The sequence below is a fragment of the Macaca mulatta genome, chromosome 12 (assembly GCF_049350105.2).
Source record: "Macaca mulatta isolate MMU2019108-1 chromosome 12, T2T-MMU8v2.0, whole genome shotgun sequence".
NCBI lineage: Eukaryota > Metazoa > Chordata > Mammalia > Primates > Cercopithecidae > Macaca > Macaca mulatta.
The window spans coordinates 33935365-34079543 of record NC_133417.1 but is presented as its reverse complement, the minus strand read 5'-3'; positions in this window follow the sequence as shown (position 1 = coordinate 34079543).

Genomic DNA, 144179 nt, shown 5'->3' with positions numbered 1-144179 from the left:
CCCCTCAAGAAGCCTTTCGCTAAGACAGTTCTTGTGGAATTGGCAAAGTGATATTTGGAAGCCCATAGAGGGCTATGGTGAAAAAGGAAATATCCTCAGAGGAAATCTGGAAAGAAGCTTTCTGAGAAACTGCTCTGTGATATGTGACTTCCACTCACAGAGTTACATCTGTATTTCGTGGATCTCTTTGCTAGCCTTATTTCTGTGGAATCTGAGAGCAGATATTTAGAATCCCTTTGAAGAATATAGGGCCAAAGTAAATATCCTCTGATAACAAAGAGAAAGAAGCTTTCTGAGAAACTTCTTTGTGTTTTTAGAAATCATCTCACAGAGTTACAGCATTCCCCTCAAGAAGCCTTTCGCTAAGACAGTTCTTGTGGAATTGGCAAAGTGATATTTGGTTGCCCTAGAGGGCTACGGTGAAAAAGGAAATATCCTCCGATGAAATCTGGAAAGAAGCTTTCTGAGAAACTGCTCTGTGATATGTGACTTCCACTCACAGAGTTACATCTGTATTTCGTGGATCTCTTTGCCAGCCTTATTTCTGTGGAATCTGAGAACAGATATTTCGGATCCCTTTGAAGACTATAGGGCCAAAGGAAATGTCCTCCGATAACAAAGAGAAAGAAGCTTTCTGAGAAACTTCTTTGTGTTCTGTGAAATCATCTCACAGAGTTACAGCTTTCCCCTCAAGAAGCCTTTCGTTAAGACAGTTCTTGTGGAATTGGCAAAGTGATATTTGGAAGCCCATAGAGGGCTATGGTGAAAAAGGAAATATCCTCAGATGAAATCTGGAAAAAAGCTTTCTAAGAAACTGCTCTGTGATATGTGACTTCCACTCACAGAGTTACATCTGTATTTCGTGGATCACTTTGCTAGCCTTATTTCTGTGGAATCTGAAAGCAGATATTTAGAATCCCCTTGAAGACTATAGGGCCAAAGGAAATATCCTCCCATAACAAAGAGAAAGAAGCTTTCTGAGAAACTTCTTTGTGTTCTGTGAAATCATCTCACAGCATTACAGCTTTCCCCTCAAGAAGCCTTTCGCTAAGACAGTTCTTGTGGAATTGGCAAAGTGATATTTGGAACCCCATAGAGGGCTATGGTGAAAAAGGAAATATCCTCCGATGAAATCTGGAAAGAAGCTTTCTGAGAAACTGCTCTGTGATATGTGACTTCCACTCACAGTGTTACATCTGTATTTCGTGGATCTCTTTGCTAGCCTTATTTCTGTGGAATCTGAAAGCAGATATTTAGAATCCCCTTGAAGACTATAGGTCCAAAGGAAATATCCTCCCATAACAAAGAGAAAGAAGCTTTCTGAGAAACTTCTTTGTGTTCTGTGAAATCATCTCACAGAGTTACACCTTTCCCCTCAAGAAGCCTTTCGCTAAGACAGTTCTTGTGGAATTGGCAAAGTGATATTTGGAAGCCCATAGAGGGCTATGGTGAAAAAGGAAATATCCTCCGATGAAATATGGAAAGAAGCTTTCTGAGAAACTGCTCTGTGATATGTGACTTCCACTCACAGAGTTACATCTGTATTTCGTGGATCTCTTTGCTAGCCTTATTTCTGTGGAATCTGAGAACAGATATTTCGGATCCCTTTGAAGACTATAGGGCCAAAGGAAATATCCTCCGATAACAAAGAGAAAGAAGCTTTCTGAGAAACTTCTTTGTGTTCTGTGAAATCATCTCACAGAGTTACAGCTTTCCCCTGAAGAAGCCTTTCGCTAAGACAGTTCTTGTGGAATTGGCAAAGTGATATTTGGAAGCCCATAGAGGGCTATGGTGAAAAAGGAAATATCCTCCGATGAAATCTGGAAAGAAGCTTTCTGAGAAACTGCTCTGTGATATGTGACTTCCACTCACAGAGTTACATCTGTATTTCGTGGATCTCTTTGCTAGCCTTATTTCTGTGGAATCTGAGAACAGATATTTCGGATCTCTTTGAAGTCTATAGGGCCAAAGGATATATCCTCCCATAACAAAGAGAAAGAAGCTTTCTGAGAAACTTCTTTGTGTTCTGTGAAATCATCTCACAGAGTTACAGCTTTCCCCTAAAGAAGCCTTTCCCTAAGACAGTTCTTGTGGAATTGGCAAAGTGATATTTGGAAGCCCTTAGAGTGCTACGGTGAAAAAGGAAATATCCTCCGATGAAATCTGGAAAGAAGCTTTCTGAGAAACTGCTCTGTGATATGTGACTTCCACTCACAGAGTTACATCTGTATTTCGTGGATCTCTTTGCTAGCCTTATTTCTGTGGAATCTGAGAACAGATATTTCGGATCCCTTTGAAGACTATAGGGCCAAAGGAAATATCCTCCGATAACAAAGAGAAAGAAGCTTCCTGAGAAACTTCTTTGTGTTCTGTGAAATCATCTCACAGAGTTACAGCTTTCCCCTCAAGAAGCCTTTCGCTAAGACAGTTCTTGTGGAATTGGCAAAGTGATATTTGGAAGCCCATAGAGGGCTACGGTGAAAAAGGAAATATCCTCCGATGAAATCTGGAAAGAAGCTTTCTGAGAAACTGCTCTAGCATATGTGACTTCCACTCACAGAGTTACATCTGTGTTTCGTGGATCTCTTTGCTAGCCTTATTTCTGTGGAATCTGAGAGCAGATATTTAGAATCCCTTTGAAGAATATAGGGCCAAAGGAAATATCCTCCCATAACAAAGAGAAAGAAGCTTTCTGAGAAACTTCTTTGTGTTCTGTGAAATCATCTCACAGAGTTACAGCTTTCCCCTCAAGAAGCCTTTCGCTAAGACAGTTCTTGTGGAATTGGCAAAGTGATATTTGGAAGCCCTTAGAGGGCTACGGTGAAAAAGGAAATATCCTCCGATGAAATCTGGAAAGAAGCTTTCTGAGAAACTGCTCTGTGATATGTGACTTCCACTCACAGAGTTACATCTGTATTTCGTGGATCTCTTTGCTAGCCTTATTTCTGTGGAATCTGAGAGCAGATATTTAAAATTCCTTTGAAGAATATAGGGCCAAAGGAAATATCCTCCCATAACAAAGAGAAAGAAGCTTTCTGAGAAACTTCTTTGTGTTCTGTGAAATCATCTCACAGAGTTACAGCTTTCCCCTCAAGAAGCCTTTCGCTAAGACAGTTCTTGTGGAATTGGCAAAGTGATATTTGGAATCCCTTAGAGGGCTACTGTGAAAAAGGAAATATCCTCCGATGAAATCTGGAAAGAAGCTTTCTGAGAAACTGCTCTGTGATATGTGACTTCCACTCACGGAGTTACATCTGTATTTCGTGGATCTCTTTGCTAGCCTTATTTCTGTGGAATCTGAGAACAGATATTTCGGATCCCTTTGAAGACTATAGGGCCAAAGGAAATATCCTCCGATAACAAAGAGAAAGAAGCTTTCTGAGAAACTTCTTTGTGTTCTGTGAAATCATCTCACAGAGTTACAGCTTTCCCCTCAAGAAGCCTTTCGCTAAGACAGTTCTTGTGGAATTGCAAAGTGATATTTGGAAGCCCATAGAGGGCTACGGTGAAAAAGGAAATATCCTCGGATGAAATCTGGAAAGAAGCTTTCTGAGAAACTGCTCTGGGATATGTGACTTCCACTCACAGAGTTACATCTGTATTTCGTGGATCTCTTTGCTAGCCTTATTTCTGTGGAATCTGAGAGCAGATATTTAGAATCCCTTTGAAGAATATAGGGCCAAAGGAAATATCCTCCCATAACAAAGAGAAAGAAGCTTTCTGAGAAACTTCTTTGTGTTCTGTGAAATCATCTCACAGAGTTACAGCTTTCCCCTCAAGAAGCCTTTCGTTAAGACAGTTCTTGTGGAATTGGCAAAGTGATATTTGGAAGCCCATAGAGGGCTATGGTGAAAAAGGAAATATCCTCAGATGAAATCTGGAAAAAAGCTTTCTAAGAAACTGCTCTGTGATATGTGACTTCCACTCACAGAGTTACATCTGTATTTCGTGGATCACTTTGCTAGCCTTATTTCTGTGGAATCTGAAAGCAGATATTTAGAATCCCCTTGAAGACTATAGGGCCAAAGGAAATATCCTCCCATAACAAAGAGAAAGAAGCTTTCTGAGAAACTTCTTTGTGTTCTGTGAAATCATCTCACAGCATTACAGCTTTCCCCTCAAGAAGCCTTTCGCTAAGACAGTTCTTGTGGAATTGGCAAAGTGATATTTGGAACCCCATAGAGGGCTATGGTGAAAAAGGAAATATCCTCCGATGAAATCTGGAAAGAAGCTTTCTGAGAAACTGCTCTGTGATATGTGACTTCCACTCACAGTGTTACATCTGTATTTCGTGGATCTCTTTGCTAGCCTTATTTCTGTGGAATCTGAAAGCAGATATTTAGAATCCCCTTGAAGACTATAGGGCCAAAGGAAATATCCTCCCATAACAAAGAGAAAGAAGCTTTCTGAGAAACTTCTTTGTGTTCTGTGAAATCATCTCACAGAGTTACAGCTTTCCCCTCAAGAAGCCTTTCGCTAAGACAGTTCTTGTGGAATTGGCAAAGTGATATTTGGAAGCCCATAGAGGGCTATGGTGAAAAAGGAAATATCCTCCGATGAAATATGGAAAGAAGCTTTCTGAGAAACTGCTCTGTGATATGTGAGTTCCACTCACACAGTTACATCTGTATTTCGTGGATCTCTTTGCTAGCCTTATTTCTGTGGAATCTGAGAACAGATATTTCGGATCCCTTTGAAGACTATAGGGCCAAAGGAAATATCCTCCGATAACAAAGAGAAAGAAGCTTTCTGAGAAACTTCTTTGTGTTCTGTGAAATCATCTCACAGAGTTACAGCTTTCCCCTGAAGAAGCCTTTCGCTAAGACAGTTCTTGTGGAATTGGCAAAGTGATATTTGGAAGCCCATAGAGGGCTATGGTGAAAAAGGAAATATCCTCCGATGAAATCTGGAAAGAAGCTTTCTGAGAAACTGCTCTGTGATATGTGACTTCCACTCACAGAGTTACATCTGTATTTCGTGGATCTCTTTGCTAGCCTTATTTCTGTGGAATCTGAGAACAGATATTTCGGATCTCTTTGAAGTCTATAGGGCCAAAGGATATATCCTCCCATAACAAAGAGAAAGAAGCTTTCTGAGAAACTTCTTTGTGTTCTGTGAAATCATCTCACAGAGTTACAGCTTTCCCCTAAAGAAGCCTTTCCCTAAGACAGTTCTTGTGGAATTGGCAAAGTGATATTTGGAAGCCCATAGAGGGCTATGGTGAAAAAGGAAATATCCTCAGATGAAATCTGGAAAAAAGCTTTCTAAGAAACTGCTCTGTGATATGTGACTTCCACTCACAGAGTTACATCTGTATTTCGTGGATCTCTTTGCTAGCCTTATTTCTGTGGAATCTGAGAACAGATATTTCGGATCTCTTTGAAGACTATAGGGCCAAAGGATATATCCTCCCATAACAAAGAGAAAGAAGCTTTCTGAGAAACTTCTTTGTGTTCTGTGAAATCGTCTCACAGAGTTACAGCTTTCCCCTAAAGAAGCCTTTCGCTAAGACAGTTCTTGTGGAATTGGCAAAGTGATATTTGTAAGCCCTTAGAGGGCTACGGTGAAAAAGGAAATATCCTCCGATGAAATCTGGAAAGAAGCTTTCTGAGAAACTGCTCTGTGATATGTGACTTCCACTCACAGAGTTACATCTGTATTTCGTGGATCTCTTTGCTAGCCTTATTTCTGTGGAATCTGAAAGCAGATATTTTGAATCCCCTTGAAGACTATAGGGCCAAAGGAAATATCCTCCCATAACAAAGAGAAAGAAGCTTTCTGAGAAACTTCTTTGTGTTCTGTGAAATCATCTCACAGAATTACAGCTTTCCCCTCAAGAAGCCTTTCGCTAAGACAGTTCTTGTGGAATTGGCAAAGTGATATTTGGTTGCCCATAGAGGGCTATGGTGAAAAAGGAAATATCCTCAGATGAAATCTGGAAAGAAGCTTTCTGAGAAACTGCTCTGGGATATGTGACTTCCACCCACAGAGTTACATCTGTATTTCGTGGATCTCTTTGCTAGCCTTATTTCTGTGGAATCTGAGAAGAGATATTTCGGATCCCTTTGAAGACTATAGGACCAAAGGAAATATACAACGATAACAAAGAGAAAGAAGCTTTCTGAGAAAATTCTTTGTGTTCTGTGAAATCATCTCACAGAGTTACAGCTTTCCCCTCAAGAAGCCTTTCGCTAAGACAGTTCTTGTGGAATTGGCAAAGTGATATTTGGAAGCCCCTAGAGGGCTATGGTGAAAAAGGAAATATCCTCAGAGGAAATCTGGAAAGAAGCTTTCTGAGAAACTGCTCTGTGATATGTGACTTCCACTCACAGAGTTACATCTGTATTTCGTGGATCTCTTTGCTAGGCTTATTTCTGTGGAATCTGAGAGCAGATATTTAGAATCCCTTTGAAGAATATAGGGCCAAAGGAAATATCCTCCGATAACAAAGAGAAAGAAGCTTTCTGAGAAACTTCTTTGTGTTCTGTGAAATCATCTCACAGAGTTACAGCATTCCCCTCAAGAAGCCTTTCGCTAAGACAGTTCTTGTGGAATTGGCAAAGTGATATTTGGTTGCCCTAGAGGGCTACAGTGAAAAAGGAAATATCCTCCGATGAAATCTGGAAAGAAGCTTTCTGAGAAACTGCTCTGGGATATGTGACTTCCACTCACAGAGTTACATCTGTATTTCGTGGATCTCTTTGCTAGCCTTATTTCTGTGGAATCTGAGAACAGATATTTCGGATCCCTTTGAAGACTATAGGGCCAAAGGAAATATCCTCCGATAACAAAGAGAAAGAAGCTTTCTGAGAAACTTCTTTGTGTTCTGTGAAATCATCTCACAGAGTTACAGGTTTCCCCTCAAGAAGCCTTTCGCTAAGTCAGTTCTTGTGGAATTGGCAAATTGATATTTGGAAGCCCTTAGAGGGCTATGGTGAAAAAGGAAATATCCTCAGATGAAATCTGGAAAGAAGCTTTCTGAGAAACTGCTCTGTGATATGTGACTTCCACTCACAGAGTTACATCTGTATTTCGTGGATCTCTTTGCTAGCCTTATTTCTGTGGAATCTGAAAGCAGATATTTAGAATCCCCTTGAAGACTATAGGGCCAAAGGAAATATCCTCCCATAACAAAGAGAAAGAAGCTTTCTGAGAAACTTCTTTGTGTTCTGTGAAATCATCTCACAGAATTACAGCTTTCCCCTCAAGAAGCCTTTCGCTAAGACAGTTCTTGTGGAATTGGCAAAGTGATATTTGGAACCCCATAGAGGGCTATGGTGAAAAAGGAAATATCCTCCGATGAAATCTGGAAAGAAGCTTTCTGAGAAACTGCTCTGTGATATGTGACTTCCACTCACAGAGTTACATCTGTATTTCGTGGATCTCTTTGCTAGCCTTATTTCTGTGGAATCTGAAAGCAGATATTTAGAATCCCCTTGAAGACTATAGGGCCAAAGGAAATATCCTGCCATAACAAAGAGAAAGAAGCTTTCTGAGAAACTTCTTTGTGTTCTGTGAAATCATCTCACAGAATTACAGCTTTCCCCTCAAGAAGCCTTTCACTAAGACAGTCCTTGTGGATTTGGCAAAGTGATATTTGGAAGCCCGTAGAGGGCTATGGTGAAAAAGGAAATATCCTCCGATGAAATATGGAAAGAAGCTTTCTGAGAAACTGCTCTGTGATATGTGACTTCCACTCACAGAGTTACATCTGTATTTCGTGGATCTCTTTGTTAGCCTTATTTCTGTGGAATCTGAGAACAGATATTTCGGATCCCTTTGAGACTATAGGGCCAAAGGAAATATCCTCCGATAACAAAGAGAAAGAAGCTTTCTGAGAAACTTCTTTGTGTTCTGTGAAATCATCTCACAGAGTTACAGCTTTCCCCTCAAGAAGCCTTTCGCTAAGACAGTTCTTGTGGAATTGGCAAAGTGATATTTGGAAGCCCATAGAGGGCTACGGTGAAAAAGGAAATATCCTCCGATGAAATCTGGAAAGAAGCTTTCTGAGAAACAGCTCTGGGATATGTGACTTCCACTCACAGAGTTACATCTGTATTTCGTGGATCTCTTTGCTAGCCTTATTTCTGTGGAATCTGAGAGCAGATATTTAGAATCCCTTTGAAGAATATAGGGCCAAAGGAAATATCCTCCCATAACAAAGAGAAAGAAGCTTTCTGAGAAACTTCTTTGTGTTCTGTGAAATCATCTCACAGAGTTACAGCTTTCCCCTCAAGAAGCCTTTCGCTAAGACAGTTCTTGTGGAATTGGCAAAGTGATATTTGGAAGCCCATAGAGGGCTATGGTGAAAAAGGAAATATCCTCCGATGAAATCTGGAAAGAAGCTTTCTGAGAAACTGCTCTGGGATATGTGACTTCCACTCACAGAGTTACATCTGTATATCGTGGATCTCTTTGCTAGCCTTATTTCTGTGGAATCTGAAAGCAGATATTTAGAATCCCCTTGAAGACTATAGGGCCAAAGGAAATATCCTCCCATAACAAAGAGAAAGAAGCTTTCTGAGAAACTTCTTTGTGTTCTGTGAAATCATCTCACAGAATTACAGCTTTCCCCTCAAGAAGCCTTTCGCTAAGACAGTTCTTGTGGAATTGGCAAAGTGATATTTGGAACCCCATAGAGGGCTATGGTGAAAAAGGAAATATCCTCCGATGAAATCTGGAAAGAAGCTTTCTGAGAAACTGCTCTGTGATATGTGACTTCCACTCACAGTGTTACATCTGTATTTCGTGGATCTCTTTGCTAGCCTTATTTCTGTGGAATCTGAAAGCAGATATTTAGAATCCCCTTGAAGACTATAGGGCCAAAGGAAATATCCTCCCATAACAAAGAGAAAGAAGCTTTCTGAGAAACTTCTTTGTGTTCTGTGAAATCATCTCACAGAGTTACAGCTTTCCCCTCAAGAAGCCTTTCGCTAAGACAGTTCTTGTGGAATTGGCAAAGTGATATTTGGAAGCCCATAGAGGGCTATGGTGAAAAAGGAAATATCCTCCGATGAAATATGGAAAGAAGCTTTCTGAGAAACTGCTCTGTGATATGTGAGTTCCACTCACACAGTTACATCTGTATTTCGTGGATCTCTTTGCTAGCCTTATTTCTGTGGAATCTGAGAACAGATATTTCGGATCCCTTTGAAGACTATAGGGCCAAAGGAAATATCCTCCGATAACAAAGAGAAAGAAGCTTTCTGAGAAACTTCTTTGTGTTCTGTGAAATCATCTCACAGAGTTACAGCTTTCCCCTGAAGAAGCCTTTCGCTAAGACAGTTCTTGTGGAATTGGCAAAGTGATATTTGGAAGCCCATAGAGGGCTATGGTGAAAAAGGAAATATCCTCCGATGAAATCTGGAAAGAAGCTTTCTGAGAAACTGCTCTGTGATATGTGACTTCCACTCACAGAGTTACATCTGTATTTCGTGGATCTCTTTGCTAGCCTTATTTCTGTGGAATCTGAGAACAGATATTTCGGATCTCTTTGAAGTCTATAGGGCCAAAGGATATATCCTCCCATAACAAAGAGAAAGAAGCTTTCTGAGAAACTTCTTTGTGTTCTGTGAAATCATCTCACAGAGTTACAGCTTTCCCCTAAAGAAGCCTTTCCCTAAGACAGTTCTTGTGGAATTGGCAAAGTGATATTTGGAAGCCCATAGAGGGCTATGGTGAAAAAGGAAATATCCTCAGATGAAATCTGGAAAAAAGCTTTCTAAGAAACTGCTCTGTGATATGTGACTTCCACTCACAGAGTTACATCTGTATTTCGTGGATCTCTTTGCTAGCCTTATTTCTGTGGAATCTGAGAACAGATATTTCGGATCTCTTTGAAGACTATAGGGCCAAAGGATATATCCTCCCATAACAAAGAGAAAGAAGCTTTCTGAGAAACTTCTTTGTGTTCTGTGAAATCGTCTCACAGAGTTACAGCTTTCCCCTAAAGAAGCCTTTCGCTAAGACAGTTCTTGTGGAATTGGCAAAGTGATATTTGTAAGCCCTTAGAGGGCTACGGTGAAAAAGGAAATATCCTCCGATGAAATCTGGAAAGAAGCTTTCTGAGAAACTGCTCTGTGATATGTGACTTCCACTCACAGAGTTACATCTGTATTTCGTGGATCTCTTTGCTAGCCTTATTTCTGTGGAATCTGAAAGCAGATATTTTGAATCCCCTTGAAGACTATAGGGCCAAAGGAAATATCCTCCCATAACAAAGAGAAAGAAGCTTTCTGAGAAACTTCTTTGTGTTCTGTGAAATCATCTCACAGAATTACAGCTTTCCCCTCAAGAAGCCTTTCGCTAAGACAGTTCTTGTGGAATTGGCAAAGTGATATTTGGTTGCCCATAGAGGGCTATGGTGAAAAAGGAAATATCCTCAGATGAAATCTGGAAAGAAGCTTTCTGAGAAACTGCTCTGGGATATGTGACTTCCACCCACAGAGTTACATCTGTATTTCGTGGATCTCTTTGCTAGCCTTATTTCTGTGGAATCTGAGAAGAGATATTTCGGATCCCTTTGAAGACTATAGGACCAAAGGAAATATACAACGATAACAAAGAGAAAGAAGCTTTCTGAGAAAATTCTTTGTGTTCTGTGAAATCATCTCACAGAGTTACAGCTTTCCCCTCAAGAAGCCTTTCGCTAAGACAGTTCTTGTGGAATTGGCAAAGTGATATTTGGAAGCCCCTAGAGGGCTATGGTGAAAAAGGAAATATCCTCAGAGGAAATCTGGAAAGAAGCTTTCTGAGAAACTGCTCTGTGATATGTGACTTCCACTCACAGAGTTACATCTGTATTTCGTGGATCTCTTTGCTAGGCTTATTTCTGTGGAATCTGAGAGCAGATATTTAGAATCCCTTTGAAGAATATAGGGCCAAAGGAAATATCCTCCGATAACAAAGAGAAAGAAGCTTTCTGAGAAACTTCTTTGTGTTCTGTGAAATCATCTCACAGAGTTACAGCATTCCCCTCAAGAAGCCTTTCGCTAAGACAGTTCTTGTGGAATTGGCAAAGTGATATTTGGTTGCCCTAGAGGGCTACAGTGAAAAAGGAAATATCCTCCGATGAAATCTGGAAAGAAGCTTTCTGAGAAACTGCTCTGGGATATGTGACTTCCACTCACAGAGTTACATCTGTATTTCGTGGATCTCTTTGCTAGCCTTATTTCTGTGGAATCTGAGAACAGATATTTCGGATCCCTTTGAAGACTATAGGGCCAAAGGAAATATCCTCCGATAACAAAGAGAAAGAAGCTTTCTGAGAAACTTCTTTGTGTTCTGTGAAATCATCTCACAGAGTTACAGGTTTCCCCTCAAGAAGCCTTTCGCTAAGTCAGTTCTTGTGGAATTGGCAAATTGATATTTGGAAGCCCTTAGAGGGCTATGGTGAAAAAGGAAATATCCTCAGATGAAATCTGGAAAGAAGCTTTCTGAGAAACTGCTCTGTGATATGTGACTTCCACTCACAGAGTTACATCTGTATTTCGTGGATCTCTTTGCTAGCCTTATTTCTGTGGAATCTGAAAGCAGATATTTAGAATCCCCTTGAAGACTATAGGGCCAAAGGAAATATCCTCCCATAACAAAGAGAAAGAAGCTTTCTGAGAAACTTCTTTGTGTTCTGTGAAATCATCTCACAGAATTACAGCTTTCCCCTCAAGAAGCCTTTCGCTAAGACAGTTCTTGTGGAATTGGCAAAGTGATATTTGGAACCCCATAGAGGGCTATGGTGAAAAAGGAAATATCCTCCGATGAAATCTGGAAAGAAGCTTTCTGAGAAACTGCTCTGTGATATGTGACTTCCACTCACAGAGTTACATCTGTATTTCGTGGATCTCTTTGCTAGCCTTATTTCTGTGGAATCTGAAAGCAGATATTTAGAATCCCCTTGAAGACTATAGGGCCAAAGGAAATATCCTGCCATAACAAAGAGAAAGAAGCTTTCTGAGAAACTTCTTTGTGTTCTGTGAAATCATCTCACAGAATTACAGCTTTCCCCTCAAGAAGCCTTTCACTAAGACAGTCCTTGTGGATTTGGCAAAGTGATATTTGGAAGCCCGTAGAGGGCTATGGTGAAAAAGGAAATATCCTCCGATGAAATATGGAAAGAAGCTTTCTGAGAAACTGCTCTGTGATATGTGACTTCCACTCACAGAGTTACATCTGTATTTCGTGGATCTCTTTGTTAGCCTTATTTCTGTGGAATCTGAGAACAGATATTTCGGATCCCTTTGAGACTATAGGGCCAAAGGAAATATCCTCCGATAACAAAGAGAAAGAAGCTTTCTGAGAAACTTCTTTGTGTTCTGTGAAATCATCTCACAGAGTTACAGCTTTCCCCTCAAGAAGCCTTTCGCTAAGACAGTTCTTGTGGAATTGGCAAAGTGATATTTGGAAGCCCATAGAGGGCTACGGTGAAAAAGGAAATATCCTCCGATGAAATCTGGAAAGAAGCTTTCTGAGAAACAGCTCTGGGATATGTGACTTCCACTCACAGAGTTACATCTGTATTTCGTGGATCTCTTTGCTAGCCTTATTTCTGTGGAATCTGAGAGCAGATATTTAGAATCCCTTTGAAGAATATAGGGCCAAAGGAAATATCCTCCCATAACAAAGAGAAAGAAGCTTTCTGAGAAACTTCTTTGTGTTCTGTGAAATCATCTCACAGAGTTACAGCTTTCCCCTCAAGAAGCCTTTCGCTAAGACAGTTCTTGTGGAATTGGCAAAGTGATATTTGGAAGCCCTTAGAGGGCTACGGTGAAAAAGGAAATATCCTCCGATGAAATCTGGAAAGAAGCTTTCTGAGAAACTGCTCTGTGATATGTGACTTCCACTCACAGAGTTACATCTGTATTTCGTGGATCTCTTTGCTAGCCTTATTTCTGTGGAATCTGAGAACAGATATTTCGGAACCCTTTGAAGACTATAGGGCCAAAGGAAATATCCTCCAATAACAAAGAGAAGGAAGCTTTCTGAGAAACTTCTTTGTGTTCTGTGAAATCATCTCACAGAGTTACAGCTTTCCCCTCAAGAAGCCTTTCGCTAAGACAGTTCTTGTGGAATTGGCAAAGTGATATTTGGAAGCCCATAGAGGGCTATGGTGAAAAAGGAAATATCCTCCGATGAAATCTGGAAAGAAGCTTTCTGAGAAACTGCTCTGGGATATGTGACTTCCACTCACAGAGTTACATCTGTATATCGTGGATCTCTTTGCTAGCCTTATTTCTGTGGAATCTGAAAGCAGATATTTAGAATCCCCTTGAAGACTATAGGGCCAAAGGAAATATCCTCCCATAACAAAGAGAAAGAAGCTTTCTGAGAAACTTCTTTGTGTTCTGTGAAATCATCTCACAGAATTACAGCTTTCCCCTCAAGAAGCCTTTCGCTAAGACAGTTCTTGTGGAATTGGCAAAGTGATATTTGGAACCCCATAGAGGGCTATGGTGAAAAAGGAAATATCCTCCGATGAAATCTGGAAAGAAGCTTTCTGAGAAACTGCTCTGTGATATGTGACTTCCACTCACAGAGTTACATCTGTATTTCGTGGATCTCTTTGCTAGCCTTATTTCTGTGGAATCTGAAAGCAGATATTTAGAATCCCCTTGAAGACTATAGGGCCAAAGGAAATATCCTCCCATAACAAAGAGAAAGAAGCTTTCTGAGAAACTTCTTTGTGTTCTGTGAAATCATCTCACAGAATTACAGCTTTCCCCTCAAGAAGCCTTTCACTAAGACAGTTCTTGTGGATTTGGCAAAGTGATATTTGGAAGCCCGTAGAGGGCTATTGTGAAAAAGGAAATATCCTCCGATGAAATATGGAAAGAAGCTTTCTGAGAAACTGCTCTGTGATATGTGACTTCCACTCACAGAGTTACATCTGTATTTCGTGGATCTCTTTGTTAGCCTTATTTCTGTGGAATCTGAGAACAGATATTTCGGATCCCTTTGAGACTATAGGGCCAAAGGAAATATCCTCCGATAACAAAGAGAAAGAAGCTTTCTGAGAAACTTCTTTGTGTTCTGTGAAATCATCTCACAGAGTTACAGCTTTCCCCTCAAGAAGCCTTTCGCTAAGACAGTTCTTGAGGAATTGGCAAAGTGATATTTGGAAGCCCATAGAGGGCTACGGTGAAAAAGGAAATATCCTCCGATGAAATCTGGAAAGAAGCTTTCTGAGAAACAGCTCTGGGATATGTGACTTCCACTCACAGAGTTACATCTGTATTTCGTGGATCTCTTTGCTAGCCTTATTTCTGTGGAATCTGAGAGCAGATATTTAGAATCCCTTTGAAGAATATAGGGCCAAAGGAAATATCCTCCGATAACAAAGAGAAAGAAGCTTTCTGAGAAACTTCTTTGTGTTCTGTGAAATCATCTCACAGAGTTACAGCTTTCCCCTCAAGAAGCCTTTCGCTAAGACAGTTCTTGTGGAATTGCAAAGTGATATTTGGAAGCCCATAGAGGGCTACGGTGAAAAAGGAAATATCCTCCGATGAAATCTGGAAAGAAGCTTTCTGAGAAACTGCTCTGGGATATGTGACTTCCACTCACAGAGTTACATCTGTATTTCGTGGATCTCTTTGCTAGCCTTATTTCTGTGGAATCTGAGAGCAGATATTTAGAATCCCTTTGAAGACTATAGGGCCAAAGTAAATATCCTCCCATAACAAAGAGAAAGAAGCTTTCTGAGAAACTTCTTTGTGTTCCGTGAAATCATCTCACAGAGTTACAGCTTTCCCCTAAAGAAGCCTTTCGATAAGACAGTTCTTGTGGAATTGGCAAAGTGATATTTGGAAGCCCTTAGAGGGCTATGGTGAAAAAGGAAATATCCTCCGATGAAATCTGGAAAGAAGCTTTCTGAGAAACTGCTCTGTGATATGTGACTTCCACTCACAGAGTTATATCTGTATTTCGTGGATCTCTTTGCTAGCCTTATTTCTGTGGAATCTGAGAACAGATATTTCGGAACCCTTTGAAGACTATAGGGCCAAAGGAAATATCCTCCAATAACAAAGAGAAGGAAGCTTTCTGAGAAACTTCTTTGTGTTCTGTGAAATCATCTCACAGAGTTACAGCTTTCCCCTCAAGAAGCCTTTCGCTAAGACAGTTCTTGTGGAATTGGCAAAGTGATATTTGGAAGCCCATGGAGGGCTATGGTGAAAAAGGAAATATCCTCCGATGAAATCTGGAAAGAAGCTTTCTGAGAAACTGCTCTGGGATATGTGACTTCCACTCACAGAGTTACATCTGTATATTGTGGATCTCTTTGCTAGCCTTATTTATGTGGAATCTGAGAGCAGATATTTAGAATCCCTTTGAAGAATATAGGGCCAAAGGAAATATCCTCCCATAACAAAGAGAAAGAAGCTTTCTGAGAAACTTCTTTGTGTTCTGTGAAATCATCTCACAGAGTTACAGCTTTCCCCTCAAGAAGCCTTTCGCTAAGACAGTTCTTGTGGAATTGGCAAAGTGATATTTGGAAGCCCTTAGAGGGCTACGGTGAAAAAGGAAATATCCTCCGATGAAATCTGGAAAGAAGCTTTCTGAGAAACTGCTCTGTGATATGTGACTTCCACTCACAGAGTTACATCTGTATTTCGTGGATCTCTTTGCTAGCCTTATTTCTGTGGAATCTGAGAACAGATATTTCGGATCCCTTTGAAGACTATAGGGCCAAAGGAAATATCCTCCGATAACAAAGAGAAAGAAGCTTTCTGAGAAACTTCTTTGTGTTCTGTGAAATCATCTCACAGAGTTACAGCTTTCCCCTCAAGAAGCCTTTCGCTAAGACAGTTCTTGTGGAATTGCAAAGTGATATTTGGAAGCCCATAGAGGGCTACGGTGAAAAAGGAAATATCCTCCGATGAAATCTGGAAAGAAGCTTTCTGAGAAACTGCTCTGGGATATGTGACTTCCACTCACAGAGTTACATCTGTATTTCGTGGATCTCTTTGCTAGCCTTATTTCTGTGGAATCTGAGAGCAGATATTTAGAATCCCTTTGAAGACTATAGGGCCAAAGTAAATATCCTCCCATAACAAAGAGAAAGAAGCTTTCTGAGAAACTTCTTTGTGTTCTGTGAAATCATCTCACAGAGTTACAGCTTTCCCCTCAAGAAGCCTTTCGCTAAGACAGTTCTTGTGGAATTGGCAAAGTGATATTTGGAAGCCATTAGAGGGCTACGGTGAAAAAGGAAATCTCCTCCGATGAAATCTGGAAAGAAGCTTTCTGAGAAACTGCTCTGTGATATGTGACTTCCACTCACAGAGTTACATCTGTATTTCGTGGATCTCTTTGCTAGCCTTATTTCTGTGGAATCTGAGAACAGATATTTCGGAAACCTTTGAAGACTATAGGGCCAAAGGATATATCCTCCCATAACAAAGAGAAAGAAGCTTTCTGAGAAACTTCTTTGTGTTCTGTGAAATCATCTCACAGAGTTACAGCTTTCCCCTAAAGAAGCCTTTCGCTAAGACAGTTCTTGTGGAATTGGCAAAGTGATATTTGGAAGCCCATATAGGGCTATGGTGAAAAAGGAAATATCCTCCGATGAAATCTGGAAAGAAGCTTTCTGAGAAACTGCTCTGTGATATGTGACTTCCACTCACAGAGTTACATCTGTATTTCGTGGATCTCTTTGCTAGCCTTATTTCTGTGGAATCTGAGAACAGATACTTCGGATCCCTTTGAAGACTATAGGGCCAAAGGAAATATCCTCCGATAACAAAGAGAAAAAGCTTTCTGAGAAACTTCTTTGTGTTCTGTGAAATCATCTCACAGAGTTACAGCTTTCCCCTCAAGAAGCCTTTCGCTCAGACAGTTCTTGTGGAATTGGCAAAGTGATATTTGGGAGCCCATAGAGGGCTACGGTGAAAAAGGAAATATCCTCCGATGAAATCTGGAAAGAAGCTTTCTGAGAAACTGCTCTGGGATATGTGACTTCCACTCACAGAGTTACATCTGTATTTCGTGGATCTCTTTGCTAGCCTTATTTCTGTGGAATTTGAGAGCAGATATTAAGAATCCCTTTGAAGAATATAGGGCCAAAGGAAATATCCTCCCATAACAAAGAGAAAGAAGCTTTCTGAGAAACTTCTTTGTGTTCTGTGAAATCATCTCACAGAGTTACAGCTTTCCCCTCAAGAAGCCTTTCGCTAAGACAGTTCTTGTGGAATTGGCAAAGTGATATTTGGAAGCCCTTAGAGGGTTACGGTGAAAAAGGAAATATCCTCCGATGAAATCTGGAAAGAAGCTTTCTGAGAAACTGCTCTGTGATATGTGACTTCCACTCACAGAGTTATATCTGTATTTCGTGGATCTCTTTGCTAGCCTTATTTCTGTGGAATCTGAGAACAGATATTTCGGAACCCTTTGAAGACTATAGGGCCAAAGGAAATATCCTCCAATAACAAAGAGAAGGAAGCTTTCTGAGAAACTTCTTTGTGTTCTGTGAAATCATCTCACAGAGTTACAGCTTTCCCCTCAAGAAGCCTTTCGCTAAGACAGTTCTTGTGGAATTGGCAAAGTGATATTTGGAAGCCCATGGAGGGCTATGGTGAAAAAGGAAATATCCTCCGATGAAATCTGGAAGGAAGCTTTCTGAGAAACTGCTCTTTGATATGTGACTTCCACTCACAGAGTTACATCTGTATTTCGTGGATCTCTTTGCTAGCCTTATTTCTGTGGAATCTGAGAACAGATATTTCGGATCCCTTTGAAGACTACAGGGCCAAAGGAAATATCCTCCGATAACAAAGAGAAAGAAGCTTTCTGAGAAACTTCTTTGTGTTCTGTGAAATCATCTCACAGAGTTACAGCTTTCCCCTCAAGAAGCCTTTCGCTAAGACAGTTCTTGTGGAATTGGCAAAGTGATATTTGGAAGCCCATAGAGGGCTATGGTGAAAAAGGAAATATCCTCCGATGAAATCTGGAAAGAAGCTTTCTGAGAAACTGCTCTGGGATATGTGACTTCCACTCGCAGAGTTACATCTCTATTTCGTGGATCTCTTTGCTAGCCTTATTTCTGTGGAATCTGAGAGCAGATATTTAGAATCCCTTTGAATAATATAGGGCCAAAGGAAATATCCTCCCATAACAAAGAGAAAGAAACTTTCTGAGAAACTTCTTTGTGTTCTGTGAAATCATCTCACAGAGTTACAGCTTTCCCCTCAAGAAGCCTTTCGCTAAGACAGTTCTTGTGGAATTGGAAAAGTGATATTTGGAAGCCCTTAGAGGGCTACGGTGAAAAAGGAAATATCCTCCGATGAAATCTGGAAAGAAGCTTTCTGAGAAACTGCTCTGTGATATGTGACTTCCACTCACAGAGTTACATCTGTATTTCGTGGATCTCTTTGCTAGCCTTATTTCTGTGGAATCTGAGAACAGATATTTCGGATCCCTTTGAAGACTATAGGGCCAAAGGAAATATCCTCCGATAACAAAGAGAAAGAAGCTTTCTGAGAAACTTCTTTGTGTTCTGTGAAATCATCTCACAGAGTTACAGCTTTCCCCTCAAGAAGCCTTTCACTAAGACAGTTCTTGTGGAATTGGCAAAGTGATATTTGGAAGCCCATAGAGGGCTATGGTGAAAAAGGAAATATCCTCAGAGGAAATCTGGAAAGAAGCTTTCTGAGAAACTGCTCTGTGATATGTGACTTCCACTCACAGAGTTACATCTGTATTTCGTGGATCTCTTTGCTAGCCTTATTTCTGTGGAATCTGAGAGCAGATATTTAGAATCCCTTTGAAGAATATAGGGCCAAAGTAAATATCCTCTGATAACAAAGAGAAAGAAGCTTTCTGAGAAACTTCTTTGTGTTTTTAGAAATCATCTCACAGAGTTACAGCATTCCCCTCAAGAAGCCTTTCGCTAAGACAGTTCTTGTGGAATTGGCAAAGTGATATTTGGTTGCCCTAGAGGGCTACGGTGAAAAAGGAAATATCCTCCGATGAAATCTGGAAAGAAGCTTTCTGAGAAACTGCTCTGTGATATGTGACTTCCACTCACAGAGTTACATCTGTATTTCGTGGATCTCTTTGCCAGCCTTATTTCTGTGGAATCTGAGAACAGATATTTCGGATCCCTTTGAAGACTATAGGGCCAAAGGAAATGTCCTCCGATAACAAAGAGAAAGAAGCTTTCTGAGAAACTTCTTTGTGTTCTGTGAAATCATCTCACAGAGTTACAGCTTTCCCCTCAAGAAGCCTTTCGTTAAGACAGTTCTTGTGGAATTGGCAAAGTGATATTTGGAAGCCCATAGAGGGCTATGGTGAAAAAGGAAATATCCTCAGATGAAATCTGGAAAAAAGCTTTCTAAGAAACTGCTCTGTGATATGTGACTTCCACTCACAGAGTTACATCTGTATTTCGTGGATCACTTTGCTAGCCTTATTTCTGTGGAATCTGAAAGCAGATATTTAGAATCCCCTTGAAGACTATAGGGCCAAAGGAAATATCCTCCCATAACAAAGAGAAAGAAGCTTTCTGAGAAACTTCTTTGTGTTCTGTGAAATCATCTCACAGCATTACAGCTTTCCCCTCAAGAAGCCTTTCGCTAAGACAGTTCTTGTGGAATTGGCAAAGTGATATTTGGAACCCCATAGAGGGCTATGGTGAAAAAGGAAATATCCTCCGATGAAATCTGGAAAGAAGCTTTCTGAGAAACTGCTCTGTGATATGTGACTTCCACTCACAGTGTTACATCTGTATTTCGTGGATCTCTTTGCTAGCCTTATTTCTGTGGAATCTGAAAGCAGATATTTAGAATCCCCTTGAAGACTATAGGTCCAAAGGAAATATCCTCCCATAACAAAGAGAAAGAAGCTTTCTGAGAAACTTCTTTGTGTTCTGTGAAATCATCTAACAGAGTTACACCTTTCCCCTCAAGAAGCCTTTCGCTAAGACAGTTCTTGTGGAATTGGCAAAGTGATATTTGGAAGCCCATAGAGGGCTATGGTGAAAAAGGAAATATCCTCCGATGAAATATGGAAAGAAGCTTTCTGAGAAACTGCTCTGTGATATGTGACTTCCACTCACAGAGTTACATCTGTATTTCGTGGATCTCTTTGCTAGCCTTATTTCTGTGGAATCTGAGAACAGATATTTCGGATCCCTTTGAAGACTATAGGGCCAAAGGAAATATCCTCCGATAACAAAGAGAAAGAAGCTTTCTGAGAAACTTCTTTGTGTTCTGTGAAATCATCTCACAGAGTTACAGCTTTCCCCTGAAGAAGCCTTTCGCTAAGACAGTTCTTGTGGAATTGGCAAAGTGATATTTGGAAGCCCATAGAGGGCTATGGTGAAAAAGGAAATATCCTCCGATGAAATCTGGAAAGAAGCTTTCTGAGAAACTGCTCTGTGATATGTGACTTCCACTCACAGAGTTACATCTGTATTTCGTGGATCTCTTTGCTAGCCTTATTTCTGTGGAATCTGAGAACAGATATTTCGGATCTCTTTGAAGTCTATAGGGCCAAAGGATATATCCTCCCATAACAAAGAGAAAGAAGCTTTCTGAGAAACTTCTTTGTGTTCTGTGAAATCATCTCACAGAGTTACAGCTTTCCCCTAAAGAAGCCTTTCCCTAAGACAGTTCTTGTGGAATTGGCAAAGTGATATTTGGAAGCCCTTAGAGTGCTACGGTGAAAAAGGAAATATCCTCCGATGAAATCTGGAAAGAAGCTTTCTGAGAAACTGCTCTGTGATATGTGACTTCCACTCACAGAGTTACATCTGTATTTCGTGGATCTCTTTGCTAGCCTTATTTCTGTGGAATCTGAGAACAGATATTTCGGATCCCTTTGAAGACTATAGGGCCAAAGGAAATATCCTCCGATAACAAAGAGAAAGAAGCTTCCTGAGAAACTTCTTTGTGTTCTGTGAAATCATCTCACAGAGTTACAGCTTTCCCCTCAAGAAGCCTTTCGCTAAGACAGTTCTTGTGGAATTGGCAAAGTGATATTTGGAAGCCCATAGAGGGCTACGGTGAAAAAGGAAATATCCTCCGATGAAATCTGGAAAGAAGCTTTCTGAGAAACTGCTCTAGCATATGTGACTTCCACTCACAGAGTTACATCTGTGTTTCGTGGATCTCTTTGCTAGCCTTATTTCTGTGGAATCTGAGAGCAGATATTTAGAATCCCTTTGAAGAATATAGGGCCAAAGGAAATATCCTCCCATAACAAAGAGAAAGAAGCTTTCTGAGAAACTTCTTTGTGTTCTGTGAAATCATCTCACAGAGTTACAGCTTTCCCCTCAAGAAGCCTTTCGCTAAGACAGTTCTTGTGGAATTGGCAAAGTGATATTTGGAAGCCCTTAGAGGGCTACGGTGAAAAAGGAAATATCCTCCGATGAAATCTGGAAAGAAGCTTTCTGAGAAACTGCTCTGTGATATGTGACTTCCACTCACAGAGTTACATCTGTATTTCGTGGATCTCTTTGCTAGCCTTATTTCTGTGGAATCTGAGAGCAGATATTTAAAATTCCTTTGAAGAATATAGGGCCAAAGGAAATATCCTCCCATAACAAAGAGAAAGAAGCTTTCTGAGAAACTTCTTTGTGTTCTGTGAAATCATCTCACAGAGTTACAGCTTTCCCCTCAAGAAGCCTTTCGCTAAGACAGTTCTTGTGGAATTGGCAAAGTGATATTTGGAATCCCTTAGAGGGCTACTGTGAAAAAGGAAATATCCTCCGATGAAATCTGGAAAGAAGCTTTCTGAGAAACTGCTCTGTGATATGTGACTTCCACTCACGGAGTTACATCTGTATTTCGTGGATCTCTTTGCTAGCCTTATTTCTGTGGAATCTGAGAACAGATATTTCGGATCCCTTTGAAGACTATAGGGCCAAAGGAAATATCATCCGATAACAAAGAGAAAGAAGCTTTCTGAGAAACTTCTTTGTGTTCTGTGAAATCATCTCACAGAGTTACAGCTTTCCCCTCAAGAAGCCTTTCGCTAAGACAGTTCTTGTGGAATTGCAAAGTGATATTTGGAAGCCCATAGAGGGCTACGGTGAAAAAGGAAATATCCTCGGATGAAATCTGGAAAGAAGCTTTCTGAGAAACTGCTCTGGGATATGTGACTTCCACTCACAGAGTTACATCTGTATTTCGTGGATCTCTTTGCTAGCCTTATTTCTGTGGAATCTGAGAGCAGATATTTAGAATCCCTTTGAAGAATATAGGGCCAAAGGAAATATCCTCCCATAACAAAGAGAAAGAAGCTTTCTGAGAAACTTCTTTGTGTTCTGTGAAATCATCTCACAGAGTTACAGCTTTCCCCTCAAGAAGCCTTTCGTTAAGACAGTTCTTGTGGAATTGGCAAAGTGATATTTGGAAGCCCATAGAGGGCTATGGTGAAAAAGGAAATATCCTCAGATGAAATCTGGAAAAAAGCTTTCTAAGAAACTGCTCTGTGATATGTGACTTCCACTCACAGAGTTACATCTGTATTTCGTGGATCACTTTGCTAGCCTTATTTCTGTGGAATCTGAAAGCAGATATTTAGAATCCCCTTGAAGACTATAGGGCCAAAGGAAATATCCTCCCATAACAAAGAGAAAGAAGCTTTCTGAGAAACTTCTTTGTGTTCTGTGAAATCATCTCACAGCATTACAGCTTTCCCCTCAAGAAGCCTTTCGCTAAGACAGTTCTTGTGGAATTGGCAAAGTGATATTTGGAACCCCATAGAGGGCTATGGTGAAAAAGGAAATATCCTCCGATGAAATCTGGAAAGAAGCTTTCTGAGAAACTGCTCTGTGATATGTGACTTCCACTCACAGTGTTACATCTGTATTTCGTGGATCTCTTTGCTAGCCTTATTTCTGTGGAATCTGAAAGCAGATATTTAGAATCCCCTTGAAGACTATAGGGCCAAAGGAAATATCCTCCCATAACAAAGAGAAAGAAGCTTTCTGAGAAACTTCTTTGTGTTCTGTGAAATCATCTCACAGAGTTACAGCTTTCCCCTCAAGAAGCCTTTCGCTAAGACAGTTCTTGTGGAATTGGCAAAGTGATATTTGGAAGCCCATAGAGGGCTATGGTGAAAAAGGAAATATCCTCCGATGAAATATGGAAAGAAGCTTTCTGAGAAACTGCTCTGTGATATGTGAGTTCCACTCACACAGTTACATCTGTATTTCGTGGATCTCTTTGCTAGCCTTATTTCTGTGGAATCTGAGAACAGATATTTCGGATCCCTTTGAAGACTATAGGGCCAAAGGAAATATCCTCCGATAACAAAGAGAAAGAAGCTTTCTGAGAAACTTCTTTGTGTTCTGTGAAATCATCTCACAGAGTTACAGCTTTCCCCTGAAGAAGCCTTTCGCTAAGACAGTTCTTGTGGAATTGGCAAAGTGATATTTGGAAGCCCATAGAGGGCTATGGTGAAAAAGGAAATATCCTCCGATGAAATCTGGAAAGAAGCTTTCTGAGAAACTGCTCTGTGATATGTGACTTCCACTCACAGAGTTACATCTGTATTTCGTGGATCTCTTTGCTAGCCTTATTTCTGTGGAATCTGAGAACAGATATTTCGGATCTCTTTGAAGTCTATAGGGCCAAAGGATATATCCTCCCATAACAAAGAGAAAGAAGCTTTCTGAGAAACTTCTTTGTGTTCTGTGAAATCATCTCACAGAGTTACAGCTTTCCCCTAAAGAAGCCTTTCCCTAAGACAGTTCTTGTGGAATTGGCAAAGTGATATTTGGAAGCCCTTAGAGTGCTACGGTGAAAAAGGAAATATCCTCCGATGAAATCTGGAAAGAAGCTTTCTGAGAAACTGCTCTGTGATATGTGACTTCCACTCACAGAGTTACATCTGTATTTCGTGGATCTCTTTGCTAGCCTTATTTCTGTGGAATCTGAGAACAGATATTTCGGATCCCTTTGAAGACTATAGGGCCAAAGGAAATATCCTCCGATAACAAAGAGAAAGAAGCTTCCTGAGAAACTTCTTTGTGTTCTGTGAAATCATCTCACAGAGTTACAGCTTTCCCCTCAAGAAGCCTTTCGCTAAGACAGTTCTTGTGGAATTGGCAAAGTGATATTTGGAAGCCCATAGAGGGCTACGGTGAAAAAGGAAATATCCTGCGATGAAATCTGGAAAGAAGCTTTCTGAGAAACTGCTCTAGCATATGTGACTTCCACTCACAGAGTTACATCTGTGTTTCGTGGATCTCTTTGCTAGCCTTATTTCTGTGGAATCTGAGAGCAGATATTTAGAATCCCTTTGAAGAATATAGGGCCAAAGGAAATATCCTCCCATAACAAAGAGAAAGAAGCTTTCTGAGAAACTTCTTTGTGTTCTGTGAAATCATCTCACAGAGTTACAGCTTTCCCCTCAAGAAGCCTTTCGCTAAGACAGTTCTTGTGGAATTGCAAAGTGATATTTGGAAGCCCATAGAGGGCTACGGTGAAAAAGGAAATATCCTCGGATGAAATCTGGAAAGAAGCTTTCTGAGAAACTGCTCTGGGATATGTGACTTCCACTCACAGAGTTACATCTGTATTTCGTGGATCTCTTTGCTAGCCTTATTTCTGTGGAATCTGAGAGCAGATATTTAGAATCCCTTTGAAGAATATAGGGCCAAAGGAAATATCCTCCCATAACAAAGAGAAAGAAGCTTTCTGAGAAACTTCTTTGTGTTCTGTGAAATCATCTCACAGAGTTACAGCTTTCCCCTCAAGAAGCCTTTCGCTAAGACAGTTCTTGTGGAATTGGCAAAGTGATATTTGGAAGCCCTTAGAGGGCTACGGTGAAAAAGGAAATATCCTCCGATGAAATCTGGAAAGAAGCTTTCTGAGAAACTGCTCTGTGATATATGACTTCCACTCACAGAGTTACATCTGTATTTCGTGGATCTCTTTGCTAGCCTTATTTCTGTGGAATCTGAGAACAGATATTTCGGAACCCTTTGAAGACTATAGGGCCAAAGGAAATATCCTCCAATAACAAAGAGAAGGAAGCTTTCTGAGAAACTTCTTTGTGTTCTGTGAAATCATCTCACAGAGTTACAGCTTTCCCCTCAAGAAGCCTTTCGCTAAGACAGTTCTTGTGGAATTGGCAAAGTGATGTTTGGAAGCCCATAGAGGGCTATGGTGAAAAAGGAAATATCCTCCGATGAAATCTGGAAGGAAGCTTTCTGAGAAACTGCTCTGTGATATGTGACTTCCACTCACAGAGTTACATCTGTATTTGGTGGATCTCTTTGCTAGCCTTATTTCTGTGGAATCTGAGAACAGATATTTCGGATCCCTTTGAAGACTACAGGGCCAAAGGAAATATCCTCCGATAACAAAGAGAAAGAAGCTTTCTGAGAAACTTCTTTGTGTTCTGTGAAATCATCTCACAGAGTTACAGCTTTCCCCTGAAGAAGCCTTTCGCTAAGATAGTTCTTGTGGAATTGGCAAAGTGATATTTGGAAGCCCATAGACGGCTATGGTGAAAAAGGAAATATCCTCCGATGAAATCTGGAAAGAAGCTTTCTGAGAAACTGCTCTGTGATATGTGACTTCCACTCACAGAGTTACATCTGTATTTCGTGGATCTCTTTGCTAGCCTTATTTCTGTGGAATCTGAGAACAGATATTTCGGATCTCTTTGAAGACTATAGGGCCAAAGGATATATCCTCCCATAACAAAGAGAAAGAAGCTTTCTGAGAAACTTCTTTGTGTTCTGTGAAATCATCTCACAGAGTTACAGCTTTCCCCTCAAGAAGCCTTTCGCTAAGACAGTTCTTGTGGAATTGGCAAAGTGATATTTGGAAGCCCATAGAGGGCTATGGTGAAAAAGGAAATATCCTCCGATGAAATCTGGAAGGAAGCTTTCTGAGAAACTGCTCTGTGATATGTGACTTCCACTCACAGAGTTACATCTGTATTTCGTGGATCTCTTTGCTAGCCTTATTTCTGTGGAATCTGAGAACAGATATTTCGGATCCCTTTGAAGACTACAGGGCCAAAGGAAATATCCTCCGATAACAAAGAGAAAGAAGCTTTCTGAGAAACTTCTTTGTGTTCTGTGAAATCATCTCACAGAGTTACAGCTTTCCCCTGAAGAAGCCTTTCGCTAAGACAGTTCTTGTGGAATTGGCAAAGTGATATTTGGAAGCCCATAGACGGCTATGGTGAAAAAGGAAATATCCTCCGATGAAATCTGGAAAGAAGCTTTCTGAGAAACTGCTCTGTGATATGTGACTTCCACTCACCGAGTTACATCTGTATTTCGTGGATCTCTTTGCTAGCCTTATTTCTGTGGAATCTGAGAACAGATATTTCGGATCTCTTTGAAGACTATAGGGCCAAAGGATATATCCTCCCATAACAAAGAGAAAGAAGCTTTCTGAGAAACTTCTTTGTGTTCTCTGAAATCATCTCACAGAGTTACAGCTTTCCCCTAAAGAAGCCTTTCGCTAAGACAGTTCTTGTGGGATTGGCAAAGTGATATTTGGAAGCCCTTAGAGGGCTACGGTGAAAAAGGAAATATCCTCCGATGAAATCTGGAAAGAAGCTTTCTGAGAAACTGCTCTGTGATATGTGACTTCCACTCACAGAGTTACATCTGTATTTCGTGGATCTCTTTGCTAGCCTTATTTCTGTGGAATCTGAGAACAGATATTTCGGATCCCTTTGAAGACTATAGGGCCAAAGGAAATATCCTCCGATAACAAAGAGAAAGAAGCTTTCTTAGAAACTTCTTTGTGTTCTGTGAAATCATCTCACAGAGTTACAGCTTTCCCCTCAAGAAGCCTTTCGCTAAGACAGTTCTTGTGAAATTGCAAAGTGATATTTTGAAGCCCATAGAGGGCTACGGTGAAAAAGGAAATATCCTCCGATGAAATCTAGAAAGAAGCTTTCTGAGAAACTGCTCTGGGATATGTGACTGCCACTCACAGAGTTACATCTGTATTTCGTGGATCTCTTTGCTAGCCTTATTTCTGTGGAATCTAAGAGCAGATATTTAGAATCCCTTTGAATAATATAGGGCCAAAGGAAATATCCTCCGATAACAAAGAGAAAGAAGCTTTCTGAGAAACTTCTTTGTGTTCTGTGAAATCATCTCACAGAGTTACAGCTTTCCCCTCAAGAAGCCTTTCGCTAAGACAGTTCTTGTGGAATTGGAAAAGTGATATTTGGAAGCCCTTAGAGGGCTACGGTGAAAAAGGAAATATCCTCCGATGAAATCTGGAAAGAAGCTTTCTGAGAAACTGCTCTGTGATATGTGACTTCCACTCACAGAGTTACATCTGTATTTCGTGGATCTCTTTGCTAGCCTTATTTCTGTGGAATCTGAGAACAGATATGTCGGATCCCTTTGAAGACTATAGGGCCAAAGGAAATATCCTCCGATAACAAAGAGAAAAAAGCTTTCTGAGAAACTTCTTTGTGTTCTGTGAAATCATCTCACAGAGTTACAGCTTTCCCCTCAAGAAGCCTTTCGCTAAGACAGTTCTTGTGGAATTGGCAAAGTGATATTTGGAAGCCCATAGAGGGCTACGGTGAAAAAGGAAATATCCTCCGATGAAATCTGGAAAGAAGCTTTCTGAGAAACTGCTCTGGGATATGTGACTTCCACTCACAGAGTTACATCTGTATTTCGTGGATCTCTTTGCTAGCCTTATTTCTGTGGAATCTGAGAACAGATATTTCGGATCCCTTTGAAGACTGTAGGGACAAAGGAAATATCCTCCCATAACAAAGAGAAAGAAGCTTTCTGAGAAACTTCTTTGTGTTCTGTGAAATCATCTCACAGAGTTACAGCTTTCCCCTCAAGAAGCCTTTCGCTAAGACAGTTCTTGTGGAATTGGCAAAGTGATATTTGGAAGCCCATAGAGGGCTATGGTGAAAAAGGAAATATCCTCAGATGAAATCTGGAAAGAAGCTTTCTGAGAAACTGCTCTGGGATATGTGACTTCCACTCACAGAGTAACATCTGTATTTCGTGGATCTCTTTGCTAGCCTTATTTCTGTGGAATCTGAGAACAGATATTTCGGATCCCTTTGAAGACTATAAAACCAAAGGAAATATCGAACGATAACAAAGAGAAAAAATCTTTCTGAGAAACTTCTTTGTGTTCTGTGAAATCATCTCACAGAGTTACAGCTTTCCCCTCAAGAAGCCTTTCGCTAAGACAGTTCTTGTGGAATTGCAAAGTGATATTTGGAAGCCCATAGAGGGCTACGGTGAAAAAGGAAATATCCTCCGATGAAATCTGGAAAGAAGCTTTCTGAGAAACTGCTCTGGGATATGTGACTTCCACTCACAGAGTTACATCTGTATTTCATGGATCTCTTTGCTAGCCTTATTTCTGTGGAATCTGAGAGCAGATATTTAGAATCCCTTCGAAGAATATAGGGCCAAAGGAAATATCCTCCCATAACAAAGAGAAAGAAGCTTTCTGAGAAACTTCTTTGTGTTCTGTGAAATCATCTCACAGAGTTACAGCTTTCCCCTCAAGAAGCCTTTCGCTAAGACAGTTCTTGTGGAATTGGCAAAGTGATATTTGGAAGCCCTTAGAGGGCTACGGTGAAAAAGGAAATATCCTCCGATGAAATCTGGAAAGAAGCTTTCTGAGAAACTGCTCTGTGATATATGACTTCCACTCACAGAGTTACATCTGTATTTCGTGGATCTCTTTGCTAGCCTTATTTCTGTGGAATCTGAGAATAGATACTTCGGAACCCTTTGAAGACTATAGGGCCAAAGGAAATATCCTCCAATAACAAAGAGAAGGAAGCTTTCTGAGAAACTTCTTTCTGTTCTGTGAAATCATCTCACAGAGTTACAGCTTTCCCCTCAAGAAGCCTTTCGCTAAGACAGTTCTTGTGGAATTGGCAAAGTGATATTTGGAAGCCCATAGAGGGCTATGGTGAAAAAGGAAATATCCTCCGATGAAATCTGGAAGGAAGCTTTCTGAGAAACTGCTCTGTGATATGTGACTTCCACTCACAGAGTTACATCTGTATTTCGTGGATCTCTTTGCTAGCCTTATTTCTGTGGAATCTGAGAACAGATATTTCGGATCCCTTTGAAGACTACAGGGCCAAAGGAAATATCCTCCGATCACAAAGAGAAAGAAGCTTTCTGAGAAACTTCTTTGTGTTCTGTGAAATCATCTCACAGAGTTACAGCTTTCCCCTGAAGAAGCCTTTCGCTAAGACAGTTCTTGTGGAATTGGCAAAGTGATATTTGGAAGCCCATAGACGGCTATGGTGAAAAAGGAAATATCCTCCGATGAAATCTGGAAAGAAGCTTTCTGAGAAACTGCTCTGTGATATGTGACTTCCACTCACAGAGTTACATCTGTATTTCGTGGATCTCTTTGCTAGCCTTATTTCTGTGGAATCTGAGAACAGATATTTCGGATCTCTTTGAAGACTATAGGGCCAAAGGATATATCCTCCCATAACAAAGAGAAAGAAGCTTTCTGAGAAACTTCTTTGTGTTCTGTGAAATCATCTCACAGAGTTACAGCTTTCCCCTAAAGAAGCCTTTCGCTAAGACAGTTCTTGTGGGATTGGCAAAGTGATATTTGGAAGCCCTTAGAGGGCTACGGTGAAAAAGGAAATATCCTCCGATGAAATCTGGAAAGAAGCTTTCTGAGAAACTGCTCTGTGATATGTGACTTCCACTCACAGAGTTACATCTGTATTTCGTGGATCTCTTTGCTAGCCTTATTTCTGTGGAATCTGAGAACAGATATTTCGGATCCCTTTGAAGACTATAGGGCCAAAGGAAATATCCTCCGATAACAAAGAGAAAGAAGCTTTCTTAGAAACTTCTTTGTGTTCTGTGAAATCATCTCACAGAGTTACAGCTTTCCCCTCAAGAAGCCTTTCGCTAAGACAGTTCTTGTGAAATTGCAAAGTGATATTTTCAAGCCCATAGAGGGCTACGGTGAAAAAGGAAATATCCTCCGATGAAATCTAGAAAGAAGCTTTCTGAGAAACTGCTGTGGGATATGTGACTGCCACTCACAGAGTTACATCTGTATTTCGTGGATCTCTTTGCTAGCCTTATTTCTGTGGAATCTAAGAGCAGATATTTAGAATCCCTTTGAATAATATAGGGCCAAAGGAAATATCCTCCGATAACAAAGAGAAAGAAGCTTTCTGAGAAACTTCTTTGTGTTCTGTGAAATCATCTCACAGAGTTACAGCTTTCCCCTCAAGAAGCCTTTCGCTAAGACAGTTCTTGTGGAATTGGAAAAGTGATATTTGGAAGCCCTTAGAGGGCTACGGTGAAAAAGGAAATATCCTCCGATGAAATCTGGAAAGAAGCTTTCTGAGAAACTGCTCTGTGATATGTGACTTCCACTCACAGAGTTACATCTGTATTTCGTGGATCTCTTTGCTAGCCTTATTTCTGTGGAATCTGAGAACAGATATGTCGGATCCCTTTGAAGACTATAGGGCCAAAGGAAATATCCTCCGATAACAAAGAGAAAAAAGCTTTCTGAGAAACTTCTTTGTGTTCTGTGAAATCATCTCACAGAGTTACAGCTTTCCCCTCAAGAAGCCTTTCGCTAAGACAGTTCTTGTGGAATTGGCAAAGTGATATTTGGAAGCCCATAGAGGGCTACGGTGAAAAAGGAAATATCCTCCGATGAAATCTGGAAAGAAGCTTTCTGAGAAACTGCTCTGGGATATGTGACTTCCACTCACAGAGTTACATCTGTATTTCGTGGATCTCTTTGCTAGCCTTATTTCTGTGGAATCTGAGAACAGATATTTCGGATCCCTTTGAAGACTGTAGGGACAAAGGAAATATCCTCCCATAACAAAGAGAAAGAAGCTTTCTGAGAAACTTCTTTGTGTTCTGTGAAATCATCTCACAGAGTTACAGCTTTCCCCTCAAGAAGCCTTTCGCTAAGACAGTTCTTGTGGAATTGGCAAAGTGATATTTGGAAGCCCATAGAGGGCTATGGTGAAAAAGGAAATATCCTCAGATGAAATCTGGAAAGAAGCTTTCTGAGAAACTGCTCTGGGATATGTGACTTCCACTCACAGAGTTACATCTGTATTTCATGGATCTCTTTGCTAGCCTTATTTCTGTGGAATCTGAGAGCAGATATTTAGAATCCCTTCGAAGAATATAGGGCCAAAGGAAATATCCTCCCATAACAAAGAGAAAGAAGCTTTCTGAGAAACTTCTTTGTGTTCTGTGAAATCATCTCACAGAGTTACAGCTTTCCCCTCAAGAAGCCTTTCGCTAAGACAGTTCTTGTGGAATTGGCAAAGTGATATTTGGAAGCCCTTAGAGGGCTACGGTGAAAAAGGAAATATCCTCCGATGAAATCTGGAAAGAAGCTTTCTGAGAAACTGCTCTGTGATATATGACTTCCACTCACAGAGTTACATCTGTATTTCGTGGATCTCTTTGCTAGCCTTATTTCTGTGGAATCTGAGAATAGATATTTCGGAACCCTTTGAAGACTATAGGGCCAAAGGAAATATCCTCCAATAACAAAGAGAAGGAAGCTTTCTGAGAAACTTCTTTGTGTTCTGTGAAATCATCTCACAGAGTTACAGCTTTCCCCTCAAGAAGCCTTTCGCTAAGACAGTTCTTGTGGAATTGGCAAAGTGATATTTGGAAGCCCATAGAGGGCTATGGTGAAAAAGGAAATATCCTCCGATGAAATCTGGAAGGAAGCTTTCTGAGAAACTGCTCTGTGATATGTGACTTCCACTCACAGAGTTACATCTGTATTTCGTGGATCTCTTTGCTAGCCTTATTTCTGTGGAATCTGAGAACAGATATTTCGGATCCCTTTGAAGACTACAGGGCCAAAGGAAATATCCTCCGATAACAAAGAGAAAGAAGCTTTCTGAGAAACTTCTTTGTGTTCTGTGAAATCATCTCACAGAGTTACAGCTTTCCCCTGAAGAAGCCTTTCGCTAAGACAGTTCTTGTGGAATTGGCAAAGTGATATTTGGAAGCCCATAGACGGCTATGGTGAAAAAGGAAATATCCTCCGATGAAATCTGGAAAGAAGCTTTCTGAGAAACTGCTCTGTGATATGTGACTTCCACTCACCGAGTTACATCTGTATTTCGTGGATCTCTTTGCTAGCCTTATTTCTGTGGAATCTGAGAACAGATATTTCGGATCTCTTTGAAGACTATAGGGCCAAAGGATATATCCTCCCATAACAAAGAGAAAGAAGCTTTCTGAGAAACTTCTTTGTGTTCTGTGAAATCATCTCACAGAGTTACAGCTTTCCCCTAAAGAAGCCTTTCGCTAAGACAGTTCTTGTGGGATTGGCAAAGTGATATTTGGAAGCCCTTAGAGGGCTACGGTGAAAAAGGAAATATCCTCCGATGAAATCTGGAAAGAAGCTTTCTGAGAAACTGCTCTGTGATATGTGACTTCCACTCACAGAGTTACATCTGTATTTCGTGGATCTCTTTGCTAGCCTTATTTCTGTGGAATCTGAGAACAGATATTTCGGATCCCTTTGAAGACTATAGGGCCAAAGGAAATATCCTCCGATAACAAAGAGAAAGAAGCTTTCTTAGAAACTTCTTTGTGTTCTGTGAAATCATCTCACAGAGTTACAGCTTTCCCCTCAAGAAGCCTTCCGCTAAGACAGTTCTTGTGAAATTTCAAAGTGATATTTTGAAGCCCATAGAGGGCTACGGTGAAAAAGGAAATATCCTCCGATGAAATCTAGAAAGAAGCTTTCTGAGAAACTGCTGTGGGATATGTGACTGCCACTCACAGAGTTACATCTGTATTTCGTGGATCTCTTTGCTAGCCTTATTTCTGTGGAATCTAAGAGCAGATATTTAGAATCCCTTTGAATAATATAGGGCCAAAGGAAATATCCTCCGATAACAAAGAGAAAGAAGCTTTCTGAGAAACTTCTTTGTGTTTTGTGAAATCATCTCACAGAGTTACAGCTTTCCCCTCAAGAAGCCTTTCGCTAAGACAGTTCTTGTGGAATTGGAAAAGTGATATTTGGAAGCCCTTAGAGGGCTACGGTGAAAAAGGAAATATCCTCCGATGAAATCTGGAAAGAAGCTTTCTGAGAAACTGCTCTGTGATATGTGACTTCCACTCACAGAGTTACATCTGTATTTCGTGGATCTCTTTGCTAGCCTTATTTCTGTGGAATCTGAGAACAGATATGTCGGATCCCTTTGAAGACTATAGGGCCAAAGGAAATATCCTCCGATAACAAAGAGAAAAAAGCTTTCTGAGAAACTTCTTTGTGTTCTGTGAAATCATCTCACAGAGTTACAGCTTTCCCCTCAAGAAGCCTTTCGCTAAGACAGTTCTTGTGGAATTGGCAAAGTGATATTTGGAAGCCCATAGAGGGCTACGGTGAAAAAGGAAATATCCTCCGATGAAATCTGGAAAGAAGCTTTCTGAGAAACTGCTCTGGGATATGTGACTTCCACTCACAGAGTTACATCTGTATTTCGTGGATCTCTTTGCTAGCCTTATTTCTGTGGAATCTGAGAACAGATATTTCGGATCCCTTTGAAGACTGTAGGGACAAAGGAAATATCCTCCCATAACAAAGAGAAAGAAGCTTTCTGAGAAACTTCTTTGTGTTCTGTGAAATCATCTCACAGAGTTACAGCTTTCCCCTCAAGAAGCCTTTCGCTAAGACAGTTCTTGTGGAATTGGCAAAGTGATATTTGGAAGCCCATAGAGGGCTATGGTGAAAAAGGAAATATCCTCAGATGAAATCTGGAAAGAAGCTTTCTGAGAAACTGCTCTGGGATATGTGACTTCCACTCACAGAGTAACATCTGTATTTCGTGGATCTCTTTGCTAGCCTTATTTCTGTGGAATCTGAGAACAGATATTTCGGATCCCTTTGAAGACTATAAAACCAAAGGAAATATCGAACGATAACAAAGAGAAAAAATCTTTCTGAGAAACTTCTTTGTGTTCTGTGAAATCATCTCACAGAGTTACAGCTTTCCCCTCAAGAAGCCTTTCGCTAAGACAGTTCTTGTGGAATTGCAAAGTGATATTTGGAAGCCCATAGAGGGCTACGGTGAAAAAGGAAATATCCTCCGATGAAATCTGGAAAGAAGCTTTCTGAGAAACTGCTCTGGGATATGTGACTTCCACTCACAGAGTTACATCTGTATTTCATGGATCTCTTTGCTAGCCTTATTTCTGTGGAATCTGAGAGCAGATATTTAGAATCCCTTCGAAGAATATAGGGCCAAAGGAAATATCCTCCCATAACAAAGAGAAAGAAGCTTTCTGAGAAACTTCTTTGTGTTCTGTGAAATCATCTCACAGAGTTACAGCTTTCCCCTCAAGAAGCCTTTCGCTAAGACAGTTCTTGTGGAATTGGCAAAGTGATATTTGGAAGCCCTTAGAGGGCTACGGTGAAAAAGGAAATATCCTCCGATGAAATCTGGAAAGAAGCTTTCTGAGAAACTGCTCTGTGATATATGACTTCCACTCACAGAGTTACATCTGTATTTCGTGGATCTCTTTGCTAGCCTTATTTCTGTGGAATCTGAGAATAGATATTTCGGAACCCTTTGAAGACTATAGGGCCAAAGGAAATATCCTCCAATAACAAAGAGAAGGAAGCTTTCTGAGAAACTTCTTTCTGTTCTGTGAAATCATCTCACAGAGTTACAGCTTTCCCCTCAAGAAGCCTTTCGCTAAGACAGTTCTTGTGGAATTGGCAAAGTGATATTTGGAAGCCCATAGAGGGCTATGGTGAAAAAGGAAATATCCTCCGATGAAATCTGGAAGGAAGCTTTCTGAGAAACTGCTCTGTGATATGTGACTTCCACTCACAGAGTTACATCTGTATTTCGTGGATCTCTTTGCTAGCCTTATTTCTGTGGAATCTGAGAACAGATATTTCGGATCCCTTTGAAGACTACAGGGCCAAAGGAAATATCCTCCGATAACAAAGAGAAAGAAGCTTTCTGAGAAACTTCTTTGTGTTCTGTGAAATCATCTCACAGAGTTACAGCTTTCCCCTGAAGAAGCCTTTCGCTAAGACAGTTCTTGTGGAATTGGCAAAGTGATATTTGGAAGCCCATAGACGGCTATGGTGAAAAAGGAAATATCCTCCGATGAAATCTGGAAAGAAGCTTTCTGAGAAACTGCTCTGTGATATGTGACTTCCACTCACAGAGTTACATCTGTATTTCGTGGATCTCTTTGCTAGCCTTATTTCTGTGGAATCTGAGAACAGATATTTCGGATCTCTTTGAAGACTATAGGGCCAAAGGATATATCCTCCCATAACAAAGAGAAAGAAGCTTTCTGAGAAACTTCTTTGTGTTCTGTGAAATCATCTCACAGAGTTACAGCTTTCCCCTAAAGAAGCCTTTCGCTAAGACAGTTCTTGTGGGATTGGCAAAGTGATATTTGGAAGCCCTTAGAGGGCTACGGTGAAAAAGGAAATATCCTCCGATGAAATCTGGAAAGAAGCTTTCTGAGAAACTGCTCTGTGATATGTGACTTCCACTCACAGAGTTACATCTGTATTTCGTGGATCTCTTTGCTAGCCTTATTTCTGTGGAATCTGAGAACAGATATTTCGGATCCCTTTGAAGACTATAGGGCCAAAGGAAATATCCTCCGATAACAAAGAGAAAGAAGCTTTCTTAGAAACTTCTTTGTGTTCTGTGAAATCATCTCACAGAGTTACAGCTTTCCCCTCAAGAAGCCTTTCGCTAAGACAGTTCTTGTGAAATTGCAAAGTGATATTTTCAAGCCCATAGAGGGCTACGGTGAAAAAGGAAATATCCTCCGATGAAATCTAGAAAGAAGCTTTCTGAGAAACTGCTGTGGGATATGTGACTGCCACTCACAGAGTTACATCTGTATTTCGTGGATCTCTTTGCTAGCCTTATTTCTGTGGAATCTAAGAGCAGATATTTAGAATCCCTTTGAATAATATAGGGCCAAAGGAAATATCCTCCGATAACAAAGAGAAAGAAGCTTTCTGAGAAACTTCTTTGTGTTCTGTGAAATCATCTCACAGAGTTACAGCTTTCCCCTCAAGAAGCCTTTCGCTAAGACAGTTCTTGTGGAATTGGAAAAGTGATATTTGGAAGCCCTTAGAGGGCTACGGTGAAAAAGGAAATATCCTCCGATGAAATCTGGAAAGAAGCTTTCTGAGAAACTGCTCTGTGATATGTGACTTCCACTCACAGAGTTACATCTGTATTTCGTGGATCTCTTTGCTAGCCTTATTTCTGTGGAATCTGAGAACAGATATTTCGGATCCCTTTGAAGACTATAGGGCCAAAGGAAATATCCTCCGATAACAAAGAGAAAAAAGCTTTCTGAGAAACTTCTTTGTGTTCTGTGAAATCATCTCACAGAGTTACAGCTTTCCCCTCAAGAAGCCTTTCGCTAAGACAGTTCTTGTGGAATTGGCAAAGTGATATTTGGAAGCCCATAGAGGGCTACGGTGAAAAAGGAAATATCCTCCGATGAAATCTGGAAAGAAGCTTTCTGAGAAACTGCTCTGGGATATGTGACTTCCACTCACAGAGTTACATCTGTATTTCGTGGATCTCTTTGCTAGCCTTATTTCTGTGGAATCTGAGAACAGATATTTCGGATCCCTTTGAAGACTGTAGGGACAAAGGAAATATCCTCCCATAACAAAGAGAAAGAAGCTTTCTGAGAAACTTCTTTGTGTTCTGTGAAATCATCTCACAGAGTTACAGCTTTCCCCTCAAGAAGCCTTTCGCTAAGACAGTTCTTGTGGAATTGGCAAAGTGATATTTGGAAGCCCATAGAGGGCTATGGTGAAAAAGGAAATATCCTCAGATGAAATCTGGAAAGAAGCTTTCTGAGAAACTGCTCTGGGATATGTGACTTCCACTCACAGAGTAACATCTGTATTTCGTGGATCTCTTTGCTAGCCTTATTTCTGTGGAATCTGAGAACAGATATTTCGGATCCCTTTGAAGACTATAAAACCAAAGGAAATATCGAACGATAACAAAGAGAAAAAATCTTTCTGAGAAACTTCTTTGTGTTCTGTGAAATCATCTCACAGAGTTACAGCTTTCCCCTCAAGAAGCCTTTCGCAAAGACAGTTCTTGTGGAATTGGCAAAGTGATATTTGGAAGCCCATAGAGGGCTATTGTGAAAAAGGAAATATCCTCCGATGAAATCTGGAAAGAAGCTTTCTGAGAAACTGCTCTGTGATATGTGACTTCCACTCACAGAGTTACATCTGTATTTCGTGGATCTCTTTGCTAGCCTTATTTCTGTGGAATCTGAGAACAGATATTTCGGATCCCTTTGAAGACTATAGGGCCAAAGGAAATATCCTCCGATAACAAAGAGAAAGAAGCTTCCTGAGAAACTTCTTTGTGTTCTGTGAAATCATCTCACAGAGTTACAGCTTTCCCCTCAAGAAGCCTTTCGCTAAGACAGTTCTTGTGGAATTGGCAAAGTGATATTTGGAAGCCCATAGAGGGCTACGGTGAAAAAGGAAATATCCTCCGATGAAATCTGGAAAGAAGCTTTCTGAGAAACTGCTCTAGCATATGTGACTTCCACTCACAGAGTTACATCTGTGTTTCGTGGATCTCTTTGCTAGCCTTATTTCTGTGGAATCTGAGAGCAGATATTTAGAATCCCTTTGAAGAATATAGGGCCAAAGGAAATATCCTCCCATATCAAAGAGAAAGAAGCTTTCTGAGAAACTTCTTTGTGTTCTGTGAAATCATCTCACAGAGTTACAGCTTTCCCCTCAAGAAGCCTTTCGCTAAGACAGTTCTTGTGGAATTGGCAAAGTGATATTTGGAAGCCCTTAGAGGGCTACGGTGAAAAAGGAAATATCCTCCGATGAAATCTGGAAAGAAGCTTTCTGAGAAACTGCTCTGTGATATGTGACTTCCACTCACAGAGTTACATCTGTATTTCGTGGATCTCTTTGCTAGCCTTATTTCTGTGGAAACTGAGAACAGATATTTCGGAACCCTTTGAAGACTATAGGGCCAAAGGAAATATCCTCCAATAACAAAGAGAAGGAAGCTTTCTGAGAAACTTCTTTGTGTTCTGTGAAATCATCTCACAGAGTTACAGCTTTCCCCTCAAGAAGCCTTTCGCTAAGACAGTTCTTGTGGAATTGGCAAAGTGATATTTGGAAGCCCATAGAGGGCTATGGTGAAAAAGGAAATATCCTCCGATGAAATCTGGAAAGAAGCTTTCTGAGAAACTGCTCTGGGATATGTGACTTCCACTCACAGAGTTACATCTGTATTTCGTGGATCTCTTTGCTAGCCTTATTTCTGTGGAATCTGAGAGCAGATATTTAGAATCCCTTTGAAGAATATAGGGCCAAAGGAAATATCCTCCCATAACAAAGAGAAAGAAGCTTTCTGAGAAACTTCTTTGTGTTCTGTGAAATCATCTCACAGAGTTACAGCTTTCGCCTCAAGAAGCCTTTCGCTAAGACAGTTCTTGTGGAATTGGCAAAGTGATATTTGGAAGCCCTTAGAGGGCTACGGTGAAAAAGGAAATATCCTCCGATGAAATCTGGAAAGAAGCTTTCTGAGAAACTGCTCTGTGATATGTGACTTCCACTCACAGAGTTACATCTGTATTTCGTGGATCTCTTTGCTAGCCTTATTTCTGTGGAATCTGAGAACAGATATTTCGGATCCCTTTGAAGAATATAGGGCCAAAGGAAATATCCTCCGATAACAAAGAGAAAGAAGCTTTCTGAGAAACTTCTTTGTGTTCTGTGAAATCATCTCACAGAGTTACAGCTTTCCCCTCAAGAAGCCTTTCGCTAAGACAGTTCTTGTGGAATTGGCAAAGTGATATTTGGAAGCTCATAGAGGGCTACGGTGAAAAAGGAAATATCCTCCGATGAAATCTGGAAAGAAGCTTTCTGAGAAACTGCTCTGGGATATGTGACTTCCACTCACAGAGTTACATCTGTATTTCGTGGATCTCTTTGCTAGCGTTATTTCTGTGGAATCTGAGGGCAGATATTTAGAATCCCTTTGAAGAATATAGGGCCAAAGGAAATATCCTCCAATAACAAAGAGAAGGAAGCTTTCTGAGAAACTTCTTTGTGTTCTGTGAAATCATCTCACAGAGTTACAGCTTTCCCCTCAAGAAGCCTTTCGCTAAGACAGTTCTTGTGGAATTGGCAAAGTGATATTTGGAAGCCCATAGAGGGCTATGGTGAAAAAGGAAATATCCTCCGATGAAATCTGGAAAGAAGCTTTCTGAGAAACTGCTCTGGGATATGTGACTTCCACTCACAGAGTTACATCTGTATATTGTGGATCTCTTTGCTAGCCTTATTTCTGTGGAATCTGAGAGCAGATATTTAAAATTCCTTTGAAGAATATAGGGCCAAAGGAAATATCCTCCCATAACAAAGAGAAAGAAGCTTTCTGAGAAACTTCTTTGTGTTCTGTGAAATCATCTCACAGAGTTACAGCTTTCCCCTCAAGAAGCCTTTCGCTAAGACAGTTCTTGTGGAATTGGCAAAGTGATATTTGGAATCCCTTAGAGGGCTACTGTGAAAAAGGAAATATCCTCCGATGAAATCTGGAAAGAAGCTTTCTGAGAAACTGCTCTGTGATATGTGACTTCCACTCACGGAGTTACATCTGTATTTCGTGGATCTCTTTGCTAGCCTTATTTCTGTGGAATCTGAGAACAGATATTTCGGATCCCTTTGAAGACTATAGGGCCAAAGGAAATATCCTCCGATAACAAAGAGAAAGAAGCTTTCTGAGAAACTTCTTTGTGTTCTGTGAAATCATCTCACAGAGTTACAGCTTTCCCCTGAAGAAGCCTTTCGCTAAGACAGTTCTTGTGGAATTGGCAAAGTGATATTTGGAAGCCCATAGAGGGCTATGGTGAAAAAGGAAATATCCTCCGATGAAATCTGGAAGGAAGCTTTCTGAGAAACTGCTCTGTGATATGTGACTTCCACTCACAGAGTTACATCTGTATTTCGTGGATCTCTTTGCTAGCCTTATTTCTGTGGAATCTGAGAACAGATATTTCGGATCCCTTTGAAGACTACAGGGCCAAAGGAAATATCCTCCGATAACAAAGAGAAAGAAGCTTTCTGAGAAACTTCTTTGTGTTCTGTGAAATCATCTCACAGAGTTACAGCTTTCCCCTGAAGAAGCCTTTCGCTAAGACAGTTCTTGTGGAATTGGCAAAGTGATATTTGGAAGCCCATAGACGGCTATGGTGAAAAAGGAAATATCCTCCGATGAAATCTGGAAAGAAGCTTTCTGAGAAACTGCTCTGTGATATGTGACTTCCACTCACCGAGTTACATCTGTATTTCGTGGATCTCTTTGCTAGCCTTATTTCTGTGGAATCTGAGAACAGATATTTCGGATCTCTTTGAAGACTATAGGGCCAAAGGATATATCCTCCCATAACAAAGAGAAAGAAGCTTTCTGAGAAACTTCTTTGTGTTCTGTGAAATCATCTCACAGAGTTACAGCTTTCCCCTAAAGAAGCCTTTCGCTAAGACAGTTCTTGTGGGATTGGCAAAGTGATATTTGGAAGCCCTTAGAGGGCTACGGTGAAAAAGGAAATATCCTCCGATGAAATCTGGAAAGAAGCTTTCTGAGAAACTGCTCTGTGATATGTGACTTCCACTCACAGAGTTACATCTGTATTTCGTGGATCTCTTTGCTAGCCTTATTTCTGTGGAATCTGAGAACAGATATTTCGGATCCCTTTGAAGACTATAGGGCCAAAGGAAATATCCTCCGATAACAAAGAGAAAGAAGCTTTCTTAGAAACTTCTTTGTGTTCTGTGAAATCATTTCACAGAGTTACAGCTTTCCCCTCAAGAAGCCTTTCGCTAAGACAGTTCTTGTGAAATTGCAAAGTGATATTTTGAAGCCCATAGAGGGCTACGGTGAAAAAGGAAATATCCTCCGATGAAATCTAGAAAGAAGCTTTCTGAGAAACTGCTCTGGGATATGTGACTGCCACTCACAGAGTTACATCTGTATTTCGCGGATCTCTTTGCTAGCCTTATTTCTGTGGAATCTAAGAGCAGATATTTAGAATCCCTTTGAATAATATAGGGCCAAAGGAAATATCCTCCGATAACAAAGAGAAAGAAGCTTTCTGAGAAACTTCTTTGTGTTCTGTGAAATCATCTCACAGAGTTACAGCTTTCCCCTCAAGAAGCCTTTCGCTAAGACAGTTCTTGTGGAATTGGAAAAGTGATATTTGGAAGCCCTTAGAGGGCTACGGTGAAAAAGGAAATATCCTCCGATGAAATCTGGAAAGAAGCTTTCTGAGAAACTGCTCTGTGATATGTGACTTCCACTCACAGAGTTACATCTGTATTTCGTGGATCTCTTTGCTAGCCTTATTTCTGTGGAATCTGAGAACAGATATTTCGGATCCCTTTGAAGACTGTAGGGACAAAGGAAATATCCTCCCATAACAAAGAGAAAGAAGCTTTCTGAGAAACTTCTTTGTGTTCTGTGAAATCATCTCACAGAGTTACAGCTTTCCCCTCAAGAAGCCTTTCGCTAAGACAGTTCTTGTGGAATTGGCAAAGTGATATTTGGAAGCCCATAGAGGGCTATGGTGAAAAAGGAAATATCCTCAGATGAAATGTGGAAAGAAGCTTTCTGAGAAACTGCTCTGGGATATGTGACTTCCACTCACAGAGTAACATCTGTATTTCGTGGATCTCTTTGCTAGCCTTATTTCTGTGGAATCTGAGAACAGATATTTCGAATCCCTTTGAAGACTATAAAACCAAAGGAAATATCGAACGATAACAAAGAGAAAAAATCTTTCTGAGAAACTTCTTTGTGTTCTGTGAAATCATTTCACAGAGTTACAGCATTCCCCTCAAGAAGCCTTTCGCTAAGACAGTTCTTGTGGAATTGGCAAAGTGATATTTGGAAGCCCTTAGAGGGCTACGGTGAAAAAGGAAATATCCTCCGATGAAATCTAGAAAGAAGCTTTCTGAGAAACTGCTCTGTGATATGTGACTTCCACTCACAGAGTTACATCTGTATTTCGTGGATCTCTTTGCTAGCCTTATTTCTGTGGAAACTGAGAACAGATATTTCGGAACCCTTTGAAGACTATAGGGCCAAAGGAAATATCCTCCAATAACAAAGAGAAGGAAGCTTTCTGAGAAACTTCTTTGTGTTCTGTGAAATCATCTCACAGAGTTACAGCTTTCCCCTCAAGAAGCCTTTCGCTAAGACAGTTCTTGTGGAATTGGCAAAGTGATATTTGGAAGCCCATAGAGGGCTATGGTGAAAAAGGAAATATCCTCAGATGAAATCTGGAAAAAAGCTTTCTAAGAAACTGCTCCGTGATATGTGACTTCCACTCACAGAGTTACATCTGTATTTCGTGGATCACTTTCCTAGCCTTATTTCTGTGGAATCTGAAAGCAGATATTTAGAATCCCCTTGAAGACTATAGGGCCAAAGGAAATATCCTCCCATAACAAAGAGAAAGAAGCTTTCTGAGAAACTTCTTTGTGTTCTGTGAAATCATCTCACAGAATTACAGCTTTCCCCTCAAGAAGCGTTTCGCTAAGACAGTTCTTGTGGAATTGGCAAAGTGATATTTGGAACCCCATAGAGGGCTATGGTGAAAAAGGAAATATCCTCCGATGAAATCTGGAAAGAAGCTTTCTGAGAAACTGCTCTGTGATATGTGACTTCCACTCACAGTGTTACATCTGAATTTCGTGGATCTCTTTGCTAGCCTTATTTCTGTGGAATCTGAAAGCAGATATTTAGAATCCCCTTGAAGACTATAGGGCCAAAGGAAATATCCTCCCATAACAAAGAGAAAGAAGCTTTCTGAGAAACTTCTTTGTGTTCTGTGAAATCATCTCACAGAGTTACAGCTTTCCCCTCAAGAAGCCTTTCGCTAAGACAGTTCTTGTGGAATTGGCAAAGTGATATTTGGAAGCCCATAGAGGGCTATGGTGAAAAAGGAAATATCCTCCGATGAAATATGGAAAGAAGCTTTCTGAGAAACTGCTCTGGGATATGTGACTTCCACTTACAGAGTTACATCTGTATTTCGTGGAACTCTTTGCTAGCCTTATTTCTGTGGAATCTGAGAACAGATATTTCGGATCCCTTTGAAGACTATAGGGCCAAAGGAAATATCCTCCGATAACAAAGAGAAAGAAGCTTTCTGAGAAACTTCTTTGTGTTCTGTGAAATCATCTCACAGAGTTACAGCTTTCCCCTGAAGAAGCCTTTCGCTAAGACAGTTCTTGTGGAATTGGCAAAGTGATATTTGGAAGCCCATAGAGGGCTATGGTGAAAAAGGAAATATCCTCCGATGAAATCTGGAAAGAAGCTTTCTGAGAAACTGCTCTGTGATATGTGACTTCCACTCACAGAGTTACATCTGTATTTCGTGGATCTCTTTGCTAGCCTTATTTCTGTGGAATCTGAGAACAGATATTTCGGATCTCTTTGAAGTCTATAGGGCCAAAGGATATATCCTCCCATAACAAAGAGAAAGAAGCTTTCTGAGAAACTTCTTTGTGTTCTGTGAAATCATCTCACAGAGTTACAGCTTTCCCCTAAAGAAGCCTTTCACTAAGACAGTTCTTGTGGAATTGGCAAAGTGATATTTGGAAGCCCTTAGAGTGCTACGGTGAAAAAGGAAATATCCTCCGATGAAATCTGGAAAGAAGCTTTCTGAGAAACTGCTCTGTGATATGTGACTTCCACTCACAGAGTTACATCTGTATTTCGTGGATCTCTTTGCTAGCCTTATTTCTGTGGAATCGGAGAACAGATATTTCGGATCCCTTTGAAGACTATAGGGCCAAAGGAAATATCCTCCGATAACAAAGAGAAAGAAGCTTCCTGAGAAACTTCTTTGTGTTCTGTGAAATCATCTCACAGAGTTACAGCTTTCCCCTCAAGAAGCCTTTCGCTAAGACAGTTCTTGTGGAATTGGCAAAGTGATATTTGGAAGCCCATAGAGGGCTACGGTGAAAAAGGAAATATCCTCCGATGAAATCTGGAAAGAAGCTTTCTGAGAAACTGCTCTAGCATATGTGACTTCCACTAACAGAGTTACATCTGTGTTTCGTGGATCTCTTTGCTAGCCTTATTTCTGTGGAATCTGAGAGCAGATATTTAGAATCCCTTTGAAGAATATAGGGCCAAAGGAAATATCCTCCCATAACAAAGAGAAAGAAGCTTTCTGAGAAACTTCTTTGTGTTCTGTGAAATCATCTCACAGAGTTACAGCTTTCCCCTCAAGAAGCCTTTCGCTAAGACAGTTCTTGTGGAATTGGCAAAGTGATATTTGGAAGCCCTTAGAGGGCTACGGTGAAAAAGGAAATATCCTCCGATGAAATCTGGAAAGAAGCTTTCTGAGAAACTGCTCTGTGATATGTGACTTCCACTCACAGAGTTACATCTGTATTTCGTGGATCTCTTTGCTAGCCTTATTTCTGTGGAAACTGAGAACAGATATTTCGGAACCCTTTGAAGACTATAGGGCCAAAGGAAATATCCTCCAATAACAAAGAGAAGGAAGCTTTCTGAGAAACTTCTTTGTGTTCTGTGAAATCATCTCACAGAGTTACAGCTTTCCCCTCAAGAAGCCTTTCGCTAAGACAGTTCTTGTGGAATTGGCAAAGTGATATTTGGAAGCCCATAGAGGGCTATGGTGAAAAAGGAAATATCCTCCGATGAAATCTGGAAAGAAGCTTTCTGAGAAACTGCTCTGGGATATGTGACTTCCACTCACAGAGTTACATCTGTATATCGTGGATCTCTTTGCTAGCCTTATTTCTGTGGAATCTGAGAGCAGATATTTAGAATCCCTTTGAAGAATATAGGGCCAAAGGAAATATCCTCCCATAACAAAGAGAAAGAAGCTTTCTGAGAAACTTCTTTGTGTTCTGTGAAATCATCTCACAGAGTTACAGCTTTCGCCTCAAGAAGCCTTTCGCTAAGACAGTTCTTGTGGAATTGGCAAAGTGATATTTGGAAGCCCTTAGAGGGCTACGGTGAAAAAGGAAATATCCTCCGATGAAATCTGGAAAGAAGCTTTCTGAGAAACTGCTCTGTGATATGTGACTTCCACTCACAGAGTTACATCTGTATTTCGTGGATCTCTTTGCTAGCCTTATTTCTGTGGAATCTGAGAACAGATATTTCGGATCCCTTTGAAGAATATAGGGCCAAAGGAAATATCCTCCGATAACAAAGAGAAAGAAGCTTTCTGAGAAACTTCTTTGTGTTCTGTGAAATCATCTCACAGAGTTACAGCTTTCCCCTCAAGAAGCCTTTCGCTAAGACAGTTCTTGTGGAATTGGCAAAGTGATATTTGGAAGCTCATAGAGGGCTACGGTGAAAAAGGAAATATCCTCCGATGAAATCTGGAAAGAAGCTTTCTGAGAAACTGCTCTGGGATATGTGACTTCCACTCACAGAGTTACATCTGTATTTCGTGGATCTCTTTGCTAGCCTTATTTCTGTGGAATCTGAGGGCAGATATTTAGAATCCCTTTGAAGAATATAGGGCCAAAGGAAATATCCTCCAATAACAAAGAGAAGGAAGCTTTCTGAGAAACTTCTTTGTGTTCTGTGAAATCATCTCACAGAGTTACAGCTTTCCCCTCAAGAAGCCTTTCGCTAAGACAGTTCTTGTGGAATTGGCAAAGTGATATTTGGAAGCCCATAGAGGGCTATGGTGAAAAAGGAAATATCCTCCGATGAAATCTGGAAAGAAGCTTTCTGAGAAACTGCTCTGGGATATGTGACTTCCACTCACAGAGTTACATCTGTATATTGTGGATCTCTTTGCTAGCCTTATTTCTGTGGAATCTGAGAGCAGATATTTAAAATTCCTTTGAAGAATATAGGGCCAAAGGAAATATCCTCCCATAACAAAGAGAAAGAAGCTTTCTGAGAAACTTCTTTGTGTTCTGTGAAATCATCTCACAGAGTTACAGCTTTCCCCTCAAGAAGCCTTTCGCTAAGACAGTTCTTGTGGGATTGGCAAAGTGATATTTGGAAGCCCTTAGAGGGCTACGGTGAAAAAGGAAATATCCTCCGATGAAATCTGGAAAGAAGCTTTCTGAGAAACTGCTCTGTGATATGTGACTTCCACTCACAGAGTTACATCTGTATTTCGTGGATCTCTTTGCTAGCCTTATTTCTGTGGAATCTGAGAACAGATATTTCGGATCCCTTTGAAGACTATAGGGCCAAAGGAAATATCCTCCGATAACAAAGAGAAAGAAGCTTTCTGAGAAACTTCTTTGTGTTCTGTGAAATCATCTCACAGAGTTACAGCTTTCCCCTCAAGAAGCCTTTCGCTAAGACAGTTCTTGTGAAATTGCAAAGTGATATTTTGAAGCCCATAGAGGGCTACGGTGAAAAAGGAAATATCCTCCGATGAAATCTAGAAAGAAGCTTTATGAGAAACTGCTCTGGGATATGTGACTGCCACTCACAGAGTTACATCTGTATTTCGTGGATCTCTTTGCTAGCCTTATTTCTGTGGAATCTAAGAGCAGATATTTAGAATCCCTTTGAATAATATAGGGCCAAAGGAAATATCCTCCGATAACAAGGGAAAGAAGCATTCTGAGAAACTTCTTTGTGTTCTGTGAAATCATCTCACAGAGTTACAGCTTTCCCCTCAAGAAGCCTTTCGCTAAGACAGTTCTTGTGGAATTGGAAAAGTGATATTTGGAAGCCCATAGAGGGCTATGGTGAAAAAGGAAATATCCTCCGATGAAATCTCGAAAGAAGCTTTCTGAGAAACTGCTCTGTGATATGTGACTTCCACTCACAGAGTTACATCTGTATTTCGTGGATCTCTTTGCTAGCCTTATTTCTGTGGAATCTGAGAACAGATATTTCGGATCCCTTTGAAAACTGTAGGGACAAAGGAAATATCCTCCCATAACAAAGAGAAAGAAGCTTTCTGAGAAACTTCTTTGTGTTCTGTGAAATCATCACACAGAGTTACAGCTTTCCCCTCAAGAAGCCTTTCGCTAAGACAGTTCTTGTGGAATTGGCAAAGTGATATTTGGAAGCCCATAGAGGGATATGGTGAAAAAGGAAATATCCTCAGATGAAATCTGGAAAGAAGCTTTCTGAGAAACTGCTCTGGGATATGTAACTTCCACTCACAGAGTAACATCTGTATTTCGTGGATCTCTTTGCTAGCCTTATTTCTGTGTAATCTGAGAACAGATATTTCGGATCCCTTTGAAGACTATAAAACCAAAGGAAATATCGAACGATAACAAAGAGAAAAAATCTTTCTGAGAAACTTCTTTGTGTTCTGTGAAATCATCTCACAGAGTTACAGCTTTCCCCTCAAGAAGCCTTTCGCGAAGACAGTTCTTGTGGAATTGGCAAAGTGATATTTGGAAGCCCATAGAGGGCTATGGTGAAAAAGGAAATATCCTCAGAGGAAATCTGGAAAGAAGCTTTCTGAGAAACTGCTCTGTGATATGTGACTTCCACTCACAGAGTTACATCTGTATTTCGTGGATCTCTTTGCTAGCCTTATTTCTGTGGAATCTGAGAGCAGATATTTAGAATCCCTTTGAAGAATATAGGGCCAAAGTAAATATCCTCTGATAACAAAGAGAAAGAAGCTTTCTGAGAAACTTCTTTGTGTTTTTTTGAAATCATCTCACAGAGTTACAGCATTCCCCTCAAGAAGCCTTTCGCTAAGACAGTTCTTGTGGAATTGGCAAAGTGATATTTGGTTGCCCTAGAGGGCTACGGTGAAAAAGGAAATATCCTCCGATGAAATCTGGAAAGAAGCTTTCTGAGAAACTGCTCTGTGATATGTGACTTCCACTCACAGAGTTACATCTGTATTTCGTGGATCTCTTTGCCAGCCTTATTTCTGTGGAATCTGAGAACAGATATTTCGGATCCCTTTGAAGACTATAGGGCCAAAGGAAATGTCCTCCCATAACAAAGAGAAAGAAGCTTTCTGAGAAACTTCTTTGTGTTCTGTGAAATCATCTCACAGAATTACAGCTTTCCCCTCAAGAAGCCTTTCGCTAAGACAGTTCTTGTGGAATTGGCAAAGTGATATTTGGAACCCCATAGAGGGCTATGGTGAAAAAGGAAATATCCTCCGATGAAATCTGGAAAGAAGCTTTCTGAGAAACTGCTCTGTGATATGTGACTTCCACTCACAGTGTTACATCTGTATTTCGTGGATCTCTTTGCTAGCCTTATTTCTGTGGAATCTGAAAGCAGATATTTAGAATCCCCTTGAAGACTATAGGGCCAAAGGAAATATCCTCCCATAAAAAAAGAGAAAGAAGCTTTCTGAGAAACTTCTTCGTGTTCTGTGAAATCATCTCACAGAGTTACAGCTTTCCCCTCAAGAAGCCTTTCGCTAAGACAGTTCTTGTGGAATTGGCAAAGTGATATTTGGAAGCCCATAGAGGGCTATGGTGAAAAAGGAAATATCCTCCGATGAAATATGGAAAGAAGCTTTCTGAGAAACTGCTCTGTGATATGTGACTTCCACTCACAGAGTTACATCTGTATTTCGTGGATCTCTTTGCTAGCCTTATTTCTGTGGAATCTGAGAACAGATATTTCGGATCCCTTTGAAGACTATAGGGCCAAAGGAAATATCCTCCGATAACAAAGAGAAAGAAGCTTTCTGAGAAACTTCTTTGTGTTCTGTGAAATCATCTCACAGAGTTACAGCTTTCCCCTGAAGAAGCCTTTCGCTAAGACAGTTCTTGTGGAATTGGCAAAGTGATATTTGGAAGCCCATAGAGGGCTATGGTGAAAAAGGAAATATCCTCCGATGAAATCTGGAAAGAAGCTTTCTGAGAAACTGCTCTGTGATATGTGACTTCCACTCACAGAGTTACATCTGTATTTCGTGGATCTCTTTGCTAGCCTTATTTCTGTGGAATCTGAGAACAGATATTTCGGATCTCTTTGAAGACTATAGGGCCAAAGGATATATCCTCCCATAACAAAGAGAAAGAAGGTTTCTGAGAAACTTCTTTGTGTTCTGTGAAATCATCTCACAGAGTTACAGCTTTCCCCTAAAGAAGCCTTTCCCTAAGACAGTTCTTGTGGAATTGGCAAAGTGATATTTGGAAGCCCTTAGAGTGCTACGGTGAAAAAGGAAATATCCTCCGATGAAATCTGGAAAGAAGCTTTCTGAGAAACTGCTATGTGATATGTGACTTCCACTCACAGAGTTACATCTGTATTTCGTGGATCTCTTTGCTAGCCTTATTTCTGTGGAATCTGAGAACAGATATTTCGGATCCCTTTGAAGACTATAGGGCCAAAGGAAATATCCTCCGATAACAAAGAGAAAGAAGCTTCCTGAGAAACTTCTTTGTGTTCTGTGAAATCATCTCACAGAGTTACAGCTTTCCCCTCAAGAAGCCTTTGGCTAAGACAGTTCTTGTGGAATTGGCAAAGTGATATTTGGAAGCCCATAGAGGGCTACGGTGAAAAAGGAAATATCCTCCGATGAAATCTGGAAAGAAGCTTTCTGAGAAACTGCTCTAGGATATGTGACTTCCACTCACAGAGTTACATCTGTGTTTCGTGGATCTCTTTGCTAGCCTTATTTCTGTGGAATCTGAGAGCAGATATTTAGAATCCCTTTGAAGAATATAGGGCCAAAGGAAATATCCTCCCATAACAAAGAGAAAGAAGCTTTCTGAGAAACTTCTTTGTGTTCTGTGAAATCATCTCACAGAGTTACAGCTTTCGACTCAAGAAGCCTTTCGCTAAGACAGTTCTTGTGGAATTGGCAAAGTGATATTTGGAAGCCCTTAGAGGGCTACGGTGAAAAAGGAAATATCCTCCGATGAAATCTGGAAAGAAGCTTTCTGAGAAACTGCTCTGTGATATGTGACTTCCACTCACAGAGTTACATCTGTATTTCGTGGATCTCTTTGCTAGCCTTATTTCTGTGGAATCTGAGAACAGATATTTCGGATCCCTTTGAAGAATATAGGGCCAAAGGAAATATCCTCCGATAACAAAGAGAAAGAAGCTTTCTGAGAAACTTCTTTGTGTTCTGTGAAATCATCTCACAGAGTTACAGCTTTCCCCTCAAGAAGCCTTTCGCTAAGACAGTTCTTGTGGAATTGGCAAAGTGATATTTGGAAGCTCATAGAGGGCTACGGTGAAAAAGGAAATATCCTCCGATGAAATCTGGAAAGAAGCTTTCTGAGAAACTGCTCTGGGATATGTGACTTCCACTCACAGAGTTACATCTGTATTTCGTGGATCTCTTTGCTAGCCTTATTTCTGTGGAATCTGAGGGCAGATATTTAGAATCCCTTTGAAGAATATAGGGCCAAAGGAAATATCCTCCAATAACAAAGAGAAGGAAGCTTTCTGAGAAACTTCTTTGTGTTCTGTGAAATCATCTCACAGAGTTACAGCTTTCCCCTCAAGAAGCCTTTCGCTAAGACAGTTCTTGTGGAATTGGCAAAGTGATATTTGGAAGCCCATAGAGGGCTATGGTGAAAAAGGAAATATCCTCCGATGAAATCTGGAAAGAAGCTTTCTGAGAAACTGCTCTGGGATATGTGACTTCCACTCACAGAGTTACATCTGTATATTGTGGATCTCTTTGCTAGCCTTATTTCTGTGGAATCTGAGAGCAGATATTTAAAATTCCTTTGAAGAATATAGGGCCAAAGGAAATATCCTCCGATAACAAAGAGAAAGAAGCTTTCTGAGAAACTTCTTTGTGTTCTGTGAAATCATCTCACAGACTTACAGCTTTCCCCTCAAGAAGCCTTTCGCTAAGACAGTTCTTGTGGAATTGGCAAAGTGATATTTGGAAGCCCTTAGAGGGCTACTGTGAAAAAGGAAATATCCTCCGATGAAATCTGGAAAGAAGCTTTCTGAGAAACTGCTCTGTGATATGTGACTTCCACTCACAGAGTTACATCTGTATTTCGTGGATCTCTTTGCTAGCCTTATTTCTGTGGAATCTGAGAACAGATATTTCGGATCCCTTTGAAGAGTATAGGGCCAAAGGAAATATCCTCCGATAACAAAGAGAAAGAAGCTTTCTGAGAAACTTCTTTGTGTTCTGTGAAATCATCTCACAGAGTTACAGCTTTCCCCTCAAGAAGCCTTTCGCTAAGACAGTTCTTGTGGAATTGCAAAGTGATATTTGGAAGCCCATAGAGGGCTACGGTGAAAAAGGAAATATCCTCGGATGAAATCTGGAAAGAAGCTTTCTGAGAAACTGCTCTGGGATATGTGACTTCCACTCACAGAGTTACATCTGTATTTCGTGGATCTCTTTGCTAGCCTTATTTCTGTGGAATCTGAGAGCAGATATTTAGAATCCCTTTGAAGAATATAGGGCCAAAGGAAATATCCTCCCATAACAAAGAGAAAGAAGCTTTCTGAGAAACTTCTTTGTGTTCTGTGAAATCATCTCACAGAGTTACAGCTTTCCCCTCAAGAAGCCTTTCGCTAAGACAGTTCTTGTGGAATTGGCAAAGTGATATTTGGAAGCCCTTAGAGGGCTACGGTGAAAAAGGAAATATCCTCCGATGAAATCTGGAAAGAAGCTTTCTGAGAAACTTCTCTGTGATATATGACTTCCACTCACAGAGTTACATCTGTATTTCGTGGATCTCTTTGCTAGCCTTATTTCTGTGGAATCTGAGAACAGATATTTCGGAACCCTTTGAAGACTATAGGGCCAAAGGAAATATCCTCCAATAACAAAGAGAAGGAAGCTTTCTGAGAAACTTCTTTGTGTTCTGTGAAATCATCTCACAGAGTTACAGCTTTCCCCTCAAGAAGCCTTTCGCTAAGACAGTTCTTGTGGAATTGGCAAAGTGATGTTTGGAAGCCCATAGAGGGCTATGGTGAAAAAGGAAATATCCTCCGATGAAATCTGAAAGGAAGCTTTCTGAGAAACTGCTCTGTGATATGTGACTTCCACTCACAGAGTTACATATGTATTTGGTGGATCTCTTTGCTAGCCTTATTTCTGTGGAATCTGAGAACAGATATTTCGGATCCCTTTGAAGACTACAGGGCCAAAGGAAATATCCTCCGATAACAAAGAGAAAGAAGCTTTCTGAGAAACTTCTTTGTGTTCTGTAAAATCATCTCACAGAGTTACAGCTTTCCCCTGAAGAAGCCTTTCGCTAAGATAGTTCTTGTGGAATTGGCAAAGTGATATTTGGAAGCCCATAGACGGCTATGGTGAAAAAGGAAATATCCTCCGATGAAATCTGGAAAGAAGCTTTCTGAGAAACTGCTCTGTGATATGTGACTTCCACTCACAGAGTTACATCTGTATTTCGTGGATCTCTTTGCTAGCCTTATTTCTGTGGAATCTGAGAACAGATATTTCGGATCTCTTTGAAGACTATAGGGCCAAAGGATATATCCTCCCATAACAAAGAGAAAGAAGCTTTCTGAGAAACTTCTTTGTGTTCTGTGAAATCATCTCACAGAGTTACAGCTTTCCCCTAAAGAAGCCTTTCGATAAGACAGTTCTTGTGGAATTGGCAAAGTGATATTTGGAAGCCCTTAGAGGGCTACGGTGAAAAAGGAAATATCCTCCGATGAAATCTGGAAAGAAGCTTTCTGAGAAACTGCTCTGTGATATGTGACTTCCACTCACAGAGTTACATCTGTATTTCGTGGATCTCTTTGCTAGCCTTATTTCTGTGGAATCTGAGAACAGATATTTCGGATCCCTTTGAAGACTATAGGGCCAAAGGGAATATTCTTCGATAACAAAGAGAAAGAAGCTTTCTGAGAAACTTCTTTGTGTTCTGTGAAATCATCTCACAGAGTTACAGCTTTCCCCTCAAGAAGCCTTTCGCTAAGACAGTTCTTGTGGAATTGCAAAGTGATATTTGGAAGCCCATAGAGGGCTACGGTGAAAAAGGAAATATCCTCGGATGAAATCTGGAAAGAAGCTTTCTGAGAAACTGCTCTGTGATATGTGACTTCCACTCACAGAGTTACATCTGTATTTCGTGGATCTCTTTGCTAGCCTTATTTCTGTAGAATCTGAGAGCAGATATTTAGAATCCCTTTGAAGAATATAGGGCCAAAGGAAATATCCTCCCATAACAAAGAGAAAGAAGCTTTCAGAGAAACTTCTTTGTGTTCTGTGAAATCATCTCACAGAGTTACAGCTTTCCCCTCAAGAAGCCTTTCGCTAAGACAGTTCTTGTGGAATTGGCAAAGTGATATTTGGAAGCCCTTAGAGGGCTATGGTGAAAAAGGAAATATCCTCCGATGAAATCTGGAAAGAAGCTTTCTGAGAAACTTCTTTGTGTTCTGTGAAATCATCTCACAGAGTTACAGCTTTCCCCTCAAGAAGCCTTTCGCTAAGACAGTTCTTGTGGAATTGGCAAAGTGATATTTGGAAGCCCATAGAGGGCTATGGTGAAAAAGGAAATATCCTCCGATGAAATCTGGAAAGAAGCTTTCTGAGAAACTGCTCTGGGATATGTGACTTCCACTCACAGAGTTACATCTGTATTTCGTGGATCTCTTTGCTAGCCTTATTTCTGTGGAATCTGAGAGCAGATATTTAGAATCCCTTTGAAGAATATAGGGCCAAAGGAAATATCCTCCCATAACAAAGAGAAAGAAGCTTTCTGAGAAACTTCTTTGTGTTCTGTGAAATCATCTCACAGAGTTACAGCTTTCCCCTCAAGAAGCCTTTCGCTGAGACAGTTCTTGTGGAATTGGCAAAGTGATATTTGGAAGCCCTTAGAGGGCTACGGTGAAAAAGGAAATATCCTCCGATGAAATCTGGAAAGAAGCTTTCTGAGAAACTGCTCTGTGATATGTGACTTCCACTCACAGAGTTACATCTCTATTTCGTGGATCTCTTTGCTAGCCTTATTTCTGTGGAATCTGAGAACAGATATTTCGGAACCCTTTGAAGACTATAGGGCCAAAGGAAATATCCTCCAATAACAAAGAGAAGGAAGCTTTCTGAGAAACTTCTTTGTGTTCTGTGAAATCATCTCACAGAGTTACAGCTTTCCCCTCAAGAAGCCTTTCGCTAAGACAGTTCTTGTGGAATTGGCAAAGTGATATTTGGAAGCCCATAGAGGGCTATGGTGAAAAAGGAAATATCCTCCGATGAAATCTGGAAAGAAGCTTTCTGAGAAACTGCTCTGGGATATGTGACTTCCACTCACAGAGTTACATCTGTATATCGTGGATCTCTTTGCTAGCCTTATTTCTGTGGAATCTGAGAGCAGATATTTAGAATCCCTTTGAAGAATATAGGGCCAAAGGAAATATCCTCCCATAACAAACAGAAAGAAGCTTTCTGAGAAACTTCTTTGTGTTCTGAAAAATCATCTCACAGAGTTACAGCTTTCCCCTCAAGAAGCCTTTCGCTAAGACAGTTCTTGTGGAATTGGCAAAGTGATATTTGGAAGCCCTTAGAGGGCTACGGTGAAAAAGGAAATATCCTCCGATGAAATCTGGAAAGAAGCTTTCTGAGAAACTGCTCTGTGATATGTGACTTCCACTCACAGAGTTACATCTGTATTTCGTGGATCTCTTTGCTAGCCTTATTTCTGTGGAATCTGAGAACAGATATTTCGGATCCCTTTGAAGACTATAGGGCCAAAGGAAATATCCTCCGATAACAAAGAGAAAGAAGCTTTCTGAGAAACTTCTTTGTGTTCTGTGAAATCATCTCACAGAGTTACAGCTTTCCCCTCAAGAAGCCTTTCGCTAAGACAGTTCTTGTGGAATTGCAAAGTGATATTTGGAAGCCCATAGAGGGCTACGGTGAAAAAGGAAATATCCTCCGGTGAAATCTGGAAAGAAGCTTTCTGAGAAACTGCTCTGGGATATGTGACTTCCACTCAAGGAGTTACATCTGTATTTCGTGGATCTCTTTGCTATCCTTATTTCTGTGGAATCTGAGAGCAGATATTTAAAATCCCTTGGAAGAATATAGGGCCAAAGGAAATATCCTCCCATAACAAAGAGAAAGAAGCTTTCTGAGAAACTTCTTTGTGTTCTGTGAAATCATCTCACAGAGTTACAGCTTTCCCCTCAAGAAGCCTTTCGCTAAGACAGTTCTTGTGGAATTGGCAAAGTGATATTTGGAAGCCCTTAGAGGGCTACGGTGAAAAAGGAAATATCCTCCGATGAAATCTGGAAAGAAGCTTTCTGAGAAACTGCTCTGTGATATGTGACTTCCACTCACAGAGTTACATCTGTATTTCGTGGATCTCTTTGCTAGCCTTATTTCTGTGGAATCTGAGAACAGATATTTCGGAACCCTATGAAGACTATAGGGTCAAAGGAAATATCCTCCAATAACAAAGAGAAGGAAGCTTTCTGAGAAACTTCTTTGTGTTCTGTGAAATCATCTCACAGAGTTACAGCTTTCCCCTCAAGAAGCCTTTCGCTAAGACAGTTCTTGTGGAATTGGCAAAGTGATATTTGGAAGCCCTTAGAGGGCTACGGTGAAAAAGGAAATATCCTCCGATGAAATCTGGAAAGAAGCTTTCTGAGAAACTGCTCTGTGATATGTGACTTCCACTCACAGAGTTACATCTGTATTTCGTGGATCTCTTTGCTAGCTTTATTTCTGTGGAATCTGAGAACAGATATTTCGGATCCCTTTGAAGACTATAGGGCCAAAGGAAATATCCAACGATAACAAAGAGAAAAAAGCTTTCTGAGAAACTTCTTTGTGTTCCGTGAAATCATCTCACAGAGTTACAGCTTTCCCCTCAAGAAGCCTTTCGCTAAGACAGTTCTTGTGGAATTGGCAAAGTGATATTTGGAAGCCCATAGAGGGATACGGTGAAAAAGGAAATATCCTGAGAGGAAATCTGGAAAGAAGCTTTCTGAGAAACTGCTCTGTGATATATGACTTCCACTCACAGAGTTACATCTGTATTTCGTGGATCTCTTTGCTAGCCTTATTTCTGTGGAATCTGAGAGCAGATATTTAGAATCCCTTTGAAGAATATAGGGCCAAAGGACATATCCTCCGATAACAAAGAGAAAGAAGCTTTCTGAGAAACTTCTTTGTGTTCTGTGAAATCATCTCACAGAGTTACAGCATTCCCCTCAAGAAGCCTTTCGCTAAGACAGTTCTTGTGGAATTGGCAAAGTGATATTTGGTTGCCCTAGAGGGCTACGGTGAAAAAGGAAATATCCTCCGATGAAATCTGGAAAGAAGCTTTCTGAGAAACTGCTCTGTGATATGTGACTTCCACTCACCGAGTTACATCTGTATTTCGTGGATCTCTTTGCTAGCCTTATTTCTGTGGAATCTGAGAACAGATATTTCGGATCCCTTTGAAGACTATAGGGCCAAAGGAAATATCCTCCGATAACAAAGAGAAAGAAGCTTTCTGAGAAACTTCTTTGTGTTCTGTGAAATCATGTCACCGAGTTACAGCTTTCCCCTCAAGAAGCCTTTCGCTAAGACAGTTCTTGTGGAATTGGCAAAGTGATATTTGGAAGCCCATAGAGAGCTATGGTGAAAAAGGAAATATCCTCCGATGAAATCTCGAAAGAAGCTTTCTGAGAAACTGCTCTGTGATATGTGACTTCCACTCACAGAGTTACATCTGTATTTCGTGGATCTCTTTGCTAGCCTTATTTCTGTGGAATCTGAGAAGATATTTCGGATCCCTTTGAAGACTATAGGACCAAAGGAAATATCGAACGATAACAAAGAGAAAAAAGCTTTCTGAGAAACTTCTTTGTGTTCTTTGAAATCATCTCACAGAGTTACAGCTTTCCCCTCAAGAAGCCTTTCGCTAAGACAGTTCTTGTGGAATTGGCAAAGTGATATTTGGAAGCCCAAAAAGGGCTATGGTGAAAAAGGAAATATCCTCCGATGAAATCTGGAAAGAAGCTTTCTGAGAAACTGCTCTGTGATATGTGACTTCCACTCCCGGAGTTACATCTGTATTTCGTGGATCTCTTTGCTAGCCTTATTTCTGTGGAATCTGAGAGCAGATATTTAGAATCCCTTTGAAGAATATAGGGCCAAAGTAAATATCCTCCGATAACAAAGAGAAAGAAGCTTTCTGAGAAACTTCTTTGTGTTCTGTGAAATCATCTCACAGAGTTACAGCATTCCCCTCAAGAAGCCTCTCGCTAAGACAGTTCTTGTGGAATTGGCAAAGTGATATTTGGTTGCCCTAGAGGGCTACGGTGAAAAAGGAAATATCCTCCGATGAAATCTAGAAAGAAGCTTTCTGAGAAACTGCTCTGTGATATGTGACTTCCACTCACAGAGTTACATCTGTATTTCGTGGATCTCTTTGCTAGCCTTATTTCTGTGGAATCTGAGAACAGATATTTCGGATCCCTTTGAAGACTATAGTGCCAAAGGAAATATCCTCCGATAACAAAGAGAAAGAAGCTTTCTGAGAAACTTCTTTGTGTTCTGTGAAATCATCTCACAGAGTTACAGCTTTCCCCTCAAGAAGCCTTTCGCTAAAACAGTTCTTGTGGATTTGGCAAAGTGATATTTGGAAGCCCATATAGGGCTATGGTGAAAAAGGAAATATCCTCAGATGAAATCTGGAAAGAAGCTTTCTGAGAAACTGCTCTGTGATATGTGACTTCCACTCACAGAGTTACATCTGTATTTCGTGGTTCTCTTTGCTAGCCTTATTTCTGTGGAATCTGAAAGCAGATGTTTAGAATCCCCTTGAAGACTATAGGGCTAAAGGAAATATCCTCCCATAACAAAGAGAAAGAAGCTTTCTGAGAAACTTCTTTGTGTTCTGTGAAATCATCTCACAGAATTATAGCTTTCCCCTCAAGAAGCCTTTCGCTAAGACAGTTCTTGTGGAATTGGCAAAGTGATATTTGGAACCCCATAGAGGGCCATGGTGAAAAAGGAAATATCCTCCGATGAAATCTGGAAAGAAGCTTTCTGAGAAACTGCTCTGTGATATGTGACTTCCACTCACAGTGTTACATCTGTATTTCGTGGATCTCTTTGCTAGCCTTATTTCTGTGGAATCTGAAAGAAGATATTTAGAATCCCCTTGAAGACTATAGGGCCAAAGGAAATATCCTCCCATAACAAAGAGAAAGAAGCTTTCTGAGAAACTTCTTTGTGTTCTGTGAAATCATCTCACAGAGTTACAGCTTTCCCCTAAAGAAGCCTTTCGCTAAGACAGTTCTTGTGGAATTGGCAAAGTGATATTTGGAAGCCCTTAGAGGGCTACGGTGAAAAAGGAAATATCCTCCGATGAAATCTGGAAAGAAGCTTTCTGAGAAACTGCTCTGTGATATGTGACTTCCACTCACAGAGTTACATCTGTATTTCGTGGATCTCTTTGCTAGCCTTATTTCTGTGGAATCTGAGAACAGATATTTCGGATCCCTTTGAAGACTATAGGGCCAAAGGAAATATCCTCCGATAACAAAGAGAAAAAAGCTTTCTGAGAAACTTCTTTGTGTTCTGTGAAATCATCTCACAGAGTTACAGCTTTCCCCTCAAGAAGCCTTTCGCTAAGACAGTTCTTGTGGAATTGGCAAAGTGATATTTGGAAGCCCATAGAGGGCTACGGTGAAAAAGGAAATATCCTCCGATGAAATCTGGAAAGAAGCTTTCTGAGAAACTGCTCTGGGATATGTGACTTCCACTCACAGAGTTACATCTGTATTTCGTGGATCTCTTTGCTAGCCTTATTTCTGTGGAATCTGAGAGCAGATATTTAGAATCCCTTTGAAGAATATAGGGCCAAAGGAAATATCCTCCCATAACAAAGAGAAAGAAGCTTTCTGAGAAACTTCTTTGTGTTCTGTGAAATCATCTCACAGAGTTACAGCTTTCCCCTCAAGAAGCCTTTCGCTGAGACAGTTCTTGTGGAATTGGCAAGGTGATATTTGGAAGCCCTTAGAGGGCTACGGTGAAAAAGGAAATATCCTCCGATGAAATCTGGAAAGAAGCTTTCTGAGAAACTGCTCTGTGATATGTGACTTCCACTCACAGAGTTACATCTGTATTTCGTGGATCTCTTTGCTAGCCTTATTTCTGTGGAATCTGAGAACAGATATTTCGGATCCCTTTGAAGACTATAGGGCCAAAGGAAATATCCTCCGATAACAAAGAGAAAGAAGCTTTCTGAGAAACTTCTTTGTGTTCTGTGAAATCATCTCACAGAGTTACAGCTTTCCCCTCAAGAAGCCTTTCGCTAAGACAGTTCTTGTGGAATTGGCAAAGTGATATTTGGAAGCCCATAGAGGGCTATGGTGAAAAAGGAAATATCCTCCGATGAAATCTGGAAAGAAGCTTTCTGAGAAACTGCTCTGGGATATGTGACTTCCACTCACAGAGTTACATCTGTATTTCGTGGATCTCTTTGCTAGCCTTATTTCTGTGGAAACTGAGAACAGATATTTGGGATCCCTTTGAGGACTATAGGACCAAAGGAAATATCCAACGATAACAAAGAGAAAAAAGCTTTCTGAGAAACTTCTTTGTGTTCTGTGAAATCATCTCACAGAGTTACAGCTTTCCCCTCAAGAAGCCTTTCGCTAAGACAGTTCTTGTGGAATTGGCAAAGTGATATTTGGAAGCCCTTAGAGGGCTACGGTGAAAAAGGAAATATCCTCCGATGAAATCTGGAAAGAAGCTTTCTGAGAAACTGCTCTGTGATATGTGACTTCCACTCACAGAGTTACATCTGTATTTCGTGGATCTCTTTGCTAGCCTTATTTCTGTGGAATCTGAGAACAGATATTTCGGATCCCTTTGAAGACTATAGGGCCAAAGGAAATATCCTCCGATAACAAAGAGAAAGAAGCTTTCTGAGAAACTTCTTTGTGTTCTGTGAAATCATCTCACAGAGTTACAGCTTTCCCCTCAAGAAGCCTTTCGCTAAGACAGTTCTTGTGGAATTGGCAAAGTGATATTTGGAAGCCCATAGAGGGCTATGGTGAAAAAGGAAATATCCTCCGATGAAATCTGGAAAGAAGCTTTCTGAGAAACTGCTCTGGGATATGTGACTTCCACTCACAGAGTTACATCTGTATTTCGTGGATCTCTTTGCTAGCCTTATTTCTGTGGAAACTGAGAACAGATATTTGGGATCCCTTTGAGGACTATAGGACCAAAGGAAATATCCAACGATAACAAAGAGAAAAAAGCTTTCTGAGAAACTTCTTTGTGTTCTGTGAAATCATCTCACAGAGTTACAGCTTTCCCCTCAAGAAGCCTTTCGCTAAGACAGTTCTTGTGGAATTGGCAAAGTGATATTTGGAAGCCCATAGAGGGATACGGTGAAAAAGGAAATATCCTGAGAGGAAATCTGGAAAGAAGCTTTCTGAGAAACTGCTCTGTGATATGTGACTTCCACTCACAGAGTTACATCTGTATTTCGTGGATCTCTTTGCTAGCCTTATTTCTGTGGAATCTGAGAGCAGATATTTAGAATCCCTTTGAAGAATATAGGGCCAAAGGACATATCCTCCGATAACAAAGAGAAAGAAGCTTTCTGAGAAACTTCTTTGTGTTCTGTGAAATCATCTCACAGAGTTACAGCTTTCCCCTCAAGAAGCCTTTCGCTAAGACAGTTCTTGTGGAATTGGCAAAGTGATATTTGGTTGCCCTAGAGGGCTACGGTGAAAAAGGAAATATCCTCCGATGAAATCTGGAAAGAAGCTTTCTGAGAAACTGCTCTGTGATATGTGACTTCCACTCACCGAGTTACATCTGTATTTCGTGGATCTCTTTGCTAGCCTTATTTCTGTGGAATCTGAGAACAGATATTTCGGATCCCTTTGAAGACTATAGGGCCAAAGGAAATATCCTCCGATAACAAAGAGAAAGAAGCTTTCTGAGAAACTTCTTTGTGTTCTGTGAAATCATCTCACAGAGTTACAGCTTTCCCCTCAAGAAGCCTTTCGCTAAGACAGTTCTTGTGGAATTGGCAAAGTGATATTTGGAAGCCCATAGAGAGCTATGGTGAAAAAGGAAATATCCTCAGATGAAATCTCGAAAGAAGCTTTCTGAGAAACTGCTCTGTGATATGTGACTTCCACTCACAGAGTTACATCTGTATTTCGTGGATCTCTTTGCTAGCCTTATTTCTGTGGAATCTGAGAACAGATATTTCGGATCCCTTTGAAGACTATAGGACCAAAGGAAATATCGAACGATAACAAAGAGAAAAAAGCTTTCTGAGAAACTTCTTTGTGTTCTGTGAAATCATCTCACAGAGTTACAGCTTTCCCCTCAAGAAGCCTTTCGCTAAGACAGTTCTTGTGGAATTGGCAAAGTGATATTTGGAAGCCCATAGAGGGCTATGGTGAAAAAGGAAATATCCTCCGATGAAATCTGGAAAGAAGCTTTCTGAGAAACTGCTCTGTGATATGTGACTTCCACTCACAGAGTTACATCTGTATTTCGTGGATCTCTTGGATAGTCTTATTTCTGTGGAATCTGAGAGCAGATATTTAGAATCCCTTTGAAGAATATAGGGCCAAAGTAAATATCCTCCGATAACAAAGAGAAAGAAGCTTTCTGAGAAACTTCTTTGTGTTCTGTGAAATCATCTCACAGAGTTACAGCATTCCCCTCAAGAAGCGTTTCGCTAAGACAGTTCTTGTGGAATTGGCAAAGTGATATTTGGTTGCCCTAGAGGGCAACGGTGAAAAAGGAAATATCCTCCGATGAAATCTAGAAAGAAGCTTTCTGAGAAACTGCTCTGTGATATGTGACTTCCACTCACAGAGTTACATCTGTATTTCGTGGATCTCTTTGCTAGCCTTATTTCTGTGGAATCTGAGAACAGATATTTCGGATCCCTTTGAAGACTATAGGGCCAAAGGAAATATCCTCCGATAACAAAGAGAAAGAAGCTTTCTGAGAAACTTCTTTGTGTTCTGTGAAATCATCTCACAGAGTTACAGCTTTCCCCTCAAGAAGCCTTTCGCTAAAACAGTTCTTGTGGAATTGGCAAAGTGATATTTGGAAGCCCATATAGGGCTATGGTGAAAAAGGAAATATCCTCAGATGAAATCTGGAAAGAAGCTTTCTGAGAAACTGCTCTGTGATATGTGACTTCCACTCACAGAGTTACATCTGTATTTCGTGGTTCTCTTTGCTAGCCTTATTTCTGTGGAATCTGAAAGCAGATATTTAGAATCCCCTTGAAGACTATAGGGCCAAAGGAAATATCCTCCCATAACAAAGAGAAAGAAGCTTTCTGAGAAACTTCTTTGTGTTCTGTGAAATCATCTCACAGAATTACAGCTTTCCCCTCAAGAAGCCTTTCGCTAAGACAGTTCTTGTGGAATTGGCAAAGTGATATTTGGAACCCCATAGAGGGCTATGGTGAAAAAGGAAATATCCTCCAATGAAATCTGGAAAGAAGCTTTCTGAGAAACTGCTCTGTGATATGTGACTTCCACTCACAGTGTTACATCTGTATTTCGTGGATCTCTTTGCTAGCCTTATTTCTGTGGAATCTGAAAGAAGATATTTAGAATCCCCTTGAAGACTATAGGGCCAAAGGAAATATCCTCCCATAACAAAGAGAAAGAAGCTTTCTGAGAAACTTCTTTGTGTTCTGTGAAATCATCTCACAGAGTTACAGCTTTCCCCTAAAGAAGCCTTTCGCTAAGACAGTTCTTGTGGAATTGGCAAAGTGATATTTGGAAGCCCTTAGAGGGCTACGGTGAAAAAGGAAATATCCTCCGATGAAATCTGGAAAGAAGCTTTCTGAGAAACTGCTCTGTGATATGTGACTTCCACTCACAGAGTTACATCTGTATTTCGTGGATCTCTTTGCTAGCCTTATTTCTGTGGAATCTGAGAACAGATATTTCGGATCCCTTTGAAGACTATAGGGCCAAAGGAAATATCCTCCGATAACAAAGAGAAAAAAGCTTTCTGAGAAACTTCTTTGTGTTCTGTGAAATCATCTCACAGAGTTACAGCTTTCCCCTCAAGAAGCCTTTCGCTAAGACAGTTCTTGTGGAATTGGCAAAGTGATATTTGGAAGCCCATAGAGGGCTACGGTGAAAAAGGAAATATCCTCCGATGAAATCTGGAAAGAAGCTTTCTGAGAAACTGCTCTGGGATATGTGACTTCCACTCACAGAGTTACATCTGTATTTCGTGGATCTCTTTGCTAGCCTTATTTCTGTGGAATCTGAGAGCAGATATTTAGAATCCCTTTGAAGAATATAGGGCCAAAGGAAATATCCTCCCATAACAAAGAGAAAGAAGCTTTCTGAGAAACTTCTTTGTGTTCTGTGAAATCATCTCACAGAGTTACAGCTTTCCCCTCAAGAAGCCTTTCGCTGAGACAGTTCTTGTGGAATTGGCAAGGTGATATTTGGAAGCCCTTAGAGGGCTACGGTGAAAAAGGAAATATCCTCCGATGAAATCTGGAAAGAAGCTTTCTGAGAAACTGCTCTGTGATATGTGACTTCCACTCACAGAGTTACATCTGTATTTCGTGGATCTCTTTGCTAGCCTTATTTCTGTGGAATCTGAGAACAGATATTTCGGAACCCTTTGAAGACTATAGGGCCAAAGGAAATATCCTCCAATAACAAAGAGAAGGAAGCTTTCTGAGAAACTTCTTTGTGTTCTGTGAAATCATCTCACAGAGTTACAGCTTTCCCCTCAAGAAGCCTTTCGCTAAGACAGTTCTTGTGGAATTGGCAAAGTGATATTTGGAAGCCCATAGAGGGCTATGGTGAAAAAGGAAATATCCTCCGATGAAATCTGGAAAGAAGCTTTCTGAGAAACTGCTCTGGGATATGTGACTTCCACTCACAGAGTTACATCTGTATATCGTGGATCTCTTTCCTAGCCTTATTTCTGTGGAATCTGAGAGCAGATATTTAGAATCCCTTTGAAGAATATAGGGCCAAAGGAAATATCCTCCCATAACAAATAGAAAGAAGCTTTCTGAGAAACTTCTTTGTGTTCTGAAAAATCATCTCACAGAGTTACAGCTTTCCCCTCAAGAAGCCTTTCGCTAAGACAGTTCTTGTGGAATTGGCAAAGTGATATTTGGAAGCCCTTAGAGGGCTACGGTGAAAAAGGAAATATCCTCCGATGAAATCTGGAAAGAAGCTTTCTGAGAAACTGCTCTGTGATATGTGACTTCCACTCACAGAGTTACATCTGTATTTCGTGGATCTCTTTGCTAGCCTTATTTCTGTGGAATCTGAGAACAGATATTTCGGATCCCTTTGAAGACTATAGGGCCAAAGGAAATATCCTCCGATAACAAAGAGAAAGAAGCTTTCTGAGAAACTTCTTTGTGTTCTGTGAAATCATCTCACAGAGTTACAGCTTTCCCCTCAAGAAGCCTTTCGCTAAGACAGTTCTTGTGGAATTGCAAAGTGATATTTGGAAGCCCATAGAGGGCTACGGTGAAAAAGGAAATATCCTCCGGTGAAATCTGGAAAGAAGCTTTCTGAGAAACTGCTCTGGGATATGTGACTTCCACTCAAGGAGTTACATCTGTATTTCGTGGATCTCTTTGCTAGCCTTATTTCTGTGGAATCTGAGAACAGATATTTCGGATCCCTTTGAAGACTATAGGGCCAAAGGAAATATCCTCCGATAACAAAGAGAAAGAAGCTTTCTGAGAAACTTCTTTGTGTTCTGTGAAATCATCTCACAGAGTTACAGCTTTCCCCTCAAGAAGCCTTTCGCTAAAACAGTTCTTGTGGATTTGGCAAAGTGATATTTGGAAGCCCATATAGGGCTATGGTGAAAAAGGAAATATCCTCAGATGAAATCTGGAAAGAAGCTTTCTGAGAAACTGCTCTGTGATATGTGACTTCCACTCACAGAGTTACATCTGTATTTCGTGGTTCTCTTTGCTAGCCTTATTTCTGTGGAATCTGAAAGCAGATATTTAGAATCCCCTTGAAGACTATAGGGCCAAAGGAAATATCCTCCCATAACAAAGAGAAAGAAGCTTTCTGAGAAACTTCTTTGTGTTCTGTGAAATCATCTCACAGAATTACAGCTTTCCCCTCAAGAAGCCTTTCGCTAAGACAGTTCTTGTGGAATTGGCAAAGTGATATTTGGAACCCCATAGAGGGCTATGGTGAAAAAGGAAATATCCTCCGATGAAATCTGGAAAGAAGCTTTCTGAGAAACTGCTCTGTGATATGTGACTTCCACTCACAGTGTTACATCTGTATTTCGTGGATCTCTTTGCTAGCCTTATTTCTGTGGAATCTGAAAGAAGATATTTAGAATCCCCTTGAAGACTATAGGGCCAAAGGAAATATCCTCCCATAACAAAGAGAAAGAAGCTTTCTGAGAAACTTCTTTGTGTTCTGTGAAATCATCTCACAGAGTTACAGCTTTCCCCTAAAGAAGCCTTTCGCTAAGACAGTTCTTGTGGAATTGGCAAAGTGATATTTGGAAGCCCTTAGAGGGCTACGGTGAAAAAGGAAATATCCTCCGATGAAATCTGGAAAGAAGCTTTCTGAGAAACTGCTCTGTGATATGTGACTTCCACTCACAGAGTTACATCTGTATTTCGTGGATCTCTTTGCTAGCCTTATTTCTGTGGAATCTGAGAACAGATATTTCGGATCCCTTTGAAGACTATAGGGCCAAAGGAAATATCCTCCGATAACAAAGAGAAAAAAGCTTTCTGAGAAACTTCTTTGTGTTCTGTGAAATCATCTCACAGAGTTACAGCTTTCCCCACAAGAAGCCTTTCGCTAAGACAGTTCTTGTGGAATTGGCAAAGTGATATTTGGAAGCCCATAGAGGGCTACGGTGAAAAAGGAAATATCCTCCGATGAAATCTGGAAAGAAGCTTTCTGAGAAACTGCTCTGGGATATGTGACTTCCACTCACAGAGTTTCATCTGTATTTCGTGGATCTCTTTGCTAGCCTTATTTCTGTGGAATCTGAGAGCAGATATTTAGAATCCCTTTGAAGAATATAGGGCCAAAGGAAATATCCTCCCATAACAAAGAGAAAGAAGCTTTCTGAGAAACTTCTTTGTGTTCTGTGAAATCATCTCACAGAGTTACAGCTTTCCCCTCAAGAAGCCTTTCGCTGAGACAGTTCTTGTGGAATTGGCAAGGTGATATTTGGAAGCCCTTAGAGGGCTACGGTGAAAAAGGAAATATCCTCCGATGAAATCTGGAAAGAAGCTTTCTGAGAAACTGCTCTGTGATATGTGACTTCCACTCACAGAGTTACATCTGTATTTCGTGGATCTCTTTGCTAGCCTTATTTCTGTGGAATCTGAGAACAGATATTTCGGAACCCTTTGAAGACTATAGGGCCAAAGGAAATATCCTCCAATAACAAAGAGAAGGAAGCTTTCTGAGAAACTTCTTTGTGTTCTGTGAAATCATCTCACAGAGTTACAGCTTTCCCCTCAAGAAGCCTTTCGCTAAGACAGTTCTTGTGGAATTGGCAAAGTGATATTTGGAAGCCCATAGAGGGCTATGGTGAAAAAGGAAATATCCTCCGATGAAATCTGGAAAGAAGCTTTCTGAGAAACTGCTCTGGGATATGTGACTTCCACTCACAGAGTTACATCTGTATATCGTGGATCTCTTTCCTAGCCTTATTTCTGTGGAATCTGAGAGCAGATATTTAGAATCCCTTTGAAGAATATAGGGCCAAAGGAAATATCCTCCCATAACAAATAGAAAGAAGCTTTCTGAGAAACTTCTTTGTGTTCTGAAAAATCATCTCACAGAGTTACAGCTTTCCCCTCAAGAAGCCTTTCGCTAAGACAGTTCTTGTGGAATTGGCAAAGTGATATTTGGAAGCCCTTAGAGGGCTACGGTGAAAAAGGAAATATCCTCCGAAGAAATCTGGAAAGAAGCTTTCTGAGAAACTGCTCTGTGATATGTGACTTCCACTCACAGAGTTACATCTGTATTTCGTGGATCTCTTTGCTAGCCTTATTTCTGTGGAATCTGAGAACAGATATTTCGGATCCCTTTGAAGACTATAGGGCCAAAGGAAATATCCTCCGATAACAAAGAGAAAGAAGCTTTCTGAGAAACTTCTTTGTGTTCTGTGAAATCATCTCACAGAGTTACAGCTTTCCCCTCAAGAAGCCTTTCGCTAAGACAGTTCTTGTGGAATTGCAAAGTGATATTTGGAAGCCCATAGAGGGCTACGGTGAAAAAGGAAATATCCTCCGGTGAAATCTGGAAAGAAGCTTTCTGAGAAACTGCTCTGGGATATGTGACTTCCACTCAAGGAGTTACATCTGTATTTCGTGGATCTCTTTGCTATCCTTATTTCTGTGGAATCTGAGAGCAGATATTTAAAATCCCTTTGAAGAATATAGGGCCAAAGGAAATATCCTCCCATAACAAAGAGAAAGAAGCTTTCTGAGAAACTTCTTTGTGTTCTGTGAAATCATCTCACAGAGTTACAGCTTTCCCCTCAAGAAGCCTTTCGCTAAGACAGTTCTTGTGGATTTGGCAAAGTGATATTTGGAAGCCCATATAGGGCTATGGTGAAAAAGGAAATATCCTCAGATGAAATCTGGAAAGAAGCTTTCTGAGAAACTGCTCTGTGATATGTGACTTCCACTCACAGAGTTACATCTGTATTTCGTGGTTCTCTTTGCTAGCCTTATTTCTGTGGAATCTGAAAGCAGATATTTAGAATCCCCTTGAAGACTATAGGGCTAAAGGAAATATCCTCCCATAACAAAGAGAATGAAGCTTTCTGAGAAACTTCTTTGTGTTCTGTGAAATCATCTCACAGAATTATAGCTTTCCCCTCAAGAAGCCTTTCGCTAAGACAGTTCTTGTGGAATTGGCAAAGTGATATTTGGAACCCCATAGAGGGCTATGGTGAAAAAGGAAATATCCTCCGATGAAATCTGGAAAGAAGCTTTCTGAGAAACTGCTCTGTGATATGTGACTTCCACTCACAGTGTTACATCTGTATTTCGTGGATCTCTTTGCTAGCCTTATTTCTGTGGAATCTGAAAGAAGATATTTAGAATCCCCTTGAAGACTATAGGGCCAAAGGAAATATCCTCCCATAACAAAGAGAAAGAAGCTTTCTGAGAAACTTCTTTGTGTTCTGTGAAATCATCTCACAGAGTTACAGCTTTCCCCTAAAGAAGCCTTTCGCTAAGACAGTTCTTGTGGAATTGGCAAAGTGATATTTGGAAGCCCTTAGAGGGCTACGGTGAAAAAGGAAATATCCTCCGATGAAATCTGGAAAGAAGCTTTCTGAGAAACTGCTCTGTGATATGTGACTTCCACTCACAGAGTTACATCTGTATTTCGTGGGTCTCTTTGCTAGCCTTATTTCTGTGGAATCTGAGAACAGATATTTCGGATCCCTTTGAAGACTATAGGGCCAAAGGAAATATCCTCCGATAACAAAGAGAAAAAAGCTTTCTGAGAAACTTCTTTGTGTTCTGTGAAATCATCTCACAGAGTTACAGCTTTCCCCTCAAGAAGCCTTTCGCTAAGACAGTTCTTGTGGAATTGGCAAAGTGATATTTGGAAGCCCATAGAGGGCTACGGTGAAAAAGGAAATATCCTCCGATGAAATCTGGAAAGAAGCTTTCTGAGAAACTGCTCTGGGATATGTGACTTCCACTCACAGAGTTACATCTGTATTTCGTGGATCTCTTTGCTAGCCTTATTTCTGTGGAATCTGAGAGCAGATATTTAGAATCCCTTTGAAGAATATAGGGCCAAAGGAAATATCCTCCCATAACAAAGAGAAAGAAGCTTTCTGAGAAACTTCTTTGTGTTCTGTGAAATCATCTCACAGAGTTACAGCTTTCCCCTCAAGAAGCCTTTCGCTGAGACAGTTCTTGTGGAATTGGCAAGGTGATATTTGGAAGCCCTTAGAGGGCTACGGTGAAAAAGGAAATATCCTCCGATGAAATCTGGAAAGAAGCTTTCTGAGAAACTGCTCTGTGATATGTGACTTCCACTCACAGAGTTACATCTGTATTTCGTGGATCTCTTTGCTAGCCTTATTTCTGTGGAATCTGAGAACAGATATTTCGGATCCCTTTGAAGACTATAGGGCCAAAGGAAATATCCTCCGATAACAAAGAGAAAGAAGCTTTCTGAGAAACTTCTTTGTGTTCTGTGAAATCATCTCACAGAGTTACAGCTTTCCCCTCAAGAAGCCTTTCGCTAAGACAGTTCTTGTGGAATTGGCAAAGTGATATTTGGAAGCCCATAGAGGGCTATGGTGAAAAAGGAAATATCCTCCGATGAAATCTGGAAAGAAGCTTTCTGAGAAACTGCTCTGGGATATGTGACTTCCACTCACAGAGTTACATCTGTATTTCGTGGATCTCTTTGCTAGCCTTATTTCTGTGGAAACTGAGAACAGATATTTGGGATCCCTTTGAGGACTATAGGACCAAAGGAAATATTCAACGATAACAAAGAGAAAAAAGCTTCTGAGAAACTTCTTTGTGTTCTGTGAAATCATCTCACAGAGTTACAGCTTTCCCCTCAAGAAGCCTTTCGCTAAGACAGTTCTTGTGGAATTGGCAAAGTGATATTTGGAAGCCCTTAGAGGGCTACGGTGAAAAAGGAAATATCCTCCGATGAAATCTGGAAAGAAGCTTTCTGAGAAACTGCTCTGTGATATGTGACTTCCACTCACAGAGTTACATCTGTATTTCGTGGATCTCTTTGCTAGCCTTATTTCTGTGGAATCTGAGAACAGATATTTCGGATCCCTTTGAAGACTATAGGGCCAAAGGAAATATCCTCCGATAACAAAGAGAAAGAAGCTTTCTGAGAAACTTCTTTGTGTTCTGTGAAATCATCTCACAGAGTTACAGCTTTCCCCTCAAGAAGCCTTTCGCTAAGACAGTTCTTGTGGAATTGGCAAAGTGATATTTGGAAGCCCATAGAGGGCTATGGTGAAAAAGGAAATATCCTCCGATGAAATCTGGAAAGAAGCTTTCTGAGAAACTGCTCTGGGATATGTGACTTCCACTCACAGAGTTACATCTGTATTTCGTGGATCTCTTTGCTAGCCTTATTTCTGTGGAAACTGAGAACAGATATTTGGGATCCCTTTGAGGACTATAGGACCAAAGGAAATATCCAACGATAACAAAGAGAAAAAAGCTTTCTGAGAAACTTCTTTGTGTTCTGTGAAATCATCTCACAGAGTTACAGCTTTCCCCTCAAGAAGCCTTTCGCTAAGACAGTTCTTGTGGAATTGGCAAAGTGATATTTGGAAGCCCATAGAGGGATACGGTGAAAAAGGAAATATCCTGAGAGGAAATCTGGAAAGAAGCTTTCTGAGAAACTGCTCTGTGATATGTGACTTCCACTCACAGAGTTACATCTGTATTTCGTGGATCTCTTTGCTAGCCTTATTTCTGTGGAATCTGAGAGCAGATATTTAGAATCCCTTTGAAGAATATAGGGCCAAAGGACATATCCTCCGATAACAAAGAGAAAGAAGCTTTCTGAGAAACTTCTTTGTGTTCTGTGAAATCATCTCACAGAGTTACAGCATTCCCCTCAAGAAGCCTTTCGCTAAGAGAGTTCTTGTGGAATTGGCAAAGTGATATTTGGTTGCCCTAGAGGGCTACGGTGAAAAAGGAAATATCCTCCGATGAAATCTGGAAAGAAGCTTTCTGAGAAACTGCTCTGTGATATGTGACTTCCACTCACCGAGTTACATCTGTATTTCGTGGATCTCTTTGCTAGCCTTATTTCTGTGGAATCTGAGAACAGATATTTCGGATCCCTTTGAAGACTATAGGGCCAAAGGAAATATCCTCCGATAACAAAGAGAAAGAAGCTTTCTGAGAAACTTCTTTGTGTTCTGTGAAATCATCTCACAGAGTTACAGCTTTCCCCTCAAGAAGCCTTTCGCTAAGACAGTTCTTGTGGAATTGGCAAAGTGATATTTGGAAGCCCATAGAGAGCTATGGTGAAAAAGGAAATATCCTCCGATGAAATCTCGAAAGAAGCTTTCTGAGAAACTGCTCTGTGATATGTGACTTCCACTCACAGAGTTACATCTGTATTTCGTGGATCTCTTTGCTAGCCTTATTTCTGTGGAATCTGAGAACAGATATTTCGGATCCCTTTGAAGACTATAGGACCAAAGGAAATATCGAACGATAACAAAGAGAAAAAAGCTTTCTGAGAAACTTCTTTGTGTTCTGTGAAATCATCTCCCAGAGTTACAGCTTTCCCCTCAAGAAGCCTTTCGCTAAGACAGTTCTTGTGGAATTGGCAAAGTGATATTTGGAAGCCCATAGAGGGCTATGGTGAAAAAGGAAATATCCTCCGATGAAATCTGGAAAGAAGCTTTCTGAGAAACTGCTCTGTGATATGTGACTTCCACTCACGGAGTTACATCTGTATTTCGTGGATCTCTTGGCTAGCCTTATTTCTGTGGAATCTGAGAGCAGATATTTAGAATCCCTTTGAAGAATATAGGGCCAAAGTAAATATCCTCCCATAACAAAGAGAAAGAAGCTTTCTGAGAAACTTCTTTGTGTTCTGTGAAATCATCTCACAGAGTTACAGCATTCCCCTCAAGAAGCCTTTCGCTAAGACAGTTCTTGTGGAATTGGCAAAGTGATATTTGGTTGCCCTAGAGGGCTACGGTGAAAAAGGAAATATCCTCCGATGAAATCTAGAAAGAAGCTTTCTGAGAAACTGCTCTGTGATATGTGACTTCCACTCACAGAGTTACATCTGTATTTCGTGGATCTCTTTGCTAGCCTTATTTCTGTGGAATCTGAGAACAGATATTTCGGATCCCTTTGAAGACTATAGGGCCAAAGGAAATATCCTCCGATAACAAAGAGAAAGAAGCTTTCTGAGAAACTTCTTTGTGTTCTGTGAAATCATCTCACAGAGTTACAGCTTTCCCCTCAAGAAGCCTTTCGCTAAAACAGTTCTTGTGGATTTGGCAAAGTGATATTTGGAAGCCCATATAGGGCTATGGTGAAAAAGGAAATATCCTCAGATGAAATCTGGAAAGAAGCTTTCTGAGAAACTGCTCTGTGATATGTGACTTCCACTCACAGAGTTACATCTGTATTTCGTGGTTCTCTTTGCTAGCCTTATTTCTGTGGAATCTGAAAGCAGATATTTAGAATCCCCTTGAAGACTATAGGGCCAAAGGAAATATCCTCCCATAACAAAGAGAAAGAAGCTTTCTGAGAAACTTCTTTGTGTTCTGTGAAATCATCTCACCGAATTACAGCTTTCCCCTCAAGAAGCCTTTCGCTAAGACAGTTCTTGTGGAATTGGCAAAGTGATATTTGGAACCCCATAGAGGGCTATGGTGAAAAAGGAAATATCCTCCGATGAAATCTGGAAAGAAGCTTTCTGAGAAACTGCTCTGTGATATGTGACTTCCACTCACAGTGTTACATCTGTATTTCGTGGATCTCTTTGCTAGCCTTATTTCTGTGGAATCTGAAAGAAGATATTTAGAATCCCCTTGAAGACTATAGGGCCAAAGGAAATATCCTCCCATAACAAAGAGAAAGAAGCTTTCTGAGAAACTTCTTTGTGTTCTGTGAAATCATCTCACAGAGTTACAGCTTTCCCCTAAAGAAGCCTTTCGCTAAGACAGTTCTTGTGGAATTGGCAAAGTGATATTTGGAAGCCCTTAGAGGGCTACGGTGAAAAAGGAAATATCCTCCGATGAAATCTGGAAAGAAGCTTTCTGAGAAACTGCTCTGTGATATGTGACTTCCACTCACAGAGTTACATCTGTATTTCGTGGATCTCTTTGCTAGCCTTATTTCTGTGGAATCTGAGAACAGATATTTCGGATCCCTTTGAAGACTATAGGGCCAAAGGAAATATCCTCCGATAACAAAGAGAAAAAAGCTTTCTGAGAAACTTCTTTGTGTTCTGTGAAATCATCTCACAGAGTTACAGCTTTCCCCTCAAGAAGGCTTTCGCTAAGACAGTTCTTGTGGAATTGGCAAAGTGATATTTGGAAGCCCATAGAGGGCTACGGTGAAAAAGGAAATATCCTCCGATGAAATCTGGAAAGAAGCTTTCTGAGAAACTGCTCTGGGATATGTGACTTCCACTCACAGAGTTACATCTGTATTTCGTGGATCTCTTTGCTAGCCTTATTTCTGTGGAATCTGAGAGCAGATATTTAGAATCCCTTTGAAGAATATAGGGCCAAAGGAAATATCCTCCCATAACAAAGAGAAAGAAGCTTTCTGAGAAACTTCTTTGTGTTCTGTGAAATCATCTCACAGAGTTACAGCTTTCCCCTCAAGAAGCCTTTCGCTGAGACAGTTCTTGTGGAATTGGCAAGGTGATATTTGGAAGCCCTTAGAGGGCTACGGTGAAAAAGGAAATATCCTCCGATGAAATCTGGAAAGAAGCTTTCTGAGAAACTGCTCTGTGATATGTGACTTCCACTCACAGTGTTACATCTGTATTTCGTGGATCTCTTTGCTAGCCTTATTTCTGTGGAATCTGAAAGAAGATATTTAGAATCCCCTTGAAGACTATAGGGCCAAAGGAAATATCCTCCCATAACAAAGAGAAAGAAGCTTTCTGAGAAACTTCTTTGTGTTCTGTGAAATCATCTCACAGAGTTACAGCTTTCCCCTAAAGAAGCCTTTCGCTAAGACAGTTCTTGTGGAATTGGCAAAGTGATATTTGGAAGCCCTTAGAGGGCTACGGTGAAAAAGGAAATATCCTCCGATGAAATCTGGAAAGAAGCTTTCTGAGAAACTGCTCTGTGATATGTGACTTCCACTCACAGAGTTACATCTGTATTTCGTGGATCTCTTTGCTAGCCTTATTTCTGTGGAATCTGAGAACAGATATTTCGGATCCCTTTGAAGACTATAGGGCCAAAGGAAATATCCTCCGATAACAAAGAGAAAAAAGCTTTCTGAGAAACTTCTTTGTGTTCTGTGAAATCATCTCACAGAGTTACAGCTTTCCCCTCAAGAAGCCTTTCGCTAAGACAGTTCTTGTGGAATTGGCAAAGTGATATTTGGAAGCCCATAGAGGGCTACGGTGAAAAAGGAAATATCCTCCGATGAAATCTGGAAAGAAGCTTTCTGAGAAACTGCTCTGGGATATGTGACTTCCACTCACAGAGTTACATCTGTATTTCGTGGATCTCTTTGCTAGCCTTATTTCTGTGGAATCTGAGAGCAGATATTTAGAATCCCTTTGAAGAATATAGGGCCAAAGGAAATATCCTCCCATAACAAAGAGAAAGAAGCTTTCTGAGAAACTTCTTTGTGTTCTGTGAAATCATCTCACAGAGTTACAGCTTTCCCCTCAAGAAGCCTTTCGCTGAGACAGTTCTTGTGGAATTGGCAAGGTGATATTTGGAAGCCCTTAGAGGGCTACGGTGAATAAGGAAATATCCTCCGATGAAATCTGGAAAGAAGCTTTCTGAGAAACTGCTCTGTGATATGTGACTTCCACTCACAGAGTTACATCTGTATTTCGTGGATCTCTTTGCTAGCCTTATTTCTGTGGAATCTGAGAACAGATATTTCGGATCCCTTTGAAGACTATAGGGCCAAAGGAAATATCCTCCGATAACAAAGAGAAAGAAGCTTTCTGAGAAACTTCTTTGTGTTCTGTGAAATCATCTCACAGAGGTACAGCTTTCCCCTCAAGAAGCCTTTCGCTAAGACAGTTCTTGTGGAATTGGCAAAGTGATATTTGGAAGCCCATAGAGGGCTATGGTGAAAAAGGAAATATCCTCCGATGAAATCTGGAAAGAAGCTTTCTGAGAAACTGCTCTGGGATATGTGACTTCCACTCACAGAGTTACATCTGTATTTCGTGGATCTCTTTGCTAGCCTTATTTCTGTGGAAACTGAGAACAGATATTTGGGATCCCTTTGAGGACTATAGGACCAAAGGAAATATCCAACGATAACAAAGAGAAAAAAGCTTTCTGAGAAACTTCTTTGTGTTCTGTGAAATCATCTCACAGAGTTACAGCTTTCCCCTCAAGAAGCCTTTCGCTAAGACAGTTCTTGTGGAATTGGCAAAGTGATATTTGGAAGCCCTTAGAGGGCTACGGTGAAAAAGGAAATATCCTCCGATGAAATCTGGAAAGAAGCTTTCTGAGAAACTGCTCTGTGATATGTGACTTCCACTCACAGAGTTACATCTGTATTTCGTGGATCTCTTTGCTAGCCTTATTTCTGTGGAATCTGAGAACAGATATTTCGGATCCCTTTGAAGACTATAGGGCCAAAGGAAATATCCTCCGATAACAAAGAGAAAGAAGCTTTCTGAGAAACTTCTTTGTGTTCTGTGAAATCATCTCACAGAGTTACAGCTTTCCCCTCAAGAAGCCTTTCGCTAAGACAGTTCTTGTGGAATTGGCAAAGTGATATTTGGAAGCCCATAGAGGGCTATGGTGAAAAAGGAAATATCCTCCGATGAAATCTGGAAAGAAGCTTTCTGAGAAACTGCTCTGGGATATGTGACTTCCACTCACAGAGTTACATCTGTATTTCGTGGATCTCTTTGCTAGCCTTATTTCTGTGGAAACTGAGAACAGATATTTGGGATCCCTTTGAGGACTATAGGACCAAAGGAAATATCCAACGATAACAAAGAGAAAAAAGCTTTCTGAGAAACTTCTTTGTGTTCTGTGAAATCATCTCACAGAGTTACAGCTTTCCCCTCAAGAAGCCTTTCGCTAAGACAGTTCTTGTGGAATTGGCAAAGTGATATTTGGAAGCCCTTAGAGGGATACGGTGAAAAAGGAAATATCCTGAGAGGAAATCTGGAAAGAAGCTTTCTGAGAAACTGCTCTGTGATATGTGACTTCCACTCACAGAGTTACATCTGTATTTCGTGGATCTCTTTGCTAGCCTTATTTCTGTGGAATCTGAGAGCAGATATTTAGAATCCCTTTGAAGAATATAGGGCCAAAGGACATATCCTCCGATAACAAAGAGAAAGAAGCTTTCTGAGAAACTTCTTTGTGTTCTGTGAAATCATCTCACAGAGTTACAGCATTCCCCTCAAGAAGCCTTTCGCTAAGAGAGTTCTTGTGGAATTGGCAAAGTGATATTTGGTTGCCCTAGAGGGCTACGGTGAAAAAGGAAATATCCTCCGATGAAATCTGGAAAGAAGCTTTCTGAGAAACTGCTCTGTGATATGTGACTTCCACTCACCGAGTTACATCTGTATTTCGTGGATCTCTTTGCTAGCCTTATTTCTGTGGAATCTGAGAACAGATATTTCGGATCCCTTTGAAGACTATAGGGCCAAAGGAAATATCCTCCGATAACAAAGAGAAAGAAGCTTTCTGAGAAACTTCTTTGTGTTCTGTGAAATCATCTCACAGAGTTACAGCTTTCCCCTCAAGAAGCCTTTCGCTAAGACAGTTCTTGTGGAATTGGCAAAGTGATATTTGGAAGCCCATAGAGAGCTATGGTGAAAAAGGAAATATCCTCCGATGAAATCTCGAAAGAAGCTTTCTGAGAAACTGCTCTGTGATATGTGACTTCCACTCACAGAGTTACATCTGTATTTCGTGGATCTCTTTGCTAGCCTTATTTCTGTGGAATCTGAGAACAGATATTTCGGATCCCTTTGAAGACTATAGGACCAAAGGAAATATCGAACGATAACAAAGAGAAAAAAGCTTTCTGAGAAACTTCTTTGTGTTCTGTGAAATCATCTCACAGAGTTACAGCTTTCCCCTCAAGAAGCCTTTCGCTAAGACAGTTCTTGTGGAATTGGCAAAGTGATATTTGGAAGCCCATAGAGGGCTATGGTGAAAAAGGAAATATCCTCCGATGAAATCTGGAAAGAAGCTTTCTGAGAAACTGCTCTGTGATATGTGACTTCCACTCACGGAGTTACATCTGTATTTCGTGGATCTCTTGGCTAGCCTTATTTCTGTGGAATCTGAGAGCAGATATTTAGAATCCCTTTGAAGAATATAGGGCCAAAGTAAATATCCTCCGATAACAAAGAGAAAGAAGCTTTCTGAGAAACTTCTTTGTGTTCTGTGAAATCATCTCACAGAGTTACAGCATTCCCCTCAAGAAGCCTTTCGCTAAGACAGTTCTTGTGGAATTGGCAAAGTGATATTTGGTTGCCCTAGAGGGCTACGGTGAAAAAGGAAATATCCTCCGATGAAATCTAGAAAGAAGCTTTCTGAGAAACTGCTCTGTGATATGTGACTTCCACTCACAGAGTTACATCTGTATTTCGTGGATCTCTTTGCTAGCCTTATTTCTGTGGAATCTGAGAACAGATATTTCGGATCCCTTTGAAGACTATAGGGCCAAAGGAAATATCCTCCGATAACAAAGAGAAAGAAGCTTTCTGAGAAACTTCTTTGTGTTCTGTGAAATCATCTCACAGAGTTACAGCTTTCGCCTCAAGAAGCCTTTCGCTAAAACAGTTCTTGTGGATTTGGCAAAGTGATATTTGGAAGCCCATATAGGGCTATGGTGAAAAAGGAAATATCCTCAGATGAAATCTGGAAAGAAGCTTTCTGAGAAACTGCTCTGTGATATGTGACTTCCACTCACAGAGTTACATCTGTATTTCGTGGTTCTCTTTGCTAGCCTTATTTCTGTGGAATCTGAAAGCAGATATTTAGAATCCCCTTGAAGACTATAGGGCCAAAGGAAATATCCTCCCATAACAAAGAGAAAGAAGCTTTCTGAGAAACTTCTTTGTGTTCTGTGAAATCATCTCACAGAATTACAGCTTTCCCCTCAAGAAGCCTTTCGCTAAGACAGTTCTTGTGGAATTGGCAAAGTGATATTTGGAACCCCATAGAGGGCTATGGTGAAAAAGGAAATATCCTCCGATGAAATCTGGAAAGAAGCTTTCTGAGAAACTGCTCTGTGATATGTGACTTCCACTCACAGTGTTACATCTGTATTTCGTGGATCTCTTTGCTAGCCTTATTTCTGTGGAATCTGAAAGAAGATATTTAGAATCCCCTTGAAGACTATAGGGCCAAAGGAAATATCCTCCCATAACAAAGAGAAAGAAGCTTTCTGAGAAACTTCTTTGTGTTCTGTGAAATCATCTCACAGAGTTACAGCTTTCCCCTAAAGAAGCCTTTCGCTAAGACAGTTCTTGTGGAATTGGCAAAGTGATATTTGGAAGCCCTTAGAGGGCTACGGTGAAAAAGGAAATATCCTCCGATGAAATCTGGAAAGAAGCTTTCTGAGAAACTGCTCTGTGATATGTGACTTCCACTCACAGAGTTACATCTGTATTTCGTGGATCTCTTTGCTAGCCTTATTTCTGTGGAATCTGAGAACAGATATTTCGGATCCCTTTGAAGACTATAGGGCCAAAGGAAATATCCTCCGATAACAAAGAGAAAAAAGCTTTCTGAGAAACTTCTTTGTGTTCTGTGAAATCATCTCACAGAGTTACAGCTTTCCCCTCAAGAAGGCTTTCGCTAAGACAGTTCTTGTGGAATTGGCAAAGTGATATTTGGAAGCCCATAGAGGGCTACGGTGAAAAAGGAAATATCCTCCGATGAAATCTGGAAAGAAGCTTTCTGAGAAACTGCTCTGGGATATGTGACTTCCACTCACAGAGTTACATCTGTATTTCGTGGATCTCTTTGCTAGCCTTATTTCTGTGGAATCTGAGAGCAGATATTTAGAATCCCTTTGAAGAATATAGGGCCAAAGGAAATATCCTCCCATAACAAAGAGAAAGAAGCTTTCTGAGAAACTTCTTTGTGTTCTGTGAAATCATCTCACAGAGTTACAGCTTTCCCCTCAAGAAGCCTTTCGCTGAGACAGTTCTTGTGGAATTGGCAAGGTGATATTTGGAAGCCCTTAGAGGGCTACGGTGAAAAAGGAAATATCCTCCGATGAAATCTGGAAAGAAGCTTTCTGAGAAACTGCTCTGTGATATGTGACTTCCACTCACAGAGTTACATCTGTATTTCGTGGATCTCTTTGCTAGACTTATTTCTGTGGAATCTGAGAACAGATATTTCGGAACCCTTTGAAGACTATAGGGCCAAAGGAAATATCCTCCAATAACAAAGAGAAGGAAGCTTTCTGAGAAACTTCTTTGTGTTCTGTGAAATCATCTCACAGAGTTACAGCTTTCCCCTCAAGAAGCCTTTCGCTAAGACAGTTCTTGTGGAATTGGCAAAGTGATATTTGGAAGCCCATAGAGGGCTATGGTGAAAAAGGAAATATCCTCCGATGAAATCTGGAAAGAAGCTTTCTGAGAAACTGCTCTGGGATATGTGACTTCCACTCACAGAGTTACATCTGTATATCGTGGATCTCTTTCCTAGCCCTATTTCTGTGGAATCTGAGAGCAGATATTTAGAATCCCTTTGAAGAATATAGGGCCAAAGGAAATATCCTCCCATAACAAATAGAAAGAAGCTTTCTGAGAAACTTCTTTGTGTTCTGAAAAATCATCTCACAGAGTTACAGCTTTCCCCTCAAGAAGCCTTTCGCTAAGACAGTTCTTGTGGAATTGGCAAAGTGATATTTGGAAGCCCTTAGAGGGCTACGGTGAAAAAGGAAATATCCTCCGATGAAATCTGGAAAGAAGCTTTCTGAGAAACTGCTCTGTGATATGTGACTTCCACTCACAGAGTTACATCTGTATTTCGTGGATCTCTTTGCTAGCCTTATTTCTGTGGAATCTGAGAACAGATATTTCGGATCCCTTTGAAGACTATAGGGCCAAAGGAAATATCCTCCGATAACAAAGAGAAAGAAGCTTTCTGAGAAACTTCTTTGTGTTCTGTGAAATCATCTCACAGAGTTACAGCTTTCCCCTCAAGAAGCCTTTCGCTAAGACAGTTCTTGTGGAATTGCAAAGTGATATTTGGAAGCCCATAGAGGGCTACGGTGAAAAAGGAAATATCCTCCGGTGAAATCTGGAAAGAAGCTTTCTGAGAAACTGCTCTGGGATATGTGACTTCCACTCAAGGAGTTACATCTGTATTTCGTGGATCTCTTTGCTAGCCTTATTTCTGTGGAATCTGAGAACAGATATTTCGGATCCCTTTGAAGACTATAGGGCCAAAGGAAATATCCTCCGATAACAAAGAGAAAGAAGCTTTCTGAGAAACTTCTTTGTGTTCTGTGAAATCATCTCACAGAGTTACAGCTTTCCCCTCAAGAAGCCTTTCGCTAAAACAGTTCTTGTGGATTTGGCAAAGTGATATTTGGAAGCCCATATAGGGCTATGGTGAAAAAGGAAATATCCTCAGATGAAATCTGGAAAGAAGCTTTCTGAGAAACTGCTCTGTGATATGTGACTTCCACTCACAGAGTTACATCTGTATTTCGTGGTTCTCTTTGCTAGCCTTATTTCTGTGGAATCTGAAAGCAGATATTTAGAATCCCCTTGAAGACTATAGGGCCAAAGGAAATATCCTCCCATAACAAAGAGAAAGAAGCTTTCTGAGAAACTTCTTTGTGTTCTGTGAAATCATCTCACAGAATTACAGCTTTCCCCTCAAGCAGCCTTTCGCTAAGACAGTTCTTGTGGAATTGGCAAAGTGATATTTGGAACCCCATAGAGGGCTATGGTGAAAAAGGAAATATCCTCCGATGAAATCTGGAAAGAAGCTTTCTGAGAAACTGCTCTGTGATATGTGACTTCCACTCACAGAGTTACATCTGTATTTCGTGGATCTCTTTGCTAGCCTTATTTCTGTGGAATCTGAAAGAAGATATTTAGAATCCCCTTGAAGACTATAGGGCCAAAGGAAATATCCTCCCATAACAAAGAGAAAGAAGCTTTCTGAGAAACTTCTTTGTGTTCTGTGAAATCATCTCACAGAGTTACAGCTTTCCCCTAAAGAAGCCTTTCGCTAAGACAGTTCTTGTGGAATTGGCAAAGTGATATTTGGAAGCCCTTAGAGGGCTACGGTGAAAAAGGAAATATCCTCCGATGAAATCTGGAAAGAAGCTTTCTGAGAAACTGCTCTGTGATATGTGACTTCCACTCACAGAGTTACATCTGTATTTCGTGGATCTCTTTGCTAGCCTTATTTCTGTGGAATCTGAGAACAGATATTTCGGATCCCTTTGAAGACTATAGGGCCAAAGGAAATATCCTCCGATAACAAAGAGAAAAAAGCTTTCTGAGAAACTTCTTTGTGTTCTGTGAAATCATCTCACAGAGTTACAGCTTTCCCCTCAAGAAGCCTTTCGCTAAGACAGTTCTTGTGGAATTGGCAAAGTGATATTTGGAAGCCCATAGAGGGCTACGGTGAAAAAGGAAATATCCTCCGATGAAATCTGGAAAGAAGCTTTCTGAGAAACTGCTCTGGGATATGTGACTTCCACTCACAGAGTTACATCTGTATTTCGTGGATCTCTTTGCTAGCCTTATTTCTGTGGAATCTGAGAGCAGATATTTAGAATCCCTTTGAAGAATATAGGGCCAAAGGAAATATCCTCCCATAACAAAGAGAAAGAAGCTTTCTGAGAAACTTCTTTGTGTTCTGTGAAAACATCTCACAGAGTTACAGCTTTCCCCTCAAGAAGCCTTTCGCTGAGACAGTTCTTGTGGAATTGGCAAGGTGATATTTGGAAGCCCTTAGAGGGCTACGGTGAAAAAGGAAATATCCTCCGATGAAATCTGGAAAGAAGCTTTCTGAGAAACTGCTCTGTGATATGTGACTTCCACTCACAGAGTTACATCTGTATTTCGTGGATCTCTTTGCTAGCCTTATTTCTGTGGAATCTGAGAACAGATATTTCGGAACCCTTTGAAGACTATAGGGCCAAAGGAAATATCCTCCAATAACAAAGAGAAGGAAGCTTTCTGAGAAACTTCTTTGTGTTCTGTGAAATCATCTCACAGAGTTACAGCTTTCCCCTCAAGAAGCCTTTCGCTAAGACAGTTCTTGTGGAATTGGCAAAGTGATATTTGGAAGCCCATAGAGGGCTATGGTGAAAAAGGAAATATCCTCCGATGAAATCTGGAAAGAAGCTTTCTGAGAAACTGCTCTGGGATATGTGACTTCCACTCACAGAGTTACATCTGTATATCGTGGATCTCTTTCCTAGCCTTATTTCTGTGGAATCTGAGAGCAGATATTTAGAATCCCTTTGAAGAATATAGGGCCAAAGGAAATATCCTCCCATAACAAATAGAAAGAAGCTTTCTGAGAAACTTCTTTGTGTTCTGAAAAATCATCTCACAGAGTTACAGCTTTCGCCTCAAGAAGCCTTTCGCTAAGACAGTTCTTGTGGAATTGGCAAAGTGATATTTGGAAGCCCTTAGAGGGCTACGGTGAAAAAGGAAATATCCTCCGATGAAATCTGGAAAGAAGCTTTCTGAGAAACTGCTCTGTGATATGTGACTTCCACTCACAGAGTTACATCTGTATTTCGTGGATCTCTTTGCTAGCCTTATTTCTGTGGAATCTGAGAACAGATATTTCGGATCCCTTTGAAGACTATAGGGCCAAAGGAAATATCCTCCGATAACAAAGAGAAAGAAGCTTTCTGAGAAACTTCTTTGTGTTCTGTGAAATCATCTCACAGAGTTACAGCTTTCCCCTCAAGAAGCCTTTCGCTAAGACAGTTCTTGTGGAATTGCAAAGTGATATTTGGAAGCCCATAGAGGGCTACGGTGAAAAAGGAAATATCCTCCGGTGAAATCTGGAAAGAAGCTTTCTGAGAAACTGCTCTGGGATATGTGACTTCCACTCAAGGAGTTACATCTGTATTTCGTGGATCTCTTTGCTATCCTTATTTCTGTGGAATCTGAGAGCAGATATTTAAAATCCCTTTGAAGAATATAGGGCCAAAGGAAATATCCTCCCATAACAAAGAGAAAGAAGCTTTCTGAGAAACTTCTTTGTGTTCTGTGAAATCATCTCACAGAGTTACAGCTTTCCCCTCAAGAAGCCTTTCGCTAAGACAGTTCTTGTGGAATTGCAAAGTGATATTTGGAAGCCCTTAGAGGGCTACGGTGAAAAAGGAAATATCCTCCGATGAAATCTGGAAAGAAGCTTTCTGAGAAACTGCTCTGTGATATGTGACTTCCACTCACAGAGTTACATCTGTATTTCGTGGATCTCTTTGCTAGCCTTATTTCTGTGAAATCTGAGAACAGATATTTCGGATCCGTTTGAAGACCATAGGGCCAAAGGAAATATCCTCCGATAACAAAGAGAAAGAAGCTTTCTGAGAAACTTCTTTGTGTTCTGTGAAATCATCTCCCAGAGTTACAGCTTTCCCCTCAAGAAGCCTTTCGCTAAGACAGTTCTTTTGGAATTGGCAAAGTGATATTTGGAAGCCCTTAGAGGGCTATGGTGAAAAAGGAAATATCCTCCGATGAAATCTGGAAAGAAGCTTTCTGAGAAACTGCTCTGGGATATGTGACTTCCACTCACAGAGTTACATCTGTATTTCGTGGATCTCTTTGCTAGCCTTATTTCTGTGGAATCTGAGAGCAGATATTTAGAATCCCTTTGAAGAATATAGGGCCAAAAGAAATATCCTCCCATAACAAAGAGAAAGAAGCTTTCTGAGAAACTTCTTTGTGTTCTGTGAAATCATCTCACAGAGTTACAGCTTTCCCCTCAAGAAGCCTTTCGCTAAGACAGTTCTTGTGGAATTGGCAAACTGATATTTGGAAGCCCTTAGAGGGCTATGGTGAAAAAGGAAATATCCTCCGATGAAATCTGGAAAGAAGCTTTCTGAGAAACTGCTCTGTGATATGTGACTTCCACTCACAGAGTTACATCTGTATTTCGTGGATCTCTTTGCTAGCCTTATTTCTGTGGAATCTGAGAACAGATATTTCGGATCCCTTTGAAGACTATAGGGCCAAAGGAAATATCCTCCGATAACAAAGAGAAAGAAGCTTTCTGAGAAACTTCTTTGTGTTCTGTGAAATCATCTCACAGAGTTACAGCTTTCCCCTCAGGAAGCCTTTCGCTAAGACAGTTCTTGTGGAATTGGCAAAGTGATATTTGGAAGCCCATAGAGGGCTATGGTGAAAAAGGAAATATCCTCCGATGAAATCTGGAAAGAAGCTTTCTGAGAAACTGCTCTGGGATATGTGACTTCCACTCACAGAGTTACATCTGTATTTCGTGGATCTCTTTGCTAGCCTTATTTCTGTGGAAACTGAGAACAGATATTTGGGATCCCTTTGAGGACTATAGGACCAAAGGAAATATCCAACGATAACAAAGAGAAAAAAGCTTTCTGAGAAACTTCTTTGTGTTCTGTGAAATCATCTCACAGAGTTACAGCTTTCCCCTCAAGAAGCCTTTCGCTAAGACAGTTCTTGTGGAATTGGCAAAGTGATATTTGGAAGCCCATAGAGGGATACGGTGAAAAAGGAAATATCCTGAGAGGAAATCTGGAAAGAAGCTTTCTGAGAAACTGCTCTGTGATATGTGACTTCCACTCACAGAGTTACATCTGTATTTCGTGGATCTCTTTGCTAGCCTTATTTCTGTGGAATCTGAGAGCAGATATTTAGAATCCCTTTGAAGAATATAGGGCCAAAGGACATATCCTCCGATAACAAAGAGAAAGAAGCTTTCTGAGAAACTTCTTTGTGTTCTGTGAAATCATCTCACAGAGTTACAGCATTCCCCTCAAGAAGCCTTTCGCTAAGACAGTTCTTGTGGAATTGGCAAAGTGATATTTGGTTGCCCTAGAGGGCTACGGTGAAAAAGGAAATATCCTCCGATGAAATCTGGAAAGAAGCTTTCTGAGAAACTGCTCTGTGATATGTGACTTCCACTCACCGAGTTACATCTGTATTTCGTGGATCTCTTTGCTAGCCTTATTTCTGTGGAATCTGAGAACAGATATTTCGGATCCCTTTGAAGACTATAGGGCCAAAGGAAATATCCTCCGATAACAAAGAGAAAGAAGCTTTCTGAGAAACTTCTTTGTGTTCTGTGAAATCATCTCACAGAGTTACAGCTTTCCCCTCAAGAAGCCTTTCGCTAAGACAGTTCTTGTGGAATTGGCAAAGTGATATTTGGAAGCCCATAGAGAGCTATGGTGAAAAAGGAAATATCCTCCGATGAAATCTCGAAAGAAGCTTTCTGAGAAACTGCTCTGTGATATGTGACTTCCACTCACAGAGTTACATCTGTATTTCGTGGATCTCTTTGCTAGCCTTATTTCTGTGGAATCTGAGAACAGATATTTCGGATCCCTTTGAAGACTATAGGACCAAAGGAAATATCGAACGATAACAAAGAGAAAAAAGCTTTCTGAGAAACTTCTTTGTGTTCTGTGAAATCATCTCACAGAGTTACAGCTTTCCCCTCAAGAAGCCTTTCGCTAAGACAGTTCTTGTGGAATTGGCAAAGTGATATTTGGAAGCCCATAGAGGGCTATGGTGAAAAAGGAAATATCCTCCGATGAAATCTGGAAAGAAGCTTTCTGAGAAACTGCTCTGTGATATGTGACTTCCACTCACGGAGTTACATCTGTATTTCGTGGATCTCTTTGCTAGCCTTATTTCTGTGGAATCTGAGAGCAGATATTTAGAATCCCTTTGAAGAATATAGGGCCAAAGTAAATATCCTCCGATAACAAAGAGAAAGAAGCTTTCTGAGAAACTTCTTTGTGTTCTGTGAAATCATCTCACAGAGTTACAGCATTCCCCTCAAGAAGCCTTTCGCTAAGACAGTTCTTGTGGAATTGGCAAAGTGATATTTGGTTGCCCTAGAGGGCTACGGTGAAAAAGGAAATATCCTCCGATGAAATCTAGAAAGAAGTTTTCTGAGAAACTGCTCTGTGATATGTGACTTCCACTCACAGAGTTACATCTGTATTTCGTGGATCTCTTTGCTAGCCTTATTTCTGTGGAATCTGAGAACAGATATTTCGGATCCCTTTGAAGACTATAGGGCCAAAGGAAATATCCTCCGATAACAAAGAGAAAGAAGCTTTCTGAGAAACTTCTTTGTGTTCTGTGAAATCATCTCACAGAGTTACAGCTTTCCCCTCAAGAAGCCTTTCGCTAAAACAGTTCTTGTGGATTTGGCAAAGTGATATTTGGAAGCCCATATAGGGCTATGGTGAAAAAGGAAATATCCTCAGATGAAATCTGGAAAGAAGCTTTCTGAGAAACTGCTCTGTGATATGTGACTTCCACTCACAGAGTTACATCTGTATTTCGTGGATCTCTTTGCTAGCCTTATTTCTGTGGAAACTGAGAACAGATATTTGGGATCCCTTTGAGGACTATAGGACCAAAGGAAATATCCAACGATAACAAAGAGAAAAAAGCTTTCTGAGAAACTTCTTTGTGTTCTGTGAAATCATCTCACAGAGTTACAGCTTTCCCCTCAAGAAGCCTTTCGCTAAGACAGTTCTTGTGGAATTGGCAAAGTGATATTTGGAAGCCCTTAGAGGGATACGGTGAAAAAGGAAATATCCTGAGAGGAAATCTGGAAAGAAGCTTTCTGAGAAACTGCTCTGTGATATGTGACTTCCACTCACAGAGTTACATCTGTATTTCGTGGATCTCTTTGCTAGCCTTATTTCTGTGGAATCTGAGAGCAGATATTTAGAATCCCTTTGAAGAATATAGGGCCAAAGGACATATCCTCCGATAACAAAGAGAAAGAAGCTTTCTGAGAAACTTCTTTGTGTTCTGTGAAATCATCTCACAGAGTTACAGCATTCCCCTCAAGAAGCCTTTCGCTAAGAGAGTTCTTGTGGAATTGGCAAAGTGATATTTGGTTGCCCTAGAGGGCTACGGTGAAAAAGGAAATATCCTCCGATAAAATCTGGAAAGAAGCTTTCTGAGAAACTGCTCTGTGATATGTGACTTCCACTCACCGAGTTACATCTGTATTTCGTGGATCTCTTTGCTAGCCTTATTTCTGTGGAATCTGAGAACAGATATTTCGGATCCCTTTGAAGACTATAGGGCCAAAGGAAATATCCTCCGATAACAAAGAGAAAGAAGCTTTCTGAGAAACTTCTTTGTGTTCTGTGAAATCATCTCACAGAGTTACAGCTTTCCCCTCAAGAAGCCTTTCGCTAAGACAGTTCTTGTGGAATTGGCAAAGTGATATTTGGAAGCCCATAGAGAGCTATGGTGAAAAAGGAAATATCCTCCGATGAAATCTCGAAAGAAGCTTTCTGAGAAACTGCTCTGTGATATGTGACTTCCACTCACAGAGTTACATCTGTATTTCGTGGATCTCTTTGCTAGCCTTATTTCTGTGGAATCTGAGAACAGATATTTCGGATCCCTTTGAAGACTATAGGACCAAAGGAAATATCGAACGATAACAAAGAGAAAAAAGCTTTCTGAGAAACTTCTTTGTGTTCTGTGAAATCATCTCACAGAGTTACAGCTTTCCCCTCAAGAAGCCTTTCGCTAAGACAGTTCTTGTGGAATTGGCAAAGTGATATTTGGAAGCCCATAGAGGGCTATGGTGAAAAAGGAAATATCCTCCGATGAAATCTGGAAAGAAGCTTTCTGAGAAACTGCTCTGTGATATGTGACTTCCACTCACAGAGTTACATCTGTATTTCGTGGATCTCTTTGCTAGCCTTATTTCTGTGGAATCTGAGAACAGATATTTCGGATCCCTTTGAAGACTATAGGGCCAAAGGAAATATCCTCCGATAACAAAGAGAAAAAAGCTTTCTGAGAAACTTCTTTGTGTTCTGTGAAATCATCTCACAGAGTTACAGCTTTCCCCTCAAGAAGGCTTTCGCTAAGACAGTTCTTGTGGAATTGTCAAAGTGATATTTGGAAGCCCATAGAGGGCTACGGTGAAAAAGGAAATATCCTCCGATGAAATCTGGAAAGAAGCTTTCTGAGAAACTGCTCTGGGATATGTGACTTCCACTCACAGAGTTACATCTGTATTTCGTGGATCTCTTTGCTAGCCTTATTTCTGTGGAATCTGAGAGCAGATATTTAGAATCCCTTTGAAGAATATAGGGCCAAAGGAAATATCCTCCCATAACAAAGAGAAAGAAGCTTTCTGAGAAACTTCTTTGTGTTCTGTGAAATCATCTCACAGAGTTACAGCTTTCCCCTCAAGAAGCCTTTCGCTGAGACAGTTCTTGTGGAATTGGCAAGGTGATATTTGGAAGCCCTTAGAGGGCTACGGTGAAAAAGGAAATATCCTCCGATGAAATCTGGAAAGAAGCTTTCTGAGAAACTGCTCTGTGATATGTGACTTCCACTCACAGAGTTACATCTGTATTTCGTGGATCTCTTTGCTAGCCTTATTTCTGTGGAATCTGAGAACAGATATTTCGGAACCCTTTGAAGACTATAGGGCCAAAGGAAATATCCTCCAATAACAAAGAGAAGGAAGCTTTCTGAGAAACTTCTTTGTGTTCTGTGAAATCATCTCACAGAGTTACAGCTTTCCCCTCAAGAAGCCTTTCGCTAAGACAGTTCTTGTGGAATTGGCAAAGTGATATTTGGAAGCCCATAGAGGGCTATGGTGAAAAAGGAAATATCCTCCGATGAAATCTGGAAAGAAGCTTTCTGAGAAACTGCTCTGGGATATGTGACTTCCACTCACAGAGTTACATCTGTATATCGTGGATCTCTTTCCTAGCCTTATTTCTGTGGAATCTGAGAGCAGATATTTAGAATCCCTTTGAAGAATATAGGGCCAAAGGAAATATCCTCCCATAACAAATAGAAAGAAGCTTTCTGAGAAACTTCTTTGTGTTCTGAAAAATCATCTCACAGAGTTACAGCTTTCCCCTCAAGAAGCCTTTCGCTAAGACAGTTCTTGTGGAATTGGCAAAGTGATATTTGGAAGCCCTTAGAGGGCTACGGTGAAAAAGGAAATATCCTCCGATGAAATCTGGAAAGAAGCTTTCTGAGAAACTGCTCTGTGATATGTGACTTCCACTCACAGAGTTACATCTGTATTTCGTGGATCTCTTTGCTAGCCTTATTTCTGTGGAATCTGAGAACAGATATTTCGGATCCCTTTGAAGACTATAGGGCCAAAGGAAATATCCTCCGATAACAAAGAGAAAGAAGCTTTCTGAGAAACTTCTTTGTGTTCTGTGAAATCATCTCACAGAGTTACAGCTTTCCCCTCAAGAAGCCTTTCGCTAAGACAGTTCTAGTGGAATTGCAAAGTGATATTTGGAAGCCCATAGAGGGCTACGGTGAAAAAGGAAATATCCTCCGGTGAAATCTGGAAAGAAGCTTTCTGAGAAACTGCTCTGGGATATGTGACTTCCACTCAAGGAGTTACATCTGTATTTCGTGGATCTCTTTGCTAGCCTTATTTCTGTGGAATCTGAGAACAGATATTTCGGATCCCTTTGAAGACTATAGGGCCAAAGGAAATATCCTCCGATAACAAAGAGAAAGAAGCTTTCTGAGAAACTTCTTTGTGTTCTGTGAAATCATCTCACAGAGTTACAGCTTTCCCCTCAAGAAGCCTTTCGCTAAAACAGTTCTTGTGGATTTGGCAAAGTGATATTTGGAAGCCCATATAGGGCTATGGTGAAAAAGGAAATATCCTCAGATGAAATCTGGAAAGAAGCTTTCTGAGAAACTGCTCTGTGATATGTGACTTCCACTCACAGAGTTACATCTGTATTTCGTGGTTCTCTTTGCTAGCCTTATTTCTGTGGAATCTGAAAGCAGATATTTAGAATCCCCTTGAAGACTATAGGGCCAAAGGAAATATCCTCCCATAACAAAGAGAAAGAAGCTTTCTGAGAAACTTCTTTGTGTTCTGTGAAATCATCTCACAGAATTACAGCTTTCCCCTCAAGCAGCCTTTCGCTAAGACAGTTCTTGTGGAATTGGCAAAGTGATATTTGGAACCCCATAGAGGGCTATGGTGAAAAAGGAAATATCCTCCGATGAAATCTGGAAAGAAGCTTTCTGAGAAACTGCTCTGTGATATGTGACTTCCACTCACAGTGTTACATCTGTATTTCGTGGATCTCTTTGCTAGCCTTATTTCTGTGGAATCTGAAAGAAGATATTTAGAATCCCCTTGAAGACTATAGGGCCAAAGGAAATATCCTCCCATAACAAAGAGAAAGAAGCTTTCTGAGAAACTTCTTTGTGTTCTGTGAAATCATCTCACAGAGTTACAGCTTTCCCCTAAAGAAGCCTTTCGCTAAGACAGTTCTTGTGGAATTGGCAAAGTGATATTTGGAAGCCCTTAGAGGGCTACGGTGAAAAAGGAAATATCCTCCGATGAAATCTGGAAAGAAGCTTTCTGAGAAACTGCTCTGTGATATGTGACTTCCACTCACAGAGTTACATCTGTATTTCGTGGATCTCTTTGCTAGCCTTATTTCTGTGGAATCTGAGAACAGATATTTCGGATCCCTTTGAAGACTATAGGGCCAAAGGAAATATCCTCCGATAACAAAGAGAAAAAAGCTTTCTGAGAAACTTCTTTGTGTTCTGTGAAATCATCTCACAGAGTTACAGCTTTCCCCTCAAGAAGCCTTTCGCTAAGACAGTTCTTGTGGAATTGGCAAAGTGATATTTGGAAGCCCATAGAGGGCTACGGTGAAAAAGGAAATATCCTCCGATGAAATCTGGAAAGAAGCTTTCTGAGAAACTGCTCTGGGATATGTGACTTCCACTCACAGAGTTACATCTGTATTTCGTGGATCTCTTTGCTAGCCTTATTTCTGTGGAATCTGAGAGCAGATATTTAGAATCCCTTTGAAGAATATAGGGCCAAAGGAAATATCCTCCCATAACAAAGAGAAAGAAGCTTTCTGAGAAACTTCTTTGTGTTCTGTGAAATCATCTCACAGAGTTACAGCTTTCCCCTCAAGAAGCCTTTCGCTGAGACAGTTCTTGTGGAATTGGCAAGGTGATATTTGGAAGCCCTTAGAGGGCTACGGTGAAAAAGGAAATATCCTCCGATGAAATCTGGAAAGAAGCTTTCTGAGAAACTGCTCTGTGATATGTGACTTCCACTCACAGAGTTACATCTGTATTTCGTGGATCTCTTTGCTAGCCTTATTTCTGTGGAATCTGAGAACAGATATTTCGGAACCCTTTGAAGACTATAGGGCCAAAGGAAATATCCTCCAATAACAAAGAGAAGGAAGCTTTCTGAGAAACTTCTTTGTGTTCTGTGAAATCATCTCACAGAGTTACAGCTTTCCCCTTAAGAAGCCTTTCGCTAAGACAGTTCTTGTGGAATTGGCAAAGTGATATTTGGAAGCCCATAGAGGGCTATGGTGAAAAAGGAAATATCCTCCGATGAAATCTGGAAAGAAGCTTTCTGAGAAACTGCTCTGGGATATGTGACTTCCACTCACAGAGTTACATCTGTATATCGTGGATCTCTTTCCTAGCCTTATTTCTGTGGAATCTGAGAGCAGATATTTAGAATCCCTTTGAAGAATATAGGGCCAAAGGAAATATCCTCCCATAACAAATAGAAAGAAGCTTTCTGAGAAACTTCTTTGTGTTCTGAAAAATCATCTCACAGAGTTACAGCTTTCGCCTCAAGAAGCCTTTCGCTAAGACAGTTCTTGTGGAATTGGCAAAGTGATATTTGGAAGCCCTTAGAGGGCTACGGTGAAAAAGGAAATACCCTCCGATGAAATCTGGAAAGAAGCTTTCTGAGAAACTGCTCTGTGATATGTGACTTCCACTCACAGAGTTACATCTGTATTTCGTGGATCTCTTTGCTAGCCTTATTTCTGTGGAATCTGAGAACAGATATTTCGGATCCCTTTGAAGACTATAGGGCCAAAGGAAATATCCTCCGATAACAAAGAGAAAGAAGCTTTCTGAGAAACTTCTTTGTGTTCTGTGAAATCATCTCACAGAGTTACAGCTTTCCCCTCAAGAAGCCTTTCGCTAAGACAGTTCTTGTGGAATTGCAAAGTGATATTTGGAAGCCCATAGAGGGCTACGGTGAAAAAGGAAATATCCTCCGGTGAAATCTGGAAAGAAGCTTTCTGAGAAACTGCTCTGGGATATGTGACTTCCACTCAAGGAGTTACATCTGTATTTCGTGGATCTCTTTGCTATCCTTATTTCTGTGGAATCTGAGAGCAGATATTTAAAATCCCTTTGAAGAATATAGGGCCAAAGGAAATATCCTCCCATAACAAAGAGAAAGAAGCTTTCTGAGAAACTTCTTTGTGTTCTGTGAAATCATCTCACAGAGTTACAGCTTTCCCCTCAAGAAGCCTTTCGCTAAGACAGTTCTTGTGGAATTGGCAAAGTGATATTTGGAAGCCCTTAGAGGGCTACGGTGAAAAAGGAAATATCCTCCGATGAAATCTGGAAAGAAGCTTTCTGAGAAACTGCTCTGTGATATGTGACTTCCACTCACAGAGTTACATCTGTATTTCGTGGATCTCTTTGCTAGCCTTATTTCTGTGGAATCTGAGAACAGATATTTCGGATCCGTTTGAAGACCATAGGGCCAAAGGAAATATCCTCCGATAACAAAGAGAAAGAAGCTTTCTGAGAAACTTCTTTGTGTTCTGTGAAATCATCTCCCAGAGTTACAGCTTTCCCCTCAAGAAGCCTTTCGCTAAGACAGTTCTTTTGGAATTGGCAAAGTGATATTTGGAAGCCCTTAGAGGACTATGGTGAAAAAGGAAATATCCTCCGATGAAATCTGGAAAGAAGCTTTCTGAGAAACTGCTCTGGGATATGTGACTTCCACTCACAGAGTTACATCTGTATTTCGTGGATCTCTTTGCTAGCCTTATTTCTGTGGAATCTGAGAGCAGATATTTAGAATCCCTTTGAAGAATATAGGGCCAAAAGAAATATCCTCCCATAACAAAGAGAAAGAAGCTTTCTGAGAAACTTCTTTGTGTTCTGTGAAATCATCTCACAGAGTTACAGCTTTCCCCTCAAGAAGCCTTTCGCTAAGACAGTTCTTGTGGAATTGGCAAACTGATATTTGGAAGCCCTTAGAGGGCTACGGTGAAAAAGGAAATATCCTCCGATGAAATCTGGAAAGAAGCTTTCTGAGAAACTGCTCTGTGATATGTGACTTCCACTCACAGAGTTACATCTGTATTTCGTGGATCTCTTTGCTAGCCTTATTTCTGTGGAATCTGAGAACAGATATTTCGGATCCCTTTGAAGACTATAGGGCCAAAGGAAATATCCTCCGATAACAAAGAGAAAGAAGCTTTCTGAGAAACTTCTTTGTGTTCTGTGAAATCATCTCACAGAGTTACAGCTTTCCCCTCAGGAAGCCTTTCGCTAAGACAGTTCTTGTGGAATTGGCAAAGTGATATTTGGAAGCCCATAGAGGGCTATGGTGAAAAAGGAAATATCCTCCGATGAAATCTGGAAAGAAGCTTTCTGAGAAACTGCTCTGGGATATGTGACTTCCACTCACAGAGTTACATCTGTATTTCGTGGATCTCTTTGCTAGCCTTATTTCTGTGGAAACTGAGAACAGATATTTGGGATCCCTTTGAGGACTATAGGACCAAAGGAAATATCCAACGATAACAAAGAGAAAAAAGCTTTCTGAGAAACTTCTTTGTGTTCTGTGAAATCATCTCACAGAGTTACAGCTTTCCCCTCAAGAAGCCTTTCGCTAAGACAGTTCTTGTGGAATTGGCAAAGTGATATTTGGAAGCCCATAGAGGGATACGGTGAAAAAGGAAATATCCTGAGAGGAAATCTGGAAAGAAGCTTTCTGAGAAACTGCTCTGTGATATGTGACTTCCACTCACAGAGTTACATCTGTATTTCGTGGATCTCTTTGCTAGCCTTATTTCTGTGGAATCTGAGAGCAGATATTTAGAATCCCTTTGAAGAATATAGGGCCAAAGGACATATCCTCCGATAACAAAGAGAAAGAAGCTTTCTGAGAAACTTCTTTGTGTTCTGTGAAATCATCTCACAGAGTTACAGCATTCCCCTCAAGAAGCCTTTCGCTAAGACAGTTCTTGTGGAATTGGCAAAGTGATATTTGGTTGCCCTAGAGGGCTACGGTGAAAAAGGAAATATCCTCCGATGAAATCTGGAAAGAAGCTTTCTGAGAAACTGCTCTGTGATATGTGACTTCCACTCACCGAGTTACATCTGTATTTCGTGGATCTCTTTGCTAGCCTTATTTCTGTGGAATCTGAGAACAGATATTTCGGATCCCTTTGAAGACTATAGGGCCAAAGGAAATATCCTCCGATAACAAAGAGAAAGAAGCTTTCTGAGAAACTTCTTTGTGTTCTGTGAAATCATCTCACAGAGTTACAGCTTTCCCCTCAAGAAGCCTTTCGCTAAGACAGTTCTTGTGGAATTGGCAAAGTGATATTTGGAAGCCCATAGAGAGCTATGGTGAAAAAGGAAATATCCTCCGATGAAATCTCGAAAGAAGCTTTCTGAGAAACTGCTCTGTGATATGTGACTTCCACTCACAGAGTTACATCTGTATTTCGTGGATCTCTTTGCTAGCCTTATTTCTGTGGAATCTGAGAACAGATATTTCGGATCCCTTTGAAGACTATAGGACCAAAGGAAATATCGAACGATAACAAAGAGAAAAAAGCTTTCTGAGAAACTTCTTTGTGTTCTGTGAAATCATCTCACAGAGTTACAGCTTTCCCCTCAAGAAGCCTTTCGCTAAGACAGTTCTTGTGGAATTGGCAAAGTGATATTTGGAAGCCCATAGAGGGCTATGGTGAAAAAGGAAATATCCTCCGATGAAATCTGGAAAGAAGCTTTCTGAGAAACTGCTCTGTGATATGTGACTTCCACTCACGGAGTTACATCTGTATTTCGTGGATCTCTTTGCTAGCCTTATTTCTGTGGAATCTGAGAGCAGATATTTAGAATCCCTTTGAAGAATATAGGGCCAAAGTAAATATCCTCCGATAACAAAGAGAAAGAAGCTTTCTGAGAAACTTCTTTGTGTTCTGTGAAATCATCTCACAGAGTTACAGCATTCCCCTCAAGAAGCCTTTCGCTAAGACAGTTCTTGTGGAATTGGCAAAGTGATATTTGGTTGCCCTAGAGGGCTACGGTGAAAAAGGAAATATCCTCCGATGAAATCTAGAAAGAAGTTTTCTGAGAAACTGCTCTGTGATATGTGACTTCCACTCACAGAGTTACATCTGTATTTCGTGGATCTCTTTGCTAGCCTTATTTCTGTGGAATCTGAGAACAGATATTTCGGATCCCTTTGAAGACTATAGGGCCAAAGGAAATATCCTCCGATAACAAAGAGAAAGAAGCTTTCTGAGAAACTTCTTTGTGTTCTGTGAAATCATCTCACAGAGTTACAGCTTTCCCCTCAAGAAGCCTTTCGCTAAAACAGTTCTTGTGGATTTGGCAAAGTGATATTTGGAAGCCCATATAGGGCTATGGTGAAAAAGGAAATATCCTCAGATGAAATCTGGAAAGAAGCTTTCTGAGAAACTGCTCTGTGATATGTGACTTCCACTCACAGAGTTACATCTGTATTTCGTGGATCTCTTTGCTAGCCTTATTTCTGTGGAATCTGAAAGCAGATATTTAGAATCCCCTTGAAGACTATAGGGCCAAAGGAAATATCCTCCCATAACAAAGAGAAAGAAGCTTTCTGAGAAACTTCTTTGTGTTCTGTGAAATCATCTCACAGAATTACAGCTTTCCCCTCAAGAAGCCTTTCGCTAAGACAGTTCTTGTGGAATTGGCAAAGTGATATTTGGAACCCCATAGAGGGCTATGGTGAAAAAGGAAATATCCTCCGATGAAATCTGGAAAGAAGCTTTCTGAGAAACTGCTCTGTGATATGTGACTTCCACTCACAGTGTTACATCTGTATTTCGTGGATCTCTTTGCTAGCCTTATTTCTGTGGAATCTGAAAGAAGATATTTAGAATCCCCTTGAAGACTATAGGGCCAAAGGAAATATCCTCCCATAACAAAGAGAAAGAAGCTTTCTGAGAAACTTCTTTGTGTTCTGTGAAATCATCTCACAGAGTTACAGCTTTCCCCTAAAGAAGCCTTTCGCTAAGACAGTTCTTGTGGAATTGGCAAAGTGATATTTGGAAGCCCTTAGAGGGCTACGGTGAAAAAGGAAATATCCTCCGATGAAATCTGGAAAGAAGCTTTCTGAGAAACTGCTCTGTGATATGTGACTTCCACTCACAGAGTTACATCTGTATTTCGTGGATCTCTTTGCTAGCCTTATTTCTGTGGAATCTGAGAACAGATATTTCGGATCCCTTTGAAGACTATAGGGCCAAAGGAAATATCCTCCGATAACAAAGAGAAAAAAGCTTTCTGAGAAACTTCTTTGTGTTCTGTGAAATCATCTCACAGAGTTACAGCTTTCCCCTCAAGAAGCCTTTCGCTAAGACAGTTCTTGTGGAATTGGCAAAGTGATATTTGGAAGCCCATAGAGGGCTACGGTGAAAAAGGAAATATCCTCCGATGAAATCTGGAAAGAAGCTTTCTGAGAAACTGCTCTGGGATATGTGACTTCCACTCACAGAGTTACATCTGTATTTCGTGGATCTCTTTGCTAGCCTTATTTCTGTGGAATCTGAGAGCAGATATTTAGAATCCCTTTGAAGAATATAGGGCCAAAGTAAATATCCTCCCATAACAAAGAGAAAGAAGCTTTCTGAGAAACTTCTTTGTGTTCTGTGAAATCATCTCACAGAGTTACAGCTTTCCCCTCAAGAAGCCTTTCGCTGAGACAGTTCTTGTGGAATTGGCAAAGTGATATTTGGAAGCCCTTAGAGGGCTACGGTGAAAAAGGAAATATCCTCCAATGAAATCTGGAAAGAAGCTTTCTGAGAAACTGCTCTGTGATATGTGACTTCCACTCACAGAGTTACATCTGTATTTCGTGGATCTCTTTGCTAGCCTTATTTCTGTGGAATCTGAGAACAGATATTTCGGAACCCTTTGAAGACTATAGGGCCAAAGGAAATATCCTCCAATAACAAAGAGAATGAAGCTTTCTGAGAAACTTCTTTGTGTTCTGTGAAATCATCTCACAGAGTTACAGCTTTCCCCTCAAGAAGCCTTTCGCTAAGACAGTTCTTGTGGAATTGGCAAAGTGATATTTGGAAGCCCATAGAGGGCTATGGTGAAAAAGGAAATATCCTCCGATGAAATCTGGAAAGAAGCTTTCTGAGAAACTGCTCTGGGATATGTGACTTCCACTCACAGAGTTACATCTGTATATCGTGGATCTCTTTGCTAGCCTTATTTCTGTGGAATCTGAGAGCAGATATTTAGAATCCCTTTGAAGAATATAGGGCCAAAGGAAATATCCTCCCATAACAAATAGAAAGAAGCTTTCTGAGAAACTTCTTTGTGTTCTGAAAAATCATCTCACAGAGTTACAGCTTTCCCCTCAAGAAGCCTTTCGCTAAGACAGTTCTTGTGGAATTGGCAAAGTGATATTTGGAAGCCCTTAGAGGGCTACGGTGAAAAAGGAAATATCCTCCGATGAAATCTGGAAAGAAGCTTTCTGAGAAACTGCTCTGTGATATGTGACTTCCACTCACAGAGTTACATCTGTATTTCGTGGATCTCTTTGCTAGCCTTATTTCTGTGGAATCTGAGAACAGATATTTCGGATCCCTTTGAAGACTATAGGGCCAAAGGAAATATCCTCCGATAACAAAGAGAAAGAAGCTTTCTGAGAAACTTCTTTGTGTTCTGTGAAATCATCTCACAGAGTTACAGCTTTCCCCTCAAGAAGCCTTTCGCTAAGACAGTTCTTGTGGAATTGCAAAGTGATATTTGGAAGCCCATAGAGGGCTACGGTGAAAAAGGAAATATCCTCCGGTGAAATCTGGAAAGAAGCTTTCTGAGAAACTGCTCTGGGATATGTGACTTCCACTCAAGGAGTTACATCTGTATTTCGTGGATCTCTTTGCTATCCTTATTTCTGTGGAATCTGAGAGCAGATATTTAAAATCCCTTTGAAGAATATAGGGCCAAAGGAAATATCCTCCCATAACAAAGAGAAAGAAGCTTTCTGAGAAACTTCTTTGTGTTCTGTGAAATCATCTCACAGAGTTACAGCTTTCCCCTCAAGAAGCCTTTCGCTAAGACAGTTCTTGTGGAATTTGCAAAGTGATATTTGGAAGCTCTTAGAGGGCTACGGTGAAAAAGGAAATATCCTCCGATGAAATCTGGAAAGAAGCTTTCTGAGAAACTGCTCTGTGATATGTGACTTCCACTCACAGCGTTACATCTGTATTTCGTGGATCTCTTTGCTAGCCTTATTTCTGTGGAATCTGAGAACAGATATTTCGGAACCCTATGAAGACTATAGGGTCAAAGGAAATATCCTCCAATAACAAAGAGAAGGAAGCTTTCTGAGAAACTTCTTTGTGTTCTGTGAAATCATCTCACAGAGTTACAGCTTTCCCCTCAAGAAGCCTTTCGCTAAGACAGTTCTTGTGGAATTGGCAAAGTGATATTTGGAAGCCCTTAGAGGGCTATGGTGAAAAAGGAAATATCCTCCGATGAAATCTGGAAAGAAGCTTTCTGAGAAACTGCTCTGGGATATGTGACTTCCACTCACAGAGTTACATCTGTATATCGTGGATCTCTTTGCTAGCCTTATTTCTGTGGAATCTGAGAGTAGATATTTAGAATCCCTTTGAAGAATATGGGGCCAAAGGAAATATCCTCACATAACAAAGAGAAAGAAGCTTTCTGAGTAACTTCTTTGTGTTCTGTGAAATCATCTCACAGAGTTACAGCTTTCCCCTAAAGAAGCCTTTCGCTAAGACAGTTCTTGTGGAATTGGCAAAGTGATATTTGGAAGCCCTTAGAGGGCTACGGTGAAAAAGGAAATATCCTCCGATGAAATCTGGAAAGAAGCTTTCTGAGAAACTGCTCTGTGATATGTGACTTCCACTCACAGAGTTACATCTGTATTTCGTGGATCTCTTTGCTAGCCTTATTTCTGTGGAATCTGAGAACAGATATTTCGGATCCCTTTGAAGACTATAGGGCCAAAGGAAATATCCTCCGATAACAAAGAGAAAGAAGCTTTCTGAGAAACTTCTTTGTGTTCTGTGAAATCATCTCACAGAGTTACAGCTTTCCCCTCAAGAAGCCTTTCGCTAAGACAGTTCTTGTGGAATTGCAAAGTGATATTTGGAAGTCCATAGAGGGCTACGGTGAAAAAGGAAATATCCTCGGATGAAATCTGGAAAGAAGCTTTCTGAGAAACTGCTCTGGGATATGTGACTTCCACTCACAGAGTTACATCTGTATTTCGTGGATCTCTTTGCTAGCCTTATTTCTGTGGAATCTGAGAGCAGATATTTAGAATACCTTTGAAGAATATAGGGCCAAAGGAAATATCCTCCCATAACAAAGAGAAAGAAGCTTTCTGAGAAACTTCTTTGTGTTCTGTGAAATCATCTCACAGAGTTACAGCTTTCCCCTCAAGAAGCCTTTCGCTAAGACAGTTCTTGTGGAATTGGCAAAGTGATATTTGGAAGCCCTTAGAGGGCTACGGTGAAAAAGGAAATATCCTCCGATGAAATCTGGAAAGAAGCTTTCTGAGAAACTGCTCTGGATATATGACTTCCACTCACAGAGTTACATCTGTATTTCGTGGATCTCTTTGCTAGCCTTATTTCTGTGGAATCTGAGAACAGATATTTCGGATCCCTTTGAAGACTACAGGGCCAAAGGAAATATCCTCCGATAACAAAGAGAAAGAAGCTTTCTGAGAAACTTCTTTGTGTTCTGTGAAATCATCTCACAGAGTTACAGCTTTCCCCTGAAGAAGCCTTTCGCTAAGACAGTTCTTGTGGAATTGGCAAAGTGATATTTGGAAGCCCATAGACGGCTATGGTGAAAAAGGAAATATCCTCCGATGAAATCTGGAAAGAAGCTTTCTGAGAAACTGCTCTGTGATATGTGACTTCCACTCACCGAGTTACATCTGTATTTCGTGGATCTCTTTGCTATCCTTATTTCTGTGGAATCTGAGAACAGATATTTCGGATCTCTTTGAAGACTATAGGGCCAAAGGATATATCCTCCCATAACAAAGAGAAAGAAGCTTTCTGAGAAACTTCTTTGTGTTCTGTGAAATCATCTCACAGAGTTACAGCTTTCCCCTCAAGAAGCCTTTCGCTAAGACAGTTCTTGTGGAATTGGCAAAGTGATATTTGGAAGCCCTTAGAGGGCTACGGTGAAAAAGCAAATATCCTCCGATGAAATCTGGAAAGAAGCTTTCTGAGAAACTGCTCTGTGATATGTGACTTCCACTCACAGAGTTACATCTGTATTTCGTGGATCTCTTTGCTAGCCTTATTTCTGTGGAATCTGAGAACAGATATTTCGGATCCCTTTGAAGACTATAGGGCCAAAGGAAATATCCTCCGATAACAAAGAGAAAAAAGCTTTCTGAGAAACTTCATTGTGTTCTGTGAAATCATCTCACAGAGTTACAGCTTTCCCCTCAAGAAGCCTTTCGCTAAGACAGTTCTTGTGGAATTGGCAAAGTGATATTTGGAAGCCCATAGAGGGCTACGGTGAAAAAGGAAATATCCTCCGATGAAATCTGGAAAGAAGCTTTCTGAGAAACTGCTCTGGGATATGTGACTTCCACTCACAGAGTTACATCTGTATTTCGTGGATCTCTTTGCTAGCCTTATTTCTGTGGAATCTGAGAGCAGATATTTAGAATCCCTTTGAAGAATATAGGGCCAAAGGAAATATCCTCCCATAACAAAGAGAAAGAAGCTTTCTGAGAAACTTCTTTGTGTTCTGTGAAATCATCTCACAGAGTTACAGCTTTCCCCTCAAGAAGCCTTTCGCTGAGACAGTTCTTGTGGAATTGGCAAAGTGATATTTGGAAGCCCTTAGAGGGCTACGGTGAAAAAGGAAATATCCTCCGATGAAATCTGGAAAGAAGCTTTCTGAGAAACTGCTCTGTGATATGTGACTTCCACTCACAGAGTTACATCTGTATTTCGTGGATCTCTTTGCTAGCCTTATTTCTGTGGAATCTGAGAACAGATATTTCGGAACCCTTTGAAGACTATAGGGCCAAAGGAAATATCCTCCAATAACAAAGAGAAGGAAGCTTTCTGAGAAACTTCTTTGTGTTCTGTGAAATCATCTCACAGACTTACAGCTTTCCCCTCAAGAAGCCTTTCGCTAAGACAGTTCTTGTGGAATTGGCAAAGTGATATTTGGAAGCCCTTAGAGGGCTATGGTGAAAAAGGAAATATCCTCCGATGAAATCTGGAAAGAAGCTTTCTGAGAAACTGCTCTGGGATATGTGACTTCCACTCACAGAGTTACATCTGTATATCGTGGATCTCTTTGCTAGCCTTATTTCTGTGGAATCTGAGAGCAGATATTTAGAATCCCTTTGAAGAATATAGGGCCAAAGGAAATATCCTCCCATAACAAATAGAAAGAAGCTTTCTGAGAAACTTCTTTGTGTTCTGAAAAATCATCTCACAGAGTTACAGCTTTCCCCTCAAGAAGCCTTTCGCTAAGACAGTTCTTGTGGAATTGGCAAAGTGATATTTGGAAGCCCTTAGAGGGCTACGGTGAAAAAGGAAATATCCTCCGATGAAATCTGGAAAGAAGCTTTCTGAGAAACTGCTCTGTGATATGTGACTTCCACTCACAGAGTTACATCTGTATTTCGTGGATCTCTTTGCTAGCCTTATTTCTGTGGAATCTGAGAACAGATATTTCGGATCCCTTTGAAGACTATAGGGCCAAAGGAAATATCCTCCGATAACAAAGAGAAAGAAGCTTTCTGAGAAACTTCTTTGTGTTCTGTGAAATCATCTCACAGAGTTACAGCTTTCCCCTCAAGAAGCCTTTCGCTAAGACAGTTCTTGTGGAATTGCAAAGTGATATTTGGAAGCCCATAGAGGGCTACGGTGAAAAAGGAAATATCCTCCGGTGAAATCTGGAAAGAAGCTTTCTGAGAAACTGCTCTGGGATATGTGACTTCCACTCAAGGTGTTACATCTGTATTTCGTGGATCTCTTTGCTATCCTTATTTCTGTGGAATCTGAGAGCAGATATTTAAAATCCCTTTGAAGAATATAGGGCCAAAGGAAATATCCTCCCATAACAAAGAGAAAGAAGCTTTCTGAGAAACTTCTTTGTGTTCTGTGAAATCATCTCACAGAGTTACAGCTTTCCCCTCAAGAAGCCTTTCGCTAAGACAGTTCTTGTGGAATTGGCAAAGTGATATTTGGAAGCCCTTAGAGGGCTACGGTGAAAAAGGAAATATCCTCCGATGAAATCTGGAAAGAAGCTTTCTGAGAAACTGCTCTGTGATATGTGACTTCCACTCACAGAGTTATATCTGTATTTCGTGGATCTCTTTGCTAGCCTTATTTCTGTGGAATCTGAGAACAGATATTTCGGAACCCTTTGAAGACTATAGGGTCAAAGGAAATATCCTCCAATAACAAAGAGAAGGAAGCTTTCTGAGAAACTTCTTTGTGTTCTGTGAAATCATCTCACAGAGTTACAGCTTTCCCCTCAAGAAGCCTTTCGCTAAGACAGTTCTTGTGGAATTGGCAAAGTGATATTTGGAAGCCCATAGAGGGCTATGGTGAAAAAGGAAATATCCTCCGATGAAATCTGGAAAGAAGCTTTCTGAGAAACTGCTCTGGGATATGTGACTTCCACTCACAGAGTTACATCTGTATATCGTGGATCTCTTTGCTAGCCTTATTTCTGCGGAATCTGAGAGTAGATATTTAGAATCCCTTTGAAGAATATAGGGCCAAAGGAAATATCCTCCCATAACAAAGAGAAAGAAGCTTTCTGAGTAACTTCTTTGTGTTCTGTGAAATCATCTCACAGAGTTACAGCTTTCCCCTAAAGAAGCCTTTCGCTAAGACAGTTCTTGTGGAATTGGCAAAGTGATATTTGGAAGCCCTTAGAGGGCTACGGTGAAAAAGGAAATATCCTCCGATGAAATCTGGAAAGAAGCTTTCTGAGAAACTGCTCTGTGATATGTGACTTCCACTCACAGAGTTACATCTGTATTTCGTGGATCTCTTTGCTAGCCTTATTTCTGTGGAATCTGAGAACAGATATTTCGGATCCCTTTGAAGACTATAGGGCCAAAGGAAATATCCTCCGATAACAAAGAGAAAGAAGCTTTCTGAGAAACTTCTTTGTGTTCTGTGAAATCATCTCCCAGACTTACAGCTTTCCCCTCAAGAAGCCTTTCGCTAAGACAGTTCTTTTGGAATTGGCAAAGTGATATTTGGAAGCCCTTAGAGGGCTATGGTGAAAAAGGAAATATCCTCCGATGAAATCTGGAAAGAAGCTTTCTGAGAAACTGCTCTGTGATATGTGACTTCCACTCACAGAGTTACATCTGTATTTCGTGGATCTCTTTGCTAGCCTTATTTCTGTGGAATCTGAGAGCAGATATTTAGAATCCCTTTGAAGAATATAGGGCCAAAGGAAATATCCTCCCATAACAAAGAGAAAGAAGCTTTCTGAGAAACTTCTTTGTGTTCTGTGAAATCATCTCACAGAGTTACAGCTTTCCCCTCAAGAAGCCTTTCGCTAAGACAGTTCTTGTGGAATTGGCAAAGTGATATTTGGAAGCCCTTAGAGGGCTACGGTGAAAAAGGAAATATCCTCCGATGAAATCTGGAAAGAAGCTTTCTGAGAAACTGCTCTGTGATATGTGACTTCCACTCACAGAGTTACATCTGTATTTCGTGGATGTCTTTGCTAGCCTTATTTCTGTGGAATATGAGAACAGATATTTCGGATCCCTTTGAAGACTATAGGGCCAAAGGAAATATCCTCCGATAACAAAGAGAAAGAAGCTTTCTGAGAAACTTCTTTGTGTTCTGTGAAATCATCTCACAGAGTTACAGCTTTCCCCTCAAGAAGCCTTTCGCTAAGACAGTTCTTGTGGAATTGGCAAAGTGATATTTGGAAGCCCATAGAGGGCTATGGTGAAAAAGGAAATATCCTCCGATGAAATCTGGAAAGAAGCTTTCTGAGAAACTGCTCTGGGATATGTGACTTCCACTCACAGAGTTACATCTGTATTTCGTGGATCTCTTTGCTAGCCTTATTTCTGTGGAAACTGAGAACAGATATTTGGGATCCCTTTGAGGACTATAGGACCAAAGGAAATATCCAACGATAACAAAGAGAAAAAAGCTTTCTGAGAAACTTCTTTGTGTTCTGTGAAATCATCTCACAGAGTTACAGCTTTCCCCTCAAGAAGCCTTTCGCTAAGACAGTTCTTGTGGAATTGGCAAAGTGATATTTGGAAGCCCATAGAGGGATACGGTGAAAAAGGAAATATCCTGAGAGGAAATCTGGAAAGAAGCTTTCTGAGAAACTGCTCTGTGATATGTGACTTCCACTCACAGAGTTACATCTGTATTTCGTGGATCTCTTTGCTAGCCTTATTTCTGTGGAATCTGAGAGCAGACATTTAGAATCCCTTTGAAGAATATAGGGCCAAAGGACATATCCTCCGATAACAAAGAGAAAGAAGCTTTCTGAGAAACTTCTTTGTGTTCTGTGAAATCATCTCACAGAGTTACAGCATTCCCCTCAAGAAGCCTTTCGCTAAGACAGTTCTTGTGGAATTGGCAAAGTGATATTTGGTTGCCCTAGAGGGCTACGGTGAAAAAGGAAATATCCTCCGATGAAATCTAGAAAGAAGCTTTCTGAGAAACTGCTCTGTGATATGTGACTTCCACTCACCGAGTTACATCTGTATTTCGTGGATCTCTTTGCTAGCCTTATTTCTGTGGAATCTGAGAACAGATATTTCGGATCCCTTTGAAGACTATAGGGCCAAAGGAAATATCCTCCGATAACAAAGAGAAAGAAGCTTTCTGAGAAACTTCTTTGTGTTCTGTGAAATCATCTCACAGAGTTACAGCTTTCCCCTCAAGAAGCCTTTCGCTAAAACAGTTCTTGTGGATTTGGCAAAGTGATATTTGGAAGCCCATATAGGGCTATGGTGAAAAAGGAAATATCCTCAGATGAAATCTGGAAAGAAGCTTTCTGAGAAACTGCTCTGTGATATGTGACTTCCACTCACAGAGTTACATCTGTATTTCGTGGATCTCTTTGCTAGCCTTATTTCTGTGGAATCTGAAAGCCGATATTTAGAATGCCCTTGAAGACTATAGGGCCAAAGGAAATATCCTCCCATAACAAAGAGAAAGAAGCTTTCTGAGAAACTTCTTTGTGTTCTGTGAAATCATCTCACAGAATTACAGCTTTCCCCTCAAGAAGCCTTTCGCTAAGACAGTTCTTGTGGAATTGGCAAAGTGATATTTGGAACCCCATAGAGGGCTGTGGTGAAAAAGGAAATATCCTCCGATGAAATCTGGATAGAAGCTTTCTGAGAAACTGCTCTGTGATATGTGACTTCCACTCACAGTGTTACATCTGTATTTCGTGGATCTCTTTGCTAGCCTTATTTCTGTGGAATCTGAAAGCAGATATTTAGAATCCCCTTGAAGACTATAGGGCCAAAGGAAATATCCTCCCATAACAAAGAGAAAGAAGCTTTCTGAGAAACTTCTTTGTGTTCTGTGAAATCATCTCACAGAGTTACAGCTTTCCCCTCAAGAAGCCTTTCGCTAAGACAGTTCTTGTGGAATTGGCAAAGTGATATTTGGAAGCCCATAGAGGGCTATGGTGAAAAAGGAAATATCCTCCGATGAAATATGGAAAGAAGCTTTCTGAGAAACTGCTCTGTGATATGTGACTTCCACTCACAGAGTTACATCTGTATTTCGTGGATCTCTTTGCTAGCCTTATTTCTGTGGAATCTGAGAACAGATATTTCGGATCCCTTTGAAGACTATAGGGCCAAAGGAAATATCCTCCGATAACAAAGAGAAAGAAGCTTTCTGAGAAACTTCTTTGTGTTCTGTGAAATCATCTCACAGAGTTACAGCTTTCCCCTGAAGAAGCCTTTCGCTAAGACAGTTCTTGTGGAATTGGCAAAGTGATATTTGGAAGCCCATAGACGGCTATGGTGAAAAAGGAAATATCCTCCGATGAAATCTGGAAAGAAGCTTTCTGAGAAACTGCTCTGTGATATGTGACTTCCACTCACAGAGTTACATCTGTATATCGTGGATCTCTTTGCTAGCCTTATTTCTGTGGAATCTGAGAGCAGATATTTAGAATCCCTTTGAAGAATATAGGGCCAAAGGAAATATCCTCCGATAACAAAGAGAAAGAAGCTTTCTGAGAAACTTCTTTGTGTTCTGTGAAATCATCTCACAGAGTTACAGCTTTCCCCTCAAGAAGCCTTTCGCTAAGACAGTTCTTGTGGAATTGGCAAAGTGATATTTGGAAGCCCTTAGAGGGCTACGGTGAAAAAGGAAATATCCTCCGATGAAATCTGGAAAGAAGCTTTCTGAGAAACTGCTCTGTGATATGTGACTTCCACTCACAGAGTTACATCTGTATTTCGTGGATCTCTTTGCTAGCCTTATTTCTATGGAATCTGAGAACAGATATTTCGGATCCCTTTGAAGACTATAGGGCCAAAGGAAATATCCTCCGATAACAAAGAGAAAGAAGCTTTCTGAGAAACTTCTTTGTGTTCTGTGAAATCATCTCACAGAGTTACAGCTTTCCCCTCAAGAAGCCTTTCGCTAAGACAGTTCTTGTGGAATTGGCAAAGTGATATTTGGAAGCCCATAGAGGGCTACGGTGAAAAAGGAAATATCCTCCGATGAAATCTGGAAAGAAGCTTTCTGAGAAACTGCTCTGGGATATGTGATTTCCACTCAGAGAGTTACATCTGTATTTCGTGGATCTCTTTGCTAGCCTTATTTCTGTGGAATCTGAGAGCAGATATTTAGAATCCCTTTGAAGAATATAGGGCCAAAGGAAATATCCTCCCATAACAAAGAGAAAGAAGCTTTCTGAGAAACTTCTTTGTGTTCTGCGAAATCATCTCACAGAGTTACAGTTTTCCCCTCAAGAAGCCTTTCGCTAAGACAGTTCTTGTGGAATTGGCAAAGTGATATTTGGAAGCCCTTAGAGGGCTACGGTGAAAAAGGAAATATCCTCCGATGAAATCTGGAAAGAAGCTTTCTGAGAAACTGCTATGGGATATGTGACTTCCACTCACAGAGTTACATCTGTATATCGTGGATCTCTTTGCTAGCCTTATTTCTGTGGAATCTGAGAGCAGATATTTAGAATCCCTTTGAAGATTATAGGGCCAAAGGAAATATCCTCCCATAACAAAGAGAAAGAAGCTTTCTGAGAAACTTCTTTGTGTTTTGTGAAATCATCTCACAGAGTTACAGCTTTCCCCTCAAGAAGCCTTTCGCTAAGACAGTTCTTGTGGAATTGGCAAAGTGATATTTGGAAGCCCTTAGAGGGCTACGGTGAAAAAGGAAATATCCTCCGATGAAATCTGGAAAGAAGCTTTCTGAGAAACTGCTCTGGATATATGACTTCCACTCACAGAGTTACATCTGTATTTCGTGGATCTCTTTGCTAGCCTTATTTCTGTGGAATCTGAGAACATATATTTCGGATCCCTTTGAAGACTACAGGGCCAAAGGAAATATCCTCCGATAACAAAGAGAAAGAAGCTTTCTGAGAAACTTCTTTGTGTTCTGTGAAATCATCTCACAGAGTTACAGCTTTCCCCTGAAGAAGCCTTTCGCTAAGACAGTTCTTGTGGAATTGGCAAAGTGATATTTGGAAGCCCATAGACGGCTATGGTGAAAAAGGAAATATCCTCCGGTGAAATCTGGAAAGAAGCTTTCTGAGAAACTGCTCTGTGATATGTGACTTCCACTCACCGAGTTACATCTGTATTTCGTGGATCTCTTTGCTAGCCTTATTTCTGTGGAATCTGAGAACAGATATTTCGGATCTCTTTGAAGACTATAGGGCCAAAGGATATATCCTCCCATAACAAAGAGAAAGAAGCTTTCTGAGAAACTTCTTTGTGTTCTGTGAAATCATCTCACAGAGTTACAGCTTTCCCCTCAAGAAGCCTTTCGCTAAGACAGTTTTTGTGGAATTGGCAAAGTGATATTTGGAAGCCCTTAGAGGGCTACGGTGAAAAAGCAAATATCCTCCGATGAAATCTGGAAAAAAGCTTTCTGAGAAACTGCTCTGTGATATGTGACTTCCACTCACAGAGTTACATCTGTATTTCGTGGATCTCTTTGCTAGCCTTATTTCTGTGGAATCTGAGAACAGATATTTCGGATCCCTTTGAAGACTATAGGGCCAAAGGAAATATCCTCCGATAACAAAGAGAAAAAAGCTTTCTGAGAAACTTCTTTGTGTTCTGTGAAATCATCTCACAGAGTTACAGCTTTCCCCTCAAGAAGCCTTTCGCTAAGACAGTTCTTGTGGAATTGGCAAAGTGATATTTGGAAGCCCATAGAGGGCTACGGTGAAAAAGGAAATATCCTCCGATGAAATCTGGAAAGAAGCTTTCTGAGAAACTGCTCTGGGATATGTGACTTCCACTCACAGAGTTACATCTGTATTTCGTGGATCTCTTTCCTAGCCTTATTTCTGTGGAATCTGAGAGCAGATATTTAGAATCCCTTTGAAGAATATAGGGCCAAAGGAAATATCCTCCCATAACAAAGAGAAAGAAGCTTTCTGAGAAACTTCTTTGTGTTCTGTGAAATCATCTCACAGAGATACAGCTTTCCCCTCAAGAAGCCTTTCGCTGAGACAGTTCTTGTGGAATTGGCAAAGTGATATTTGGAAGCCCTTAGAGGGCTACGGTGAAAAAGGAAATATCCTCCGATGAAATCTGGAAAGAAGCTTTCTGAGAAACTGCTCTGTGATATGTGACTTCCACTCACAGAGTTACATCTGTATTTCGTGGATCTCTTTGCTAGCCTTATTTCTGTGGAATCTGAGAACAGATATTTCGGAACCCTTTGAAGACTATAGGGCCAAAGGAAATATCCTCCAAGAACAAAGAGACGGAAGCTTTCTGAGAAACTTCTTTGTGTTCTGTGAAATCATCTCACAGAGTTACAGCTTTCCCCTCAAGAAGCCTTTCGCTAAGACAGTTCTTGTGGAATTGGCAAAGTGATATTTGGAAGCCCATAGAGGGCTATGGTGAAAAAGGAAATATCCTCCGATGAAATCTGGAAAGAAGCTTTCTGAGAAACTGCTCTGGGATATGTGACTTCCACTCACAGAGTTACATCTGTATATCGTGGATCTCTTTGCTAGCCTTATTTCTGTGGAATCTGAGAGCAGATATTTAGAATCCCTTTGAAGAATATAGGGCCAAAGGAAATATCCTCCCATAACAAATAGAAAGAAGCTTTCTGAGAAACTTCTTTGTGTTCTGAAAAATCATCTCACAGAGTTACAGCTTTCCCCTCAAGAAGCCTTTCGCTAAGACAGTTCTTGTGGAATTGGCAAAGTGATATTTGGAAGCCCTTAGAGGGCTACGGTGAAAAAGGAAATATCCTCCGATGAAATCTGGAAAGAAGCTTTCTGAGAAACTGCTCTGTGATATGTGACTTCCACTCACAAAGTTACATCTGTATTTCGTGGATCTCTTTGCTAGCCTTATTTCTGTGGAATCTGAGAACAGATATTTCGGATCCCTTTGAAGACTATAGGGCCAAAGGAAATATCCTCCGATAACAAAGAGAAAGAAGCTTTCTGAGAAACTTCTTTGTGTTCTGTGAAATCATCTCACAGAGTTACAGCTTTCCCCTCAAGAAGCCTTTCGCTAAGACAGTTCTTGTGGAATTGCAAAGTGATATTTGGAAGTCCATAGAGGGCTACGGTGAAAAAGGAAATATCCTCGGATGAAATCTGGAAAGAAGCTTTCTGAGAAACTGCTCTGGGATATGTGACTTCCACTCACAGAGTTACATCTGTATTTCGTGGATCTCTTTGCTAGCCTTATTTCTGTGGAATCTGAGAGCAGATATTTAGAATCCCTTTGAAGAATATAGGGCCAAAGGAAATATCCTCCCATAACAAAGAGAAAGAAGCTTTCTGAGAAACTTCTTTGTGTTCTGTGAAATCATCTCACAGAGTTACAGCTTTCCCCTCAAGAAGCCTTTCGCTAAGACAGTTCTTGTGGAATTGGCAAAGTGATATTTGGAAGCCCATAGAGGGCTACGGTGAAAAAGGAAATATCCTCCGATGAAATCTGGAAAGAAGCTTTCTGAGAAACTTCTCTGGATATATGACTTCCACTCACAGAGTTACATCTGTATTTCGTGGATCTCTTTGCTAGCCTTATTTCTGTGGAATCTGAGAACATATATTTCGGATCCCTTTGAAGACTACAGGGCCAAAGGAAATATCCTCCGATAACAAAGAGAAAGAAGCTTTCTGAGAAACTTCTTTGTGTTCTGTGAAATCATCTCACAGAGTTACAGCTTTCCCCTGAAGAAGCCTTTCGCTAAGACAGTTCTTGTGGAATTGGCAAAGTGATATTTGGAAGCCCATAGACGGCTATGGTGAAAAAGGAAATATCCTCCGATGAAATCTGGAAAGAAGCTTTCTGAGAAACTGCTCTGTGATATGTGACTTCCACTCACCGAGTTACATCTGTATTTCGTGGATCTCTTTGCTAGCCTTATTTCTGTGGAATCTGAGAACAGATATTTCGGATCTCTTTGAAGACTATAGGGCCAAAGGATATATCCTCCCATAACAAAGAGAAAGAAGCTTTCTGAGAAACTTCTTTGTGTTCTGTGAAATCATCTCACAGAGTTACAGCTTTCCCCTCAAGAAGCCTTTCGCTAAGACAGTTTTTGTGGAATTGGCAAAGTGATCTTTGGAAGCCCTTAGAGGGCTACGGTGAAAAAGGAAATATCCTCCGATGAAATCTGGAAAGAAGCTTTCTGAGAAACTGCTCTGTGATATGTGACTTCCACTCACAGAGTTACATCTGTATTTCGTGGATCTCTTTGCTAGCCTTATTTCTGTGGAATCTGAGAACAGATATTTCGGATCCCTTTGAAGACTATAGGGCCAAAGGAAATATCCTCCGATAACAAAGAGAAAAAAGCTTTCTGAGAAACTTCTTTGTGTTCTGTGAAATCATCTCACAGAGTTACAGCTTTCCCCTCAAGAAGCCTTTCGCTAAGACAGTTCTTGTGGAATTGGCAAAGTGATATTTGCAAGCCCATAGAGGGCTACGGTGAAAAAGGAAATATCCTCCGATGAAATCTGGAAAGAAGCTTTCTGAGAAACTGCTCTGGGATATGTGACTTCCACTCACAGAGTTACATCTGTATTTCGTGGATCTCTTTCCTAGCCTTATTTCTGTGGAATCTGAGAGCAGATATTTAGAATCCCTTTGAAGTATATAGGGCCAAAGGAAATATCCTCCCATAACAAAGAGAAAGAAGCTTTCTGAGAAACTTCTTTGTGTTCTGTGAAATCATCTCACAGAGTTACAGCTTTCCCCTCAAGAAGCCTTTCGCTGAGACAGTTCTTGTGGAATTGGCAAAGTGATATTTGGAAGCCCTTAGAGGGCTACGGTGAAAAAGGAAATATCCTCCGATGAAATCTGGAAAGAAGCTTTTTGAGAAACTGCTCTGTGATATGTGACTTCCACTCACAGAGTTACATCTGTATTTCGTGGATCTCTTTGCTAGCCTTATTTCTGTGGAATCTGAGAACAGATATTTCGGAACCCTTTGAAGACTATAGGGCCAAAGGAAATATCCTCCAATAACAAAGAGACGGAAGCTTTCTGAGAAACTTCTTTGTGTTCTGTGAAATCATCTCACAGAGTTACAGCTTTCCCCTCAAGAAGCCTTTCGCTAAGACAGTTCTTGTGGAATTGGCAAAGTGATATTTGGAAGCCCATAGAGGGCTACGGTGAAAAAGGAAATATCCTCCGATGAAATCTGGAAAGAAGCTTTCTGAGAAACTGCTCTGGGGTATGTGACTTCCACTCACAGAGTTACATCTGTATATCGTGGATCTCTTTGCTAGCCTTATTTCTGTGGAATCTGAGAGCAGATATTTAGAATCCCTTTGAAGAATATAGGGCCAAAGGAAATATCCTCCCATAACAAATAGAAAGAAGCTTTCTGAGAAACTTCTTTGTGTTCTGAAAAATCATCTCACAGAGTTACAGCTTTCCCCTCAAGAAGCCTTTCGCTAAGACAGTTCTTGTGGAATTGGCAAAGTGATATTTGGAAGCCCTTAGAGGGCTACGGTGAAAAAGGAAATATCCTCCGATGAAATCTGGAAAGAAGCTTTCTGAGAAACTGCTCTGTGATATGTGACTTCCACTCACAGAGTTACATCTGTATTTCGTGGATCTCTTTGCTAGCCTTATTTCTGTGGAATCTGAGAACAGATATTTCGGATCCCTTTGAAGACTATAGGGCCAAAGGAAATATCCTCCGATAACAAAGAGAAAGAAGCTTTCTGAGAAACTTCTTTGTGTTCTGTGAAATCATCTCACAGAGTTACAGCTTTCCCCTCAAGAAGCCTTTCGCTAAGACAGTTCTTGTGGAATTGCAAAGTGATATTTGGAAGCCCATAGAGGGCTACGGTGAAAAAGGAAATATCCTCCGGGGAAATCTGGAAAGAAGCTTTCTGAGAAACTGCTCTGGGATATGTGACTTCCACTCAAGGAGTTACATCTGTATTTCGTGGATCTCTTTGCTATCCTTATTTCTGTGGAATCTGAGAGCAGATATTTAAAATCCCTTTGAAGAATATAGGGCCAAAGGAAATATCCTCCCATAACAAAGAGAAAGAAGCTTTCTGAGAAACTTCTTTGTGTTCTGTGAAATCATCTCACAGAGTTACAGCTTTCTCCTCAAGAAGCCTTTCGCTAAGACAGTTCTTGTGGAATTGGCAAAGTGATATTTGGAAGCCCTTAGAGGGCTACGGTGAAAAAGGAAATATCCTCCGATGAAATCTGGAAAGAAGCTTTCTGAGAAACTGCTCTGTGATATGTGACTTCCACTCACAGAGTTACATCTGTATTTCGTGGATCTCTTTGCTAGCCTTATTTCTATGGAATCTGAGAACAGATATTTCGGAACCCTATGAAGACTATAGGGTCAAAGGAAATATCCTCCAATAACAAAGAGAAGGAAGCTTTCTGAGAAACTTCTTTGTGTTCTGTGAAATCATCTCACAGAGTTACAGCTTTCCCCTCAAGAAGCCTTTCGCTAAGACCGTTCTTGTGGAATTGGCAAAGTGATATTTGGAAGCCCATAGAGGGCTATGGTGAAAAAGGAAATATCCTCCGATGAAATCTGGAAAGAAGCTTTCTGAGAAACTGCTCTGGGATATGTGACTTCCACTCACAGAGTTACATCTGTATTTCGTGGATCTCTTTGCTAGCCTTATTTCTGTGGAATCTGAGAGCAGATATTTAGAATCCCTTTGAAGAATATAGGGCCAAAGGAAATATCCTCCCATAACAAAGAGAAAGAAGCTTTCTGAGAAACTTCTTTGTGTTCTGTGAAATCATCTCACAGAGTTACAGCTTTCCCCTCAAGAAGCCTTTCGCTAAGACAGTTCTTGTGGAATTGGCAAAGTGATATTTGGAAGCCCTTAGAGGGCTACGGTGAAAAAGGAAATATCCTCCGATGAAATCTGGAAAGAAGCTTTCTGAGAAACTGCTCTGTGATATGTGACTTCCACTCACCGAGTTACATCGGTATTTCGTGGATCTCTTTGCTAGCCTTATTTCTGTGGAATCTGAGAACAGATATTTCGGATCTCTTTGAAGACTATAGGGCCAAAGGATATATCCTCCCATAACAAAGAGAAAGAAGCTTTCTGAGAAACTTCTTTGTGTTCTGTGAAATCATCTCACAGAGTTACAGCTTTCCCCTCAAGAAGCCTTTCGCTAAGACAGTTCTTGTGGAATTGGCAAAGTGATATTTGGAAGCCCTTAGAGGGCTACGGTGAAAAAGCAAATATCCTCCGATGAAATCTGGAAAGAAGCTTTCTGAGAAACTGCTCTGTGATATGTGACTTCCACTCACAGAGTTACATCTGTATTTCGTGGATCTCTTTGCTAGCCTTATTTCTGTGGAATCTGAGAACAGATATTTCGGATCCCTTTGAAGACTATAGGGCCAAAGGAAATATCCTCCGATAACAAAGAGAAAAAAGCTTTCTGAGAAACTTCTTTGTGTTCTGTGAAATCATCTCACAGAGTTACAGCTTTCCCCTCAAGAAGCCTTTCGCTAAGACAGTTCTTGTGGAATTGGCAAAGTGATATTTGGAAGCCCATAGAGGGCTACGGTGAAAAAGGAAATATCCTCCGATGAAATCTGGAAAGAAGCTTTCTGAGAAACTGCTCTGGGATATGTGACTTCCACTCACAGAGTTACATCTGTATTTCGTGGATCTCTTTGCTAGCCTTATTTCTGTGGAATCTGAGAGCAGATATTTAGAATCCCTTTGAAGAATATAGGGCCAAAGGAAATATCCTCCCATAACAATGAGAAAGAAGCTTTCTGAGAAACTTCTTTGTGTTCTGTGAAATCATCTCACAGAGTTACAGCTTTCCCCTCAAGAAGCCTTTCGCTGAGACAGTTCTTGTGGAATTGGCAAAGTGATATTTGGAAGCCCTTAGAGGGCTACGGTGAAAAAGGAAATATCCTCCGATGAAATCTGGAAAGAAGCTTTCTGAGAAACTGCTCTGTGATATGTGACTTCCACTCACAGAGTTACATCTGTATTTCGTGGATCTCTTTGCTAGCCTTATTTCTGTGGAATCTGAGAACAGATATTTCGGAACCCTTTGAAGACTATAGGGCCAAAGGAAATATCCTCCAATAACAAAGAGAAGGAAGCTTTCTGAGAAACTTCTTTGTGTTCTGTGAAATCATCTCACAGAGTTACAGCTTTCCCCTCAAGAAGCCTTTCGCTAAGACAGTTCTTGTGGAATTGGCAAAGTGATATTTGGAAGCCCATAGAGGGCTATGGTGAAAAAGGAAATATCCTCCGATGAAATCTGGAAAGAAGCTTTCTGAGAAACTGCTCTGGGATATGTGACTTCCACTCACAGAGTTACATCTGTATATCGTGGATCTCTTTGCTAGCCTTATTTCTGTGGAATCTGAGAGCAGATATTTAGAATCCCTTTGAAGAATATAGGGCCAAAGGAAATATCCTCCCATAACAAATAGAAAGAAGCTTTCTGAGAAACTTCTTTGTGTTCTGAAAAATCATCTCACAGAGTTACAGCTTTCCCCTCAAGAAGCCTTTCGCTAAGACAGTTCTTGTGGAATTGGCAAAGTGATATTTGGAAGCCCTTAGAGGGCTACGGTGAAAAAGGAAATATCCTCCGATGAAATCTGGAAAGAAGCTTTCTGAGAAACTGCTCTGTGATATGTGACTTCCACTCGCAGAGTTACATCTGTATTTCGTGGATCTCTTTGCTAGCCTTATTTCTGTGGAATCTGAGAACAGATATTTCGGATCCCTTTGAAGACTATAGGGCCAAAGGAAATATCCTCCGATAACAAAGAGAAAGAAGCTTTCTGAGAAACTTCTTTGTGTTCTGTGAAATCATCTCACAGAGTTACAGATTTCCCCTCAAGAAGCCTTTCGCTAAGACAGTTCTTGTGGAATTGCAAAGTGATATTTGGAAGCCCATAGAGGGCTACGGTGGAAAAGGAAATATCCTCCGGTGAAATCTGGAAAGAAGCTTTCTGAGAAACTGCTCTGGGATATGTGACTTCCACTCAAGGAGTTACATCTGTATTTCGTGGATCTCTTTGCTATCCTTATTTCTGTGGAATCTGAGAGCAGATATTTAAAATCCCTTTGAAGAATATAGGGCCAAAGGAAATATCCTCCCATAACAAAGAGAAAGAAGCTTTCTGAGAAACTTCTTTGTGTTCTGTGAAATCATCTCACAGAGTTACAGATTTCCCCTCAAGAAGCCTTTCGCTAAGACAGTTTTTGTGGAATTGGCAAAGTGATATTTGGAAGCCCTTAGAGGGCTATGGTGAAAAAGGAAATATCCTCCAATGAAATCTGGAAAGAAGCTTTCTGAGAAACTGCTCTGTGATATGTGACTTCCACTCACAGAGTTACATCTGTATTTCGTGGATCTCTTTGCTAGCCTTATTTCTGTGGAATCTGAGAACAGATATTTCGGAACCCTATGAAGACTATAGGGTCAAAGGAAATATCCTCCAATAACAAAGAGAAGGAAGCTTTCTGAGAAACTTCTTTGTGTTCTGTGAAATCATCTCACAGAGTTACAGCTTTCCCCTCAAGAAGCCTTTCGCTAAGACAGTTCTTGTGGAATTGGCAAAGTGATATTTGGAAGCCCATAGAGGGCTATGGTGAAAAAGGAAATATCCTCCGATGAAATCTGGAAAGAAGCTTTCTGAGAAACTGCTCTGGGATATGTGACTTCCACTCACAGAGTTACATCTGTATATCGTGGATCTCTTTGCTAGCCTTATTTCTGTGGAATCTGAGAGTAGATATTTAGAATCCCTTTGAAGAATATAGGGCCAAAGGAAATATCCTCACATAACAAAGAGAAAGAAGCTTTCTGAGTAACTTCTTTGTGTTCTGTGAAATCATCTCACAGAGTTACAGCTTTCCCCTAAAGAAGCCTTTCGCTAAGACAGTTCTTGTGGAATTGGCAAAGTGATATTTGGAAGCCCTTAGAGGGCTACGGTGAAAAAGGAAATATCCTCCGATGAAATCTGGAAAGAAGCTTTCTGAGAAACTGCTCTGTGATATGTGACTTCCACTCACAGAGTTACATCTGTATTTCGTGGATCTCTTTGCTAGCCTTATTTCTGTGGAATATGAGAACAGATATTTCGGATCCCTTTGAAGACTATAGGGCCAAAGGAAATATCCTCCGATAACAAAGAGAAAGAAGCTTTCTGAGAAACTTCTTTGTGTTCTGTGAAATCATCTCACAGAGTTACAGCTTTCCCCTCAAGAAGCCTTTCGCTAAGACAGTTCTTGTGGAATTGGCAAAGTGATATTTGGAAGCCCATAGAGGGCTATGGTGAAAAAGGAAATATCCTCCGATGAAATCTGGAAAGAAGCTTTCTGAGAAACTGCTCTGGGATATGTGACTTCCACTCACAGAGTTACATCTGTATTTCGTGGATCTCTTTGCCTGCCTTATTTCTGTGGAAACTGAGAACAGATATTTGGGATCCCTTTGAGGACTATAGGACCAAAGGAAATATCCAACGATAACAAAGAGAAAAAAGCTTTCTGAGAAACTTCTTTGTGTTCTGTGAAATCATCTCACAGAGTTACAGCTTTTCCCTCAAGAAGCCTTTCGCTAAGACAGTTCTTGTGGAATTGGCAAAGTGATATTTGGAAGCCCATAGAGGGATACGGTGAAAAAGGAAATATCCTGAGAGGAAATCTGGAAAGAAGCTTTCTGAGAAACTGCTCTGTGATATGTGACTTCCACTCACAGAGTTACATCTGTATTTCGTGGATCTCTTTGCTAGCCTTATTTCTGTGGAATCTGAGAGCAGATATTTAGAATCCCTTTGAAGAATATAGGGCCAAAGGACATATCCTCCGATAACAAAGAGAAAGAAGCTTTCTGAGAAACTTCTTTGTGTTCTGTGAAATCATCTCACAGAGTTACAGCATTCCCCTCAAGAAGCCTTTCGCTAAGACAGTTCTTGTGGAATTGGCAAAGTGATATTTGGTTGCCCTAGAGGGCTACGGTGAAAAAGGAAATATCCTCCGATGAAATCTGGAAAGAAGCTTTCTGAGAAACTGCTCTGTGATATGTGACTTCCACTCACAGAGTTACATCTGTATTTCGTGGATCTCTTTGCTAGCCTTATTTCTGTGGAATCTGAGAACAGATATTTCGGATCCCTTTGAAGACTATAGGGCCAAAGGAAATATCCTCCGATAACAAAGAGAAAGAAGCTTTCTGAGAAACTTCTTTGTGTTGTGTGAAATCATCTCACAGAGTTACAGCTTTCCCCTCAAGAAGCCTTTCGCTAAGACAGTTCTTGTGGAATTGGCAAAGTGATATTTGGAAGCCCATAGAGAGCTATGGTGAAAAAGGAAATATCCTCCGATGAAATCTGGAAAGAAGCTTTCTGAGAAACTGCTCTGTGATATGTGACTTCCACTCACGGAGTTACATCTGTATTTCGTGGATCTCTTTGCTAGCCTTATTTCTGTGGAATCTGAGAGCAGATATTTAGAATCCCTTTGAAGAATATAGGGCCAAAGTAAATATCCTCCGATAACAAAGAGAAAGAAGCTTTCTGAGAAACTTCTTTGTGTTCTGTGAAATCATCTCACAGAGTTACAGCATTCCCCTCAAGAAGCCTTTCGCTAAGACAGTTCTTGTGGAATTGGCAAAGTGATATTTGGTTGCCCTAGAGGGCTACGGTGAAAAAGGAAATATCCTCCGATGAAATCTAGAAAGAAGCTTTCTGAGAAACTGCTCTGTGATATGTGACTTCCACTCACAGAGTTACATCTGTATTTCGTGGATCTCTTTGCTAGCCTTATTTCTGTGGAATCTGAGAACAGATATTTCGGATCCCTTTGAAGACTATAGGGCCAAAGGAAATATCCTCCGATAACAAAGAGAAAGAAGCTTTCTGAGAAACTTCTTTGTGTTCTGTGAAATCATCTCACAGAGTTACAGCTTTCCCCTCAAGAAGCCTTTCGCTAAAACAGTTCTTGTGGATTTGGCAAAGTGATATTTGGAAGCCCATATAGGGCTATGGTGAAAAAGGAAATATCCTCAGATGAAATCTGGAAAGAAGCTTTCTGAGAAACTGCTCTGTGATATGTGACTTCCACTCACAGAGTTACATCTGTATTTCGTGGATCTCTTTGCTAGCCTTATTTCTGTGGAATCTGAGAACAGATATTTCGGATCCCTTTGAAGACTATAGGGCCAAAGGAAATATCCTCCCATAACAAAGAGAAAGAAGCTTTCTGAGAAACTTCTTTGTGTTCTGTGAAATCATCTCACAGAGTTACAGCTTTCCCCTCAAGAAGCCTTTCGTTAAGACAGTTCTTGTGGAATTGGCAAAGTGATATTTGGAAGCCCATAGAGGGCTACGGTGAAAAAGGAAATATCCTCCGATGAAATCTGGAAAGAAGCTTTCTGAGAAACTGCTCTGGGATATGTGATTTCCACTCACAGAGTTACATCTGTATTTCGTGGATCTCTTTGCTAGCCTTATTTCTGTGGAATCTGAGAGCAGATATTTAGAATCCCTTTGAAGAATATAGGGCCAAAGGAAATATCCTCCCATAACAAAGAGAAAGAAGCTTTCTGAGAAACTTCTTTGTGTTCTGTGAAATCATCTCACAGAGTTACAGTTTTCCCCTCAAGAAGCATTTCGCTAAGACAGTTGTTGTGGAATTGGCAAAGTGATATTTGGAAGCCCTTAGAGGGCTACGGTGAAAAAGGAAATATCCTCCGATGAAATCTGGAAAGAAGCTTTCTGAGAAACTGCTATGGGATATGTGACTTCCACTCACAGAGTTACTTCTGTATATCGTGGATCTCTTTGCTAGCCTTATTTCTGTGGAATCTGAGAGCAGATATTTAGAATCCCTTTGAAGAATATAGGGCCAAAGGAAATATCCTCCCATAACAAAGAGAAAGAAGCTTTCTGAGAAACTTCTTTGTGTTTTGTGAAATCATCTCACAGAGTTACAGCTTTCCCCTCAAGAAGCCTTTCGCTAAGACAGTTCTTGTGGAATTGGCAAAGTGATATTTGGAAGCCCTTAGAGGGCTACGGTGAAAAAGGAAATATCCTCCGATGAAATCTGGAAAGAAGCTTTCTGAGAAACTGCTCTGTGATCTGTGACTTCCACTCACAGAGTTACAACTGTATTTCGTGGATCTCTTTGCTAGCCTTATTTCTGTGGAATCTGAGAACAGATATTTCGGATCCCTTTGAAGACTATAGGGCCAAAGGAAATATCCTCCGATAACAAAGAGAAAGAAGCTTTCTGAGAAACTTCTTTGTGTTCTGTGAAATCATCTCACAGAGTTACAGCTTTCCCCTCAAGAAGCCTTTCGCTAAGACAGTTCTTGTGGAATTGGCAAAGTGATATTTGGAAGCCCATAGAGGGCTATGGTGAAAAAGGAAATATCCTCCGATGAAATCTGGAAAGAAGCTTTCTGAGAAACTGCTCTGGGATATGTGACTTCCACTCACAGAGTTACATCTGTATATCGTGGATCTCTTTGCTAGCCTTATTTCTGTGGAATCTGAGAGCAGATATTTAGAATCCCTTTGAAGAATATAGGGCCAAAGGAAATATCCTCCCATAACAAATAGAAAGAAGCTTTCTGAGAAACTTCTTTGTGTTCTGAAAAATCATCTCACAGAGTTACAGCTTTCCCCTCAAGAAGCCTTTCGCTAAGACAGTTCTTGTGGAATTGCAAAGTGATATTTGGAAGCCCATAGAGGGCTACGGTGGAAAAGGAAATATCCTCCGGTGAAATCTGGAAAGAAGCTTTCTGAGAAACTGCTCTGGGATATGTGACTTCCACTCAAGGAGTTACATCTGTATTTCGTGGATCTCTTTGCTATCCTTATTTCTGTGGAATCTGAGAGCAGATATTTAAAATCCCTTTGAAGAATATAGGGCCAAAGGAAATATCCTCCCATAACAAAGAGAAAGAAGTTTTCTGAGAAACTTCTTTGTGTTCTGTGAAATCATCTCACAGAGTTACAGATTTCCCCTCAAGAAGCCTTTCGCTAAGACAGTTCTTGTGGAATTGGCAAAGTGATATTTGGAAGCCCTTAGAGGGCTACGGTGAAAAAGGAAATATCCTCCGATGAAATCTGGAAAGAAGCTTTCTGAGAAACTGCTCTGTGATATGTGACTTCCACTCACAGAGTTACATCTGTATTTCGTGGATCTCTTTGCTAGCCTTATTTCTGTGGAATCTGAGAACAGATATTTCGGAACCCTATGAAGACTATAGGGTCAAAGGAAATATCCTCCAATAACAAAGAGAAGGAAGCTTTCTGAGAAACTTCTTTGTGTTCTGTGAAATCATCTCCCAGAGTTACAGCTTTCCCCTCAAGAAGCCTTTCGCTAAGACAGTTCTTGTGGAATTGGCAAAGTGATATTTGGAAGCCCATAGAGGGCTATGGTGAAAAAGGAAATATCCTCCGATGAAATCTGGAAAGAAGCTTTCTGAGAAACTGCTCTGGGATATGTGACTTCCACTCACAGAGTTACATCTGTATATCGTGGATCTCTTTGCTAGCCTTATTTCTGTGGAATCTGAGAGTAGATATTTAGAATCCCTTTGAAGAATATAGGGCCAAAGGAAATATCCTCACATAACAAAGAGAAAGAAGCTTTCTGAGTAACTTCTTTGTGTTCTGTGAAATCATCTCACAGAGTTACAGCTTTCCCCTAAAGAAGCCTTTCGCTAAGACAGTTCTTGTGGAATTGGCAAAGTGATATTTGGAAGCCCTTAGAGGGCTACGGTGAAAAAGGAAATATCCTCCGATGAAATCTGGAAAGAAGCTTTCTGAGAAACTGCTCTGTGATATGTGACTTCCACTCACAGAGTTACATCTGTATTTCGTGGATCTCTTTGCTAGCCTTATTTCTGTGGAATCTGAGAACAGATATTTCGGATCCCTTTGAAGACTATAGGGCCAAAGGAAATATCCTCCGATAACAAAGAGAAAGAAGCTTTCTGAGAAACTTCTTTGTGTTCTGTGAAATCATCTCCCAGAGTTACAGCTTTCCCCTCAAGAAGCCTTTCGCTAAGACAGTTCTTTTGGAATTGGCAAAGTGATATTTGGAAGCCCTTAGAGGGCTATGGTGAAAAAGGAAATATCCTCCGATGAAATCTGGAAAGAAGCTTTCTGAGAAACTGCTCTGTGATATGTGACTTCCACTCACAGAGTTACATCTGTATTTCGTGGATCTCTTTGCTAGCCTTATTTCTGTGGAATCTGAGAGCAGATATTTAGAATCCCTTTGAAGAATATAGGGCCAAAGGAAATATCCTCCCACAACAAAGAGAAAGAAGCTTTCTGAGAAACTTCTTTGTGTTCTGTGAAATCATCTCACAGAGTTACAGCTTTCCCCTCAAGAAGCCTTTCGCTAAGACAGTTCTTGTGGAATTGGAAAAGTGACATTTGGAAGCCCTTAGAGGGCTACGGTGAAAAAGGAAATATCCTCCGATGAAATCTGGAAAGAAGCTTTCTGAGAAACTGCTCTGTGATATGTGACTTCCACTCACAGAGTTACATCTGTATTTCGTGGATCTCTTTGCTAGCCTTATTTCTGTGGAATCTGAGAACAGATATTTCGGAACCCTTTGAAGACTATAGGGCCAAAGGAAATATCCTCCAATAACAAAGAGAAGGAAGCTTTCTGAGAAACTTCTTTGTGTTCTGTGAAATCATCTCCCAGAGTTACAGCTTTCCCCTCAAGAAGCCTTTCGCTAAGACAGTTCTTGTGGAATTGGCAAAGTGATATTTGGAAGCCCTTAGAGGGCTACGGTGAAAAAGGAAATATCCTCCGATGAAATCTGGAAAGAAGCTTTCTGAGAAACTGCTCTGTGATATGTGACTTCCACTCACAGAGTTACATCTGTATTTCGTGGATCTCTTTGCTAGCCTTATTTCTGTGGAATCTGAGAACAGATATTTCGGAACCCTTTGAAGACTATAGGGCCAAAGGAAATATCCTGCGATAACAAAGAGAAAGAAGCTTTCTGAGAAACTTCTTTGTGTTCTGTGAAATCATCTCACAGAGTTACAGATTTCCCCTCAAGAAGCCTTTCGCTAAGACAGTTCTTGTGGAATTGCAAAGTGATATTTGGAAGCCCATAGAGGGCTACGGTGGAAAAGGAAATATCCTCCGGTGAAATCTGGAAAGAAGCTTTCTGAGAAACTGCTCTGGGATATGTGACTTCCACTCAAGGAGTTACATCTGTATTTCGTGGATCTCTTTGCTATCCTTATTTCTGTGGAATCTGAGAGCAGATATTTAAAATCCCTTTGAAGAATATAGGGCCAAAGGAAATATCCTCCCATAACAAAGAGAAAGAAGTTTTCTGAGAAACTTCTTTGTGTTCTGTGAAATCATCTCACAGAGTTACAGATTTCCCCTCAAGAAGCCTTTCGCTAAGACAGTTCTTGTGGAATTGGCAAAGTGATATTTGGAAGCCCTTAGAGGGCTACGGTGAAAAAGGAAATATCCTCCGATGAAATCTGGAAAGAAGCTTTCTGAGAAACTGCTCTGTGATATGTGACTTCCACTCACAGAGTTACATCTGTATTTCGTGGATCTCTTTGCTAGCCTTATTTCTGTGGAATCTGAGAACAGATATTTCGGAACCCTATGAAGACTATAGGGTCAAAGGAAATATCCTCCAATAACAAAGAGAAGGAAGCTTTCTGAGAAACTTCTTTGTGTTCTGTGAAATCATCTCACAGAGTTACAGCTTTCCCCTCAAGAAGCCTTTCGCTAAGACAGTTCTTGTGGAATTGGCAAAGTGATTTTTGGAAGCCCATAGAGGGCTATGGTGAAAAAGGAAATATCCTCCGATGAAATCTGGAAAGAAGCCTTCTGAGAAACTGCTCTGGGATATGTGACTTCCACTCACAGAGTTACATCTGTGTATCGTGGATCTCTTTGCTAGCCTTATTTCTGTGGAATCTGAGAGTAGATATTTAGAATCCCTTTGAAGAATATAGGGCCAAAGGAAATATCCTCACATAACAAAGAGAAAGAAGCTTTCTGAGTAACTTCTTTGTGTTCTGTGAAATCATCTCACAGAGTTACAGCTTTCCCCTAAAGAAGCCTTTCGCTAAGACAGTTCTTGTGGAATTGGCAAAGTGATATTTGGAAGCCCTTAGAGGGCTACGGTGAAAAAAGAAATATCCTCCGATGAAATCTGGAAAGAAGCTTTCTGAGAAACTGCTCTGTGATATGTGACTTCCACTCACAGAGTTACATCTGTATTTCGTGGATCTCTTTGCTAGCCTTATTTCTGTGGAATCTGAGAACAGATATTTCGGATCCCTTTGAAGACTATAGGGCCAAAGGAAATATCCTCCGATAACAAAGAGAAAGAAGCTTTCTGAGAAACTTCTTTGTGTTCTGTGAAATCATCTCCCAGAGTTACAGCTTTCCCCTCAAGAAGCCTTTCGCTAAGACAGTTCTTTTGGAATTGGCAAAGTGATATTTGGAAGCCCTTAGAGGGCTATGGTGAAAAAGGAAATATCCTCCGATGAAATCTGGAAAGAAGCTTTCTGAGAAACTGCTCTGTGATATGTGACTTCCACTCACAGAGTTACATCTGTATTTCGTGGATCTCTTTGCTAGCCTTATTTCTGTGGAATCTGAGAGCAGATATTTAGAATCCCTTTGAAGAATATAGGGCCAAAGGAAATATCCTCCAACAACAAAGAGAAAGAAGCTTTCTGAGAAACTTCTTTGTGTTCTGTGAAATCATCTCACAGAGTTACAGCTTTCCCCTCAAGAAGCCTTTCGCTAAGACAGTTCTTGTGGAATTGGAAAAGTGACATTTGGAAGCCCTTAGAGGGCTACGGTGAAAAAGGAAATATCCTCCGATGAAATCTGGAAAGAAGCTTTCTGAGAAACTGCTCTGTGATATGTGACTTCCACTCACAGAGTTACATCTGTATTTCGTGGATCTCTTTGCTAGCCTTATTTCTGTGGAATCTGAGAACAGATATTTCGGAACCCTTTGAAGACTATAGGGCCAAAGGAAATATCCTCCAATAACAAAGAGAAGGAAGCTTTCTGAGAAATTTCTTTGTGTTCTGTGAAATCACCTCACAGAGTTACAGCTTTCCCCTCAAGAAGCCTTTCGCTAAGACAGTTCTTGTGGAATTGGCAAAGTGATATTTGGAAGCCCATAGAGGGCTATGGTGAAAAAGGAAATATCCTCCGATGAAATCTGGAAAGAAGCTTTCTGAGAAACTGCTCTGGGATATGTGACTTCCACTCACAGAGTTACATCTGTATATCGTGGATCTCTTTGCTAGCCTTATTTCTGTGGAATCTGAGAGCAGATATTTAGAATCCCTTTGAAGAATATAGGGCCAAAGGAAATATCCTCCCATAACAAAGAGAAAGAAGCTTTCTGAGAAACTTCTTTGTGTTCTGTGAAATCATCTCACAGAGTTACAGCTTTCCCCTCAAGAAGCCTTTCGCTAAGACAGTTCTTGTGGAATTGGCAAAGTGATATTTGGAAGCCCTTAGAGGGCTACGGTGAAAAAGGAAATATCCTCCGATGAAATCTGGAAAGAAGCTTTCTGAGAAACTGCTCTGTGATATGTGACTTCCACTCCCAGCGTTACATCTGTATTTCGTAGATCTCTTTGCTAGCCTTATTTCTGTGGAATCTGAGAACAGATATTTCGGATCCCTTTGAAGACTATAGGGCCAAAGGAAATATCCTCCGATAACAAAGAGAAAGAAGCTTTCTGAGAAACTTCTTTGTGTTCTGTGAAATCATCTCCCAGAGGTACAGCTTTCCCCTCAAGAAGCCTTTCGCTAAGACAGTTCTTTTGGAATTGGCAAAGTGATATTTGGAAGCCCATAGAGGGCTATGGTGAAAAAGGAAATATCCTCCGATGAAATCTGGAAAGAAGCTTTCTGAGAAACTGCTCTGTGATATGTGACTTCCACTCACAGAGTTACATCTGTATTTCGTGGATCTCTTTGCTAGCCTTATTTCTGTGGAATCTGAGAGCAGATATTTAGAATCCCTTTGAAGAATATAGGGCCAAAGGAAATATCCTCCCATAACAAAGAGAAAGAAGCTTTCTGAGAAACTTCTTTGTGTTCTGTGAAATCATCTCACAGAGTTACAGCTTTCCCCTCAAGAAGCCTTTCGCTAAGACAGTTCTTGTGGAATTGGCAAAGTGATATTTGGAAGCCCTTAGAGGGCTACGGTGAAAAAGGAAATATCCTCCGATGAAATCTGGAAAGAAGCTTTCTGAGAAACTGCTCTGTGATATGTGACTTCCACTCACAGAGTTACATCTGTATTTCGTGGATCTCTTTGCTAGCCTTATTTCTGTGGAATCTGAGATCAGATATTTCGGATCCCTTTGAAGACTATAGGGCCAAAGGAAATATCCTCCGATAACAAAGAGAAAGAAGCTTTCTGAGAAACTTCTTTGTGTTCTGTGAAATCATCTCACAGAGTTACAGCTTTCCCCTCAAGAAGCCTTTCGCTAAGACAGTTCTTGTGGAATTGGCAAAGTGATATTTGGAAGCCCATAGAGGGCTATGGTGAAAAAGGAAATATCCTCCGATGAAATCTGGAAAGAAGCTTTCTGAGAAACTGCTCTGGGATATGTGACTTCCACTCACAGAGTTACATCTGTATATCGTGGATCTCTTTGCTAGCCTTATTTCTGTGGAATCTGAGAGCAGATATTTAGAATCCCTTTGAAGAATATAGGGCCAAAGGAAATATCCTCCCATAACTAAGAGAAAGAAGCTTTCTGAGAAACTTCTTTGTGTTCTGTGAAATCATCTCACAGAGTTACAGCTTTCCCCTCAAGAAGCCTTTCGCTAAGACAGTTCTTGTGGAATTGGCAAAGTGATATTTGGAAGCCCTTAGAGGGCTACGGTGAAAAAGGAAATATCCTCCGATGAAATCTGGAAAGAAGCTTTCTGAGAAACTGCTCTGTGATATGTGACTTCCACTCACAGAGTTACATCTGTATTTCGTGGATCTCTTTGCTAGCCTTATTTCTGTGGAATCTGAGAACAGATATTTCGGAACCCTTTGAAGACTATAGGGCCAAAGGAAATATCCTCCAATAACAAAGAGAAGGAAGCTTTCTGAGAAACTTCTTTGTGTTCTGTGAAATCATCTCACAGAGTTACAGCTTTCCCCTCAAGAAGCCTTTCGCTAAGACAGTTCTTGTGGAATTGGCAAAGTGATATTTGGAAGCCCATAGAGGGCTATGGTGAAAAAGGAAATATCCTCAGATGAAATCTGGAAAGAAGCTTTCTGAGAAACTGCTCTGGGATATGTGACTTCCACTCACAGAGTTACATCTGTATTTCGTGGATCTCTTTGCTAGCCTTATTTCTGTGGAATCTGAGAACAGATATTTCGGAACCCTTTGAAGACTATAGGGCCAAAGGAAGTATCCTCCAATAACAAAGAGAAGGAAGCTTTCTGAGAAACTTCTTTGTGTTCTGTGAAATCATCTCACAGAGTTACAGCTTTCCCCTCAAGAAGCCTTTCGCTAAGACAGTTCTTGTGGAATTGGCAAAGTGATATTTGGAAGCCCATAGAGGGCTATGGTGAAAAAGGAAATATCCTCCGATGAAATCTGGAAAGAAGCTTTCTGAGAAACTGCTCTGTGATATGTGACTTCCACTCACAGAGTTACATCTGTATTTCGTGGATCTCTTTGCTAGCCTTATTTCTGTGGAATCTGAGAGCAGATATTTAGAATCCCTTTGAAGAATATAGGGCCAAAGGAAATATCCTCCCATAACAAAGAGAAAGAAGATTTCTGAGAAACTTCTTTGTGTTCTGTGAAATCATCTCACAGAGTTACAGCTTTCCCCTCAAGAAGCCTTTCGCTAAGACAGTTCTTGTGGAATTGGCAAAGTGATATTTGGAAGCCCTTAGAGGGCTACGGTGAAAAAGGAAATATCCTCCGATGAAATCTGGAAAGAAGCTTTCTGAGAAACTGCTCTGTGATATGTGACTCCACTCACAGAGTTACATCTGTATTTCGTGGATCTCTTTGCTAGCCTTATTTCTGTGGAATCTGAGAACAGATATTTCGGATCCCTTTGAAGATTATAGGGCCAAAGGAAATATCCTCCGATAACAAAGAGAAAGAAGCTTTCTGAGAAACTTCTTTGTGTTCTGTGAAATCATCTCACAGAGTTACAGCTTTCCCCTCAAGAAGCCTTTCGCTAAGACAGTTCTTGTGGAATTGGCAAAGTGATATTTGGAAGCCCATAGAGGGCTATGGTGAAAAAGGAAATATCCTCCGATGAAATCTGGAAAGAAGCTTTCTGAGAAACTGCTCTGTGATATGTGACTTCCACTCACAGAGTTACATCTGTATTTCGTGGATCTCTTTGCTAGCCTTATTTCTGTGGAATCTGAGAGCAGATATTTAGAATCCCTTTGAAGAATATAGGGCCAAAGGAAATATCCTCCCATAACAAAGAGAAAGAAGCTTTCTGAGAAACTTCTTTGTGTTCTGTGAAATCATCTCACAGAGTTACAGCTTTCCCCTCAAGAAGCCTTTCGCTAAGACAGTTCTTGTGGAATTGGCAAAGTGATATTTGGAAGCCCTTAGAGGGCTACGGTGAAAAAGGAAATATCCTCCGATGAAATCTGGAAAGAAGCTTTCTGAGAAACTGCTCTGTGATATGTGACTTCCACTCACAGAGTTACATCTGTATTTCGTGGATCTCTTTGCTAGCCTTATTTCTGTGGAATCTGAGATCAGATATTTCGGATCCCTTTGAAGACTATAGGGCCAAAGGAAATATCCTCCGATAACAAAGAGAAAGAAGCTTTCTGAGAAACTTCTTTGTGTTCTGTGAAATCATCTCCCAGAGTTACAGCTTTCCCCTCAAGAAGCCTTTCGCTAAGACAGTTCTTGTGGAATTGGCAAAGTGATATTTGGAAGCCCATAGAGGGCTATGGTGAAAAAGGAAATATCCTCCGATGAAATCTGGAAAGAAGCTTTCTGAGAAACTGCTCTGGGATATGTGACTTCCACTCACAGAGTTACATCTGTATATCGTGGATCTCTTTGCTAGCCTTATTTCTGTGGAATCTGAGAGCAGATATTTAGAATCCCTTTGAAGAATATAGGGCCAAAGGAAATATCCTCCCATAACTAAGAGAAAGAAGCTTTCTGAGAAACTTCTTTGTGTTCTGTGAAATCATCTCACAGAGTTACAGCTTTCCCCTCAAGAAGCCTTTCGCTAAGACAGTTCTTGTGGAATTGGCAAAGTGATATTTGGAAGCCCTTAGAGGGCTACGGTGAAAAAGGAAATATCCTCCGATGAAATCTGGAAAGAAGCTTTCTGAGAAACTGCTCTGTGATATGTGACTTCCACTCACAGAGTTACATCTGTATTTCGTGGATCTCTTTGCTAGCCTTATTTCTGTGGAATCTGAGAACAGATATTTCGGAACCCTTTGAAGACTATAGGGCCAAAGGAAATATCCTCCAATAACAAAGAGAAGGAAGCTTTCTGAGAAACTTCTTTGTGTTCTGTGAAATCATCTCACAGAGTTACAGCTTTCCCCTCAAGAAGCCTTTCGCTAAGACAGTTCTTGTGGAATTGGCAAAGTGATATTTGGAAGCCCATAGAGGGCTATGGTGAAAAAGGAAATATCCTCAGATGAAATCTGGAAAGAAGCTTTCTGAGAAACTGCTCTGGGATATGTGACTTCCACTCACAGAGTTACATCTGTATTTCGTGGATCTCTTTGCTAGCCTTATTTCTGTGGAATCTGAGAACAGATATTTCGGAACCCTTTGAAGACTATAGGGCCAAAGGAAGTATCCTCCAATAACAAAGAGAAGGAAGCTTTCTGAGAAACTTCTTTGTGTTCTGTGAAATCATCTCACAGAGTTACAGCTTTCCCCTCAAGAAGCCTTTCGCTAAGACAGTTCTTGTGGAATTGGCAAAGTGATATTTGGAAGCCCATAGAGGGCTATGGTGAAAAAGGAAATATCCTCCGATGAAATCTGGAAAGAAGCTTTCTGAGAAACTGCTCTGTGATATGTGACTTCCACTCACAGAGTTACATCTGTATTTCGTGGATCTCTTTGCTAGCCTTATTTCTGTGGAATCTGAGAGCAGATATTTAGAATCCCTTTGAAGAATATAGGGCCAAAGGAAATATCCTCCCATAACAAAGAGAAAGAAGATTTCTGAGAAACTTCTTTGTGTTCTGTGAAATCATCTCACAGAGTTACAGCTTTCCCCTCAAGAAGCCTTTCGCTAAGACAGTTCTTGTGGAATTGGCAAAGTGATATTTGGAAGCCCTTAGAGGGCTACGGTGAAAAAGGAAATATCCTCCGATGAAATCTGGAAAGAAGCTTTCTGAGAAACTGCTCTGTGATATGTGACTCCACTCACAGAGTTACATCTGTATTTCGTGGATCTCTTTGCTAGCCTTATTTCTGTGGAATCTGAGAACAGATATTTCGGATCCCTTTGAAGATTATAGGGCCAAAGGAAATATCCTCCGATAACAAAGAGAAAGAAGCTTTCTGAGAAACTTCTTTGTGTTCTGTGAAATCATCTCACAGAGTTACAGCTTTCCCCTCAAGAAGCCTTTCGCTAAGACAGTTCTTGTGGAATTGGCAAAGTGATATTTGGAAGCCCATAGAGGGCTATGGTGAAAAAGGAAATATCCTCCGATGAAATCTGGAAAGAAGCTTTCTGAGAAACTGCTCTGTGATATGTGACTTCCACTCACAGAGTTACATCTGTATTTCGTGGATCTCTTTGCTAGCCTTATTTCTGTGGAATCTGAGAGCAGATATTTAGAATCCCTTTGAAGAATATAGGGCCAAAGGAAATATCCTCCCATAACAAAGAGAAAGAAGCTTTCTGAGAAACTTCTTTGTGTTCTGTGAAATCATCTCACAGAGTTACAGCTTTCCCCTCAAGAAGCCTTTCGCTAAGACAGTTCTTGTGGAATTGGCAAAGTGATATTTGGAAGCCCTTAGAGGGCTACGGTGAAAAAGGAAATATCCTCCGATGAAATCTGGAAAGAAGCTTTCTGAGAAACTGCTCTGTGATATGTGACTTCCACTCACAGAGTTACATCTGTATTTCGTGGATCTCTTTGCTAGCCTTATTTCTGTGGAATCTGAGAACAGATATTTCGGAACCCTATGAAGACTATAGGGTCAAAGGAAATATCCTCCAATAACAAAGAGAAGGAAGCTTTCTGAGAAACTTCTTTGTGTTCTGTGAAATCATCTCACAGAGTTACAGCTTTCCCCTCAAGAAGCCTTTCGCTAAGACAGTTCTTGTGGAATTGGCAAAGTGATTTTTGGAAGCCCATAGAGGGCTATGGTGAAAAAGGAAATATCCTCCGATGAAATCTGGAAAGAAGCCTTCTGAGAAACTGCTCTGGGATATGTGACTTCCACTCACAGAGTTACATCTGTGTATCGTGGATCTCTTTGCTAGCCTTATTTCTGTGGAATCTGAGAGTAGATATTTAGAATCCCTTTGAAGAATATAGGGCCAAAGGAAATATCCTCCCATAACAAAGAGAAAGAAGCTTTCTGAGTAACTTCTTTGTGTTCTGTGAAATCATCTCACAGAGTTACAGCTTTCCCCTAAAGAAGCCTTTCGCTAAGACAGTTCTTGTGGAATTGGCAAAGTGATATTTGGAAGCCCTTAGAGGGCTACGGTGAAAAAAGAAATATCCTCCGATGAAATCTGGAAAGAAGCTTTCTGAGAAACTGCTCTGTGATATGTGACTTCCACTCACAGAGTTACATCTGTATTTCGTGGATCTCTTTGCTAGCCTTATTTCTGTGGAATCTGAGAACAGATATTTCGGATCCCTTTGAAGACTATAGGGCCAAAGGAAATATCCTCCGATAACAAAGAGAAAGAAGCTTTCTGAGAAACTTCTTTGTGTTCTGTGAAATCATCTCCCAGAGTTACAGCTTTCCCCTCAAGAAGCCTTTCGCTAAGACAGTTCTTTTGGAATTGGCAAAGTGATATTTGGAAGCCCTTAGAGGGCTATGGTGAAAAAGGAAATATCCTCCGATGAAATCTGGAAAGAAGCTTTCTGAGAAACTGCTCTGTGATATGTGACTTCCACTCACAGAGTTACATCTGTATTTCGTGGATCTCTTTGCTAGCCTTATTTCTGTGGAATCTGAGAGCAGATATTTAGAATCCCTTTGAAGAATATAGGGCCAAAGGAAATATCCTCCAACAACAAAGAGAAAGAAGCTTTCTGAGAAACTTCTTTGTGTTCTGTGAAATCATCTCACAGAGTTACAGCTTTCCCCTCAAGAAGCCTTTCGCTAAGACAGTTCTTGTGGAATTGGAAAAGTGACATTTGGAAGCCCTTAGAGGGCTACGGTGAAAAAGGAAATATCCTCCGATGAAATCTGGAAAGAAGCTTTCTGAGAAACTGCTCTGTGATATGTGACTTCCACTCACAGAGTTACATCTGTATTTCGTGGATCTCTTTGCTAGCCTTATTTCTGTGGAATCTGAGAACAGATATTTCGGAACCCTTTGAAGACTATAGGGCCAAAGGAAATATCCTCCAATAACAAAGAGAAGGAAGCTTTCTGAGAAACTTCTTTGTGTTCTGTGAAATCACCTCACAGAGTTACAGCTTTCCCCTCAAGAAGCCTTTCGCTAAGACAGTTCTTGTGGAATTGGCAAAGTGATATTTGGAAGCCCATAGAGGGCTATGGTGAAAAAGGAAATATCCTCCGATGAAATCTGGAAAGAAGCTTTCTGAGAAACTGCTCTGGGATATGTGACTTCCACTCACAGAGTTACATCTGTATATCGTGGATCTCTTTGCTAGCCTTATTTCTGTGGAATCTGAGAGCAGATATTTAGAATCCCTTTGAAGAATATAGGGCCAAAGGAAATATCCTCCCATAACAAAGAGAAAGAAGCTTTCTGAGAAACTTCTTTGTGTTCTGTGAAATCATCTCACAGAGTTACAGCTTTCCCCTCAAGAAGCCTTTCGCTAAGACAGTTCTTGTGGAATTGGCAAAGTGATATTTGGAAGCCCTTAGAGGGCTACGGTGAAAAAGGAAATATCCTCCGATGAAATCTGGAAAGAAGCTTTCTGAGAAACTGCTCTGTGATATGTGACTTCCACTCCCAGCGTTACATCTGTATTTCGTAGATCTCTTTGCTAGCCTTATTTCTGTGGAATCTGAGAACAGATATTTCGGATCCCTTTGAAGACTATAGGGCCAAAGGAAATATCCTCCGATAACAAAGAGAAAGAAGCTTTCTGAGAAACTTCTTTGTGTTCTGTGAAATCATCTCCCAGAGGTACAGCTTTCCCCTCAAGAAGCCTTTCGCTAAGACAGTTCTTTTGGAATTGGCAAAGTGATATTTGGAAGCCCATAGAGGGCTATGGTGAAAAAGGAAATATCCTCCGATGAAATCTGGAAAGAAGCTTTCTGAGAAACTGCTCTGTGATATGTGACTTCCACTCACAGAGTTACATCTGTATTTCGTGGATCTCTTTGCTAGCCTTATTTCTGTGGAATCTGAGAGCAGATATTTAGAATCCCTTTGAAGAATATAGGGCCAAAGGAAATATCCTCCCATAACAAAGAGAAAGAAGCTTTCTGAGAAACTTCTTTGTGTTCTGTGAAATCATCTCACAGAGTTACAGCTTTCCCCTCAAGAAGCCTTTCGCTAAGACAGTTCTTGTGGAATTGGCAAAGTGATATTTGGAAGCCCTTAGAGGGCTACGGTGAAAAAGGAAATATCCTCCGATGAAATCTGGAAAGAAGCTTTCTGAGAAACTGCTCTGTGATATGTGACTTCCACTCACAGAGTTACATCTGTATTTCGTGGATCTCTTTGCTAGCCTTATTTCTGTGGAATCTGAGATCAGATATTTCGGATCCCTTTGAAGACTATAGGGCCAAAGGAAATATCCTCCGATAACAAAGAGAAAGAAGCTTTCTGAGAAACTTCTTTGTGTTCTGTGAAATCATCTCACAGAGTTACAGCTTTCCCCTCAAGAAGCCTTTCGCTAAGACAGTTCTTGTGGAATTGGCAAAGTGATATTTGGAAGCCCATAGAGGGCTATGGTGAAAAAGGAAATATCCTCCGATGAAATCTGGAAAGAAGCTTTCTGAGAAACTGCTCTGGGATATGTGACTTCCACTCACAGAGTTACATCTGTATTTCGTGGATCTCTTTGCTAGCCTTATTTCTGTGGAATCTGAGAGCAGATATTTAGAATCCCTTTGAAGAATATAGGGCCAAAGGAAATATCCTCCCATAACAAAGAGAAAGAAGCTTTCTGAGAAACTTCTTTGTGTTCTGTGAAATCATCTCACAGAGTTACAGCTTTCCCCTCAAGAAGCCTTTCGCTAAGACAGTTCTTGTGGAATTGGCAAAGTGATATTTGGACGCCCTTAGAGGGCTACGGTGAAAAAGGAAATATCCTCCGATGAAATCTGGAAAGAAGCTTTCTGAGAAACTGCTCTGTGATATGTGACTTCCACTCACAGAGTTACATCTGTATTTCGTGGATCTCTTTGCTAGCCTTATTTCTGTGGAATCTGAGAACAGATATTTCGGATCCCTTTGAAGACTATAGGGCCAAAGGAAATATCCTCCGATAACAAAGAGAAAGAAGCTTTCTGAGAAACTTCTTTGTGTTCTGTGAAATCATCTCACAGAGTTACAGCTTTCCCCTCAAGAAGCCTTTCGCTAAGACAGTTCTTGTGGAATTGGCAAAGTGATATTTGGAAGCCCATAGAGGGCTATGGTGAAAAAGGAAATATCCTCCGATGAAATCTGGAAAGAAGCTTTCTGAGAAACTGCTCTGTGATATGTGACTTCCACTCACAGAGTTACATCTGTATTTCGTGGATCTCTTTGCTAGCCTTATTTCTGTGGAATCTGAGAGCAGATATTTAGAATCCCTTTGAAGAATATAGGGCCAAAGGAAATATCCTCCCATAACAAAGAGAAAGAAGCTTTCTGAGAAACTTCTTTGTATTCTGTGAAATCATCTCACAGAGTTACAGCTTTCCCCTCAAGAAGCCTTTCGCTAAGACAGTTCTTGTGGAATTGGCAAAGTGATATTTGGAAGCCCTTAGAGGGCTACGGTGAAAAAGGAAATATCCTCCGATGAAATCTGGAAAGAAGCTTTCTGAGAAACTGCTCTGTGATATGTGACTTCCACTCACAGAGTTACATCTGTATTTCGTGGATCTCTTTGCTAGCCTTATTTCTGTGGAATCTGAGAACAGATATTTCGGATCCCTTTGAAGACTATAGGGCCAAAGGAAATATCCTCCGATAACAAAGAGAAAGAAGCTTTCTGAGAAACTTCTTTGTGTTCTGTGAAATCATCTCACAGAGTTACAGCTTTCCCCTCAAGAAGCCTTTCGCTAAGACAGTTCTTGTGGAATTGGCAAAGTGATATTTGGAAGCCCATAGAGGGCTATGGTGAAAAAGGAAATATCCTCAGATGAAATCTGGAAAGAAGCTTTCTGAGAAACTGCTCTGGGATATGTGACTTCCACTCACAGAGTTACATCTGTATTTCGGGGATCTCTTTGCTAGCCTTATTTCTGTGGAATCTGAGAGCAGATATTTAGAATCCCTTTGAAGAATATAGGGCCAAAGGAAATATCCTCCCATAACAAAGAGAAAGGAGATTTCTGAGAAACTTCTTTGTGTTCTGTGAAATCATCTCCCAGAGTTACAGCTTTCCCCTCAAGAAGCCTTTCGCTAAGACAGTTCTTGTGGAATTGGCAAAGTGATATTTGGAAGCCCTTAGAGGGCTACGGTGAAAAAGGAAATATCCTCCGATGAAATCTGGAAAGAGGCTTTCTGAGAAACTGCTCTGTGATATGTGACTCCACTCACAGAGTTACATCTGAATTTCGTGGATCTCTTTGCTAGCCTTATTTCTGTGGAATCTGAGAACAGATATTTCGGATCCCTTTGAAGATTATAGGGCCAAAGGAAATATCCTCCGATAACAAAGAGAAAGAAGCTTTCTGAGAAACTTCTTTGTGTTCTGTGAAATCATCTCACAGAGTTACAGCTTTCCCCTCAAGAAGCCTTTCGCTAAGACAGTTCTTGTGGAATTGGCAAAGTGATATTTGGAAGCCCATAGAGGGCTATGGTGAAAAAGGAAATATCCTCTGATGAAATCTGGAAAGAAGCTTTCTGAGAAACTGCTCTGTGATATGTGACTTCCACTCACAGAGTTACATCTGTATTTCGTGGATCTCTTTGCTAGCCTTATTTCTGTGGAATCTGAGAGCAGATATTTAGAATCCCTTTGAAGAATATAGGGCCAAAGGAAATATCCTCCCATAACAAAGAGAAAGAAGCTTTCTGAGAAACTTCTTTGTGTTCTGTGAAATCATCTCACAGAGTTACAGCTTTCCCCTCAAGAAGCCTTTCGCTAAGACAGTTCTTGTGGAATTGGCAAAGTGATATTTGGACGCCCTTAGAGGGCTACGGTGAAAAAGGAAATATCCTCCGATGAAATCTGGAAAGAAGCTTTCTGAGAAACTGCTCTGTGATATGTGACTTCCACTCACAGAGTTACATCTGTATTTCGTGGATCTCTTTGCTAGCCTTATTTCTGTGGAATCTGAGAACAGATATTTCGGATCCCTTTGAAGACTATAGGGCCAAAGGAAATATCCTCCGATAACAAAGAGAAAGAAGCTTTCTGAGAAACTTCTTTGTGTTCTGTGAAATCATCTCCCAGAGTTACAGCTTTCCCCTCAAGAAGCCTTTCGCTAAGACAGTTCTTTTGGAATTGGCAAAGTGATATTTGGAAGCCCATAGAGGGCTATGGTGAAAAAGGAAATATCCTCCGATGAAATCTGGAAAGAAGCTTTCTGAGAAACTGCTCTGTGATATGTGACTTCCACTCACAGAGTTACATCTGTATTTCGTGGATCTCTTTGCTAGCCTTATTTCTGTGGAATCTGAGAGCAGATATTTAGAATCCCTTTGAAGAATATAGGGCCAAAGGAAATATCCTCCCATAACAAAGAGAAAGAAGCTTTCTGAGAAACTTCTTTGTATTCTGTGAAATCATCTCACAGAGTTACAGCTTTCCCCTCAAGAAGCCTTTCGCTAAGACAGTTCTTGTGGAATTGGCAAAGTGATATTTGGAAGCCCTTAGAGGGCTACGGTGAAAAAGGAAATATCCTCCGATGAAATCTGGAAAGAAGCTTTCTGAGAAACTGCTCTGTGATATGTGACTTCCACTCACAGAGTTACATCTGTATTTCGTGGATCTCTTTGCTAGCCTTATTTCTGTGGAATCTGAGAACAGATATTTCGGATCCCTTTGAAGACTATAGGGCCAAAGGAAATATCCTCCGATAACAAAGAGAAAGAAGCTTTCTGAGAAACTTCTTTGTGTTCTGTGAAATCATCTCACAGAGTTACAGCTTTCCCCTCAAGAAGCCTTTCGCTAAGACAGTTCTTGTGGAATTGGCAAAGTGATATTTGGAAGCCCATAGAGGGCTATGGTGAAAAAGGAAATATCCTCAGATGAAATCTGGAAAGAAGCTTTCTGAGAAACTGCTCTGGGATATGTGACTTCCACTCACAGAGTTACATCTGTATTTCGGGGATCTCTTTGCTAGCCTTATTTCTGTGGAATCTGAGAACAGATATTTGGGATCCCTTTGAAGACTATAGGACCAAAGGAAATATCCTCCGATAACAAAGAGAAAGAAGCTTTCTGAGAAACTTCTTTGTGTTCTGTGAAATCATCTCACAGAGTTACAGCTTTCCCCTCAAGAAGCCTTTCGCTAAGACAGTTCTTGTGGAATTGGCAAAGTGATATTTGGAAGTCCATAGAGGGCTACGGTGAAAAAGGAAATATCCTCAGATGAAATCTGGAAAGAAGCTTTCCGAGAAACTGCTCTGTGATATGTGACTTCCACTCACAGAGTTACATCTGTATTTCGTGGATCTCTTTGCTAGCCTTATTTCTGTGGAATCTGAGAGCAGATATTTAGAATCCCTTTGAAGAATATAGGGCCAAAGGACATATCCTCCGATAACAAAGAGAAAGAAGCTTTCTGAGAAACTTCTTTGTGTTCTGTGAAATCATCTCACAGAGTTACAGCATTCCCCTCAAGAAGCCTTTCGCTAAGACAGTTCTTGTGGAATTGGCAAAGTGATATTTGGTAGCCCTAGAGGGCTACGGTGAAAAAGGAAATATCCTCCGATGAAATCTGGAAAGAAGCTTTCTGAGAAACTGCTCTGTGATATGTGACTTCCACTCACAGAGTTACATCTGTATTTCGTGGATCTCTTTGCTAGCCTTATTTCTGTGGAATCTGAGAACAGATATTTCGGATCCCTTTGAAGACTATAGGGCCAAAGGAAATATCCTCCGATAACAAAGAGAAAGAAGCTTTCTGAGAAACTTCTTTGTGTTCTGTGAAATCATCTCACAGAGTTACAGCTTTCCCCTCAAGAAGGCTTTCGCTGAGACAGTTCTTGTGGAATTGGGAAAGTGATATTTGGAAGCCCCTAGAGGGCTATGGTGAAAAAGGAAATATCCTCCGATGAAATCTCGAAAGAAGCTTTCTGAGAAACTGCTCTGTGATATGTGACTTCCACTCACAGAGTTACATCTGTGTATCGTGGATCTCTTTGCTAGCCTTATTTCTGTGGAATCTGAGAGCAGATATTTAGAATCCCTTTGAAGAATATAGGGCCAAAGGAAATATCCTCCCATAACAAAGAGAAAGAAGCTTTCTGAGAAACTTCTTTGTGTTCTGTGAAATCATCTCACAGAGTTACAGCTTTCCCCTTAAGAAGCCTTTCGCTAAGACAGTTCTTGTGGAATTGGCAAAGTGATATTTGGAAGCCCTTAGAGGGCTACGGTGAAAAAGGAAATATCCTCCGATGAAATCTGGAAAGAAGCTTTCTGAGAAACTGCTCTGTGATATGTGATTTCCACTCACAGAGTTACATCTGTATTTCGTGGATCTCTTTGCTAGCCTTATTTCTGTGGAATCTGAGAACAGATATTTCGGATCCCTTTGAAGACTATAGGGCCAAAGGAAATATCCTCCGATAACAAAGAGAAAGAAGCTTTCTGAGAAACTTCTTTGTGTTCTGTGAAATCATCTCACAGAGTTACAGCTTTCCCCTCAAGAAGCCTTTCGCTAAGACAGTTCTTTTGGAATTGGCAAAGTGATATTTGGAAGCCCATAGAGGGCTATGGTGAAAAAGGAAATATCCTCCGATGAAATCTGGAAAGAAGCTTTCTGAGAAACTGCTCTGTGATATGTGACTTCCACTCACAGAGTTACATCTGTATTTCGTGGATCTCTTTGCTAGCCTTATTTCTGTGGAATCTGAGAGCAGATATTTAGAATCCCTTTGAAGAATATAGGGCCAAAGGAAATATCCTCCCATAACAAAGAGAAAGAAGCTTTCTGAGAAACTTCTTTGTATTCTGTGAAATCATCTCACAGAGTTACAGCTTTCCCCTCAAGAAGCCTTTCGCTAAGACAGTTCTTGTGGAATTGGCAAAGTGATATTTGGAAGCCCTTAGAGGGCTACGGTGAAAAAGGAAATATCCTCCGATGAAATCTGGAAAGAAGCTTTCTGAGAAACTGCTCTGTGATATGTGACTTCCACTCACAGAGTTACATCTGTATTTCGTGGATCTCTTTGCTAGCCTTATTTCTGTGGAATCTGAGAACAGATATTTCGGATCCCTTTGAAGACTATAGGGCCAAAGGAAATATCCTCCGATAACAAAGAGAAAGAAGCTTTCTGAGAAACTTCTTTGTGTTCTGTGAAATCATCTCACAGAGTTACAGCTTTCCCCTCAAGAAGCCTTTCGCTAAGACAGTTCTTGTGGAATTTGCAAAGTGATATTTGGAAGCCCATAGAGGGCTATGGTGAAAAAGGAAATATCCTCAGATGAAATCTGGAAAGAAGCTTTCTGAGAAACTGCTCTGGGATATGTGACTTCCACTCACAGAGTTACATCTGTATTTCGGGGATCTCTTTGCTAGCCTTATTTCTGTGGAATCTGAGAGCAGATATTTAGAATCCCTTTGAAGAATATAGGGCCAAAGGAAATATCCTCCCATAACAAAGAGAAAGGAGATTTCTGAGAAACTTCTTTGTGTTCTGTGAAATCATCTCCCAGAGTTACAGCTTTCCCCTCAAGAAGCCTTTCGCTAAGACAGTTCTTGTGGAATTGGCAAAGTGATATTTGGAAGCCCTTAGAGGGCTACGGTGAAAAAGGAAATATCCTCCGATGAAATCTGGAAAGAAGCTTTCTGAGAAACTGCTCTGTGATATGTGACTCCACTCACAGAGTTACATCTGAATTTCGTGGATCTCTTTGCTAGCCTTATTTCTGTGGAATCTGAGAACAGATATTTCGGATCCCTTTGAAGATTATAGGGCCAAAGGAAATATCCTCCGATAACAAAGAGAAAGAAGCTTTCTGAGAAACTTCTTTGTGTTCTGTGAAATCATCTCACAGAGTTACAGCTTTCCCCTCAAGAAGCCTTTCGCTAAGACAGTTCTTGTGGAATTGGCAAAGTGATATTTGGAAGCCCATAGAGGGCTATGGTGAAAAAGGAAATATCCTCTGATGAAATCTGGAAAGAAGCTTTCTGAGAAACTGCTCTGTGATATGTGACTTCCACTCACAGAGTTACCTCTGTATTTCGTGGATCTCTTTCTAGCCTTATTTCTGTGGAATCTGAGAGCAGATATTTAGAATCCCTTTGAAGAATATAGGGCCAAAGGAAATATCCTCCCATAACAAAGAGAAAGAAGCTTTCTGAGAAACTTCTTTGTGTTCTGTGAAATCATCTCACAGAGTTACAGCTTTCCCCTCAAGAAGCCTTTCGCTAAGACAGTTCTTGTGGAATTGGCAAAGTGATATTTGGACGCCCTTAGAGGGCTACGGTGAAAAAGGAAATATCCTCCGATGAAATCTGGAAAGAAGCTTTCTGAGAAACTGCTCTGTGATATGTGACTTCCACTCACAGAGTTACATCTGTATTTCGTGGATCTCTTTGCTAGCCTTATTTCTGTGGAATCTGAGAACAGATATTTCGGATCCCTTTGAAGACTATAGGGCCAAAGGAAATATCCTCCGATAACAAAGAGAAAGAAGCTTTCTGAGAAACTTCTTTGTGTTCTGTGAAATCATCTCCCAGAGTTACAGCTTTCCCCTCAAGAAGCCTTTCGCTAAGACAGTTCTTTTGGAATTGGCAAAGTGATATTTGGAAGCCCATAGAGGGCTATGGTGAAAAAGGAAATATCCTCCGATGAAATCTGGAAAGAAGCTTTCTGAGAAACTGCTCTGTGATATGTGACTTCCACTCACAGAGTTACATCTGTATTTCGTGGATCTCTTTGCTAGCCTTATTTCTGTGGAATCTGAGAGCAGATATTTAGAATCCCTTTGAAGAATATAGGGCCAAAGGAAATATCCTCCCATAACAAAGAGAAAGAAGCTTTCTGAGAAACTTCTTTGTATTCTGTGAAATCATCTCACAGAGTTACAGCTTTCCCCTCAAGAAGCCTTTCGCTAAGACAGTTCTTGTGGAATTGGCAAAGTGATATTTGGAAGCCCTTAGAGGGCTACGGTGAAAAAGGAAATATCCTCCGATGAAATCTGGAAAGAAGCTTTCTGAGAAACTGCTCTGTGATATGTGACTTCCACTCACAGAGTTACATCTGTATTTCGTGGATCTCTTTGCTAGCCTTATTTCTGTGGAATCTGAGAACAGATATTTCGGATCCCTTTGAAGACTATAGGGCCAAAGGAAATATCCTCCGATAACAAAGAGAAAGAAGCTTTCTGAGAAACTTCTTTGTGTTCTGTGAAATCATCTCACAGAGTTACAGCTTTCCCCTCAAGAAGCCTTTCGCTAAGACAGTTCTTGTGGAATTGGCAAAGTGATATTTGGAAGCCCATAGAGGGCTATGGTGAAAAAGGAAATATCCTCAGATGAAATCTGGAAAGAAGCTTTCTGAGAAACTGCTCTGGGATATGTGACTTCCACTCACAGAGTTACATCTGTATTTCGGGGATCTCTTTGCTAGCCTTATTTCTGTGGAATCTGAGAACAGATATTTGGGATCCCTTTGAAGACTATAGGACCAAAGGAAATATCCTCCGATAACAAAGAGAAAGAAGCTTTCTGAGAAACTTCTTTGTGTTCTGTGAAATCATCTCACAGAGTTACAGCTTTCCCCTCAAGAAGCCTTTCGCTAAGACAGTTCTTGTGGAATTGGCAAAGTGATATTTGGAAGCCCATAGAGGGCTACGGTGAAAAAGGAAATATCCTCAGATGAAATCTGGAAAGAAGCTTTCCGAGAAACTGCTCTGTGATATGTGACTTCCACTCACAGAGTTACATCTGTATTTCGTGGATCTCTTTGCTAGCCTTATTTCTGTGGAATCTGAGAGCAGATATTTAGAATCCCTTTGAAGAATATAGGGCCAAAGGACATATCCTCCGATAACAAAGAGAAAGAAGCTTTCTGAGAAACTTCTTTGTGTTCTGTGAAATCATCTCACAGAGTTACAGCATTCCCCTCAAGAAGCCTTTCGCTAAGACAGTTCTTGTGGAATTGGCAAAGTGATATTTGGTAGCCCTAGAGGGCTACGGTGAAAAAGGAAATATCCTCCGATGAAATCTGGAAAGAAGCTTTCTGAGAAACTGCTCTGTGATATGTGACTTCCACTCACAGAGTTACATCTGTATTTCGTGGATCTCTTTGCTAGCCTTATTTCTGTGGAATCTGAGAACAGATATTTCGGATCCCTTTGAAGACTATAGGGCCAAAGGAAATATCCTCCGATAACAAAGAGAAAGAAGCTTTCTGAGAAACTTCTTTGTGTTCTGTGAAATCATCTCACAGAGTTACAGCTTTCCCCTCAAGAAGGCTTTCGCTGAGACAGTTCTTGTGGAATTTGGAAAGTGATATTTGGAAGCCCCTAGAGGGCTATGGTGAAAAAGGAAATATCCTCCGATGAAATCTCGAAAGAAGCTTTCTGAGAAACTGCTCTGTGATATGTGACTTCCACTCACAGAGTTACATCTGTGTATCGTGGATCTCTTTGCTAGCCTTATTTCTGTGGAATCTGAGAGCAGATATTTAGAATCCCTTTGAAGAATATAGGGCCAAAGGAAATATCCTCCCATAACAAAGAGAAAGAAGCTTTCTGAGAAACTTCTTTGTGTTCTGTGAAATCATCTCACAGAGTTACAGCTTTCCCCTTAAGAAGCCTTTCGCTAAGACAGTTCTTGTGGAATTGGCAAAGTGATATTTGGAAGCCCTTAGAGGGCTACGGTGAAAAAGGAAATATCCTCCGATGAAATCTGGAAAGAAGCTTTCTGAGAAACTGCTCTGTGATATGTGATTTCCACTCACAGAGTTACATCTGTATTTCGTGGATCTCTTTGCTAGCCTTATTTCTGTGGAATCTGAGAACAGATATTTCGGATCCCTTTGAAGACTATAGGGCCAAAGGAAATATCCTCCGATAACAAAGAGAAAGAAGCTTTCTGAGAAACTTCTTTGTGTTCTGTGAAATCATCTCACAGAGTTACAGCTTTCCCCTCAAGAAGCCTTTCGCTGAGACAGTTCTTGTGGAATTGGGAAAGTGATATTTGGAAGCCCCTAGAGGGCTATGGTGAAAAAGGAAATATCCTCCGATGAAATCTCGAAAGAAGCTTTCTGAGAAACTGCTCTGTGATATGTGACTTCCACTCACAGAGTTACATCTGTATTTCGTGGATCTCTTTGCTAGCCTTATTTCTGTGGAATCTGAGAGCAGATATTTAGAATCCCTTTGAAGAATATAGGGCCAAAGGAAATATCCTCCCATAACAAAGAGAAAGAAGCTTTCTGAGAAACTTCTTTGTGTTCTGTGAAATCATCTCACAGAGTTACAGCTTTCCCCTCAAGAAGCCTTTCGCTAAGACAGTTCTTGTGGAATTGGCAAAGTGATATTTGGAAGCCCTTAGAGGGCTACGGTGAAAAAGGAAATATCCTCCGATGAAATCTGGAAAGAAGCTTTCTGAGAAACTGCTCTGTGATATGTGACTTCCACTCACAGAGTTACATCTGTATTTCGTGGATCTCTTTGCTAGCCTTATTTCTGTGGAATCTGAGAACAGATATTTCGGATCCCTTTGAAGACTATAGGGCCAAAGGAAATATCCTCCGATAACAAAGAGAAAGAAGCTTTCTGAGAAACTTCTTTGTGTTCTGTGAAATCATCTCCCAGAGTTACAGCTTTCCCCTCAAGAAGCCTTTCGCTAAGACAGTTCTTTTGGAATTGGCAAAGTGATATTTGGAAGCCCATAGAGGGCTATGGTGAAAAAGGAAATATCCTCCGATGAAATCTGGAAAGAAGCTTTCTGAGAAACTGCTCTGTGATATGTGACTTCCACTCACAGAGTTACATCTGTATTTCGTGGATCTCTTTGCTAGCCTTATTTCTGTGGAATCTGAGAGCAGATATTTAGAATCCCTTTGAAGAATATAGGGCCAAAGGAAATATCCTCCCATAACAAAGAGAAAGAAGCTTTCTGAGAAACTTCTTTGTGTTCTGTGAAATCATCTCACAGAGTTACAGCTTTCCCCTCAAGAAGCCT